General features: G+C 57.0%; 2 protein-coding genes across 2 annotated transcripts; one reads left to right on the forward strand and one right to left on the reverse strand.

The window, feature by feature from the left end:
• Nucleotides 1–19474: 19474 nt before the first annotated feature.
• LOC128967858 (bifunctional 3'-phosphoadenosine 5'-phosphosulfate synthase 2) lies at nucleotides 19475–62881 on the forward strand. Its single transcript, XM_054382109.1, has 12 exons — nucleotides 19475–19489; nucleotides 39525–39630; nucleotides 41352–41587; nucleotides 43071–43209; nucleotides 44263–44381; nucleotides 44473–44586; nucleotides 46459–46570; nucleotides 53630–53835; nucleotides 56509–56644; nucleotides 58384–58652; nucleotides 61075–61304; nucleotides 62699–62881. The coding sequence occupies exons 2-12, from the start codon at nucleotides 39525–39527 to the stop codon at nucleotides 62835–62837; spliced, it is 1806 nt and encodes a 601-aa protein (XP_054238084.1). The 5' UTR covers nucleotides 19475–19489; the 3' UTR covers nucleotides 62838–62881.
• Nucleotides 62882–73085: 10204 nt separating this feature from the next.
• Nucleotides 73086–105351, reverse strand: ATAD1 (ATPase family AAA domain containing 1). Its single transcript, XM_054382241.1, has 10 exons — nucleotides 105332–105351; nucleotides 101635–101810; nucleotides 98058–98156; nucleotides 97007–97127; nucleotides 91887–92087; nucleotides 88398–88504; nucleotides 80269–80358; nucleotides 77470–77520; nucleotides 74357–74493; nucleotides 73086–73278 (listed from the first exon to the last, which is right to left on the reverse strand). The coding sequence occupies exons 2-10, from the start codon at nucleotides 101794–101796 to the stop codon at nucleotides 73158–73160; spliced, it is 1089 nt and encodes a 362-aa protein (XP_054238216.1). The 5' UTR covers nucleotides 101797–101810; nucleotides 105332–105351; the 3' UTR covers nucleotides 73086–73157.
• Nucleotides 105352–137797: the final 32446 nt, after the last annotated feature.

The following is a 137797-nucleotide window of genomic DNA, read 5'->3' on the forward strand; positions in this document are numbered from 1 at the left end:
GCACTTCCCTGTCTCTGGAACTGGGGAGCCCAGCACTGGCCCCAGGCCATCAGCTGTGGCCTGACCAGGGCAGAGCACAGTGGGGTTGGTCCCTGTGCTGGCTGCCTCAGACCTTGGTGCTGTGTCTGTGGCTGCCTGGAGCTGGGCAGGAGCTGCTCTCATGCAGTGCTGATTCCTGATGCTCTCAGACTTCAAAATGCTGTGATGGAAGCTGACTTTGCTTCCTGCCTGTGCTTGTCCAGCTCTAGCATTCCCAGCCCTAGAAAGCTTTTCCCTGGCCCTTCCTTAACCTCTGTGGACTTCCCTTCTGTCCTGGAAGGATTCTTAAACCCTGGTCCAGGCTGCCCAGGGGCATGGTTGAGTCCCCATCCCTGGAATGAGGCAGAGATGTGGTGCTGAGGGCCATGGCTTAACAGCAGCCTTGGCAGAGCTAGAGAATGGTTGGCCTGGATGATCTTCAAGGGCTTTTCCAGAATGACTCTAGGGCTGCTTTGGTGACAGTTGGGTGGCCAAAGATCCCAGGCTGCCTATCTCAGGCCTCTTTCCCTGCTTTGTGGCTTTTTCACCTCCCCACAGCAGTCTGTGGGGAAAGGGAGCCTGTGGAAATGAGCCTTTGGGGGACTTGCTTTGAGGGCTTTATCTGGGGGTGGCTGGGGGGCAAGGCAGGCACCTGGGCCAAAGCCTGAGACAGGGATATTGCTGAGCTGTGCCCTTGGAAATCAATGGAGGGCAAGGGGGCTGCAGCCACAGCAGAAAATCCCAGCCCAGGCAGAAGTCTCTGGACTGTGACCTCACACCACAAGGGGATGGGAAGCCTTGCATGGCTTGCAGAGAAGTTTGTGAGGTCCATTGGTCCTCAGTCATCTTCCAAGGTGAATGCCAAGGAGCTTCAGGAGCAGAGCAAGCTGCAGCCTGCAAGCCTTGGAGTTTGGATCTCCATGGTTGGGTCTCCAAGCTGGCCTGGCAGCTCTGGAAAGTCAACCAGGCAGCAGTGAGTGGAGACTGCTGCTGCCATTCTGCTGGCAGATGTTCCATGCCATGCAGAGGTTCATCCAAACCCAGGGAGGGGTCTGTTTGCATAGAATCCTCTGGCTTGGAAGGGAGCTCCAAAGCTCATCCAATCCAAGCCCTCTGCACTCAGCAGGGACATCCTCCACTAGATCAGGTTGCCCACAGCCCTCTCCAGCCTCCCCTTGAAGATCTCCAGCCATGGAGCCTCAACCACCTCCCTGGGCAACCTCTTGCAGTGTTCCAGCAGCCTCCTGCTGCAGAACTTGTTCCTCACATCCAATCTCCATCTGCTCTGCTGTCATCTCAAACCATTGTCCCTTGTCCTGTCCTTGCAGGCCTTTGGGAACAGTCTCTCTGTAGCCTTCTTGTAGCCCCTTCAGCTAATGGCAGGTCACTTACTAGGATTCCCTGGAGCCTTCTCTTCTCCAGGCTGAACACCCCCAGCTCCCTCAGCCTGTCCTTGTAGCAGAGCTGCTCCAACCCCCTGAGCATTTCCATGGTCCTCCTCTGGACCCTCTCCATCAGCTCCAGGTCCTTCCTGTGCTGAGGGCTCCATATCAGGCCCAGCCCTGCAGGTGAGGTCTCCCCAGAGCAGAGCAGAGGGGCAGGATCCTCTCTCTCCAGCTCTGCCCACACTGCTTTGGATGCAGCCCAGGCTGCCCTTGGCCTTCTGTGCTGCCAGTGCCCATTGCTGGCTCCTGCCCAGCTTCTCCCCCACCCCCAGCACCCCCAAGTCCTTCCCTGCAGGGCTGCTCTCAATCTCATCACCCCCAGCCTGGACTGATAATGGGGATTGTCCCTACCCAGGTGCAGGACCTTGCCCTTGGCCTTATTGAACCTCCTGAGGTTCTCCTCAGCCACCTTCTCCTCTCTTGACTTCCCTTCAGTGAGTTTCCCCTGTGACCCTGGGCAGGCTGTTGTGGGTGCCCTGCTTTGGCATGGGGGCTGGGTTGGATGATCCCCAGAGGTCCAACCCTCCCCATGCAGGGGTTCTGGGGTTCTCTGTGGAGCACACTTCAGACTGCCTGCTCCTGGTTGCATCACCAATTGTTGCCCTGCGGCTGTGGTGTGCAAACAGAAGGAGGGTGCCTAGTGTGTCTGCAGAAGGGAGCTGAGATGGTGCTGGCCTCTCCAGAGGAGTCTTTAAGGCATTGTAAGCTTTTAAATGAAGGTAAAGGGGTGGGGGGGAAGAAGAAGAATGAAGTCAGTAAGAAAAAACCAGGCCCCCTGCCAGCTGTGTTGAAAGACTTAGATTAGAGAAAGAGCTTGGGCAGCAGGGGCAGGGAGGGGATTCTGCTGTGCTCTGCTGTGCTCTGCTGAGACCCCCCTGCAGTGCTGGGGCAGCTCTGGAGCCCTCAGCACAGCACAGCCAGGGAGCTGCTGGAGCAGGGCCAGAGGAGGCCACAGCAATGCTGGCAGGGCTGGAAGGGCTCTGCTGGGAGGCCAGGCTGGGAGAGTTGGGCTTGGGCAGCCTGCAGAGGAGAAGGCTCCAGGGAGACCTTCTGGTGGCCTTGCAGTGCTCCAAGGGCCCAGCAGAAAGCTGGGGACAGACTTCTGAGCAGGACCTCTTGTGCCAGGCCAAGGGGGGATGGTTTGGACTCAGAGAGGGAGACTGAGAGTGCAGAGAAGGAGAAATGTTTGAGGCTGAGGGTGGGGAGAGCCTGGCCCAGGCTGCCCAGAGAGGTGGGAGCTGCCCCAGGCTGGCAGCAGTGCAGGTCAGGGTGTTTGGGGCTGTGAGCTGCTCTGGGTGGGGATGGCCCTGCTGGGGAGTTGAACTGGATAAAGCTCCCTCCCAAAATACAGCATTTGATGATTCTGTGATGTGGGTGCTGAGGGCTGCTCAGAGGACAGGGCAAATGTTTGTCCCTGCTCTGGAAAGGAGCCTGGCAGCAGCAGCAGCTCTGCCACTGTTACGTTTTTCATGGTTGCCATTGCCCTGAGAGTCTGGGGACCTGCTCCCCTCTGTGCCCCCTGTGTGGGGGTGGCACCCCAGTGGCACTGGGAACCTTCAGAACTGCCAGGGACAGGCCAGAGGCTGTGTGGGAAAGTGAGAGTCTGGTGGTGAGGCACTGATGATTTGTGTGCTTGAACAGAACCAAGCTGTCATCCACCTGAGACAAGGAGGAGAGATTGTGCTGATGAGAGGCTTTGGTGTGTGCCAAGGGCAGCCAAGTCCTGGGCTGCATCCCAAGCAGGGACAGCAGCAGGCTGAGAAAGGAGATCCTCCCCTTCTGCTGCCAGCAGGGCTCCACCTGCAGCACTGCCTCCAGCTCTGGGGCCCCCAGCAGTTGCTGGAGAAGCTCCAGGAGGCCACCAAGATGCTCAGAGGGCTGCAGAACCTCCCCTGTGGGGACAGGCTGGGAGAGTTGGGGCTGTTCAGCCTGCAGAAGAGAAGGCTCCAGGGAGACCTCAGAGCAGCCTTGCAGGACCTGAAGGGCTCCAGGAGAGCTGGGGAGGGACTCTGGACAAGGGCTGGGAGTGCCAGGCTGAGGGACAATGGCTTTGAGCTGGGAGAGGGGAGAGTGAGAGTGGAGAGGAGAAAGAAATTCTTTGCAATGAGGGTGAGGAGACTCTGGCACAGGTTGCCCAGGGAGGCTGTGGCTGCCTCCTCCCTGGGGGTGTTCCATGCCAGGCTGGATGAGGCCCTGAGCAAGCTGAGCTGGTGGGAGGTGTCCCTGCCCATGGCAGGGGGTTGGAACTGGGTGAGCTTTGAGGTCCCTTCCAACCCATTCTGTGGTTCTGTGGTGGTTTAAAGACACAAAGAGCTGTGGTAGGTGCAAAGCTGGCTCCTGGCCTCAGCTCCTTTCTGCCATTGTGAAATCCTGGCAAACTGGTTTTGAGCCCAGAGTTTCTGCTTGGCTGCAGCAGTCCCCAGCAAGCCATGGGTGTTGCTGAGGCTGGAGATCCCTGCAGCTGATTTTTTGTTCCTTGTGGAGCTTTTGTTTATCCCCAGCAGCTTTCTGGAAGCTGGGGCTGGTACCACATGTTGGGAAGATGGAACAATGAGAGGGGGAAACGAGGCACTGTGAGGCTTCACTGCCCATGGCAGCAGGTAGCGCCCTGCCAGCTGGTACCTGTGCTGCCCCCCACGAGAGGCAGAGGGCTGGAGCTGCTCTGCTCTGCAGACAGCCTGAGAGAGTTGGGGTTGTGCAGACTGGAGAGGAGAAGGCTCCCAGGAGACCTTCTGGTGGCCTTGCAGCATCTGAAGGGGGCTCCAAGAAAGCTGGGGAGGGACTTTGGAGGGTGTGAGGGAGGGATAGGAGTGGGGGGGATGGAGCAAAAGTAGAAGTGGGGAGCTGGAGATTGGCTGTGAGGAAGAAGTTGTTGGTCAGGAGGGTGGTGAGAGCCTGGCAGAGGTTGCCCAGGGAGGTGGTGGAAGCCTCATCCCTGGAGGTGTTTGCAGCCAGGCTGGAGGTGGCTGTGAGCAACCTGCTGGAGTGTGAGGTGTCCAGAGAAGGGCAACAAAGCTGCTGAGAGGCCTGGAGCACAGCCCTGTGAGGAGAGGCTGAGGGAGCTGGGGGTGTTCAGCCTGCAGAAGAGGAGGCTCAGGGCAGACCTCATTGCTCTCTACAACTACCTGCAGGGAGGTTGTAGCCAGGTGGGGGTTGGGCTCTGCTCCCAGGCAACCAGCAGCAGAACAAGAGGACACAGTCTCAAGCTGTGCAGGAGGAAGTTTAGGCTGGAGGTGAGAAGAAAGTGCTTCCCAGAAAGGGTGCTCTGCTTCACTCCTCTCATTCCTTCCTGCTCCCATGCCTCACCTGGGAGAAGGTGGAGCTGCAGACCTCACCTTGACTTGGGCATGCCAAGGTCCTTGAGACCAGGCAGGGCTGAAGGGTGCTGCAGATAAGCTGGAAATCCACTCGGGAAGCTGCTCTCTTCCTGCTGGCTGGGCTGGGGCCAGAGCTCCCAGGTGTGTTAGCTGGCAGGGCACTGGACTGGCACAGGCCATGGGATCACACTGGGGTTAACTCAGCTCAGTACTGCCTGGGCCATTCCTCAGCATCTCTCATCTCCTGCCCTTCCTTCCAGTGGTTTCTCAATTGTCCAGCTGCAGATTAATTTCCTGCCAAAAAAAAAATGCAGCATGGTTGGAAGAGCAGGCAGCAAGGCAGCACACATCAGCCACTGGAAGAGCACATCCTGGTCCCAGCAACCCCCCCACAACCAGGACACAGGCTCCCACAGCACTGGCAGGAGGACACCTGGAAGGACTGGAAGTCTGTGGGTGCAGAGCAGAAGGGCAGCAGCTGCTCAGCTCTCCTGCAGGCATGGTGGCATCCACCAACACTCAGAGACTTGGGCAGGCTGAGAGCTGGGCAGAGAGGAACCCAATGAGGGTCAGCAAGGATGAGAGCAGAGTCCTGCAGCTGGGCAGGAAGAATAAACTGCAGCAGGACAGGTTGGGAGGGGATCTGCTGGAGAGCAGCCCCAAGCAGAAGGAGCTGGCAGTGCTGGGGGGCAGCAAGTTCTGCCTGGCACAGCAATGTGCCCTGGGGGCCAAGAAGGCCAAGGGGGTCCTGGGCTGCATGCAGCAGAGTGTGGCCAGCAGAGCCAGGGAGGTTCTCCTCCCCCTCTGCTCTCCTCTGCCCTGCTGAGGCCACAGCTGGAATATTGCATCCAGTTGTGGGCTCCCCAGGTCAGGAGGGACAGGGATCTGCTGCAGAGAGGCCAAGGGAGGGCTGCAAGGCTGCTGAAGGGCCTGGAGCAGTGCCTGGGGAGGAGAGGCTGAGAGCCCTGGGGCTGTTCAGTCTGCAGAGCAGAAGGCTGAGAGGGATCTGCTCAATGTCTGTCAAGAGCTGAGGGCTGGGGGGCAGGAAGGAAGGCACAGGGACAGCCTCTGCTCACTTGTGCCCTGGCATAGGCCAAGGGGCAAGGGATGGAAACTGCAGCCCAGGAGGTTGCAGCTCACCAGGAGGAGGAACTTCTTGAGTGGGAGGGTGCCAGAGCCCTGGAGCAGGCTGCCCAGAGAGGTTGTGGAGTCTCCTTGTGTGGAGCCTTTGCAGCCCTGTCTGGATGTGTTCCTGTGTGCCCTGTGCTGGATTCTCTGCTCCTGCTCTGGCAGGGGCTTGGACTGGAAGCTCTCCAGAGGTTCCTTCCAACTCCTCACATCCTGTGAGCCTGTGATCCAAGCACCATCCAAGGCTGCTCAGACAATTGAGCTGCTGCTAGGAAAGGCTTCCACCACCTCCCTGGGCAACCTCTGCCAGGCTCTCACCACCCTCCTGGGGAACAACTTCTTCCTCACATCCAATCTCCAGCTCCCCACTTCTACTTTTGCTCCATCCCCTCCACTCCTATCCCTCCCTCACACCCTCCAAAGTCCCTCCCCAGCTTTCTTGGAGCCCCCTTCAGATGCTGCAAGGCCACCAGAAGGTCTCCTGGGAGCCTTCTCCTCTCCAGCCTGCACAACCCCAACTCTCTCAGGCTGTCTGCAGAGCAGAGCAGCTCCAGGTGAAGAAGATGCTGCCATGGGTTCTGAACTGGGCTGCAGCAGGTGGCTCCTGAGCAGCTGCCCCCTGGGCCTCCTCTGCACTTACAGATAGGTCTTGCTGGCCATGGGTCCTGCCACTGTAGCTGCAGGTTGCACAATGGGCTCTAGAGAGAGCTTTTTGCCCAGAGATTTGTTGCCTCCCTCTGTGAGGTTGGGGTGTCAGGGCCATAGAGACTTCTGAGGAAGTGCTGAATAATCCCAGGGCAGATAGCCAGGGGCACAGCTGTGTCCTGTTCCTCAAAGCAAGGAGAGGAAGTCTCCCATCCTGTGAGCAGATGAAGGACACCCACAAGTAAAACCATTCCCTGAAAGGCTTTCATGCAACAGGGCCCAGCAGCTGCCAAAGCATCCCTGAAGCCTCTCCTCACCCAGCAGGGTGGCTGCTGCGAGGACAGGCTGAGGGAGCTGGGGGTGTTCAGCCTGGAGAGGAGAAGGCTCCAGGGAGACCTTAGAGCATCCTTCCACTACCTGAAGGGGCTACAAGAAGGCTGCAGAGGGACTGTTCCCAAAGACCTGCAGGAACAGGGCAAGAGACAGTGGCTACAAAGTAGAGCAGAGCAGATGGAGATTGGGTGTGAGGAACAAGTTCTGCAGCAGGAGGGTAGTGGAGCACTGGAAGAGGTTGGGAGGTGGTTGAGGGAGGTGGTTGAGGCTCCATGGCTGGAGATCTTCAAGGGGAGGCTGGAGAGGGCTGTGGGCAACCTGATCTAGTGGAGGATGTCCCTGCTGAGTGCAAGGGGTTGGGCTGGATGAGCTTTGGAGCTCCCTTCCAAGCCAGAGCATTGATTGCCTGATTCAAGTGCCCTGGTGATCCCCCAGCTGCTCTGCTGTGCTGCTGCTGCTGCTTGCTTTGGCTGTGGTAGGCTGAGGCTCTTGCAGCTCTTTTGGCAGGTCTGCAATGACAATTAATTGAGTGTCACTAATTTGCATGTCCCTTGAGGTGTGCAACCAGATTCTGTTTTTTTATGCTTTCTGTCTGATTCTGTTCCATCAGTTACTGCCTTTGAAGCCACAGCCAAGCTGACACTGAAGGCAATGGCTGCAGATATTTGATTATTAAACTGTGGCCAAAGAATGGTCTCCTGGGGTGCAGCAAGAAGAATGTGTCCAGCAGAACAAGGGAGATTCTGCTGCCCCTCTGCTCTGCCCCGCTGAGAGCACAGCTGCAATCCTGTGTCCAGGTCTGGGCTCCCCAGGTCAGGAGAGACAGAGACCTGCTGGAGAGAATCCAAGAGACGCTGTGAGGATGATGAAGGGACTGGAACATCTCTGCTGTGAGGAAAGGCTGAGAGCCCTGGGGCTGCTGAGAGGGGATCTGATCAATGTCTACCAGCATCTGAGGGCTGGGGGGCAGGATGAAGGTGCCAGGCTCTGTTTGGTGGTGCCCAGTGATAGGAGAAGAAGCAATGGACACAAACTGGAACCCAGGAAGTTCCACCTCAACATGAGGAGAAACTTTGGCAGGAGGCTGCTGGAGGCCTGGAGCAGGCTGCCCAGAGAGGTTGTGGAGTCTCCTTGTGTGGAGACTTTCCAGACACACCTGGCTGTGTTCTTGTGTGACCTGCCCTGTGTTCCCCTGCTCTGGCAGGGAGGTTGGACTGGGTGATCCCCAGAGGTCCCTCCCAACCCCACCACTCTGTGATCAGAAGTCAACCTTCCAGCAGTTGCTGCCATTTCCTTTCCCCACGCTTGGGAAAATAGGAGAGGAAAAAAAAAACCTCAACCAACAACGACCCCAAACCCCAACTTCATCATTTCTCCACCAGCTGTTTCCTCTTGGCTCCAAGCCTCAGGCAGCTTAGGAGCAGTCAGCTTCGTTCCTAGAAGGGAGAGGGCTTGGCTGAAGTCAGAGGTGGAGGATGATGCAAGCAAAGGAGATAAAGTTGCCTTGCTTGGGGACCCAGCCACCGGGAAGCACAGGGGTGAGCAGCCTCGCGGTGCTGCTGCTGTCCTCTGAGCCAGCAGCACAACCTCCCTGCCTGCCCCGCACCTCCCCCCTCTTCCTCGGGAAGGGAAGGCAGCTGGGATGCCCTGCAACAGGATCCCCAGGGCAGGGAGAGAGCAGAAAGACCTCTGCAGGGGATCACAGGAACACAGGATCACAGGAACACAGGAACACAGGAAAAGAGGATGAGAGGAAGAGAGGATCACAGGAACAGAGGATCACAGGAACACAGGAAGAGAGGATCACAGGAACACAGGATCACAGGATCACAGGATCACAGGAACAGAGGATCACAGGATCACAGGATCACAGGAACAGAGGATCACAGGAACACAGGATCACAGGAACAGAGGATCACAGGATCACAGGAACAGAGGATCACAGGAACACAGGAACACAGGATCACAGGAACACAGGATCACAGGATCACAGGAACAGAGGATCACAGGATCACAGGATCACAGGAACACAGGAACACAGGATCACAGGAACACAGGAACAGAGGATCACAGGATCACAGGATCACAGGAACAGAGGATCACAGGATCACAGGAACACAGGATCACAGGAACAGAGGATCACAGGAACAGAGGATCACAGGAACACAGGAACACAGGAACACAGGATCACAGGAACACAGGAACACAGGAACACAGGAACACAGGATCACAGGATCACAGGAACACAGGATCACAGGAACACAGGAACACAGGAACACAGGAACACAGGATCACAGGAACACAGGATCACAGGAACACAGGAACACAGGAACACAGGATCACAGGAACACAAGAACACAGGATCACAGGAACACAGGAACACAGGAACACAGGATCACAGGAACACAAGAACACAGGATCACAGGAACACAGGAACACAGGAACACAAGAACACAGGATCACAGGAACACAGGATCACAGGAACACAGGAACACAGGATCACAGGAACACAGGAACACAGGATCACAGGAACACAGGATCACAGGAACACAGGAACACAGGATCACAGGAACACAGGAACACAGGATCACAGGAACACAGGATCACAGGAACACAGGAACACAGGATCACAGGATCACAGGATCACAGGAACACAGGAACACAGGATCACAGGAACACAGGATCACAGGAACACAGGAACACAGGATCACAGGAACACAGGAACACAGAAACACAGGAACACAGGAACACAGGAACACAGGATCACAGGAACACAGGAACACAGGAACACAGGAGCAGAGGAACACAAGAACACAGGAACACAGGATCGCAGGAACACAGGAACACAGGAACACAGGATCACAGGAACACAGGATCACAGGAACACAGGAACACAGGATCACAGGAACACAAGAACACAGGAACACAGGATCACAGGAACACAGGATCACAGGATCACAGGAACACAGGATCACAGGATCACAGGAACACAGGATCACAGGAACACAGGAACACAGGATCACAGGATCACAGGAACACAGGAACACAGGATCACAGGAACACAGGATCACAGGAACACAGGAACACAGGATCACAGGAACACAAGAACACAGGATCACAGGAACACAGGATCACAGGATCACAGGAACACAGGAACACAGGATCACAGGAACACAGGAACACAGGAACACAGGAACACAGGATCACAGGAACACAGGAACACAGGAACACAGGAACACAGGAACACAGGATCACAGGAACACAGGAACACAGGAACACAGGAACACAGGAACACAGGATCACAGGAACACAGGAACACAGAAACACAGGAACACATGAACACAGGAACACAGGAACACAGGATCACAGGAACACAGGATCACAGGAACACAGGAACACAGGAACACAGGAACACAGGATCACAGGAACACAGGAACACAGGAACACAGGATCACAGGAACACAGGATCACAGGATCACAGGAACACAGGATCACAGGAACACAGGAACACAGGATCACAGGAACACAGGATCACAGGAACACAGGAACACAGGATCACAGGAACACAAGAACACAGGAACACAGGATCACAGGATCACAGGATCACAGGAACACAGGAACACAGGAACACAGGATCACAGGAACACAGGATCACAGGATCACAGGATCACAGGATCACAGGAACACAGGAACACAGGATCACAGGAACACAGGAACACAGGAACACAGGAACACAGGAACACAGGATCACAGGATCACAGGAACACAGGAACACAGGAACACAGGAACACAGGATCACAGGAACACAGGAACACAGGAACACAGGATCACAGGAACACAGGATCACAGGAACACAGGAACACAGGAACACAGGATCACAGGAACACAGGAACACAGGAACACAGGAACACAGGATCACAGGAACACAGGATCACAGGAACACAGGAACACAGGATCACAGGAACACAGGAACACAGGAACACAGGAACACAGGAACACAGGAACACAGGATCACAGGAACACAGGAACACAGGATCACAGGAACACAGGATCACAGGAACACAGGAACACAGGATCACAGGAACACAGGAACACAGGATCACAGGAACACAGGAACACAGGATCACAGGATCACAGGAACACAGGAACACAGGATCACAGGAACACAGGATCACAGGATCACAGGAACACAGGAACACAGGAACACAGGATCACAGGAACACAGGAACACAGGAACACAGGAACACAGGAACACAGGATCACAGGAACACAGGAACACAGGATCACAGGATCACAGGAACACAGGAACACAGGAACACAGGAACACAGGATCACAGGATCACAGGAACACAGGATCACAGGAACACAGGATCACAGGAACACAGGAACACAGGATCACAGGAACACAGGAACACAGGAACACAGGAACACAGGATCACAGGATCACAGGAACACAGGAACACAGGATCACAGGATCACAGGATCACAGGAACACAAGAACACAGGATCACAGGAACACAGGATCACAGGATCACAGGAACACAGGAACACAGGAACACAGGAACACAGGAACACAGGATCACAGGAACACAGGAACACAGGAACACAGGAACACAGGATCACAGGATCACAGGAACACAGGATCACAGGAACACAGGATCACAGGAACACAGGAACACAGGATCACAGGAACACAGGATCACAGGATCACAGGAACACAGGATCACAGGAACACAGGAACACAGGATCACAGGAACACAGGAACACAGGATCACAGGAACACAGGATCACAGGAACACAGGAACACAGGATCACAGGAACACAGGATCAGAGGAACACAAGAACACAGGATCACAGGAACACAGGATCACAGGAACACAGGAACACAGGATCACAGGATCACAGGAACACAGGAACACAGGATCACAGGAACACAGGATCACAGGAACACAGGAACACAGGAACACAGGAACACAGGATCACAGGAACACAGGATCACAGGATCACAGGAACACAGGATCACAGGAACACAGGAACACAGGAACACAGGATCACAGGAACACAAGAACACAGGATCACAGGAACACAGGATCACAGGAACACAGGAACACAGGATCACAGGAACACAAGAACACAGGATCACAGGAACACAGGATCACAGGAACACAGGAACACAGGATCACAGGAACACAGGATCACAGGATCACAGGAACACAGGATCACAGGAACACAGGAACACAGGAACACAGGATCACAGGATCACAGGAACACAGGAACACAGGAACACAGGAACACAGGATCACAGGAACACAGGAACACAGGAACACAGGATCACAGGAACACAGGATCACAGGAACACAGGATCACAGGAACACAGGAACACAGGAACACAGAAACACAGGAACACAGGAACACAGGATCGCAGGAACGCAGGAACGCAGGAACACAGGATCGCAGGAACACAGGATCACAGGATCACAGGATCACAGGAACACAGGAACACAGGAACACAGGAACACAGGATCACAGGATCACAGGAACACAGGAACACAGGATCACAGGAACACAGGAACACAGGAACACAGGATCACAGGAACACAGGATCACAGGATCACAGGAACACAGGATCACAGGAACACAGGAACACAGGATCACAGGAACACAGGATCACAGGAACACAGGAACACAGGATCACAGGATCACAGGAACACAGGAACACAGGAACACAGGATCACAGGAACACAGGAACACAGGAACACAGGATCACAGGAACACAGGATCACAGGAACACAGGATCACAGGAACACAGGATCACAGGAACACAGGAACACAGGAACACAGGAACACAGGATCACAGGAACACAGGAACACAGGAACACAGGATCACAGGAACACAGGATCACAGGAACACAGGATCACAGGATCACAGGAACACAGGAACACAGGAACACAGGATCACAGGATCACAGGATCACAGGATCACAGGAACACAGGAACACAGGATCACAGGAACACAGGAACACAGGAACACAGGATCACAGGAACACAGGATCACAGGATCACAGGAACACAGGATCACAGGAACACAGGAACACAGGATCACAGGAACACAGGATCACAGGAACACAGGATCACAGGAACACAGGATCACAGGATCACAGGAACACAGGATCACAGGAACACAGGAACACAGGATCACAGGATCACAGGAACACAGGAACACAGGATCACAGGATCACAGGAACACAGGAACACAGGATCACAGGAACACAGGATCACAGGAACACAGGAACACAGGATCACAGGAACACAGGATCACAGGAACACAAGAACACAGGATCACAGGAACACAGGATCACAGGATCACAGGAACACAGGATCACAGGATCACAGGAACACAGGAACACAGGATCACAGGATCACAGGAACACAGGAACACAGGAACACAGGAACACAGGATCACAGGAACACAGGAACACAGGATCACAGGATCACAGGAACACAGGAACACAGGAACACAGGAACACAGGATCACAGGAACACAGGAACACAGGATCACAGGAACACAGGAACACAGGAACACAGGATCACAGGAACACAGGAACACAGGATCACAGGATCACAGGAACACAGGAACACAGGAACACAGGAACACAGGATCACAGGAACACAGGATCACAGGAACACAGGATCACAGGAACACAGGAACACAGGATCACAGGATCACAGGAACACAGGAACACAGGATCACAGGATCACAGGAACACAGGATCACAGGAACACAGGAACACAGGATCACAGGATCACAGGAACACAGGAACACAGGAACACAGGATCACAGGAACACAGGAACACAGGAACAGAGGATCACAGGAACACAGGAACACAGGATCACAGGATCACAGGAACACAGGAACACAGGATCACAGGAACACAGGAACACAGGAACACAGGAACACAGGATCGCAGGAACACAGGAACACAGGAACACAGGAACACAGGAACACAGGATCACAGGATCACAGGAACACAGGAACACAGGATCACAGGAACACAGGAACAGAAGATCAGAGGAAGCGACCCAAAGAGATCATTGAGTCCAAGCCCCTGCCAGAGCAGGACCATACAATCTGGCTCAGGTCACAGAGGAACACATCCAGACAGTCCTTAAGAGTCTCCAGAGAAGGAGACTCCACAACCCCTCTGGGCAGCCTGTTCCAGTGCTCTGGGACCCCTACAGTCAAGAAGTTCCCCCTTGTGTTGAGGTGGAACCTCCTGTGCTGCAGCTTACATCCATTGCTCCTTGTCCTATCCCAGGGAGCAACTGAGCAGAGCCTGGCCCCTCCCTCCTGACCCCCAGCCCTCAGATATTTATAGACATTTATTAAATCCCCTCTAAGGCTTCTCCTCTCCAGACTGAACAGCCCCAGGTCCCTCAGCCTCTCCTCCCCAGGCAGTGCTCCAGTCCCCTAATCACCCTCCTAGCCCTCTGCTGGACCCTCTCCAGCAGGTCCCTGTCCCTCCTAAACTGGGGAGCCCAGAACTGAGCACAGTACTCAAGATGTGGCCTGAGCAGGGCAGAGTAGAGGGGAAAGAGAACCTCCCTGGTTCTGCTGGCCACACTCTTCTTGATACCCTCCAGGACCCCATTGGCCTTCTTGGCCCCCAGGGCACATCTGTGCCATGCAGAACTTGACCCCTAATCATCCTGAGGCTCAGCAGCAGGTCCTAGACAGAAAACACAGTCCCAGGGGAGGCTGTCAGCCCAGCTCAGGGAGCACCCTGCAGGCAGCAGGAGACTAACACAGCCTGAGCACACACAGGCCTGTGCCAGTCCAGTGCCCTGCCAGCTAACACACCTGGGAGCTCTGGCCCCAGCCCAGCCAGCAGGAAGAGAGCAGCTTCCCGACTGGACTGCGCCAGGCAGCATTTCCAGCTTATCTGCAGCACTCTTCAGCCCTGCCTGGTCTCAAGGACCTTGGCATGCCCAAGTCAAGGTGAGGTCTGCAGCTCCACCTTCTTCCAGGTGAGGCATGGGAGCAGGAAGGAATGAGAGGAGTGAAGCAGAGCACAGAATCACAAAGCTGTGAGGGTTGGAAGGGAGCTCAAGGCTCAGCCAGTCCCAACCCCCTGCCATGGGCAGGGACACCTCACACTCCAGCAGGTTGCTCACAGCCACCTCCAGCCTGGCTGCAAACACCTCCAGGGATGAGGTCTTCCCTGCAGGCCTTCCCTTTAGCACAGATGCTCCTCTCTCTCCACTACCTGCATTTCCCTGCTTGCTGTGGGCTGTGGGGCAGGTTTGCAACCCCTTTGCTTTACTGAAGACACTCAGAAAGTAAGACTACCCAGGGAGGGGCTTGAGGAGAAACCAGGAAACCCCTGAGGCAGAGATGCAAGGAATAAAGGCCTGCAAGAACAGGCCCAGGGGCAATGGCTTCAAAGTAGAGCAGAGCAGATGGAGATTGGATGTGAGGAACAAGTTCTGCAGCAGGAGGCTGCTGGAACACTGCAAGAGGTTGCCCAGGGAGGTGGTTGAGGCTCCATGGCTGGAGATCTTCAAGGGGAGGCTGGAGAGGGCTGTGGGCAACCTGATCAAGTGGAGGATGTCCCTGCTGAGTGCAAGGGGTTGGCCTGGATGAGCTGTGGAGCTCTCTTCCGACCCAGAGCATTCTGTGATTCCATGGTAAGGGGGAAAAGATGTGCAGGTCTGCAGGGATGAGGCTTCCACCACCTCCCTGGGCAGCCTGTTCAGGTGTCTCACCACCCTCACTCTGCAGAGCTTCCTAATGCCCAGCCTAAAATCTCCCCTGCTCCAGTTTGAAACCATTGCCTCTCATTCTATCACTTCAAGTCCTTGACCAAAGTCCCTCCCCAGCTCCCCTGGAGCCCCTTCAGGTACTGCCAGGCTGCTCTAATATCTCCCTGGAGCCTTCTCCAGGCTGAACACCCCCAGCTCCCTCAGCCTGTCCCCACAGCAGAGCTGCTCCAACCCCCTGAGCATTTCCATGGCCTCCTCTGGACCCTCTCCATCAGCTCCAGGTCCTTCCTGTGCTGAGGGCTCCATATCAGGCCCCAGCCCTGCAGGTGAGGTCTCCCCAGAGCAGAGCAGAGGGGCAGGATCCTCTCTCTCCAGCTCTGCCCACACTGCTTTGGATGCAGCCCAGGCTGCCCTTGGCCTTCTGTGCTGCCAGTGCCCATTGCTGGCTCCTGCCCAGCTTCTCCCCCACCCCCAGCACCCCCAAGTCCTTCCCTGCAGGGCTGCTCTCAATCTCATCACCCCCAGCCTGGATTGATAATGGGGATTGTCCCTACCCAGGTGCAGAACCTTGTCCTTGGCCTTGTTGAGCCTCCTGAGGTTCACTTGGGCTCACTTCTCCAGCTTGTCCAGGTCCAACTATACAACAACAACAAAACACACCCAAAACTAACACAGAAATTAAGATGCACATTACCTCACCAGAGATAAGAGACCCAAAGCCAGCTGTGGATGAACCTCTAATCCCCTGGAGTTTCCCTGACCATCTCCATAGCTGTTTGATCAGTTCTGCAGCTCCCAGCTTCATGAATTTCCCCAGAGACACTGGGGGAAAGACACCCCAGTGCCTCTGGGGACTCTGATTTGGGCATGGCACAAAGTTGCTTCCTAGCAGCAGCTCAATTGTCTGAGCAGCCTTGGATGGTGCTTGGATCACAGGCTCAAAGGATGTGAGGAGTTGGAAGGAACCTCTGGAGAGCTTCCAGTCCAACCCCCCCTGCCAGAGCAGGAGCAGAGAATCCAGCACAGGGCACACAGGAACACATCCAGACAGGGCTGCAAAGGCTCCACACAAGGAGACTCCACAACCTCTCTGGGCAGCCTGCTCCAGGGCTCTGGCACCCTCCCACTCAAGAAGTTCCTCCTCCTGGTGAGCTGCAACCTCCTGGGCTGCAGTTTCCATCCCTTGCCCCTTGGCCTATGCCAGGGCACAAGTGAGCAGAGGCTGTCCCTGTGCCTTCCTTCCTGCCCCCCAGCCCTCAGCTCTTGACAGACATTGAGCAGATCCCTCTCAGCCTTCTGCTCTGCAGACTGAACAGCCCCAGGGCTCTCAGCCTCTCCTCCCCAGGCACTGCTCCAGGCCCTTCAGCAGCCTTGCAGCCCTCCCTTGGCCTCTCTCCAGCAGATCCCTGTCCCTCCTGACCTGGGGAGCCCACAACTGGATGCAATATTCCAGCTGTGGCCTCAGCAGGGCAGAGGAGAGCAGAGGGGGAGGAGAACCTCCCTGGCTCTGCTGGCCACACTCTGCTGCATGCAGCCCAGGACCCCCTTGGCCTTCTTGGCCCCCAGGGCACATTGCTGTGCCAGGCAGAACTTGCTGCCCCCCAGCACTGCCAGCTCCTTCTGCTTGGGGCTGCTCTCCAGCAGATCCCCTCCCAACCTGTCCTGCTGCAGTTTATTCTTCCTGCCCAGCTGCAGGACTCTGCTCTCATCCTTGCTGACCCTCATTGGGTTCCTCTCTGCCCAGCTCTCAGCCTGCCCAAGTCTCTGAGTGTTGGTGGATGCCACCATGCCTGCAGGAGAGCTGAGCAGCTGCTGCCCTTCTGCTCTGCACCCACAGACTTCCAGTCCTTCCAGGTGTCCTCCTGCCAGTGCTGTGGGAGCCTGTGTCCTGGTTGTGGGGGGGTTGCTGGGACCAGGATGTGCTCTTCCAGTGGCTGATGTGTGCTGCCTTGCTGCCTGCTCTTCCAACCATGCTGCATTGTTTTTGTGGCAGGAAATTAATCTGCAGCTGGACAATTGAGAAACCACTGGAAGGAAGGGCAGGAGATGAGAGAAGCTGAGGAATGGCCCAGGCAGTACTGAGCTGAGTTAACCCCAGTGTGATCCCATGGCTTTAGCTGGCATTACACTGAGGATGAGCCCAGCTGGTAGCTGATCACCCTGGAATAGCTGCCTGGCTTCAGGAGCTGGGTGAGCAGATTCTGCTTGCCTCCTCCTAGTCCCATTCCTCCAACTCCATGTTATCCCTGCTTCTCTTTCCCCACACTGTGCCCCCAACAGCAGGACCTCATTTGGGGAAGCCCATTTAGAATCTGGTATGGAAGGGAGCTCCAAAGCTCATCCAGGCCAAGCCCTCTGCACTCAGCAGGGACATCCTCCACTAGATCAGGTTGCCCACAGCCCTCTCCAGCCTCCCCTTGAAGACCTCCAGCCATGGAGCCTCAACCACCTCCCTGGGCAACCTCTTGCAGTGTTCCAGCAGTTTCCTGCTGCAGAACTTGTTCCTCACATCCAATCTCAATCTGCTCTGCCCTAGTTTGAAGCCATTGCCCCTAGTCCTGTCCCTGCAGGCCTTTATTCCTTGCATCTCTCCCTCAGGGCTTTCCTGGTTTCTCTTTCAAGAGTCCTTCTCCCTCTTACCTCAGGCAGCTTTGCAAGCTCCCAACATCCCTTTCCTTTTCCACCGAGGGGCTCTGTTCAGGGCACCATCACTTCAAACTCCCCTGGGTGGAAGGACAGATGAGACAGGGCATGGTGAAGGACATAGAATCACAGAATTGTTTGGGTTGGAAAAGGCCTCTGAGCTCACCCAGTCCAACCATCAACCCAACCCCACCATGGCCACTAAACCATGGCCCCAGGTGCCACATCCACACCTTTCTGCAACACCTCCAGTCATGCATGGCTGCTGTTGGCTGTGTGATGACCTGGTGTGGTTTCCCTCCTCCTCCATCAGAGGCTCCTGGAGCATCCCAAGGAGGTGCTCTGCTCAGACCCCACCTGCAGCACTGCCTCCATTTCTGGGGCCCCCAGCACAAGAAGGACCTGGAGCTGCTGGAGGTGGGCCAGAGGAGGCCACCAAGATGAGCAGAGGGCTGGAGAAGCTCCCCTGTGGGGACAGGCTGGGAGAATTGGGGCTGTGCAGCCTGGAGAAGAGAAGGCTCCAGGGAGACCTCAGAGCAGCCTGGCAGTATCTGAAGGGGCTCCAGGAGAGCTGGGGAGGGACTTTGGCCAAGGGCTGGGAGTGCCAGGCTGAGGGACAATGGCTTTGAGCTGGCAGAGGGGAGATTGAGAGTGGAGAGGAGGAAGAAATTCTTTGCAGTGAGGGTGGGGAAATACTGGAACAGGTTGCCCAGGGAGGCTGTGGCTGCCTCCTTCCCGGAGGTGTTCAAGGCCAGGCTGGATGAGACCTTGAGCAACCTGTGCTGGTGGGAGGTGTCCCTACCCGTGGCAGGGGGTTGGCACTGGATGATCTTTGAGGTCCCTTCCAGCCCAGCCCATCCTGTGACAGTCGGGCAAGCCCCGAACCGTTCTTTCTGGTGGGCTTCCACACCGGCACCGATGGCTCAGCCAGCGCTGGCAGCCTGCGGAATCCGTCCTTTGGCCCCGCATCTCCGCCCTCGGAGCTCCCTGGCCGGGCCACGGCGTCGCTCCGAGCCCGGCCCCGCTTCCCGGCTTCGGGCCGGGGCGGAGGAGGAGGCGGAGGAGGAGGAGGCGGTGGCAAAGGCGGGCGCAGGACGAGAGGGGCCGGCCCAGGGCAGCGCTACGTGTCGCGGCAGCCCTTATAGCCCCGGAGCGGCCCGGTCCCGCCGCCCGTCACCATGTCGAGCCGGCAGCAGACGGTAGGGCCACCCCGCGGGGCTGGGCACCGGGAGCGGGGCGGGGGGGGCTGGGGCTAGGGAGGCTGCGGCCGCGTCCGGGCTCCCCGAGGAAAGCCCTTCCCAGAGCCCGGCCAGCGCCGCCCGCCCCGCGGGAGGGAGCTCGCAGCTGGGCTGGCAGCTCTGGGGAGGACCTTCGCTCCTTGGGCTGCCTGAGCAAACCGGGCTGCCTGCGCTGGAAGGGGACTTAATGCTCCTCGGGGTGCCTGCGCTGGACGGGGAACCTGAGCTCCCCTGGCTCCGGAGTTGGAGTCCCGCGTGTGCTCTGTGCCCGGCGCCGGGTTTGCCCTGTGGGGATGCAGCCACCTCCTCGCAGAGGGATGTCAAGCCCGGCCCGTTACGGTGCTGGGCGCCGCGGCTTGAGCGCTCTCGCTGCTGCTAGCCGCTGGTGCCAGGGTGCCTGGGTGAGGTGTGTGCCCTGCTAGCACCTGGGCAGGGGGCTGGCTGTCCCGCCGGGCGGCCACACGTCCCCTGCCGACATACAAGTGGCAAACGCGGTGTCCCGGACGGCTGTGCCCAGAGCCACGCTCGTCCCGCAGAGAGCAGCCGCTGCGGCTGCCGCCCCGGCGAGGCTAAAGGTGGAGTCAGCGGTGGGAAAGCTGAGCCACTGCCTGGCTTACGGCTCTTTAGGCTGCCTCTGCACGGGTCCCACCCGGAGGGAGAAGCTGGTGGGACAGCCACCACCACCGCTCAGGTCCCACTCAGGGGGATGAGAAGCTGGTGGGACAGCCACCACCACCACTCAGGTCCCACTCAGGGGGATGAGAAGCTGGGGGGACAGCCACCACCCATCAGCTTTCAGCACTCAGAGCCAGAGTTTTAAAGCCAAGTAACAAAATCCAACACACAGCAAAGGGAAAATAATTGATAGCAGGAGCAAAATCCAGTTAGAAACTGAGACTGCAGCCACTGCCAGAAGAAGTTTTCTGCTTGCCAGCTGCCTTGGGTTTGGGATGTGAGGTGTGGCTTCCCAGGAGAGCTCCAGGTTTCAAACCAGAGCCATGAGGAACCTTGCCCTGAGTGTCCCAGGCTGCTTTTGCTGGTGCATTTTAGAATCATCATAGAATTGTCAGGAAGGGAGCTCAAGGCTCAGCCAGTCCCAACCCCCTGCCATGGGCAGGGACACCTCACACTCCAGCAGGTTGCTCACAGCCACCTCCAGCCTGGCTGCAAACACCTCCAGGGACGAGGCTTCCACCACCTCCCTGGGCAACCTCTGCCAGGCTCTCACCACCCTCCTGGGGAACAACATCTTCCTCACATCCAATCTGTGTCTCCCCACTTCTAGTTCTGCTCCATCCCCTCCCTGACTGCTTGTTTCACCTGGTTGTGAGTTTGCCGATCTATGCCCAGGCAGGAATGCAGCCCAAACCCCATGTGGCAGGAAAGGTGGAAGCCTTGTGGCTCAGCGATGACTCCAGAGAGGGGAGGTGCAAGGCTCGGGCTGTGTATGGGAGATTTGTTTTATTGCTGTGCCGGGAGAGAGGCGATGGCTGAGCTGCCAGGAGCAGTCCCTCTCCTTTCCCGCTTCTCCTGGGCTGCAGAAACGACCTTTATGAGGAAGATTGTGGCCGACCTTCGTCCTGCCGCTCTCAAAACAGCTCTAAGGCGAGGGACAGCTCCGGGCCACAGGCTGCTGCGTTGCTCTGGCCAGGAGTGCAACAGAAGCTGCAAAAGGCTTCTTCGTGGGGAGAGCTTTTGCTTGTTGGGATGGAGCAGTGAGGGAAGCCCAGCAGAGCTCCCGCTGGGCTGTGGCCAGGCAGACCTTGCACAAAGCAGAGAGGGAGTTGTGGCTCCCAGCGCGGTGCCGCCGGCGGCTCGGTTCCAGCCAGCTCCTGCTGAGCCCACGGCTGGGGGGAGGTCTGCACTTGGAGGGGAATCCCTTGGGCAGCAGGAGGCATCTGAGGGGGGTCCCTTGGTCAGGATGGGGTGTGAAGGGATCCCTTGGTCAGGATGAGGTGTGGGGGCATCCCTTGGTCAGGATGAGGTGTGAGGGGATCCCTTGGTCAGGATGGGGTGTGAAGGGATCCCTTGGTCAGGATGAGGTGTGAAGGGATCCCTTGGTCAGGATGAGGTGTGAGGGGGATCCCTTGGTCAGGATGGGGTGTGAAGGGATCCCTTGGTCAGGATGAGGTGTGAGGGGATCCCTTGGTCAGGATGAGGTGTGAGGGGGATCCCTTGGTCAGGATGGGGTGTGAAGGGATCCCTTGGTCAGGATGAGGTGTGGGGGCATCCCTTGGTCAGGATGAGGTGTGAGAGGATCCCTTGGTCAGGATGAGGTGTGAGAGGATCCCTTGGTCAGGATGGGGTGTGAAGGGATCCCTTGGTCAGGATGAGGTGTGGGGGCATCCCTTGGTCAGGATGAGGTGTGAGGGGATCCCTTGGTCAGGATGAGGTGTGAGGGGATCCCTTGGTCAGGATGAGGTGTGGGGGCATCCCTTGGTCAGGATGAGGTGTGAGGGGATCCCTTGGTCAGGATGGGGTGTGAAGGGATCCCTTGGTCAGGATGAGGTGTGAGGGGATCCCTTGGTCAGGATGAGGTGTGGGGGCATCCCTTGGTCAGGATGAGGTGTGAGGGGATCCCTTGGTCAGGATGGGGTGTGAAGGGATCCCTTGGTCAGGATGAGGTGTGAGGGGGATCCCTTGGTCAGGATGGGGTGTGAAGGGATCCCTTGGTCAGGATGAGGTGTGAGGGGATCCCTTGGTCAGGATGAGGTGTGAGGGGATCCCTTGGTCAGGATGAGGTGTGAGGGGGATCCCTTGGTCAGGATGGGGTGTGAAGGGATCCCTTGGTCAGGATGAGGTGTGAGGGGATCCCTTGGTCAGGATGAGGTGTGAGGGGGATCCCTTGGTCAGGATGGGGTGTGAGGGATCCCTTGGTCAGGATGAGGTGTGGGGGCATCCCTTGGTCAGGATGAGGTGTGAGGGGGATCCCTTGATCAGGATGAGGTGTGAGGGGGATCCCTTGGTCAGGATGAGGTGTGAGGGGATCCCTTGGTCAGGATGAGGTGTGAGGGGATCCCTTGGTCAGGATGAGGTGTGGGGGGATCCCTTGGTCAGGATGAGGTGTGAGGGGATCCCTTGGTCAGGATGAGGTGTGAGGGGATCCCTTGGTCAGGATGAGGTGTGAGGGGGGATCCCTTGGTCAGGATGAGGTGTGAGGGGATCCCTTGGTCAGGATGAGGTGTGGGGGCATCCCTTGGTCAGGATGAGGTGTGAGGGGGGATCCCTTGGTCAGGATGAGGTGTGAGAGGATCCCTTGGTCAGGATGAGGTGTGGGGGGGATCCCTTGGTCAGGATGAGGTGTGAGAGGATCCCTTGGTCAGGTGTGAGGGGGATCTCTTGGTCAGGATGAGGTGTCAGAGGATCCCTTGGTCAGGGTGAGGTGTGAGGGGGATCCCTTGGTCAGGATGAGGTGTGAGAGGATCCCTTGGTCAGGATGAGGTGTGAGGGGGATCCCTTGGTCAGGATGAGGTGTGAGGGGATCCCTTGGTCAGGATGAGGTGTGAGGGGGATCCCTTGGTCAGGGTGAGGTGTGAGGGGATCCCTTGGTCAGGGTGAGGTGTGAGGGGATCCCTTGGTCAGGGTGAGGTGTGAGGGGGGATCCCTTGGTCAGGGTGAGGTGTGAGGGGGGATCCCTTGGTCAGGATGAGGTGTGAGGGGAGATCCCTTGGTCAGGATGGGGTGTGAGGGGATCCCTTGGTCAGGATGGGGTGTGAGGGGATCCCTTGGTCAGGATGAGGTGTGAGGGGATCCCTTGGTGAGGATGAGGTGTGAGAGGATCCCTTGGTCAGGATGAGGTGTGAGGGGGATCCCTTGGTCAGGATGAGGTGTGAGGGGATCCCTTGGTCAGGATGAGGTGTGAGGGGGATCCCTTGGTCAGGGTGAGGTGTGAGGGGGATCCCTTGGTCAGGATGAGGTGTGAGGGGATCCCTTGGTCAGGATGAGGTGTGAGGGGGATCCCTTGGTCAGGATGAGGTGTGAGGGGGATCCCTTGGTCAGGATGAGGTGTGAGGGGATCCCTTGGTCAGGATGAGGTGTGAGGGGGATCCCTTGGTCAGGGTGAGGTGTGAGGGGATCCCTTGGTCAGGATGAGGTGTGAGGGGATCCCTTGGTCAGGATGAGGTGTGAGGGGACCCTTGGTCAGGATGAGGTGTGAGGGGGATCCCTTGGTCAGGATGAGGTGTGAGGGGGATCCCTTGGTCAGGGTGAGGTGTGAGGGGATCCCTTGGTCAGGGTGAGGTGTGAGGGGGGATCCCTTGGTCAGGATGAGGTGTGAGGGGGGATCCCTTGGTCAGGATGAGGTGTGAGAGGATCCCTTGGTCAGGATGAGGTGTGAGGGGAGATCCCTTGGTCAGGATGAGGTGTGAGGGGATCCCTTGGTCAGGATGAGGTGTGAGGGGGATCCCTTGGTCAGGATGAGGTGTGAGGGGATCCCTTGGTCAGGATGAGGTGTGAGGGGAGATCCCTTGGTCAGGATGAGGTGTGAGGGGATCCCTTGGTCAGGATGAGGTGTGAGGGGGATCCCTTGGTCAGGATGAGGTGTCAGAGGATCCCTTGGTCAGGATGAGGTGTGAGGGGATCCCTTGGTCAGGATGAGGTGTGAGAGGATCCCTTGGTCAGGGTGAGGTGTGAGGGGGATCCCTTGGTCAGGATGAGGTGTGAGGGGATCCCTTGGTGAGGATGAGGTGTGAAGGGATCCCTTGGTCAGGATGAGGTGTGGGGGCATCCCTTGGTCAGGATGAGGTGTGAGGGGATCCCTTGGTCAGGATGAGGTGTGAGGGGATCCCTTGGTCAGGATGAGGTGTGGGGGCATCCCTTGGTCAGGATGAGGTGTGAGGGGATCCCTTGGTCAGGATGAGGTGTGAGGGGGATCCCTTGGTCAGGATGGGGTGTGAAGGGATCCCTTGGTCAGGATGAGGTGTGAGGGGATCCCTTGGTCAGGATGAGGTGTGAGGGGGATCCCTTGGTCAGGATGAGGTGTGAGGGGGGATCCCTTGGTCAGGATGAGGTGTGAGGGGGATCCCTTGGTCAGGATGAGGTGTGGGGGCATCCCTTGGTCAGGATGAGGTGTGAGGGGGATCCCTTGATCAGGATGAGGTGTGAGAGGATCCCTTGGTCAGGGTGAGGTGTGAGGGGGATCTCTTGGTCAGGGTGAGGTGTGAGGGGAGATCCCTTGGTCAGGATGAGGTGTGAGGGGGATCCCTTGGTCAGGATGAGGTGTGAGAGGATCCCTTGGTCAGGATGAGGTGTGAGAGGATCCCTTGGTCAGGGTGAGGTGTGAGGGGGATCTCTTGGTCAGGATGAGGTGTGAGGGGGATCCCTTGGTCAGGATGAGGTGTGAGGGGGATCCCTTGGTCAGGATGAGGTGTGAGGGGAGATCCCTTGGTCAGGATGAGGTGTGAGAGGATCCCTTGGTCAGGGTGAGGTGTGAGGGGGATCCCTTGGTCAGGATGAGGTGTGAGAGGATCCCTTGGTCAGGATGAGGTGTGAGGGGGATCCCTTGGTCAGGATGAGGTGTGAGGGGATCCCTTGGTCAGGATGAGGTGTGAGGGGGATCCCTTGGTCAGGGTGAGGTGTGAGGGGATCCCTTGGTCAGGATGAGGTGTGAGGGGATCCCTTGGTCAGGGTGAGGTGTGAGGGGGGATCCCTTGGTCAGGATGAGGTGTGAGGGGAGATCCCTTGGTCAGGATGGGGTGTGAGGGGGATCCCTTGGTCAGGATGAGGTGTGAGGGGATCCCTTGGTGAGGATGAGGTGTGAGGGGATCCCTTGGTGAGGATGAGGTGTGAGAGGATCCCTTGGTCAGGATGAGGTGTGAGGGGATCCCTTGGTCAGGATGAGGTGTGAGGGGGATCCCTTGGTCAGGATGAGGTGTGAGGGGATCCCTTGGTGAGGATGAGGTGTGAGGGGGATCCCTTGGTCAGGATGAGGTGTGAGGGGGATCCCTTGGTCAGGATGAGGTGTGAGGGGGATCCCTTGGTCAGGGTGAGGTGTGAGGGGATCCCTTGGTCAGGGTGAGGTGTGAGGGGGATCCCTTGGTCAGGATGAGGTGTGAGAGGATCCCTTGGTCAGGATGGGTGTGAGGGGGATCCCTTGGTCAGGATGAGGTGTGAGGGGGATCCCTTGGTCAGGATGAGGTGTGAGGGGGGATCCCTTGGTCAGGATGAGGTGTGAGGGGGATCCCTTGGTCAGGGTGAGGTGTGAGGGGGGATCCCTTGGTCAGGATGAGGTGTGAGGGTGATCCCTTGGTCAGGATGAGGTGTCAGAGGATCCCTTGGTCAGGATGAGGTGTGAGGGGATCCCTTGGTCAGGGTGAGGTGTGAGGGGATCCCTTGGTCAGGATGAGGTGTGAGGAGATCCCTTGGTGAGGATGAGGTGTGAGGGGAGATCCCTTGGTCAGGATGAGGTGTGAGAGGATCCCTTGGTCAGGGTGAGGTGTGAGGGGGATCCCTTGGTCAGGGTGAGGTGTGAGGGGGATCCCTTGGTCAGGATGAGGTGTGAGGGGATCCCTTGGTCAGGATGAGGTGTGAGGGGATCCCTTGGTCAGGGTGAGGTGTGAGGGGGATCCCTTGGTGAGGATGAGGTGTGAGAGGATCCCTTGGTCAGGGTGAGGTGTGAGGGGATCCCTTGGTCAGGATGAGGTGTGGGGGGGATCCCTTGGTCAGGGTGAGGTGTGAGGGGATCCCTTGGTCAGGGTGAGGTGTGAGGGGGATCCCTTGGTCAGGATGAGGTGTGAGGGGGATCCCTTGGTCAGGATGAGGTGTGAGGGGATCCCTTGGTCAGGGTGAGGTGTGAGGGGATCCCTTGGTCGGGATGAGGTGTGAGGGGATCCCTTGGTCGGGATGAGGTGTGAGGGGGATCCCTTGGTCAGGATGAGGTGTGAGGGGATCCCTTGGTCAGGATGAGGTGTGAGGGGGATCCCTCGGTCAGGGTGAGGTGTCAGAGGATCCCTTGGTCAGGATGAGGTGTGAGAGGATCCCTTGGTCAGGGTGAGGTGTGAGGGGATCCCTTGGTCAGGGTGAGGTGTGAGGGGATCCCTTGGTCAGGATGAGGTGTGAGGGGGATCCCTCGGTCAGGGTGAGGTGTGAGGGGAGATCCCTTGGTCAGGATGAGGTGTGAGGGGGATCCCTTGGTCAGGATGAGGTGTGAGAGGATCCCTTGGTCAGGGTGAGGTGTGAGGGGGATCCCTTGGTCAGGATGAGGTGTGAGGGGGAATCCCTTGGTCAGGGTGAGGTGTCAGAGGATCCCTTGGTCAGGATGAGGTGTGAGAGGATCCCTTGGTCAGGGTGAGGTGTGAGGGGATCCCTTGGTCAGGGTGAGGTGTGAGGGGATCCCTTGGTCAGGATGAGGTGTGAGGGGATCCCTTGGTCAGGGTGAGGTGTGAGGGGGATCCCTTGGTCAGGATGAGGTGTGAGGGGGATCCCTTGGTCAGGATGAGGTGTGAGAGGATCCCTTGGTCAGGGTGAGGTGTGAGGGGGGATCCCTTGGTCAGGGTGAGGTGTGAGGGGATCCCTTGGTCAGGATGAGGTGTGAGGGGGATCCCTTGGTCAGGGTGAGGTGTGAGGGGGATCCCTTGGTCAGGATGAGGTGTGAGGGGATCCCTTGGTCAGGATGAGGTGTGAGGGGATCCCTTGGTCAGGGTGAGGTGTGAGGGGATCCCTTGGTCAGGATGAGGTGTGAGGGGATCCCTTGGTCAGGGTGAGGTGTGAGGGGATCCCTTGGTCAGGGTGAGGTGTGAGGGGATCCCTTGGTCAGGATGAGGTGTGAGGGGATCCCTTGGTCAGGGTGAGGTGTGAGGGGATCCCTTGGTCAGGGTGAGGTGTGAGGGGGATCCCTTGGTCAGGATGAGGTGTGAGGGGATCCCTTGGTCAGGGTGAGGTGTGAGGGGGATCCCTTGGTCAGGATGAGGTGTGAGGGGGATCCCTTGGTCAGGATGAGGTGTGAGGGGATCCCTTGGTCAGGATGAGGTGTGAGGGGATCCCTTGGTCAGGATGAGGTGTGAGGGATCCCTTGGTCAGGATGAGGTGTGAGGGGATCCCTTGGTCAGGATGAGGTGTGAGGGGATCCCTTGGTCAGGATGAGGTGTGAGGGGATCCCTTGGTCAGGATGAGGTGTGAGGGGATCCCTTGGTCAGGATGAGGTGTGAGGGGATCCCTTGGTCAGGATGAGGTGTGAGGGGATCCCTTGGTCAGGATGAGGTGTGGGGGCATCCCTTGGTCAGGATGAGGTGTGAGGGGATCCCTTGGTCAGGATGAGGTGTGAGGGGATCCCTTGGTCAGGATGAGGTGTGAGGGGATCCCTTGGTCAGGATGAGGTGTGAGGGGGGATCCCTTGGTCAGGGTGAGGTGTGAGGGGGGATCCCTTGGTCAGGGTGAGGTGTGAGGGGATCCCTTGGTCAGGATGGGGTGTGAGGGGGATCCCTTGGTCAGGGTGAGGTGTGAGGGGATCCCTTGGTCAGGATGAGGTGTGAGGGGGATCCCTTGGTCAGGGTGAGGTGTGAGGGGATCCCTTGGTCAGGATGAGGTGTGAGGGGATCCCTTGGTCAGGGTGAGGTGTGAGGGGATCCCTTGGTCAGGGTGAGGTGTGAGGGGATCCCTTGGTCAGGATGAGGTGTGAGGGGGATCCCTTGGTCAGGATGAGGTGTGAGGGGATCCCTTGGTCAGGATGAGGTGTGAGGGGATCCCTTGGTCAGGATGAGGTGTGAGGGGGATCCCTTGGTCAGGGTGAGGTGTGAGGGGATCCCTTGGTCAGGATGAGGTGTGAGGGGGATCCCTTGGTCAGGATGAGGTGTGAGGGGATCCCTTGGTCAGGATGAGGTGTGAGGGGGATCCCTTGGTCAGGATGAGGTGTGAGGGGATCCCTTGGTCAGGATGAGGTGTGAGGGGATCCCTTGGTCAGGGTGAGGTGTGAGGGGATCCCTTGGTCAGGATGAGGTGTGAGGGGATCCCTTGGTCAGGGTGAGGTGTGAGGGGATCCCTTGGTCAGGATGAGGTGTGAGGGGGATCCCTTGGTCAGGATGAGGTGTGAGGGGGGATCCCTTGGTCAGGATGAGGTGTGGGGGCATCCCTTGGTCAGGATGGGGTGTGAGGGGATCCCTTGGTCAGGATGAGGTGTGAGGGGATCCCTTGGTCAGGGTGAGGTGTGAGGGGGATCCCTTGGTCAGGATGAGGTGTGAGGGGGATCCCTTGGTCAGGATGAGGTGTGAGGGGATCCCTTGGTCAGGATGAGGTGTGAGGGGGGATCCCTTGGTCAGGATGAGGTGTGAGGGGATCCCTTGGTCAGGATGAGGTGTGAGGGGATCCCTTGGTCAGGATGAGGTGTGAGGGGGATCCCTTGGTCAGGATGAGGTGTGAGGGGATCCCTTGGTCAGGATGAGGTGTGAGGGGGATCCCTTGGTCAGGATGAGGTGTGAGGGGGATCCCTTGGTCAGGATGAGGTGTGAGGGGATCCCTTGGTCAGGATGAGGTGTGAGGGGGATCCCTTGGTCAGGGTGAGGTGTGAGGGGATCCCTTGGTCAGGATGAGGTGTGAGGGGGATCCCTTGGTCAGGATGAGGTGTGAGGGGATCCCTGGGTCAGGATGAGGTGTGAGGGGGATCCCTTGGTCAGGATGAGGTGTGAGAGGATCCCTTGGTCAGGATGAGGTGTGAGGGGGATCCCTTGGTCAGGGTGAGGTGTGAGGGAGATCCCTTGGTCAGGGTGAGGTGTGAGGGGATCCCTTGGTCAGGATGAGGTGTGAGGGGATCCCTTGGTCAGGATGAGGTGTGAGGGGATCCCTTGGTCAGGATGAGGTGTGAGGGGGATCCCTTGGTCAGGGTGAGGTGTGAGGGGATCCCTTGGTCAGGATGAGGTGTGAGGGGGATCCCTTGGTCAGGGTGAGGTGTGAGGGGATCCCTTGGTCAGGTGAGGTGTGAGGGGATCCCTTGGTCAGGGTGAGGTGTGAGGGGGATCCCTTGGTCAGGGTGAGGTGTGAGGGGGATCCCTTGGTCAGGGTGAGGTGTGAGGGGATCCCTTGGTCAGGATGAGGTGTGAGGGGATCCCTTGGTCAGGGTGAGGTGTGAGGGGGATCCCTTGGTCAGGATGAGGTGTGAGGGGGATCCCTTGGTCAGGGTGAGGTGTGAGGGGGATCCCTTGGTCAGGGTGAGGTGTGAGGGGGGATCCCTTGGTCAGGGTGAGGTGTGAGGGGATCCCTTGGTCAGGGTGAGGTGTGAGGGGATCCCTTGGTCAGGGTGAGGTGTGTCACACTGAAGGGGATCCCTTGGTCACAGCTATCTGCATGCACACGTGGGTGGTTGTGTTAGGGCACTGAACAGCTCTCAGCTGAGGAGAGGCTGAGCCCTGGGGCTGGGGAGCCTGCAGAGGAGGAGGCTGAGGAGAGATCTGCTCAGTGCCTACAAATATCTGAGGGGTGGCTGGCAGGAGGCTGGGGCCAGGCTCTGCTCAGTGGTGCCCAGGGACAGGACAGGAGGTGCTGGGCATAAGCTTGAAGCTCCATCTGAACATGAGGAGGAACTTCTTGACTTTGAGGGTGGCAGAGCCCTGGGGCAGGCTGCCCAGAGAGGTGATGGAGTCTCCTTCTCTGGAGCCTGCCAGGGCCCATCTGGATGTGTTCCTGTGTGCCCTGCCCTGGGTGCCCCTGCTCTGGCAGGGGGCTTGGACTGGATGATCTCCAGGGGTCCCTTCCAGCCCCTGCCACTCTGTGAGTCATTCTCAGGGCAGTCACATGAGGAGGTTCAGGAAGGGTGGAGATTTCCCCTAAGGATAGGACAGGGAACAGCACAAGTTGCTCCCACAAGGAGCAGCCTCAATGGAGCTGAGTTTTAATACCCTGGTCAGTTTTTCAGGGCCACTTTTGGTGGCTGCCATTAGAAAAGGAGGATGGGGATGGGCAGGAATGGCCCCAGCTGAGATTCCTCTTGGTGCTGCAGCTCATCCTTTTGCTGCCCCTTCATCTCCCTTTGGCCTTCTCCCAGCAAGGTGAATCTTTGTTCCTTCTGAAGAATCCTTACTGCTAATACCATCTGAGATTTCCCCCCTTCTTCCTGGCAGCAGGGGGGATGTGTTCATCCCTCTGCCACAGCCCCAGGGGTGGTGAGGCTGGGTGGGTCCAGCATGGTTCACTGTCCCAGCACCTCTCAGAAGTGGGGTTTGCAGGGGCTGCTGATCAGCTCTCAAGCCTCTGAAAGGTGCAGCACTGCCAACTCTTGCAGGACTCTGCTCCTCCTTGCTGTAAGCCCAGGATGGCAAACCTCAATTCAGCCTGAGCCTGCACTCTGCAGCTTGAGGTGAGCTTGAGGGACTTTTGGCTGCACACCCATCTATGGATTGAAGGAGGGAAAGTTGGGTTTGTTTCATTTTAGTTCTGCATGTGTGGTCCAGAGGAAGGAACAAGGCACCTCCTTACTGCTGCCTGAGGACTCAGGGCTTGCTGCACAAGAGCCTTTCTTTGCTGGTTAGGATGGAGATGCTGCCTTTGGTTCTGCTTGAGGCATGAGACAGGCTGGGAGGGTTGGGGCTGTTCAGCCTGGAGAGGAGAAGGCTCCAGGGAGACCTCAGAGTACCTGAAGGGGCTCCAGGAGAGCTGGGGAGGGACTTTTGCCAAGGGCTGGGAGTGCCAGGACAAGGGACAATGGCTTTGAGCTGGGAGAGGGGAGAGGGAGAGTGGAGAGGAAGAAGAAATTCTTTGCAGTGAGGGTTAGGAGACACTGGAACAGGTTGCCCAGGGAGGCTGTGGCTGCCTCCTCCCTGGAGGTGTTGAAGGCCAGGTTCTGCCCCTCTGCTGTGCTCTGCTCAGACCCTCCCTGCAGTGCTGGGGCAGCTCTGGAGCCCTCAGCACAGCACAGCCAGGGAGCTGCTGGAGCAGGGCCAGAGGAGGCCACAGCAATGCTGGCAGGCCTGGAAGCCCTCTGCTGGGAGGCCAGGCTGGGAGAGTTGGGCTTGGGCAGCCTGCAGAGGAGAAGGCTCCAGGGAGACCTTCTGGTGGCCTTGCAGTGCTCCAAGGGCCCAGCAGAAAGCTGGGGACAGACTTCTGAGCAGGACCTCTTGTGCCAGGCCAAGGGGGGATGGTTTGAACTCAGAGAGGGAGAGTGGAGAGAAGGAAAAACATTTTTCCACAGAGGGTGGTTGCCCAGGGGGCTGGGAGATGCCCCAGCCCTGGGAATGTTCTGGATGAGGTTTGCTGGGGCTCTGAGCCACCTGCTGTAGCTGTTAGCTGTCCCTGCTGTCTGCAGGGGGGGTTGGGCTGGAGGACTTCTAAAGGTCCCTTGCAGCCTGAAGCGTTGGGTGGTGCCTCCTCTCCCTGCTGGACGATGTTCTGCCACCCACAGCCCTCACTGGCAGCAAGCACTTCCCTCTGCCCCCCCCTTCCAGGGCTGACTGTCTGAGGAGAACAGCAGCCTTCAGTGCTCACCTCAAGCCCTCACCTCCCTCACACAGGCTTCCTGTCTGCCCCAGTGGTGAAAGCCTCCTCTCAGGAGCAAGCAGCTCCTGAAGCAGCAGCAGCAGTGAGCAGCCAGGAGCTGCCCTTGTTCATTGTGTGGTCTGTCACAGCCCTGGCAGGCAGGGCTCAGGGGGCTCCCTGCAGCCCTGCCTGCAGCAGCAGCAGCTTGTTCTGCACAGCCCTGTGGCCAGGCAGCATTTCCCTGAGGGGCAGCAGGACACAGAGGGTGCAGTGTGCTCCAGGAAGCACTGCCATGGATTGGGGGGGAGGGGGGAGGGGTCTGGCTGCCTGGCTCCCCTGGCCCTGTATGGAGAATGCAGCCTCAGGAGGTGGAGCTGGAGGTGGTCAGAGCCAGCTTGCCACAGCCCTGCCCCGGGGCAGAACCCTTCAATGGGTGCCTGAGATCAACTTGTGCAAGGGGTAGGTGGGGTGTGGGGGGCCACTAATTACTGCTGCTCATGGTGTGTCCTGCCCTGGCCCTGCCCTGTGGCCACACAGCTCCTGCACCTGGGTATCTCAGAAGGGGATGGAAGGCCACAAAGCATGGTGCAGGGCACTGTTCATCAGTTGATTCTTGACCAGGAGCAGGGTGAGGCATCCTGGAGCCTTAGTGGCACCTGCTTGCCTTCCACGTGGCTTATTGCTTCCCTCAGCACTCCCCAAGCTTGATTAGGAGCTGTTTTTAATGAGTTATTGAGCTCCCCTGAGGCCAATATTGACCTCTCTTGGGTGACAGGTTGGACTTTGATGATCCTTGAGGTCTTTTCCAACCTTATTGATTGATTCTCTCCTGAGTGTGTGCAGGGAGAACACAACCTGCAGAGCTTCAGAGAATCACAGGATGGGTTGGGTTGGAAGGGACCTTCAAGAGCAGCCAGTGCCATCCCCCTGCCATGGGCAGGGACACCTCCCACCAGCACAGCCTGCTCAAGGCCTCATCCAGCCTGGCCTGGAACACCCCCAGGGATGAGGCAGCCACAGCCTCCCTGGGCAGCCTGTGCCAGAGGCTTAGTTTCTTTGTGTTAGTTTCCTTGCCTTGAGTTTCTGCTGCCACTCAGACTCCCCTGCACCAGTACAGAGCAGGGGCTGAGCTGCGGGGAAGCAGCTCCTTGGGACAGCAAAGTGTCCTCATGGCCAAGAAGGCCAAGGGTATCCTGGGCTGCATTCAGCAGAGTGTGGCCAGCAAGTCAAGGGAGGTTCTCCTCCCCCTCTGCTCTGTCCTGCTGTGGCTTGTGTCCAGTTCTGGGCTCCCCAGTTCAGGACAGACAGGGAACTGCTGGAGAGAGTCCAACAGAGGCTGCAAGGATGCTGAAGGGACTGGAAGTTCTGTGTGAGGAGCAAAGGCTGAGAGCCCTGAGGCTGTTGAGCTTGGAGAAGGCTGAGAGGGGATCTGAGCAATGTCTATAAACATCTGAAGGGTGGGGGGCAAGAGGCTGGGGCCAGGCTCTGCTCAGTGGTGCCCAGGGACAGCATAAGGGGCACAAAGTGGAAGGCAGGAGGCTGCAGCTGAGCAGGAGGAGAAAGTTGTTTGGTGTGAGGGTGCTGGAGGCCTGCAGCAGGCTGCCCAGAGAGGTTGTGGAGTCTCCTTCTCTGGAGACTTCCAAGCCCCACCTGGCTGCCTTGCTCTGTGCCCTGCAGGGCTCACCCTGCTTTGGCAGGGGGGTTGGATCAATCTCCAGAGGTCCCTTCCAACCCTACCATTCTGTGAGGCCTGTTTGACAGTGCAGCAGGCAGCAGAGCCCTGATTCCAGGGAGCTGGCCTGGTCTGATGTGGAATGAAGTGCTCCAGGCAGCGTTCCTGGTGAGGATTCCAAAGGCTGAGGCTTAGAGCCATGACCTGTGCTGTGACCACAGTGCCTAAGTCATTGCACCCTGGCAGAAAACTGTCTCCTAGTTGCTCCTCAGGCTCAGCAGCCCTTGGTTTGCTTTCCCTCCCTTTTGGTGCTTTGCATCTCCTTCCTTCTAAGATCATGGGAAGCTCAGCAGATGAACTCAGTCCTCTCCTCTCTCCTCTCTCCTCCCCTCTCCACAACCTCTCTGGGCAGCCTGCTCCAGGCCTCCAGCACCCTCAACACCAAAGAAGTTTCTCCTCCTGATGTGGAGGTGGAACCTCCTGGGATTGAGTTGAGGTCCAGTGCCCCTTGTCCTGGCCCTGGGTATGAGTGGAAAGGGCCTGGGCCCAGCCTCCTGCGGGGCAGGGAGGGAGTGGGGGGGAGTGAGTGAGGGGCTGAGTGAGTGAGGGGCTGAGGGGGTGAGGGAGGAAGTGAGTGGGTGAGGGAGGGAGGGAGTGGGTGAGGGAGGGAGGGAGTGGGAAGAGCTCGGTGAGGAAGCAGAGGCAGAGCCCATAGGCAGCCTGCAGCCTTTCACAGCAGGGCCCTGAGTGCCCTCCTGAGAGGCAGCAGCTGGAGCAGGCTGCTGAGTTCTGCACCCCCTCCTTTGGTTAATGATCCACCCCGGGCCCAGCCGTGGCTCAGCTCAGCACCATTAAGGAGCTGTTTCTCATTTCCCAGCGCTCTGATTCAGAGCTGAACCCTGAGATAATCAGGGCTGGGCTGAGGGCAGCCTTGAGCAGCCCTGGTCTAGTGGGAGGGACACTGCCTCCAGCTCTGGGGCCCCCAGCACAAGAAGGATCTGGAGCTGCTGGAGAGGCTCCAGAGGAGGCCACCAAGATGAGCAGAGGCTGCAGAACCTCCCCTGTGGGGACAGGCTGGGAGAGTTGGGGCTGTTCAGCCTGCAGAAGAGAAGGCTCCAGGGAGACCTCAGAGCAGCCTTGCAGGACCTGAAGGGCTCCAGGAGAGCTGGGGAGGGACTTTGGAGAAGGGCTGGGAGTGCCAGGCTGAGGGACAATGGCTTTGAGCTGGGAGAGTGAGACTGGAGAGGAGGAAGAAATTCTTTGCAGTGAGGGCGGGGAGGCACTGGCACAGGTTGCCCAGGGAGGCTGTGGCTGCCTCCTCCCTGGGGGTGCTGAAGGCCAGGCTGGATGAGACCTTCAGCAAGCTGAGCTGGTGGGAGGTGTCCCTGCCCATGGCAGGGGGTTGGAGCTGGATGAGCTTTAGAGTCCAGAGAGACCCTAAAGGCTGCAGAGGGACTGGTCCCAAAGGCCTGCAGGGACAGGGTGAGGGAAAATGGTTTGAAATGAGAGCAGAGCAAATGGAGATTGGATGTGAGGAACAAGTTCTGCAGCAGGAGGCTGCTGGAACACTGCAAGAGGTTGCCCAGGGAGGTGGTTGAGGCTCCATGGCTGGAGATCTTCAAGGGGAGGCTGGAGAGGGCTGTGGGCAACCTGATCTGGTGGAGGATGTCCCTGCTGAGTGCAAGGGGTTGGAGGATGAGCTGTGGAGCTCCCTTCCAAGCCAGAGCATTCTGTGAGCCTGTGAGCTGCAGACCTGAGTCCTCCACCTGGACTTGGCTGCTGGCAGTTGTGCTGCAGGGTGGCACAGTTCAATGTCTTGGCTGTGAGCACAGCCTGCAGGAAGAGCAGGGGGGCTGGGGAGGCTCTGAGTGAGGGGAAAGGCTTCTGGGCTCCAGCTGCAGCCAGGAGGCCAGGGGAGAGCTGCTGGCTGGGCAGCAGCAGTGCCCTGCCCCTGCAGCCATTGAGCTGAGAGAGCAGAGCTCCTGCCCCTCTGCCTGCAGCACTTGAGGAACTTTCCTGCCATGAATTCATCTGAATCAAGTTTTTCCAGCCAAGTGAACTTTTGGCCTGCCCAAGTGGAGTTCCCCCTTTTAACTCTTGTCCTGTGTGGTGCCTCTAGCCCAGCTTCCCCATAGCCCTTCCCTCCTCCTCCTGCTGCTGCTGCTGGTGGTGCTGCTGGTGGTGGTGCTGGTGGTGGTGCTGCTGGTGGTGCTGGTGGTGGTGCTGCTGGTGGTGCTGCTGCTGCTGCTGCTCCTGCTCCTGCTGCTCCGGCTGCTCCTTCTGCTCCGGCTGCTCCTTCTGCTCCTGCTGCTGCTCCTGCTCCTGCTGCTGCTGCTCCTGCTGCTCCTGCTGCTGCTGCTGGACTTTGCAAACCATCCAGAAATTGCTGAGGTGGAGAGAAGCCTGCTGGTGCCTTCTGGCTACTATTTGGCCTTTGCAAAGTCAGGGTCATGGAGTTCAAGGCACCAGGTTCAAGACACTGTGTGGTCCAGCCTGGACCCTGAGGTAGGCAGATGCAGCATGTGGCCACCACGTGTGGCCAGGCCACTGAGCCACAGGCCACCCAGCCTGGGCTTGTGCCCAGCTTGCCACAAAGTCCTGGAGAGAAGCAGTGGGAGAGGATCTGCTCTCCTCTGGAAGTGTTTGGGGTTCAACCTCTGCTGATGACCTTTCAGGTCCCTTCCACCCAAACCATCCTCTGATTCTCACCGTGGCTATGGGCAGGCAGGTGGGACACCACCTTCTGCTGAGGAAGAGGGCAGGATCCCCTTCCAGCCTCCAGGCTGGCAGAGCTGGGCACCAAGCCCACCTCAGCTCCTGACTGCCACACTAGATCAGGTTGGGCAGGCTGGATGTGGCTGTGAGCAACCTGCTGCAGTGTGAGGTGTCCCTGCTCATGGCAGGGGGGTTGGAGCTGGATGAGCTTTAGGGTCCAGAGGGACCCTAAAGGCTGCAGAGGGACTGCTCCCAAAGGCCTGCAGGGATAGGATGAGGGAAAATGGTTTGGATTGAGAGCAGAGCAGATGGAGATTGGATGTGAGGAACAAGTTCTGCAGCAGGAGGCTGCTGGAACACTGCAAGAGGTTGCCCAGGGAGGTGGTTGAGGCTCCATGGCTGGAGATCTTCAAGGGAAGGCTGGAGAGGGCTGTGGGCAACCTGATCTAGTGGAGGATGTCCCTGCTGAGTGCAGAGGGGTTGGGCTGGATGAGCTTTGGAGCTCCCTTCTGTGACTGTTAGTACAAGACCTGTGCAGCTTTGCTAACTCACCCCAGAGAGGCAGGGGCATGGCAGGGCTCAGGAGTGTTCCTGTGCTGAGGAAATCAGGAGCTGAGGCCTCACCTGAGACCCCGATGGAGAAATGCTGCTCTGGCTGCTTCGAGGGGGCAACACTTGATGCACACCCTGCTGGGCTGAAGTCTGTTTGCAAGGTGACTGCAACATGAGGCTGATTTTGTTGACATTCTTTCTTTCTTTTTTCATTTTCTTTCTTTCTTGTTTTTCCTCTTTCTTTCTTTCTTTCTTTCTTTCTTTCTTTCTTTCTTTCTTTCTTTCTTTCTTTCTTTCTTTCTTTCTTTCTTCTTTCTTTCTTTCTTTCTTTCTTTCTTTCTTTCTTTCTTTCTTTCTTTCTTCTTTCTTTCTTTCTTCTTTCTTTCTTTCTTTCTTCTTTCTTTCTTTCTTTCTTCTTTCTTTCTTTCTTCTTTCTTTCTTTCTTTCTTTCTTTCTTTCTTTCTTCTTTCTTTCTTTCTTTCTTTCTTTCTTTCTCTTTCTTTCTCTTTCTTTCTCTTTCTTTCTCTTTCTTTCTCTTTCTTTCTCTTTCTTTCTCTTTCTTTCTCTTTCTCTGTCTTTTTTCTCTCCCTCTCTCCCTCTCTCCCTCTCTCCCTCTCTCCCTCTCTCCCTCTCTCCCTCTCTCCCTCTCTCCCTCTCTCCCTCTCTCCCTCTCTCCCTCTCTCCCTCTCTCCCTCTCTCCCTCTCTCCCTCTCTCCCTCTCTCCCTCCCTTCATCCTTTTTTTCCCCTCCTCCAGAGCTGTACAGAACTCGATTATGGGAAGCCAAACCATGCAAATCTCACCCAACAGAGGAAATATTTGAGCTATGATTTTAAAACAAACAAACAGCAACAACAACAAAAAAGACCTGGCCCAGAGCTCCAAAATTCCTGTGGGTAAAGGGGAAAAAAAAAAAAAAAGGAAACCAACAGAACACTTCAGCTGCCAGCACCTTGAAAACCTCCTTGTGTCAGAGGGGTTTGGCACCTCCAGCTGTCTGCCTCCAAGCTGAAAGCCTGCTTGTTTTTTTCTTTTGGGGGGGTGGGTGTGGGGGAGCTGGGGGAGTCTCTGCTGCTCTCCTGAAGGCCTTCTGTGCTGTGTTCCTGGCATGGGGCAGGGGCCAAGGGCAGCCCTGCCCTGAGGAAGGAGCTGCCAAGGAGCAAGGGAGGGCTCACTGTGGTGTGTTCAGAGAGGTGAAGGAAGAAAGGGAGCCCATCTCAGTGCCCTGCTTGGCATCAGGGGCACCCTGGCAAGCCCAGGAGCTCTGCAGGGGTGCCTGAGACATGTCACAGCTCAGCCTGAGAAGCAAATGTGGTGGTGGTGGGGGAGCAGAGAGGAGCCACAGGCTGCCTGCAGGCTGGAGCTCAGGAAAGATTCCTGCCCTGGAAGGGCTCTCAGACATTGGAACAGGCTGCCCAGGGCAGTGCTGCAGGCACCATCCCTGGGGGTGTTCCAGCAGAGTGTGGAGCTGGTGCTGAGGGACATGGTTTGGTGCTGAGCCTGCAGTGCTGGGTGCAGGGTTGGGCTGGGTGAGCCTGGAGGGCTCTGCCAAGTGGCTGTGCTCTGTGACCCTGTGAAAGAGAGGAGAGAGCAAGCAGGAAGGAGGATGGGACAGGCATGTGCCACTGCCCCAACTGCAGCCACAAGCCAGGCTCAGCACCGTGGTGCTTGGAATGCTGGGAAGTGAGGCTGGCAGCATTGGGAAGGGTAACTCCACCTCTGTGGGGTTTGTCCCTGGGCAAGAGCAGAGATGACTTTGGAGCCTTTCCCAACTTAAATGGATCCTGCTCCACTCTGGGAGAATCTATCCGTATGTCATAGACTCACAGAACTGTCAGGGATGGAAGGGAGCTCAAGGCTCAGCCAGTCCCAACCCCCTGCCATGGGCAGGGACACCTCACACTCCAGCAGGTTGCTCACAGCCACCTCCAGCCTGGCTGCAAACACCTCCAGGGATGAGGCTTCCACCACCTCCCTGGGCAACCTCTGCCAGGCTCTCTCCACCCTCCTGGCCAACAACTTCTTCCTCACAGCCAACCTGAATCTCCTCACCTCTACTTTTGCTCCATTTGCTCTTGCTGAGCATTGCTCAGATCCCCTCTGGTGCTGCTCTTCTCCAGGCTCAACAGCCCCAGGGCTCTCACCCTGCTCTCCTCACAGAGATGCTCCAGGCCCCTCATCATCCTCACTGCACTCTGTTAGACTCTCTCCAGCAGTTCCCTGTCCCTCCTGACCTGGGGAGCCCAGAACTGGACACAATCCTGCAGATGTGGCCTCAGCAGGGCAGAGGAGAGGGGGAGGAGAACCTCCCTTGCCCTGCTGCCCACATGTCTTCATGCACCCCAGGATTCCATTGGCCTTCTTGGCCACAAGGGCAGGTTGCTGGCTCATGGTCAGCTTGTTGTCCCCCAGGACTCCCAGGTCCCTTTCCACAGAGCCAAGGCATGGCCAGCAGAAGCCCTGTGAGCAGAGGCAAATGCTGTTGCTGCTCAGCCAGAACTCCACCCTTCACACTCGAGCACCCAGCTGCCCAAGGTCACCTCTGGGGCTCTTGCAGATGTCTGAAGCCTTTCTCCTCCTTAGGTCACTTCCAGTGGAGATTTTCCCTCCTGTGCAGAGAGCAAAGAGGTGTAACCAAAGTCTTTTGCTCTGTTTCCACCAGATGTCCACCAACGTGGTGTACCAAGCCCACCATGTCAGCAGGAAGAAGAGAGGCCAAGTGCTGGGCACCAGGGCTGGGTTCCGAGGCTGCACAGTCTGGCTGACAGGTACTGGGCTGTGGATCACACACCCACACAGCACCAGGGGTGGGAAGGGACCTCCAGAGATCATCCAGGCCAAGCCCCTGCCAGAGCAGGGTCACCCAGGGCAGGGCACACAGAGCACAGCCAGGTGGGGCTGGAATATCTCCACAGAGGGAGACTCCACAACCCCCCTGGGCAGCCTGCTCCAGGGCTCCAGCACCCTCACAGGGAAAAACTTTTCCCTCCTGTTCCCATGGAACTTCCTATGGCTCAGCTTCCACCACTGCCCCTTGTGCTGGCATTGGGCATCCCCCAGCAGAGCCTGGCTCCAGCCTCTGGGCACTCCCCCTGCACATCTTTGTCACCAGCAATGAGGTCAGAGGGGGTTGGAGAACCTCTGCTATGGGGTCAGGCTGGGAGACTTGGGGCTGTTCAGGCTGGGGAAGAGAAGGCTCCAGGGAGACCTCAGAGCTGCATTTCAGTATCTGCAGGGGACCCCCAGGCAGGCTGGGGAGGGACTGTTCAGAAGGGTTGTGGGGATAGCACCTGGGGCAAGGGCTTGGAAGTGGAGCAGGGCAGAGTTAGGTTGGACATCAGGAGGGAGTTCTGCACAGTGAGGCTGGGGAGAGACTGGCACAGGCTGCCCAGGGAGGGGGTTGAGGCAGGGACACCTCACACTCCAGCAGGTTGCTCACAGCCACCTCCAGCCTGGCTGCAAACACCTCCAGGGATGAGGCTTCCACCACCTCCCTGGGCAACCTCTGCCAGGCTCTCACCACCCTCCTGGCCAACAACTTCTTCCTCACAGCCAATCTCCAGCTCCCCACTTCTACTTTTGCTCCAGCCCCCCCACTCCTATCCCTCCCTCACACCCTCCAAAGTCCCTCCCCAGCTTTCTTGGAGCCCCCTTCAGATGCTGCAAGGACACCAGAAGGTTTCCTTGGAGCCTTCCCCTCCCCAGCCTCTCAGTCTATGTACACACACAGAGATGTGAGTACACTCTGCACATGTTTTGCCTTTTATACTCTTAGATTCAGTTTCTCATGTAAATACAACTCCATTTTTACTGCCAAGTTCTGAGTGTGGTGAGGTTTGCTCTTTGGGGCTTATATCCAAAAGAATAAGTTATTGGGGAGGGGATCTAAGTCACCCCATAACACCCTGCTTACTGGTAAATGGGGTGTTCAGCCTGCAGAAGAGGAGGCTCCAGGGAGACCTTAGAGCAACCTTCCAGGACCTGAAGGGGCTCCAAGAAGGCTGCAGAGAGACTGTTCCCAAAGGCCTGCAGGGACAGGCCCAGGGGCAATGGCTTCAAAGTAGAGCAGAGCAGATGGAGATTGGATGTGAGGAACAAGTTCTGCAGCAGGAGGCTGCTGGAACACTGCAAGAGGTTGCCCAGGGAGGTGGTTGAGGCTCCATGGCTGGAGATCTTCAAGGGGAGGCTGGGGAGGGCTGTGGGCAACCTGATCTAGTGGAGGATGTCCCTGCTGAGTGCAGAGGGCTTGGGCTGGATGAGCTGTGGAGCTCCCTTCCAGCCTGGACCACTGAGATTCTGAGATTCTGAGATTCTGATTCTGGGATTCTGATTCTCTGACCCTATGCCTCTGTGATCCTGTGACTCCCTGTCTCCCTGTCTCCTCTTGTCCCACCACAGCCCACCCAGGATCCACCTCCTCCAGCCCTCTCCTTTCCCCTCTTTGTGCCTCCAACCTCACCCTTCCTTTTTGATTTCCCTGTCCGCTCAGGCCTTTCAGGAGCTGGCAAGACAACCCTTGGCTTTGCCCTGGAGGAGTTCCTGGTGTCCCATGGCATCCCCTGTTACTCCCTGGACGGGGACAACGTGAGGCATGGCCTGAACAAGAACCTGGGCTTCTCGTCGGCCGACCGGGAGGAGAACATCCGGCGCATCGCCGAGGTGGCGCGGCTCTTCGCCGATGCTGGTCTGGTCTGCATCACCAGCTTCATCTCCCCTTTCTCCAAGGTAAAAACCCTGCCCTGCCCTCAGCTCCATAGTCCTCCCCCCCTGCTCCCAGGAAACAAAGGCTGAGGGATGAGAGCCAGCCAGGCGGTGCCCGGGTGGTGCCCAGGCAGCTGAGAGGAGCACGGACGAGGTACCCAGGAGGAAAGAAGGAGACTGAGCAAGGGGTGGTGGTTGTGATCCATGGGGGAGGAGGGAATGAGATGCCTGGGGCAGAGGGGTTGGAAAGGTGCCCAGCAGACAAAGGCCTGGGGGTGTTGGTCAGCAGCTGGCTGAATATGTGCCAGCAGTGCCCAGGTGGGCAAGAAAGGCAGCAGCAGCCTGGCCTGGAGCAGCAATGGTGTGGGCAGCAGGAGCAGGGCAGGGCTTGTGCCCTGTGCTGGGCACTGGGGAGGCCACAGCTTGAGTGCTGGCTTCAGCTCTGGGCCCTGAGTGCCAGAAGGACACTGAGGGCTGGAGCAGGTGCAGAGAAGGGCAAGAGAGCTGGGGAAGGGTCTGGAGAAGAGGGCTGGGGAGGGAGGAGCAGCTGAGGGAGCTGGGGGGGTTGGGGTGGAGAAGAGGAGGCTGAGGGAGACCTCATTGCTCTCTACAGCTCCTGAGAGGAGGCTGCAGCCAGCTGGGGGTTGGGCTCTGCTCCCTAGTAAGAAGCGGCAGGACAAGAGGAAATGGCCTCAAGTTGTGCCAGGAAAGGTTTAGGTTGGATGTTAGAAGAAACTTCTTCCCTGGACGGGTTCTCAAAGCCTGGCCCAGGCTGCCCAGGGAGGTGATGGAGTCCCCACTCCTGAAGGTGTTTCAAAGCTGCAGAGATGTGGTGCTGAGGGCCATGGCTTAGCCCCAACCTTGATAGTTAGAGAATGGTTGGACTGGATGAGCTTCAATGTCTTCTGTAATTAAATCATTCTGTGGTTCTAAGCTGGGGGCAGACTTCATTGCTCTCTACAGCTCCCTGAGAGGAGGCTGCAGCCAGGTGAGGGTTGGGCTCTGCTCCCTAGTAATGAGTGACAGGAGGAGAGGAAATGGCCAGGGGAGGTTTAGTTTGGAACAATTTCTTCATTGAAAGTCTGGTTAAGTCCTGGCCCAGGGCCGTGGTGGAGTCCCCATCCCTGGAGGGCTTTCAAAGCTCTGTAGCTGTGGTGCTGAGGGCCATGGGTTAGTGGTGACCTGGCAGTGCTGGGCTAAGGGTTGGCTTCCATGACCTGGAAGGTCTTTTCCAACCTCAGTGATCCTCTGACAAGCTGGAACAGAGCAAATGATCCTCTGATTCTCTCAACAAGCTGGAACAGGGAAAAGCTGTACAGTAAAATAGGGGGGAAAAAAGAAAAGAGCAAAAAAATGGAAGCAAAGGGGAGAAGGGAGATGCCAAAGCCTGCTTGGGATGAGTGCACACTGAATCCAGGGGACAGCAGGGAGGCTGCTGCTGCAGGCTGGGCAGCTGTTGGCTCCCCTCTCTTCCTCCTCTTCCTCCTGCTCTTCCTCCCCCTCACAGGACCGGCAGAACGCCCGGAGGATTCACGAGGCAGCAGGGCTGCCTTTCTTTGAGATCTTTGTAGATGCTCCTCTCAACATCTGTGAAAGCAGAGATGTGAAGGGCCTCTACAAAAAGGCAAGAGCTGGAGAGATCAAAGGTATGCAGGAGGCAGCAGACACACACAGAGCTGGGCTGCTCAAGGCTCTCTGGGGCACTTCGTTTCCTCCTGCCCAGGAGCATCACCTCCAGTGCCCAGTGGGGCTGGCTGGGTGCTGCTGGGCTGTGCAGCTTTGCTGGCTGGGGCATGAGGATTGCTCTAAGGAAATTTGCTTTGGCAACTAAACCAGCACTGGGGAGACCACACCTCGAGTGCTGGGTGCAGTTCTGGGCCCCCTCACTCCCAGAAGGGCATTGAGGGGCTGGAATCTGCATCTATTTAGCCACTCTCCCATCTTGCTTCCCTGGTATGAAGGAAAACCTCCCTTCACATCCCCTCCAGGAACCTTCTCTCACCCCAAATCAAACATCCTGGGCAGCTGCCCAGCTGAACATAGACCTGGGGGTGTTGGTCAACAGGAAAGGAGGCAGCAGTGCCCAGGTGGGCAAGAAGGGCAGCAGCAGCCTGGCCTGGAGCAGCAATGGTGTGGGCAGCAGGAGCAGGGCAGGGCTTGTGCCCTGTGCTGGGCACTGGGGAGGCCACAGTTTGAGTGCTGGCTTCAGCTCTGGGCCCTGAGTGCCAGAAGGACACTGAGGGCTGGAGCAGGTGCAGAGAAGGGCAAGAGAGCTGGGGAAGGGTCTGGAGAAGAGGGCTGGGGAGGGAGGAGCAGCTGAGGGAGCTGGGGGGGGTTGGGGTGGAGAAGAGGAGGCTGAGGGAGACCTCATTGCTCTCTACAGCTCCTGAGAGGAGGCTGCAGCCAGCTGGGGGTTGGGCTCTTGTCACTTGCAACAAGTGACAGGATGACAGAAAACAGCCTCAGGTTGTGTCAGGAGAGGTTTAGGATGGACATGAGAAGAAAATTCTTTCCTGGAAGGATTCTCAAGCCCTGACCCAGGCTGCCCAGGGAGGTGTCTGAATCCCCACCCTGGAGGTGTTTCAAAGCTGCAGAGCTGTGGTGCTGAGGGCCATGGCTTAGCCCCAGCCTGGGCAGTGCTGGTTGGACTGAATGACCTGCAAGGTCTTTCTGATTCTCCCTTCTGTGATTGTCTGTAGGCTTCACTGGGATTGACTCAGAGTATGAGAAGCCTGAATCTCCTGAGCTGGTGCTGAAGACCAACCTTGCATCTGTGTCTGAGTGCATCCAGCAGGTGGTGGAGCTCCTCCAAGCCCAAGTAGGTCACTTCTGTGCTTTGGCAACCTGCTTCCAGCCACCTGAGCTTGTGTGTGCACGTCCCTAACACCTGCTGCCTGTCTCTCCTCCAGAACATTGTGCCCCAGAGCTCAGTGAAGGATGTGCTGGAGCTGTTTGTCCCTGAGAACGAGCTGGAGAGGGTACGAGCTGAGGCTGAGACACTGCCCTGCCTGCAGATCACTGAGGTACTGCTGTGCTGGAGGGAGGGAGGGAGGGAGGGAGGGGGTTGTGCTTCAGAGGGAGCTGAAGCACCACAGAATTGTTAGAGTTGGAAGGGACCTCAAGGTTCATCTAGTTCCAACCCCCCTGCCATGGTCAGGGACACCTGACACCATCCTCAGCCTCATCTCCACCCTGTGCTGTAGCAAACCAGAGCCTTCAGCCTCCTTCATTCACAAGCAGCTGTGCTCCATGGAGGGAGGAGGTTGTCCTTCTGCTGCTGGATGTGCTTTAGAGAGAGCTGGAGCACCATAGGGTTGTTAGGGGTTGGAAGGGACCTCAAGGAGCATCTTGTTCCAACCCCCCCTGCCATGCACAGGGACACCTGACACCATCCTCAGCCTCATCTCCACCCTGTGCTGCAGCCAGCCAGAGCCTTCAGCCTCCTTCATTCACAAGCAGCTGTGCTCCATGGAGGGAGGAGGTTGTGCTTTAGAGGGAGCTGAAGCACCACAGAATTGTTAGGGTTGGAAGGGACCTCAAGGTTCATCTAGTTCCAACCCCCCTGCCATGGTCAGGGACACCTGAAACCATCCTCAGCCTCATCTCCACCCTATGCTGCAGCCAGTCAGAGCCTTCAGCCTCCTTCATTCACAAGCTACCCACACACCTGAGCCTGGCTCAAGCAGACACCCCCAGCCCACCCCACTCCCCCCTGCCTCCACTATGGCCTTCTGCCCCTGCAGGTAATAGAAGAGACCAGAGGGAAGGTGTGGTGGGTTGAAAATTCCACCTCCCCCATGGCTTTCTGCCCCTGTAGATAATATAAGAGACCCCAGAGGGAAGGTGTGGAGGGTTGAAACACCCCCCCCCCAGCATTAAATTGCCAGTTGGAAGCAAATGAAGGTGCATTTACAAGCAGAACTACAATCTGCAAGGCAATGCAATGGCTAGGTACAAAATAGAGAGGATTTCCATGTATGTGCAATTTATAACCAGCACAAAAGCCACCCCCCTGGCAAAAACCAGGGGGCTGATAATAGCTTCCCCACTCCCTGTCCCCTTCCCCACCCTGTACACAAGAGAAAGAGCAGAGAGTTGTTTGTGAGTACTTAGCCACAACAAAGAACACAGCCAAGGTCATAGAATCAGAGAATTGTCAGGGCTGGAAGGGACCTCACTGAGCAGAGCCTGGCCCCAGCCTCTTGCTCTCCACAGGTCATAGAATGACAGAATCAGAGAACTGGCAGGGTTGGAAGGGAGCTCAAGGCTCAGCCAGTCCCAACCCCCTGCCATGGGCAGGGACACCTCACACTCCAGCAGGTTGCTCACAGCCACCTCCAGCCTGGCTGCAAACATCTCCAGGGATGAGGCTTCCACCACCTCCCTGGGCAACCTCTGCCAGGCTCTCACCACCCTCCTGGCCAACAACTTCTTCCTCACAGCCAATCTCCAGCTCCCCACTTCTACTTTTGTTCCATCCCCCCAGTCCTATCACTCCCTGGGAGGCCAGGCTGAGGGAGCTTGGAACAGAGGAGCCTGGGGGCTGCCCTCTGTGCTGGGGATAAAGATGTGCAGGGCTGGAGCCAGGCTCTGCTCAGGGATATCCAAGGGACTTCCTAGCATCCAATTTCCCCATTTCTTTTTTTATCCCATCCCCCCCCACCCCGTCCTATCACTCCCTGACACCCTACAAAGTCCCTCCCTGGGCTTGTTTAGGTCTTATCCTTCTCACACCCAGCAGTGATTCGTTTACCTCCTACCACTTTCTGCCCAAGACCCGTGGGAAATTTCCAAGGCACAGCCTGAAGCTGCCACAGCAGGGGGGAGGCAGGTGTGGGGCTGGTTGCCTGGCTGGCCCCTCCTGAGGGCAGTGCCTCTGGGTTTTGTTCCTGCAGGTGGACCTGCAGTGGCTGCAGGTGCTGAGCGAGGGCTGGGCCACGCCGCTGACCGGCTTCATGCGGGAGGCAGAGTACCTGCAGGTCATCCACTTTGGCACCCTGCTGAATGGTATGGAACCAACAGCCCCTGCTGGCACACCCTGCCAGCCCTGCAGGAACCCCCCTGCTCTCACACTGCACCCACAGAATGCACTGGGTTGGAAGGGAGCCTCCAAGGGCATCCTGTCCAACCCCCCTGCAGGCAGCAGGGACTCCTCCAACCAGAGCAGGCTGCCCAGGGACACAGCCAGGCTGAGCTTGAATGTCTGCAGGCATGGAGCCTCAACCCCCTCCCTGGGCAGCCTGTGCCAGTCTCTCCCCAGCCTCACTGTGCAGAACTCCCTCCTGATGTCCAACCTAACTCTGCCCTGCTCCACTTCCAAACCCTTGTCCCTCAGCCTACCCCCACAGCCCCTTCTGAACAGTCCCTCCCCAGCCTGCCTGGGGGTCCCCTGCAGCTATTGAAACACAGCTCTGAGGTCTCCCTGGAGCCTTCTCTTCCCCAGCCTGAACAGCCCCAGCTCTCCCAGCCTGACCCCACAGGGGAGGTTCTGCAGCCCTCTGCTCATCTTGGTGGCTTCCCCATGACCCTCTCCCAGCAGGTCCAGGTCCTTCCTGTGTTGGGGCCCTAGAGCTGGACACAGCCCTGCAGGTGAGGTCTCAGCAGAGCAGAGCAGGACAGAATCATTGTCCTCCTGTCTCTTGTTTGGTGAACACCAGGGCTTGGAAAGGGCCATGGTGGCCAGGAAGACATTCCTTGAAACACCAATGGTTGCCAGAGGTGACAGAGGTCATAGTGCTGTGGCCAAAGCCCTGGCTCATGGCTTTGACATTGTCTCTGCTGCCCATCAAACGTTTCAGGAGCCACTGTGGAGCTCTTCTCATGCTGGTGTATCCCAGGGCACATAAAGATGCAGACCCCAGGCCAAGTAAGCTGCTGGGCTGAGTTTGAGATGGGAGAAGGCAGAGATGTTCCTTGGCAACAGGAGCAGAGCCTCACTGCCCCTCTGCTGCACTCTGCTCAGACCCTCCCTGCAGTGCTGGGGCAGCTCTGGAGCCCTCAGCACAGCATGGCCAGGGAGCTGCTGGAGCAGGGCCAGAGGAGGCCACAGCAATGCTGGCAGGGCTGGAAGGGCTCTGCTGGGAGGCCAGGCTGGGAGAGTTGGGCTTGGGCAGCCTGCAGAGGAGAAGGCTCCAGGGAGACCTTCTGGTGGCCTTGCAGTGCTCCAAGGGCCCAGCAGAAAGCTGGGGACAGACTCATTAGAGGAGTGCTGGAGCAGGTGACCTTCAGAAGTGCCTTGCAAGCTAAATATTCCATGATTAGCATCGTTGGAGGTGCTCCATCCCTGGGAAGAGCAGGGAGCATTGAGGGACTGCCTGCAGCTGAGCCCTGCCAGATGTCTCTGGCCCCCTGCCCAGCTGCAGATGCTGTTGCTGGGACTTCACCAGCAGGCAGCTCGCTGACTTTGGCTCCTGCAGACCTGATCCCAGCAAGCTGCAGGCTGAGGACTTTGGGATGCTGGGGAGCAGCTCTCTTGGAGCCTCCCCCTCCTCCTGCAGGAGGCTGCGGGGATGCCACGGGGCAGTGACTTGCTGCTGTCCCTGGCAGCTGGGGGGAGGCTGGGGGGGGGTTCTCCCTCCAGCCACCTCTTCTCCTTTCAGCTCTGGTAGCCTTTCACCTTCTGCCTGGTAAGCAAACAGTGCTCAGGAGCACATGGCCTTGTTATCAGAGCCCCAGCTGTGGTCTTTGAGCTGCCTGTGGTGCCTGGCAGGGTCACAGAGGTGCCCTGTCATGACCACATTGCTTCAGAGCTCTGCACTTTGTGATGGAGGCTGTCTCAGAGGGCATCTTCTTTTGGGGTGCCCCCCCCTAAACCTGTTGACTTCACTCAGCACAGCTCCTGTGAGGCTCTTGGGTATGTGTTTAGGATTTGTGGAGCTCCACGGGGGCAAGGACAAAGCCCAAGCCACCAGCTCTTGGGGGTGGATGAAGTCTCCAGAGCAAGGGCATCAACAGCAGGTCGTGGCCCACCTTGTCTCTACAGAGGTCTCCAAACTCAACATTCTGCCTGGTCAGGCCTGCAGGATGACACCTGGGCAGGAAGGAGAATGTCCCTGGGTTGCTTGGAGAACTTTAGAAAAGAAAGGAGAATTTCAGTCTGGTGGTGTTGAGGCTAGCAGGGGGAGGGTGTTGCTAAAGAGGGGTTTGAAGCTGGTCTTGGATTCTTTCCAGAGGTAGAATCAGAGAACTGTCAGGGCTGGAAGGGAGCTCAAGGCTCAGCCAGTCCCAACCCCCTGCCATGGGCAGGGACACCTCACACTCCAGCAGGTTGCTCACAGCCACCTCCAGCCTGGCTGCAAACACCTCCAGGGATGAGGCTTCCACCACCTCCCTGGGCAACCTCTGCCAGGCTCTCACCACCCTCCTGGCCAACAACTTCTTCCTCACAGCCAATCTCCAGCTCCCCACTTCTACTTTTGCTCCATCCCCCCCACTCCTATCCCTCCCTCACACCCTCCAAAGTCCCTCCCCAGCTTTCTTGGAGCCCCCTGCAGATGCTGCAAGGCCACCAGAAGGTCTCCTGGGAGCCTTCTCCTCTCCAGCCTGCACAACCCCAACTCTCTCAGGCTGTCTGCAGAGCAGAGCAGCTCCAGCCCTCTGCTCCTCCTCCTGGCCCTTCTCTGGACCCCTTCCAGCCCCTCCAGAGCCTTCCTGGCCTAGGGGCTCCAGAACTGGACCCAGAGCTCCAGGTGGGCTCTCAGCAGAGTGGAGCAGAGGGGGAGAATCCCCTCCCTGCCCTGCTGGCCACACTTCTCCTGCTGCAGCCCAGGCTCTGCTTGGCTCTCTGGGCTGCAAGTGCTCACTGCTGGCTCCTGCTGAGCTTCTCCTCCCCCAGCACCCCCAAGGCCTTTCCTTCAGGGCTGCTCTCCAGCCAGTCCCTGCCCAGCCTCTCTCAGTGCCTGGCATTGCCCTGCCCCAGCTGCAGGACCTTGCCCTTGGTGGTCCAAGCCCTTTGCCCAGGGGTGCCAGGGATATTTTTTGGCCTGGAAGAGCCATGACAGTTTAGATGGACTTGTGCAAACAGCTCAGAGCTCCTCTCACCTGACCTGCAAGCACCACATGCCCACCTTGCTACCACCAGCAGCTGGGTAGAGGAGCTGCTCTCTGGGGAGGCACAGAGGCCCCCAAGAAGGAAGATGGATCTGTGTCTTACAGGGCAGCCAGGGGTGCTGTAGGGTCTCCAGTGGAAGCCTTAAGGGAGGGGCTTTGCTTCTGGAGTGTTAATGACCTTAACTGTTTTTGTGTCCTCCCAGGAAGGAGTCACTCTGTACCTGGTATGTACAGAACTGCTCAGAGGTTGGATGGAAATGACTCCAATTTTGGGGGTGCTGAGGGTTTTGTTTTGGTTTGATTTTGTTGTGGTTTTGGGGTTTTTTTGTTTGTTTGGTTTGGTTTGTTTGGTTTTTTTTTTTTGTTTTTTGCTTTGAAGTGATTTTTGGAGATTGACACAACCAAATGAAGACACAACCCCCCTCCCTGTATGATGCAGTGCCCCAGCACACCTTCTGTCCCCACCAAAATCTCACTTCCCTTCTCTGGAGTGATTTCTGTTTAGCCCCTTTGGCTTCTTGCTTTTGGAAACAGATCCTGGAGCTCCTCAGCTCCAGCACCATGGGCTGAGGTTTTTCCTGATTCAGCTCTTCCTGTGCTGCTTTGCTGTAGCTGATCACTGCTGGATGTGATTTCCATGTCTGCAGTTTGATCCTGAGTGGCTCCCACCTCACCTTGGTTCTGATTATTCCTCAAGGGGCTTGGAAATTGCTGCCCAGCTGATGGAGAGCAACAATCAATAGGAGCCTCCCCCTTCTCCACCCCCTCCCCCCCCCCCCCCCCCCCAAAATACCCCAAACCAAATCCAAAATCCTCTCCTGAAACCTCTCAAGAACTCCAAAAGGGCTTTCAGGCAGATCACAACAAAATGAATCAGTGATTGGTTTGTCCTTGTTAGTGATTGGGAACCCAGGGGAAAGAGACTGAGTCTGCCTTGGGCAGTCCAAGGTGACCAAGGAGAAACAAGAGGAGCTCATGATGGGAGGGAGGAGGGAGCCAAGGCAGTCATTCTGCTGGGTGCAGGGACAGGGAGGAGCAGGAGCACTGTAGAGAGACCCAGGAGGAAAGACAGACACTAAGCAAGGGGTGGTGGTTGTGTTCCATGGGGGAGGAGGTGTGCAGGGAATGAGGTGCCTGGGGCAGAGGGGCTGGAAAGGAGCCCAGCAGGGAAAGGCCTGGGGGTGTTGGTCAACAGGCAGCTGAGGATGAGGCAGCAGTGCTCTCAGCACATCTGCAGATGACACTAAGCTGGGTGGCAGTGCTGATCTGCTGCAGGGTAAGGAGGCTCTGCAGAGGGACCTGGCCAGGCTGCATCCATGGCTGAGGCCAATGGGATGAGGTTCAACAAGGCCAAGGGCTGGGTCCTGCACCTGGGTCACAACAACCCCAGGAAGGCTCCAGGCTGGGGGCAGAGGGGCTGGAAACTGCCCAGCAGGAAAGGCCCTGGGGGTACTGGGTGGCAGCAGCTGGAGAGGAGGCAGCAGTGCCCAGGTGGGCAAGAAGGGCAGCAGCAGCCTGGCCTGGAGCAGCAATGGTGTGGGCAGCAGGAGCAGGGCAGGGCTTGTGCCCTGTGCTGGGCACTGGGGAGGCCACAGCTTGAGTGCTGGCTTCAGCTCTGGGCCCTGAGTGCCAGAAGGACACTGAGGGCTGGAGCAGGTGCAGAGAAGGGCAAGAGAGCTGGGGAAGGGTCTGGAGAAGAGGGCTGGGGAGGGAGGAGCAGCTGAGGGAGCTGGAGGGGGTTGGGGTAGAGAAGAGGAGGCTGAGGGAGACCTCATTGCTCTCTGCAGCTCCTGAGAGGAGGCTGCAGCCAGCTGGGGGTTGGGCTCTGCTCCCTAGGAGCAAGGGTCAGGACAGGAGGAAACAGCCTCAAGTTGTGCCAAGGGAGGTTCAGGTTGAATGTGAGGAAAAATTTCTTCCCTGGAAGAGTTCTCAGAGCCTGGCACAGGCTGCCCAGGTGGAGTCCCCATCCCTGGAGGTGTTTCCCTGAGGTTGTGCTGAGTGCTGTGGCTTAGCTCCAGCCTTAGCAGAGTGAGAGACTGGTTGGACTCTGATCTTTAAGGTCTTTTCCAAGCAAAACTGTTCTATGATTCCATGCCCTGGGGGGCAGGAAGCTGGAGCTGTCCTGGCAGAGGCTCACAGGGGAGCTGCCTCCAGGGTGGCATCTTACATGTTGGGTTACATTTCTCTTTGCCAGAAGCTAACTGCACCAGAGCCAATGGTTGCAAAGGGAAAGAGAAGCCAGGAAGGAGTGAGATGCTCAAGGTGGCTGCCCCAGGGCAGGCTCAGGCTGGAGCTCAGGAAAGATTCCTGCCCTGGAAGGGCTCTCAGACATTGGAACAGGCTGCCCAGGGCAGTGCTGCAGGCACCATCCCTGGGGGTGTTCCAGCAGAGTGTGGAGCTGGTGCTGAGGGACATGGTTTGGTGCTGAGCCTGCAGTGCTGGCTTGGGCTGGGTGAGCCTGGAGGCCTCTGCCAAGCAGATGTGCCCTGTGAGACATCTCCAAGCCTAAAGGTCCTTGTGCTTGGGCTGGAGATGTGAGGCACTGTGAGCTTCCCTATCTCACTAACACTGCTGGTGACTGAAAGTGCAGGAGAATGACAGAACCATGGAACCTTAGGGGCTGGGAGGGACCTGGAAGGATCATGGAGTCCAACCCCCTACCAGGGCAGGGCACACAGGAACACATCCGGCTGGGGTTGGAAGCTCCCCGCAGAAGGAGACTCTCTGGGCAGCCTGCTCCAGGCTCCAGCACCCTCACCCTGAAGAAATTTCTCCTCCTGGGTTCCAGTTTGTGCCCACTGGCCCTTGTCCTGCCCCTGGCCACCCTCACAGTGGCAAAGCTCTTCCTGGTGCTCCTGGGGAGGCAGGGGGTGGTGAATATCCTTAGAGCACTGCCCTGGTGGATTGGGCTCTCCAAGGGCAGGCCCTGGGCCTCTCAACTCCTCTGCAGACTTGCTGCCTGGGGCTGGAACACTTTCACATGTTCTTCTTCTTCTTCTTCTTCCTCCCCCTCCTTTTCCTCCTCCTCCCCCTCTCCCTCATCATCCTTCTTTCCCCCCTCATCCTCCTCCCCCTCATCCTCCTCCCCCTCATCCTCCTCCCCCTCATCCTCCTCCCCCTCATCCTCCTCCCCCTCTTTCCTCCTTTCCTCCTTCCTCCTCCTCCTTCTCCTCCTCTTCCTCCTCCTCCTCCTCCTCTTCCTCCTCCTCCTCCTCCTCTTCCTCCTCCTCCTCCATCTCCTCTTCCTCCTCCTCCTCCATCTCCTCTTCCTCCTCCTCCTCCATCTCCTCCTCCACTTCCTCTTCCTCCTCCTCCTCTCCTCTTCCTCCTCCTCCTCCCCTTCCTCCTCCTCCTCCGCTTCCTCCTCCTCCTCCCGTTCCTCTTCCTCCTCCCCTTCCTCTTCCTCCTCCCCTTCCTCCTCCTCCTCCCCTTCCTCCTCCTCCTCCCCTTCCTCCTCCTCCTCCTCTTCCTCCTCCTTTCCTCCTCCTCATCATTCTCCTTCTTCCTTTCCTCCTCTTCCTCTTCCTTTTCACTCCTCCTCTCCTCCTTCTCCTCTCCTCCTCCTCTCTTCCTCCTCCTTTTACTCCTCCTCCTCATCCTCCTCTTCTCTCCTCCTCTTCCTCCTTTTCCTACTCTCCTTCTCCTTCTCCTCTTCCTCCTTTCCCTCCTTTCCTCCTCCTCCTCTCCTCTTCCTCCTTCTCCTCCTTTCTCCTCCTCCTCTCCTCTCCTCCTTCTCCTCCTTCTCCTCCTCTCCTCCTTCTCCTCCTCCTCCCTCCTTCTCCTCCTTCTCCTCCCTTCTCCTCCTTCTCCTCCTTCTCCTCCTCCTCCTCCCCCATCTCCATCTCCTCTTCCTCCTCCTCCTCCTCCATCTCCATCTTCCTCCTCCTCCTCCTCCATCTCCATCTTCCTCCCGCTCCTCCTCCGCCTCCTCCTCCATCTCCATCTTCCTCCCGCTCCTCCTCCTCCTCCTCTTCCTCCATCTCCATCTTCCTCCTCCTCCTCTCCCGCTGCTGGCAGAGGGCGTGGTGAACCTGAGCGTGCCGATCGTGCTGCCGGTGTGCAGGGAGGACAAGGAGCGGCTGGAGGGCTGCGCGGCGCTGGCGCTGTGCCGGGCGGGCCGCAGGCTGGCCGTGCTCCGGCGCCCCGAGTTCTACGAGCACAGGAAGGAGGAGCGCTGCGCCCGCGTCTGGGGCACCACCTGCGCCAAGCACCCGCACATCAAAGTAGGTTTGCACCGCCCCCACCTCCGCCCCCTCCCGGGAAAAACCTGGGAGATCGGGGAATGGTGGCCGGGTTGGGGGATGGCAGAGTCCCGGGGATGAAAGGACCTCCAGAGAGCAGCCAGTCCAAGCCTCCTGCCAGAGCAAAGGGCACCCAGGCCAGGGCACACAGGAACACAGCCAGGTGGGGCTTGAAAGTTTCCAGAGAGGGAGACTCCACAACCTCTCTGGGCAAAGGATATGGGATGGAGAACCACACCAAGTTAGGTCTGCACCAGGGCAGGGAGGCTCTGCAGAGGGACTTGGATGGGTGGGGTCCATGGGGCCGTGTTAAAGGGATGAGCTCCAACCGGTCCTGCACTGGGATGCCAACAACCCCATGGGGAGCAGCTACAGGCTTGGGGCAGTGCTAAAGGGATGAGCTTCTACAGGGCCAAGTGCCAGGTGCTGCACTGGGGTCACAACAACCCCATGGGGAGCTACAGGCTTGGGGCAGTGTGGCTGGGAAGCTGCTGGCAGAAAGGGACCTGGGGGTGCTGAGCAACAGGAGCCAGCAGTGTGCCCAGGTGGCCAAGAAAGCCACTGGCATCCTGGCTGGCATCAGCAATGCTGTGGGCAGCAGGAGCAGGGAGGTGACTGTCCCCCTGTGCTGGGCACTGCTGAGGCCACAGCTCGAGTGCTGTGCCCAGCTTGGGGCTCCTCAGAGCCCACAGAGAGATGTGGAGGTGCTGGAGCCAGGGCAGAGGAGGGCAAGGAAGCTGGGAAGGGCCTGCAGAGGAAATGTGATGAGGAGAGACTGAAGGAGCTGGGGAGGGTTAGTGTGGAGAAGAGGAGGCTGAGGGCAGAGCTCCTGCTCCCTGCAGCTCCCTGAGAGGAGGTTGTGCAGAGGTTGCTGCTGGTCTCTTCTCCCAGGGACTGCCCAAGAGGGAATGGCCTCAGGCTGCAGCAGGGCAGGCTCAGACTGGACATTAGGCAAAGGTTTTTGCCAGCAGGAGTGGTCAGAGATTGGCACAGGCTGCCCAGGGAGGTGGTGGAGTGCCCAAGGCTGGAGGTGTTTGAAGGTGGTTTGGATGTGGTGCTTGGGGCCATGGTCTAGGGGTGAGCCTTGCAGAGTAGGGTCAGTGGTTGGAGTTGATCCCAGAGGTCTGTCCCCCCTGAATGATTCTGTCAGTGTATGAGCTGAAGGTTCCCATGGCTGTGGGGGCTGTAGGTCCCTGCTGCTCTGCAAGCCCAGCTCCTGCCTGGGAGCCATCCTGTCCTTGGCAAGCAGGGCTGCTCAAGGCTGCTGCTTACTGGCAGCAAGCAGCAGAAGGTGCAGGGCAGAGTCAGTTGCTGCTGAGGAGCTGCTCCTGAGCATCATAGAATCACAGAGCTGTCAGGGCTGGAAGGGAGCTCAAGGCTCAGCCAGTCCCAACCCCCTGCCATGGGCAGGGACACCTCACATTCCAGCAGGTTGCTCACAGCCACCTCCAGCCTGGCTGCAAACACCTCCAGGGATGAGGCTTCCACCACCTCCCTGGGCAACCTCTGCCAGTCTCTCACCACCCTCCTGGGGAACAACTTCTTCCTTACATCCAATCTACTCATTTCTATGTTTTTCCCATCCTCCCCTAATCCCATCCCTCCCTGACACCCTCAGAAGTCCCTCCCTGGGACTCAATCTCCCCACTTCTCCACCCCCCCCCCCCCCAGGTCCTATCCTTACCTTCCCTCAACTCATCCTCACTGCTGTGCCCACACCTTTGTGCCTCCACCACCACCACCTCAGCCCCAACCAGTGCCTTCTGGCACTGCCCTGGCCTGAGTGGTGCCACCAGGCACTAATGTTGCAGGTTGCTGCCTGCTGCTCCTTCCAGCTCTGCTCTGCCTCTCAGTTTGGCTGCTCCCTACAAGCAGCCAACAAGGGCTCCGTGGTTTGGTGCCTGATCCCTTTCCCCTTGCCTCTGGCAGCACAAAGCTTTGCATCCCTTGGATAAGGAGAGCTGCAGGTGAGGCTGGGTGACTCGAGCTGCCTGAGGCTGGCTGCCTTCTTTCCCTCTGCTTTTCAGTGTTGCAGCAGCAGTTGCTCCTCCTGAGTGTTCCCAGGAGGAAAGAGCAAAGTGTAGGGGGCAGGAAGGTCTTGTGCTAGACCTTTGGATTGGAAACTAGGAAGTGAGGCTGGAGAGAGACTGGAACAGGTTGCTCAGGGAGGCTGTGGCTGCCTCCTCCCTGGAAGTGTTGAAGGCCTTGAGCAAGCTGGGCTGGTGGGAGGTGTCCCTGCCCATGGCTGGGGGTGGGAACTGAATGCTCTTGAAGGTCCCTTCCAACCCAGCCCATTCTGTGAGCCTCTGAACTTGCAGCCCTGCAGCTGGTGGGGGCAGTGGTAGGGGCTGGATGGCTGCTCAGGGATGGTCAGTTGGTTAAGAATGGCTTCCACCTATGATGTGCTGAATGAAAAGGGAAAGCCACCCTGGGAGGGAAGGTCACCATGGGGGGGAAGGTCTCCCTGGGGGGGAAGGTCCCCCTGGGAGGGAAAGGTCCCCCTGGGGGGAAAGGTCCCCCTGGGAGGGAAGGTCACCATGGGGGGGAAGGTCTCCCTGGGGGGGGAAGGTCACCCTGGAAGCAGTTGCCAGAGGAGGTGGGGAGGGCAGTGCCAGGTTCTGCTGTGCCCTGTGTGAGCCTGAGCTGTGCTTGCAGCTGGTGCTGGAGAGTGGGGACTGGCTGCTGGGAGGAGACCTGCAGGTGCTGGAGAGGATCCGGTGGAACGATGGCCTGGACCAGTACCGCCTCACCCCCCGGGCACTGCGGCAGAGGTTCAGGCAGATGGACGCTGGTGAGGGGCCTGGGGTGACAGCAGCTGGCACAGGGCTCTGCCTGGCACCTGGAGAGCTCTGTCTGTGCTCTGCTGAGGGGCACTGGGTGACAGCAGCTGGCACAGGGCTCTGCCTGGCACCTGGAGAGCTCTGTCTGTGCTCCGCTGAGGGGCACTGGGTGACAGCAGCTGGCACAGGGCTCTGCCTGGCACCTGGAGAGCTCTGTCTGTGCTCTGCTGAGGGGCACTGGGTGACAGCAGCAGGCACAGGGCTCTGCCTGGCACAGGGACAGCTCTGTCTGTGCTCTGCCGAGGGGCACTGGGTGACAGCAGCTGGCACAGGGCTCTGCCTGGCACCGGGACAGCTCTGTCTGTGCTCTGCTGAGGGGCACTGGGTGACAGCAGCAGGCACAGGGCTCTGCCTGGCACAGGGACAGCTCTGTCTGTGCTCCGCTGAGGGGCACTGGGTGACAGCAGCAGGCACAGGGCTCTGCCTGGCACAGGGACAGCTCTGTCTGTGCTCCGCTGAGGGGCACTGGGTGACAGCAGCTGGCACAGGGCTCTGCCTGGCACCTGGAGAGCTCTGTCTGTGCTCTGCTGAGGGGCACTGGGTGACAGCAGCTGGCACAGGGCTCTACCTGGCACCTGGAGAGCTCTGTCTGTGCTCTGCCGAGGGGCACTGGGTGACAGCAGCTGGCACAGGGCTCTGCCTGGCACAGGGACAGCTCTGTCTGTGCTCCGCTGAGGGGCACTGGGTGACAGCAGCTGGCACAGGGCTCTGCCTGGCACAGGCACAGCTCTGTCTGTGCTCTGCTGAGGGGCACTGGGTGACAGCAGCTGGCACAGGGCTCTGCCTGGCACCTGGAGAGCTCTGTCTGTGCTCTGCTGAGGGGCCTGGGGTGACAGCAGCAGGCACAGGGCTCTGCCTGGCACAGGGACAGCTCTGTCTGTGCTCTGCTGAGGGGCACTGGGTGACAGCAGCAGGCACAGGGCTCTGCCTGGCACCTGGAGAGCTCTGTCTGTGCTCTGCTGAGGGGCACTGGGTGACAGCAGCAGGCACAGGGCTCTGCCTGGCACAGGGACAGCTCTGTCTGTGCTCTGCTGAGGGGCACTGGGTGACAGCAGCTGGCACAGGGCTCTGCCTGGCACCTGGAGAGCTCTGTCTGTGCTCTGCTGAGGGGCACTGGGTGACAGCAGCAGGCACAGGGCTCTGCCTGGCACCTGGAGAGCTCTGTCTGTGCCCTGGTGAGAGTGCCCTAGGTGACAGAGAGGTTGTGGAGTCTCCTGGTGTGGAGAACTTCCAACCCCCCTTGGGCATTGTGCTCCTGGGCAAGCTGCTGTGGGTGCCCTGCTGGAGCAGGGGTTGGAGTGGGTGATGCCCAGAGGTCCCTCCCAACCCTTGCCATGCTGTGGTTCTGTGCAGTGCAGCACATAAATGAAGGCCCTGGGGGCTACTGGGCAGTGCCAGGCTGTGACCCTGGGGGCAGTGGCAGGCTGTGCCCAGGGGGCAGTGTCAGGCTGTGCCCGGGGGTCAGTGTCAGGCTGTGCCCGGGGGTAAGTGTCAGGCTGTGCCCGGGGGTCAGTGGCAGGCTGTGCCCAGGGGGCAGTGGCAGGCTGTGCCCGGGGGTCAGTGGCAGGCTGTGCCCTGCGGGGCAGTGGCAGGCTGTGCCCAGGGGGCAGTGCCCGGCTGTGCCCGGGGGCAGTGCCTCTGCCCTCAGACCCTCTGCCTGTCCGCTCAGACCCTCTGCCTCTCCCCTCAGACGCGGTGTTCGCGTTCCAGCTGCGCAACCCCGTTCACAACGGGCACGCCCTGCTGATGCAGGAGACGCGGCGCCAGCTGCTGCAGCGGGGGTACCGCAACCCCGTGCTGCTGCTGCACCCCCTGGGCGGCTGGACCAAGGACGACGACGTGCCGCTGGCCTGGCGCATGCGGCAGCACGCCGCCCTGCTGCAGGACCGCGTCCTGGAGCCCTCCTCCACCGTCCTGGCCATCTTCCCCTCCCCCATGCTCTACGCCGGCCCCACCGAGGTAACGCCGCCCTCGGCTGCCAGCTCCGACAACCACTGAAGGCTCCCTTCCCTTTCCCCTTACCCTTCCCCTCCGCCTTCCTTTCCCCCTTCCCCTTCCTCTCTCCCTCTCTTCCTCCTTTCCAAGTTCCCTCTTCCCTTCCCACTTCTTCCCTTCCCATTTCCTCCCTCCCTCCCTCTCATCCCAGTTCCTGCCTCCCTCCCTTCCCAGTACCTCCCTCCCCAGTTCTTCCTTCCCTTCCCAGTTCCAGCTCACCCCCAAGTCCCTCCATTCCCAGCCCCTCCCTGCCTCCCCAGTTCCTGCTCCCTCCCCAGTCCCTCCCTTCCCAGTTCGTCCCTCCCCAGTCCCACCTTCCTCCTCAGTCCCAGCTCCTTCCCTAGTCCCTCTCTTCCCAGCCCTCCCTCCTCAGTCCCAGCTCCCTTCCCAGCCCCTCCCTCTGTTCCCAGTTCCTCCTCCCTCCCCAGTGCCTCCCTTCCCAGTTTCTCCCGCCCGCATCCCAGCTCCCTCCTCAGTCCCAGCTCCCTCCCCAGTCCCTCCCTTCCCGGTTTCTCCCTCCCCCTCTCAGCTCCCTTCTCAGTCCCAGCTCCCTCCCAAGGCCCTCCCTTCCCAGTTCCTCCTTCCTCAGTCCCAGCTCCCTTCTCAGGTCCTGCTCCTTCCCCAGTCCCTCCCTTCCCAGGTCCTGCTCCTTCCCCAGTCCCTCCCTTCCCAGGTCCTGCTCCTTCCCCAGTCCATCCCTTCCCAGTTCTCCTCTCCTCAGTCCCAGCTCCCTCCTCAGTCCCAGCTCCCTCTGCAGTCCTTCCCACCCTCCCCAGTCTGTCCATTCCCAGTTCCTCCCTCCCCAGTTCCTTCCTCCCCATCCCCTCCCTTCCCCCTGAGTCCCTCCCTTCCCGGTGCCTGTCCCCACGGGGTCAGTGTCCCTGTGTGGTCGGTCTCCCTGTGTGGTCGGTCTCCCTGCGGGGTCGGTCTCCCTGTGTGGTCGGTCTCCCTGCGGGGTCGGTCTCCCTGCGGGGTGGGGTCAGTCTCCCTGCGGGGTCGGTCTCCCTGTGTGGTCGGTCTCCCTGTGGGGTCGGTCTCCCTGTGGGGTCGGTCTCCCTGCGGGGTCGGTCTCCCCGTGTGGTCGGTCTCCCTGCGGGGTCGGTCTCCCTGCGGGGTCGGTCTCCCTGCGGGGTCGGTCTCCCTGCGGGGTCGGTCTCCCTGTGTGGTCGGTCTCCCTGCGGGGTCGGTCTCCCTGTGTGGTCGGTCTCCCTGCGGGGTCGGTCTCCCTGCGGGGTCGGTCTCCCCGTGTGGTCGGTCTCCCTGTGGGGTCGGTCTCCCTGCGGGGTCGGTCTCCCTGCGGGGTCGGTCTCCCTGTGGGGTCGGTCTCCCTGCGGGGTCGGTCTCCCTGCGGGGTGGGGTCAGTCTCCCTGTGTGGTCGGTCTCCCTGTGTGGTCGGTCTCCCTGTGGGGTCGGTCTCCCTGTGTGGTCGGTCTCCCTGCGGGGTCGGTCTCCCTGTGTGGTCGGTCTCCCTGCGTGGTCGGTCTCCCTGCGGGGTCGGTCTCCCTGCTGGGTCAGTCTCCCTGCGTGGTCGGTCTCCCTGTGGGGTCGGTCTCCCCGTGTGGTCGGTCTCCCTGTGTGGTCGGTCTCCCTGCGGGGTCAGTCTCCCTGCGTGGTCGGTCTCCCTGTGGGGTCGGTCTCCCTGCAGGGTCGGTCTCCCTGTGTGGTCGGTCTCCCTGCGGGGTCGGTCTCCCTGTGGGGTCGGTCTCCCTGCGGGGTCGGTCTCCCTGTGGGGTCGGTCTCCCTGTGTGGTCGGTCTCCCTGCGGGGTCGGTCTCCCTGTGGGGTCGGTCTCCCTGAGGGGTCGGTCTCCCTGCGGGGTCGGTCTCCCTGTGGGGTCGGTCTCCCTGTGGGGTCGGTCTCCCTGCGGGGTGGGGTCGGTCTCCCTGCGTGGTCGGTCTCCCTGTGTGGTCGGTCTCCCCGTGTGGTCGGTCTCCCTGCGGGGTCGGTCTCCCTGTGTGGTCGGTCTCCCTGTGTGGTCGGTCTCCCTGCGGGGTCGGTCTCCCCGTGTGGTCGGTCTCCCTGCGGGGTCGGTCTCCCTGTGGGGTCGGTCTCCCTGCGGGGTCGGTCTCCCTGCGGGGTGGGGTCAGTCTCCCTGTGTGGTCGGTCTCCCTGTGTGGTCGGTCTCCCCGTGTGGTCGGTCTCCCTGCGGGGTCGGTCTCCCTGTGTGGTCGGTCTCCCTGCGGGGTCGGTCTCCCTGCGGGGTGGGGTCAGTCTCCCTGTGTGGTCGGTCTCCCTGCGGGGTCGGTCTCCCCGTGTGGTCGGTCTCCCTGCGGGGTCGGTCTCCCTGTGGGGTCGGTCTCCCTGTGGGTCGTTGTCCCCACAGGGTCGGTTTCTCCGCCATGCATGGGTGCATGGCGCCGGTGCCAGCTGTGGTGTGCTGCCCTCAGGTGCAGTGGCACTGCCGTGCCCGGATGGTGGCTGGCGCCAACTTCTACATCGTGGGGCGTGACCCGGCAGGGATGCCCCACCCCGACACCCAGAAGGACCTCTATGAGCCCACGCAGGGAGGGAAGGTCCTGGGCATGGCTCCGGGGCTGACCTCTGTGGAGATCATCCCCTTCCGGGTGGCAGCTTACAACAAGCAGAAGAGGGCCATGGACTTCTATGACCCCAAGAGGTAAGGTGGCAGCAGCCTGGCTGCCTCGTCCCCTGCCCTGCCCCCCAGCCTTGCTGCTGCTCCTCCTCAGACCTGTGAAAGCCACCTGCTGTCCCCTCTGACAGCTGGCCCCGTGGCAAGGGTGGGTGGCATGAGGCCGAAGGTAAGGGAGGCTCTGCTGGCCAGGCTGGATCCATGGGATGAGGTCAATGGGATCTGCAGGGGGACCTGGTCAGGCTGTATCCATGGGATGAGGCCAATGGGATCTGCAGGGGGACCTGGCCTGGCTGGATTTATGGGATGAGGCCAGTGGGATGAGGTTCAACAAGGCTAAGAGCTGAGTGTTGCACCTGGGTCACAACAACTCCAGGAAGGCTCCAGGCTTGGGGCAGAGAGGCTGGAAAATGCCCAGCAGAAAAGGGCCTGGGGGTGCTGGGTGGCAGCAGCTGGAGAGGAGGCAGCAGTGCCCAGGTGGGCAAGAAGGGCAGCAGCAGCCTGGCCTGGAGCAGCAATGGTGTGGGCAGCAGGAGCAGGGCAGGGCTTGTGCCCTGTGCTGGGCACTGGGGAGGCCACAGCTTGAGTGCTGGCTTCAGCTCTGGGCCCTGAGTGCCAGAAGGACACTGAGGGCTGGAGCAGGTGCAGAGAAGGGCAAGAGAGCTGGGGAAGGGTCTGGAGAAGAGGGCTGGGGAGGGAGGAGCAGCTGAGGGAGCTGGGGGGGGTTGGGGTGGAGAAGAGGAGGCTGAGGGAGACCTCATTGCTCTCTGCAGGAGGAAGAAGAGGCTGCAGCCAGCTGGGGGTTGGGCTCTGCTCCCTAGTAATGAGCAACAGGACAAGAGGAAATGGCCTCAAGTTGTCCTAGGAGAGGTTTAGGTTGGACATGGGAAGAAGCTTCTTCCCTGGAAGGGTTCTCAGAGCCTGGCACAGGCTGCCCAGGTGGAGTCCCCATCCCTGGAGCTGTTTCAGAGCTGCAGAGATGTGGTGCAGGGTTAGCCCCAGGCTTGGTGGAGTTAGAGGATGGTTGGACTGGATGCCCTGAGAGGAATGTGCCAATCAAACCAGCCCTGTGGCTGTGCCACTTCTAAGCAGCACACTTTGGGGATGAATGCCAGTGTAGACAGAGCCTCTGGCAGCTGGAGAGCTCCAACCCCTCTTGAAAGGAGAATCATGGGATCATAGACTTGTCAGGGTTGGAAGGGACCTGGAGGATCATCCAGCTCCAACCCCCCTGCCCTGGGCAGGGACACCTCTCACCAGGTCATCCCTTTGCTACTGCTCACACAGCCAGGCCTGGAGCCACACAGTGCAGGGAGGTCTCTGCCCACAGCGTGGTGGCTTCTGTGCTGGCTGACCTGCTGCTGTGGGGCTGGCTCAGGGCAGTGGTGCTGATGTGCCCCTGCCTCTCCTTCCTCCCCCAGGCACGAGGAATTTGACTTCATCTCAGGGACACGCATGAGGAAGCTGGCACGGGAGGGTGCAGACCCACCCGAGGGCTTCATGGCCCCCAAGGCTTGGAAGGTCCTGACTGAGTACTACCAATCTCTGGAGAAGAATTGACCCTGCTGCTGCTGCCTAGCAATTCCTGTATTAAGAGTGAGCCATGATTGGTTCATTGCCCCATGCCACAGATCAGTTCCTTCCCCCTGCTTTGGCTTCCCCCCACCCAGGTCACTAATCAGACACTTGGAACCTGCTCCTCTCGGCCCTCGGAGCCGCCGGGAGTGTCCCCGGGGGGCTGGAGGAGCAGCGGGGGCCCTGCGTCCCCAGCTGAGCCCAGCATAGCCTGCAGAAGGGCCAGCTGGATCCCTCTGGGGCTGGGCACCAAGCCCTGCTGCAGAGCTGGCACCTCAGCACCAGGGTTTGTCCTCTGCATGGAGCAGAGCTGGAGCAGTGCCTGCCCTCCACCCCTCTCCCGGTGCTGCCCGAAATTGCTGCTGCCAGCCTGGCAGAGGGAGGGACCCAGAGCCCTCAGTGCTGGGATCCAGTCACTGCCCTCCAGCTCATGCCTTAAGCAGAGGGATGTTTTAACACCCTCTCATTGACAGGATTGGTTTTAATCAGCCTCAACCATCTTCCAGTTCCTGGTGGCCAAGACACTGCTCAGGCTCCTTCCTTGCTGCCTCCTGCATGCTGCCTCCAGTCCAAACCAAACCAAACCTCCAAGATCAGCTTTCCCTGAGGACTCTGCCGTGGCCACTCACAGCCTGGTGGACCCCATGGGCTGGGGGGAGCTGGCCTGGGAGACACCATAAGCCTGGGAGATGTCTGAGAGCAGAGCTCCATCAACCCGAGGGCAGCAGGATGCTGTTTGCACGCTCTTGTGGGAATCCTTTGTGGAAATAGGCTGCCCAGGGAGGTGGTTGAACCCCCAGCCCTGCCCCTTAGCTACTACCCATTGCAGCACCAACAGCTCCTGCACCCCTTAGCTACTACCCATGCAGCACCAACAGCTCCTGCACCCCTTAGCTACTACCCATTGCAGCACCGACAGCTCCTGCACCCCTTAGCTACTGCCCGTTGCGGCTGACGATCCCTGTACTCATCCTTCCGCCCCAGGGGCAGCCAGAAGCACAACGGATCAGCTGCTCCTCCTCCTCTCCTGCTTTGCTGCTCAGCACAGCAGCTCCACGCTCAGCAAGCACAGTCCGGGCAAGCCTGCTGCACCCCCCGCCGGCGCCGGCCCCTGCCGTGCCCCCCAGCCCTCCTCCGTGCTTGGCAATAATCTTGCCCCAAAGCCCTTTTTAACATCCTTGCTCAGCTGCTTTGGGGGGGGGGGAGGGGGTTGGGTTGGGTTGGTTTGGTTTTGGGGTCGTTTTACAAGTATTCGGAGCAAAGAGCCCAGCGCTGAGAGCTCGGGAAGAAGGCAGCCTGCAGGAGCCACGCTGTGAGCTGAGCCCAGCCCAGCAGCTGCCTCTGTGCTCAGGGCCCTTTTGTTTTGGGGGGGGGAGGGGGGTAGGACACACACACACACACAAACTGGAGAGAAATGTGACCTTCCCGACTGGGATTGCAACCTTTGCCAGGTGTGAGGAGGGAAATTGTGCCTTAACTCATCAAAGAGTAGGGGACCCCGCCCCCCATCCTCACCCCAAATGGCTCCAGCAACACACACCTTGGTGCATCATCAGCCCCTGGCCCCCAGCCTGGGGTGCTGCTTACCTCTGATCTGAGCCCAGTTGAATGGGGTGGGAGGAGCAGGGCAGGGGATTTGGGTTTTCTTTTTTATATAGTGTATTTATTAAAGACATGAGACTGGAATTTGTGCCTCCACTGCTGCCTCCCATGACTTTATAATGTATTCTGAACTCCAGACTCTGTACCAGAACCCTCACGTTGAGTATAAATAAATATTTATACATCCACCTGACTCCTGCTGTGGTGTTTGATGGTGGGGGGAGGAAATGAGAACCACCTGGGCAGGTGGCAAGGGGGCAAGGCTGCAGCAGTGGCATAAACACAGCTCCTCCCCAGCACCCCCCAGCTCCAGCCTGGCACACTCAGCAAGGCCAACCCTGCAGCCCTGCTCCTTCAGGAACCCCAGCCCTGCAGCCTCTCTCCCTCAGGAACCCCAGCCCTGCAGCCCTGCTCCTTCAGGAACCTCAACCCTGCAGCCTCTCTCCCTCAGGAACCTCAACCCTGCAGCCTCTCTCCCTCAGGAACCCTAGCCCTGCAGCCCCTCTCCTTCAGGAACCCCAGCCCTGCAGCCCTGCTCCTTCAGGAACCTCAACCCTGCAGCCTCTCTCCTTTAGGAACCCCAGCCCTGCAGCCCTGCTCCTTCAGGAACCCCAGCCCTGCAGCCCCTCTCCTTCAGGAACCCCAGCCCTGCAGCCCTGCTCCTTCAGGAACCTCAACCCTGCAGCCTCTCTCCTTCAGGAACCTCAACCCTGCAGCCTCTCTCCTTCAGGAACCCCAGCCCTGCAGCCCTGCTCCTTCAGGAACCTCAACCCTGCAGCCTCTCTCCTTTAGGAACCTCAACCCTGCAGCTCTGCTCCTTCAGGAACCTCAACCCTGCAGCCCCTCTCCTTCAGGAACCTCAACCCTGCAGCCTCTCTCCTTCAGGAACCTCAACCCTGCAGCCTCTCTCCTTCAGGAACCTCAACCCTGCAGCCCTGCTCCTTCAGGAACCTCAACCCTGCAGCCTCTCTCCTTCAGGAACCTCAACCCTGCAGCCCTGCTCCTTCAGGAACCTCAACCCTGCAGCCTCTCTCCTTTAGGAACCTCAACCCTGCAGCCCTGCTCCTTCAGGAACCTCAACCCTGCAGCCTCTCTCCTTCAGGAACCTCAACCCTGCAGCTCTGCTCCTTCAGGAACCTCAACCCTGCAGCCCTGCTCCTTCAGGAACCTCAACCCTGCAGCCTCTCTCCTTTAGGAACCTCAACCCTGCAGCCTCTCTCCTTCAGGAACCTCAACCCTGCAGCTCTGCTCCTTCAGGAACCTCAACCCTGCAGCTCTGCTCCTTCAGGAACCTCAACCCTGCAGCTCTGCTCCTTCAGGAACCTCAACCCTGCAGCCTCTCTCCTTCAGGAACCTCAACCCTGCAGCCTCTCTCCTTCAGGAACCTCAACCCTGCAGCCTCTGCTCCTTCAGGAACCTCAACCCTGCAGCCTCTCTCCTTTAGGAACCTCAACCCTGCAGCCCTGCTCCTTCAGGAACCTCAACCCTGCAGCTCTGCTCCTTCAGGAACCCCAGCCCTGCAGCCTCTCTCCTTTAGGAACCTCAACCCTGCAGCCCTGCTCCTTCAGGAACCTCAACCCTGCAGCCTCTCTCCTTCAGGAACCTCAACCCTGCAGCCTCTCTCCTTCAGGAACCTCAACCCTGCAGCCTCTCTCCTTCAGGAACCCCAGCCCTGCAGCCCTGCTCCTTCAGGAACCTCAACCCTGCAGCTCTGCTCCTTCAGGAACCTCAACCCTGCAGCCTCTCTCCTTCAGGAACCCCAGCCCTGCAGCCTCTCTCCTTTAGGAACCTCAACCCTGCAGCCCTGCTCCTTCAGGAACCTCAACCCTGCAGCCCTGCTCCTTCAGGAACCTCAACCCTGCAGCTCTGCTCCTTCAGGAACCTCAACCCTGCAGCCTCTCTCCTTCAGGAACCCCAGCCCTGCAGCCTCTCTCCTTCAGGAACCTCAACCCTGCAGCCCTGCTCCTTCAGGAACCTCAACCCTGCAGCCTCTCTCCTTCAGGAACCCCAGCCCTGCAGCCTCTCTCCTTTAGGAACCTCAACCCTGCAGCCCTGCTCCTTCAGGAACCCCAGCCCTGCAGCCCTGCTCCTTCAGGAACCTCAGCCCTGCAGCTCTGCTCCTTCAGGAACCTCAACCCTGCAGCCCTGCTCCTTCAGGAACCTCAACCCTGCAGCCTCTCTCCTTCAGGAACCCCAGCCCTGCAGCCCTGCTCCTTCAGGAACCTCAACCCTGCAGCCTCTCTCTCTCAGGAACCCCAGCCCTGCAGCCCTGCTCCCTCAGGAACCTCAGCCCTGCAGCTCTGCTCCTTCAGGAACCTCAACCCTGCAGCCTCTCTCCTTCAGGAACCTCAACCCTGCAGCTCTGCTCCCTCAGGAACCTCAGCCCTGCAGCTCTGCTTCTTCAGGAACCTCAACCCTGCAGCCTCTCTCCTTTAGGAACCTCAACCCTGCAGCCCTGCTCCTTCAGGAACCTCAACCCTGCAGCCCTGCTCCTTCAGGAACCTCAACCCTGCAGCTCTGCTCCTTCAGGAACCTCAACCCTGCAGCCTCTCCTTTAGGGACCTCCACCAGGTGCCTGTCTTGCTGCCTGTCTTGCTGCCTGGGCTGCCTAGCGTTGGCCATATCCTATGTAACCAGTGCTGTAACTGCACTGCCTTCTGCTGCCCTGCATCTCTCTGCTGCTCAGCCAGCAGCTCGAGCTTGCAGGGCAGGTGCTGCTGCAGCCCTTGTTCTCCTCCTGAGCAGCTGTAAATGGGCTGTGGATCACTGAGCTCAGCTGAGCCTTGCCAGGTCACCACTGCACCACACATATCCCTCACCACCACATCTTCATGGCTTTGGAACCATGGATGGCGATGGGGACTCCACCACTGCCCCCAGGGCAGCCTGGGGCAGGCCTTGGCAAACTTCAAGGGGAAGAAGTTGTTCCTCATGTCCAAGTTGAGTCTCCCCTGGTGCTGCCTGAGGCTGTTTCCTCTTGTCCTATCACTCAGAAGAGCCAAAGCTTGCTCATGCTGCCAGCTCCTGTGTGATGGGGTTGGAGGCTTTTCCTCTGCACCTGCAGCCCTGGCACAGGGCTGGCTGCAGGCCTCTGGGCTGTGCCCTTAGTTCATGCTCCCAGGGCTCCCAGCACCATTCCCTGCAGCACCCTGGGCTCCACCCTGGGCTGCCTGGCTGCCACATTTCCAGGCTCCCAAGCACCAGCCAGGGAAAAGCTGCCCCTGCCCAAAGCAAGTCCAAAGCCCCCACCTGTGTTTCCAGCACTCCCCAGCGGGCACACTGCTGATGGGTAGAGGAACCAGAGCAGCAAAACCTCAGAGCAACCAAAGCCCTCATGTAGTGACCTGGTCCTTAGGGCTACTGCCAAGGTTTCTGTTTGTGTTCCAGCCTGGCTGGATCAGCTGCTTCACAGCCTGGGGACAAGTGAGACACAGCCCACCCTGCACATGTTGTCTGCTGCTGTGTGCTGGGGCTGACCTGGCCCCAAACACAGCCTCTGCCTGCTGGGGGGATGTCTGTGTCCCTTCCTGCCCCAGGCTGTCACCTTTAACCCCCAGGAGAAACCTATTTCACCTGGAACTTGGTGTTACAGCTCAGTCAGAGCTGGAGCCTGGCTCAGCCTTGTGGAATGATGCTGGGCCTGAGGAACTGGTCCCAGTGCCACAGCAGAAGGCTTCAGCTTGGGGTTGACAGAGTGTGTGCCAAGTCTGTCCTCAGGCAAGTTGAAATGCCACACTGATGGGACCTCCTGCCTTCCACTTTGTGCCCCCTGCCCCTTGGCCTGGCCCTGGGCACCACTCAGCAGAGCCTGGCCCCAGCCTCTTGCCCCCTCCCCACAGCTCCTTTAGCTCTTGCTGAGCATTGCTCAGCTGCCCTCTGGGGCTGCTCTTCTGCAGGCTCTCAGCCCCAGGGCTCTCAGCCTTTGCTCCTCCCAGAGCTGCTCCAGGCCCCTCAGCAGCTTTGCAGCCTGCCCTGCACTCTCTCCAGCACTTCCCTGTCTCTGGAACTGGGGAGCCCAGCACTGGCCCCAGGCCATCAGCTGTGGCCTGACCAGGGCAGAGCACAGTGGGGTTGGTCCCTGTGCTGGCTGCCTCAGACCTTGGTGCTGTGTCTGTGGCTGACTGGAGCTGGGCAGGAGCTGCTCTCATGCAGTGCTGATTCCTGATGCTCTCAGACTTCAAAATGCTGTGATGGAAGCTGACTTTGCCTCCTGCCTGTGCTTGTCCAGCTCTAGCATTCCCAGCCCTAGAAAGCTTTGGGGGCTCAGAACTGGGGAGTTTAGAACTGGACCCAGGACTCCAGAGCAGAGCAGAGCAGAGGGGGAGGAGAACCTCCCTCAGCCTGCTGGCCACACTCTTCTTCATGCACCCCAGGACACCATTGGCCTTCTTGGCCACAAGAGCACCTCATCTGTTACTCAGTGGTCCCTCAGGACTCCCAGCTCCTTCTGCTCAGAGCTGCTTCCAGGCAGGTGCTCCCTCCCCTGTGCTGCTGCAGGAGGTTGTTCCTCCCCAGGGGCAGGACCCTTGGTGAACTCCATGAGGTTCCCTCTGCCCAGCTCTGGAGCCTGGCCAGGACTGACACAGCCTGAGGGGTGTCAGCCACCCCTCCCAGTTCTGCACCATCAGCAGCCTGGGGAAGGGGCCACTCAGTCCCTTTGCCCAGGTCACTGATGTTCAACAAGAATGGACCCTGTCCTGACACCTGTGGAGCATCAGAAGCTGCAGGCCCCTGGCTGGACTCTGCACTGCTGATCAAACCCCTCTGAGCTCTGTCCTTCAGCCACTTCTCCCCCACCTCACTGCCCACTGAGAGCTTCACCTGGCTGCTGTGCAACTCAACCTTCCTAAGAGAGCAGCTCCCAGGAAGCAGCACTCCCTGCACCTTGCATTTTAACTCTACTCCTCAGGGCCAGGCTCTCTCCCAGCACAAGGCCTCCATTCCTGCTCTCTGCCCTCTGGCACCTCTTGGCTGAGCCTTCCCTGGCTCAGATTTCCACAGCCCCTTTTCCCTACCTCACTGTGCTGGAGTACGAAATGAGCATTGCTGCACACCTGGTAGACCCTCTCAGCATGCATGTAAGGACCTGGGTGCTCTGAGGAAAGCCCTTCACAGCTTCACAGATGGCATTGGGCTGGAAGGAAGCCTCCAAGGGTACCTTGTCCAACCCCCCTGCAGGCAGCAGGGACTCCTCCAACCAGAGCAGGCTGCCCAGGGACACAGCCAGGCTGAGCTTGAATGTCTGCAGGCATGGAGCCTCAACCCCCTCCCTGGGCAGCCTGTGCCAGTCTCTCCCCAGCCTCACTGTGCAGAACTCCCTCCTGATGTCCAACCTAACTCTGCCCTGCTCCACTTCCAAACCCTTGTCCCTCAGCCTACCCCCACAGCCCCTTCTGAACAGTCCCTCCCCAGCCTGCCTGGGGTCCCCTGCAGATACTGAAACACAGCTCTGAGGTCTGCCTGGAGCCTTCTCTTCTCCAGGCTGCACAGCCCCAACTCTCCCAGCCACAGGAGAAGGCTTCCAGCCCTGTGATAATGTTGGAGTGGGTCTAGAGGAGGCCAGCATCAGGTCCATGTCTCTCTTGTGGGGTAGTCACCTGAGCTGGCCCCAGCCCTGCAGGTGAGGTCTCCCCAGAGCAGAGCAGAGGGACAGGATCCCTTTTCTCCAGCTCTGCCCACACTGCTTTGGAACTGCCACTGAACCTGGGCATCAAGTGCCTCTTGCTGGCTCCTGCCCAGCTGCACTTCAGCCTTGGAAGATCTTCATTTTGCATCATTCTGAGGCTGTTTTTAAAGCCCTCATGTTTGGGAGCCAAAGAGGTGAAATAGGGCTGACCTCAGAGCTGCTGCAGGTCTGTGTGGGCCTGAGAGACACAGGTGAGCAGTGGCCACCAGCAGCAGCCCCCAGGCTTGGTGGCTGGCCCCAGCTTGTCTGTCATTTCCTCCTGAAGTGCAGTTTTGCTTTACACAGTCCCAGTGTATTCCATGCTCCCCCAGCCCTCCCCTAGCAGAGGGAGCAGCCCCAGGGTGGGGGGCAGAGCAGTTCTGGGGGTGCACTCCTGTGGCATGAGCACAGAATTCATGATATGGTAAGAAAGGAAACCAAGTGACTGTCAAAACTTACTGCCAGGCCCTTCCCCAGAGCCACCTCAGTGTGAGGTACCACAGAATCAGTCAGGGATGGAAGGGACCCCAAGGCTCAGCCAGTCCCAACCCCCCTGCCATGGGCAGGGACACCTCACACTGCATCAGGCTGGCCAGAGCCTCATCCAGCCTGGCTGCAAACACCTCCAGGGATGGGGCCTCAACCACCTCCCTGGGCAACCCATTCCAGGCTCTCACCACTCTCATGGGGAAGAACTTCTTCCTCACATCCAGTCTGAATCTCCCCACTTCCAGCTTTGTTCCATTCCCCCCAGTCCTGTCACTCCCTGAGAGCCTAAAAAGTCCCTCCCCAGCTTTCTTGTGGCCTTCCAGGATCTGAAGGGGGCTCCAAGAAGGTCTCCTGGGAGCCTTCTCCTCTCCAGCCTGCACAACCCCAACTCTCTCAGTCTGTCCTCATAGCAGAGCAGCTCCAGCCCTCTGCTCCTCCTCCTGGCCCTTCTCTGGACCCCTTCCAGCCCCTCCACAGCCTTCCTGGCCTAGGGGCTCCAGACCTGGACCCAGAGCTCCAGGTGGGCTCTCAGCAGAGTGGAGCAGAGGGGGAGAATCCCCTCCCTGGCCCTGCTGGCCACACTTCTCCTGCTGCAGCCCAGGCTCTGCTTGGCTCTCTGGGCTGCAAGTGCTCACTGCTGGCTCCTGCTGAGCTTCTCCTCCCCCAGCACCCCCAAGGCCTTTCCTTCAGGGCTGCTCTCCAGCCAGTCCCTGCCCAGCCTCTCTCAGTGCCTGGGATTGCCCTGCCCCAGCTGCAGGACCTTGCCCTTGGTCTTGTTGAACCTCCTGAGGTTGGCTTGGGCTCAGCTCTGCAGCCTGTCCAGGTCCCTCTGGATGGATCCCTTCCCTCCAGCCTGTCCAGCTCCCTCTGGATGGATCCCTTCCCTCCAGCCTGTCCAGCTCCCTCTGGATGGATCCCTTCCCTGCAGCCTGTCCAGCTCCCTCTGGATGGATCCCTTCCCTCCAGCCTGTCCAGCTCCCTCTGGATGGATCCCTTCCCTCCAGCCTGTCCAGCTCCCTCTGGATGGATCCCTTCCCTGCAGCCTGTCCAGCTCCCTCTGGATGGATCCCTTCCCTCCAGCCTGTCCAGCTCCCTCTGGATGGATCCCTTCCCTCCAGCCTGTCCAGCTCCCTCTGGATGGATCCCTTCCCTCCAGCCTGTCCAGCTCCCTCTGGATGGATCCCTTCCCTCCAGCCTGTCCAGCTTCCTCTGGATGGATCCCTTCCCTCCAGCCTGTCCAGCTCTCTCTGGATGGATCCCTTCCCTCCAGCCTGTCTGCTGCACCACACAGCTTGGTGTCATCACCAAACCTGCTGAGGGTGCACTCAATGCCTCTGTCCATGGCACCAACAAAGATGTTGAACAAGCCTGGTCCCAGCACTGAGCCCTGAGGGACTCCACTTGTCCCTGGCCTCCCCTGGGACATGGAGCCATTGACAGCCACTCTCTGGGTGCAGCCATCCAGCCAGTTCTGTATCCATCTAGTGGTGCCCACCCATCAAACCCATGTGCCACCAGTCTGGAGAGCAGGCTGTGGTGTGGGACAGTGTTGAAGGCTTTGCTCAGGTCCAGGTAAATGACATCAGGGTAATGCCCCCCAGCCTCAGTGCTGGCAGCAAGGAGAGCAGGAGATGGCTAAATCGTATTTATTGAACCCAAAGCCCTTCCCTCCTCCTGGGTTTGGCAGCTCAGAGCACAGGAGGGAGCAGAGGGGCACAGAGCACCACCCCCTGCCTGTGGCATGCAGCCAGCACACAGCACAGGCACCAGAACCCAGCGGGGGGGAGCTCCGTGGCAGGGCAATCAGGGTCCTACCCTGCTTACCCAAAACAAAAACAAACAAACAAAAAATCAAAGCCAGGTTTAAAAGGGAGCCTCAAAAAAAAAAAAAAAAAAAAAAAAAAAAGCAGAACTCATCCAAAGGGAGCAGCACTCACAGGCCTGAGCAGGGCTTTGCTGTCAGTCCCACAGCAGGGCACCAGCTGTCAAGTGGTCAGGAGAAAGAAGCAAACATCAGAGGAAGACTTCAAGCTGTGCCTGGCTGGAGAAGCAGCAGGGGGTCTGCCTCGGGGCTGGCTGCTGACAGGAGGAGCAAATGGGAACACAGCATTGGGATGAGCCTCCAGCCTGCACCTCCTCCCACACAGCTCTGCCTGCAGGCTCTGTGCCCCCTGGAAGCCCCAGGTGTGGGCACAGCCTCCCAGGGTAAGGCTCACACAGGGCACCCCTGCCGGGCTGAGCTGCAGGCAGCTGTTCTTGCTCTGGGGCAAGGACTCTTCCACTTCCTCACCCACCAGGTTCCAGGAACTTAGGAGTTGTTGTGGGATCAAAACAATGCCAGAAAGAGGGGGGTCCTCCCACTCCCACCCACCCACCCCCAGCCCCTCACTGTGGTTGGTTGTGGGGGTTTTCTGGGTTTGGTTTTCTTTTTTTTTTTTCTTTGCTAATTGATTACAGAGGTGGAGCTTAAAAAAAAAAAAAAACAAGAAGAAAACAACCCAAACCAATCCCAGATCTGAGCCCAGCAGGGAGGTGCTCCTGGCTCCTGCCTAATCCAGGCTGACGTGCATCAGGACGTTCTGCAGCGTGGCGTCCTTCGACCTCCTCATCTTCTCCACCGCCCTCTGCAGGTCCTGCTGCTGCACTGGCCGGATCTCATCCTCCTCCTGGCTGCCAGGGAGACAGTGGGAGCAAGGGACAGCCGTTGGGACCTCTGCCACTCACTCAGCTCCCCTCTCCCAGTTCAAAGTCATTGTCCCTCAGCCCTTGGCAAAAGTGTTTCCCAGTAGCTCCCTGGACTGGGGCCAAGCCCAGGCAGGTGCAGGCAGCTGAAGCACTTGGCTGGGGGTGAAGAGCCAGAGCAGAGCCAGGACCCATGGAGGCAGCTGGCAGTGCTCAAAGGAATTGTTCCAAAGAATCCTAGAGAAGGGGTTGGCTTGGAAGGGACCTTCCAGGTCATCCAGCTCCAAGCCCTGCCATGGGCAGGGACACCTCCCACCAGCCCAGGCTGCTCAAGGCCTGGAACACCTCCAGGGAGGGGGCAGCCACAGCCTCCCTGGCAACCTGTGCCAGTCTCTCCCCACCCTCACGCTCAACAATTTCTTCCTCCTCTCCACTCTCAGTCTGCCCTCTCCCAGCTCAAAGCCATTGAATCATAGAACCAACCAGGCTGGAAGAGACCTCCAAGATCCTCCAGTCCAACCGACTGTCCCTCAGCCTGGCACTCCCAGCCCTTGGCAAAAGTAGCTCCCTGGATTGGGATAAGTGGGATGGAGCCCAACGCAGCCTTAGGTGCTAGAGGGGTGTACCTTCTGGTGTGACTCTTGTGCAAGGGACTGGCCCCTGTTCAGCCAGGGCAAGTGGCCATCAGAAAGCAGCCTTCCAGTGCTGCTTGCCTGGGCTGGGGCTGCTGGAGCAATGCTGTAGTGCAGCACAGAGTCACAGAATGGTTTGGCTCCCCTCCACTCTTTGAGCTTGCCCACTTTAGCCCCAAAGCTGTTCTTTCCATGACCCAAAGGCCCCTGCTTGTTGGGTTGGTGGTGGATTTTTTTTTCTGGCTGCACTGGGGCAGTTTGTCACTAAGAAGAGAACTATTCCCTGTGGGGGCTCAGCACAAGCTTCTAATCCTCTGTAAAACTGCCAGCACCACCCAACCAAGATGGAACTGATTGGCCAGGGTGGAAGAGCAGCCAGGAGCACCCAGAGGTGCTGTCCAGCTGCCAGAGCAGGGAGGACAAGGCCCCCTTACCTCTCCTCCTCACAGGCAGAGTTGACATACTCCCTGACGCAGAGCAGCGCCGCATCCCGGCACATCTCCTTCAGGTCACTGCCTGAGAAGCCATCGGTCTCCTTGGCCACCTCCAGCAGGTCCACATGCCTGTCCACCTGCCAGACAGCCACAGCCACCACAGCATGTGAGGCACCTCTGGAGAGCTTCCAGTCCAAGCCCCTGCCAGAGCAGGAGCAGAGAATCCAGCACAGGGCACACAGGAACACATCCAGACAGGGCTGCAAAGGCTCCACACAAGGAGACTCCACAACCTCTCTGGGCAGCCTGCTCCAGGGCTCTGGCACCCTCCCACTCAAGAAGTTCCTCCTCCTGGTGAGCTGCAACCTCCTGGGCTGCAGTTTCCATCCCTTGCCCCTTGGCCTATGCCAGGGCACAAGTGAGCAGAGGCTGTCCCTGTGCCTTCCTTCCTGCCCCCCAGCCCTCAGCTCTTGACAGACATTGAGCAGATCCCTCTCAGCCTTCTGCTCTGCAGACTGAACAGCCCCAGGGCTCTCAGCCTCTCCTCCCCAGGCACTGCTCCAGGCCCTTCAGCAGCCTTGCAGCCCTCCCTTGGCCTCTCTGCAGCAGATCCCTGTCCCTCCTGACCTGGGGAGCCCACAACTGGATGCAATATTCCAGCTGTGGCCTCAGCAGGGCAGAGGAGAGCAGAGGGGGAGGAGAACCTCCCTGGCTCTGCTGGCCACACTCTGCTGCATGCAGCCCAGGACCCCCTTGGCCTTCTTGGCCCCCAGGGCACATTGCTGTGCCAGGCAGAACTTGCTGCCCCCCAGCACTGCCAGCTCCTTCTGCTTGGGGCTGCTCTCCAGCAGATCCCCTCCCAACCTGTCCTGCTGCAGTTTATTCTTCCTGCCCAGCTGCAGGACTCTGCTCTCATCCTTGCTGACCCTCAGGAGGTTCCTCTCTGCCCAGCTCTCAGCCTGCCCAAGTCTCTGAATGGCCTCACAGCCTTCAGGTGTCTCAGCCAAGCCTCCCAGTTTGGTACCATCAGCAAACCTGCAGAGCAGACCCCGTCTGTCTGTCTGTCTGTCTGTCTGTCCCCACATCAGTGTCATTGCTGAAGATGTTGAACAGGACCAGACCCAGCACTGATCCCTGGGGCACTCCACTGGTCCCAGCTCTCCAGGTGGCCTTGGCACCACTGACCACCACTCTCTGCACTCTGTTGTGTAACAGTTCCCAATCCCTCTCACTCTCTGCTCTTCTGTTCCACACCTCCTGAGCTTGCTATGGGAGGCAGTGGCAAAGGCCTTGCTAAGGCCATCCCCTGGTCTGCCTGCATCTCCCCATTCAGTTAGGACATCACAGAAGGCTATCAGATCAGCCAAGCCTGACTTCCCCTCTGCAGTCACTCACTATGACCACCAAAGACACACCACAGCCTCCTCCTGGTGTGCTCCTTCCTGCCCTAAGAACTTTCTCAGCCTTCACTGTCTTTTAGCTTTCCAAAAACAAAAAGTCCTTTCTCTGAGCTCTCCAAAGAGTTCCCTGCTTGCAAGGAAACCCAACAAAACTCTGGGGCTGATTAAAAAACACCCCCAAAAACCCAGGAAAGAAGAGGCAACCAAAAACTAACCACCACATTCCCAAATCCCAGCATGGGGAGGGCTGGAAGGGACCTCTGGAGATCATCCAGTCCAACCCCCTGCTCCAGCAGGGCACCCACAGCAGCCTGCCCAGCAGCACAATGCCCGGGGGGGTTGGAAGCTCTCCACACCAGGAGACTCCACAACCTCTCTGGGCAGCCTGCTCCAGCCCTCCAGCACCCTCACAACAAACAACTTTCTGCTCCTGCTCAGCTCCAACCTCCTGCCTTCCACTTTCTGCCCCTTGGCCTGGCCCTGGGCACCACTCAGCAGAGCCTGGCCCCATTGAGATGAACCATCTTCTGCCAAGGCTGGGGCTGAGCCATGGCCCTCAGCACCACATCTCTGCAAGCTTTGAAACACCTCCAGGGATGGGGACTCCACCACCTCCCTGGGCAGCCTGTGACAGGCTTTGAGAACCCTTCCAGGGAAGAAGCTTCTTCCCATGTCCAACCTAAACCTCTCCTAGGACATCTTGAGGCCATTTCCTCTTCTCCTATCACTGGGTCCTAGGGAGCAGAGCCCAACCCCCAGCTGGCTGCAGCCTCCTCTCAGGAGCTGTAGAGAGCAATGAGGTCTCCCTCAGCCTCCTCTTCTCCACCCCAACCCCCCCAGCTCCCTCAGCTGCTCCTCCCTCCCCAGCCCTCTTCTCCAGACCCTTCCCCAGCTCTCTTGCCCTTCTCTGCACCTGCTCCAGCCCTCAGTGTCCTTCTGGCACTCAGGGCCCAGAGCTGAAGCCAGCACTCAAGCTGTGGCCTCCCCAGTGCCCAGCACAGGGCACAAGCCCTGCCCTGCTCCTGCTGCCCACACCATTGCTGCTCCAGGCCAGGCTGCTGCTGCCCTTCTTGCCCACCTGGGCACTGCTGCCTCCTCTCCAGCTGCTGCCACCCAGCACCCCCAGGCCCTTTCCTGCTGGGCAGTTTCCAGCCACAAGCTCCCACAAGGCTGGGGTGTCCATGGGGTTGTTGTGACCCACATGCAGGACTACCCTAAAACAAGACCTAGAGGAGCTTTGTCCTGAGGGAAACATGAAGCAGGGCTCAGAAGTGTCACTCCTCTCCACCTGACTGGACAGACTTAAGCCAGAACTCAGCAGCTCTCCTCCCTGCTTCCTGAGCTCTGGAAGCTTCCTCCACTGCCCAAGGTGACAGGCAAAGGTGATTCAGCAGTGGTGGGGACATAAATGCATCACCCTCTCACACACCAAGGAGATGGAGCCTGAGAAGTCCTCATCCTCAGAGCTGGTGATTCAGCACACAGCCCTAGCCTGCTGCTCACACCTTAGGCTTGTGCTTAAGCCAGGAGGCAACTCTCCTGCTTGGCTTCAGCCCCACACCCCCAACCACAGAGGGTTCCTCAGTTACCATCAGAGGTACCCTGGCAGATCACCTCCACCTCACTCCAAGCCAGGCAGAAAAGGAGTTCTGTGCAGCTCCCCAGCCTGCACTCCTGCCCTGAGCCATACAGCACAGCCAGGAGGCCACTTACATTTTCATTCTTCAAGATCAGCTTCAGGATGGCTTCTCTCTGTTTCAGAGCCTGAAACAAAAGAGATGAAAAGCTCTTAGAGCACAGAAACCAAATGCATGGAAGGTTGGAGCTCCAGGCTGCCCTGCCTCAGCTCAGGGACAGCAGCTGATCCCTCAGGCTGGGCATTCAGACTCACAGGATGGGTTGGGTTGGAAAGGACCCTAAAGCTCATCCAGCTCCAACCCCCTGCCATGGGCAGGGACACCTCCCACCAGCACAGCCTGCTCAAGGCCTCATCCAGCCTGGCCTGGAACACCTCCAGGGAGGGGACAGCCACAGCCTCCCTGGGCAACCTGTGCCAGTCTCTCCCCGCCCTCACTCTCAACAATTTCTTCCTCCTCTCCACTCTCACTCTCCCCTCTCCCAGCTCAAAGCCATTGTCCCTCAGCCTGGCACTCCCAGCCCTTGGCCAAAGTCCCTCCCCAGCTCTCCTGGAGCCCTTCAGGTCCTGCAAGGCTGCTCTGAGGTCCCCCTGCAGCCTTTTGTTCTCCAGGCTGCACAGCCCCAACTCTCCCAGCCTGGCCCCACAGGGGAGGTTCTGCAGCCTCTGCTCATCTTGGTGGCCTCCTCTGGAGCCTCTCCAGCAGCTCCAGGTCCTTCTTGTGCTGGGGCCCCAGAGCTGGAGGCAGTGCTGCAGGTGGGGTCTGAGCAGAGCAGAGCAGGGGCAGAATCCCCTCCCTGTGCTGCTGCTCTCCCTGCTCTGGATGCAGCTCAGCACTCAGCTGGCTCTGGGCTGCCAGGGACCACTGCTGGCTCCTGGGCAGTTTGTCACCACCTGACACCCCCAAGGCCTTCTGCTGCAGGCTGCTCTCCAGCCACTCCTCCCCCAGCCTGGATCTGTGCCTGGGATTGCCCTTCTTGAGCTGGGGAGCCCTGAGCCAGACACAGTACCCCAGGTGAGGCCTCACCAGGGCTGAGGGGCAGGAGAACCTCCCTTGACCTGCTGGCCACACTCCTCTTGACGCACCCCAGGATGCCCTTGGCCTTCTTGTCCTGCTGGCTCATGGGCATCCTGTTGCCCACCAGGTCAGACCTGCTCTCCCAGGGGTCAGCCCCCAAGCTGCACTGCTGCAGGGGGTTGTCCTTCCCCAGATGTAGGACTTGACCCTTGCCCTTCATGAATGTCACTGTAGAGGCAGCTGGCTGCTCCCTGGCCCCCAAGAGGAGGAGGAGGAGGAAGAGGAGGTGCAGGTGAGGCAGGGGTGTGAAGGCCCAGGAGCAGGCAGTGTGGCTGAGCACTGACTAAGCCTCCGACACTTTTTGTTCCCCACTGCAGCCACCCAGCAGGGCTGGAACCCATCCCAGGATGGGTCTGCCAAGAGGCCTCCTCTCTTGCACAACCAACCAGAGATCTGCTCCCCTAGTTTGGTCTCTGAGCTGCTGCATGGAAGTGAAAAAGGGAAGGTATTGCTGCAGCCAAAGGGAAATAGCTGCAGCCCAAAGGAAGCAGCCACAGGCACAACTGAGCTCCTCCTAACAGGGACACCAAAAGAGCCTTCTGACAGCACCAAGTGTTCCAAGGAGCCTTAAGCCACCTTGGGAAGGGTGAGGACAGCACAAGAGGTAGTCAAGGTGATGCACAAGGGTAAGCTGGTGATGGCTGGCATCATTGGTAAAGATCTTCATGACTGCCTAAGTCACAGCAGAATCAGATTCCCAGGCTGCTTGCAGTGCCTGACTGTGGAAAGGCCTGAGAGGGACACAGGCTCTGGAATGCTGCCTTCATTGCTCCCTCAGAAGGGAATGTTGTGTGTTAGAAAGGGCTGAAAGGCACTCAAGAGGGACCTGCTCCTTGAGCCTGTCTGCTCTGGCTGCCACTCCTCCTGCAGGCAAGGCTCTGAGGCCACTCCTGTGCTTTTGTGTGGCTGTCTTCAAGGTAACACTGAGTTCTTCTCAGTATCTAAGCCAAGATGAAGACCAAGGGTAGGAAGCCCTCAGAGGGCACAGAGTTGGTTCAGATAAACAGCCAAGGACTCAAGATCTTGGCAAGAAACTTCCCATGAAGATGCCAAGTTCTGTGCATGCCTCTAACAGAGTACAATGACATCAAAAGAATCCAGACTCACAGAATGCTCTGGCTTGGAAGGGAGCTCCAAAGCTCAGCCAGGCCAAGCCCTCTGCACTCAGCAGGGACATCCTCCACTAGATCAGGTTGCCCACAGCCCTCTCCAGCCTCCCCTTGAAGATCTCCAGCCATGGAGCCTCAACCACCTCCCAACCTCTTCCAGTGCTCCACTACCCTCCTGCTGCAGAACTTGTTCCTCACATCCAATCTCCATCTGCTCTGCTCTACTTTGAAGCCATTGCCCCTCTCCTGTCCCTGCAGGCCTTTGGGAACAGTCTCTCTCCATCCTTCCTGTAGCCCCTTCAGGTACTGTCAGGCTGCTCTGAGGTCTCCCTGGAGCCTTCTCTTCTCCAGGCTGAACACCCCCAGCTCCCTCAGCCTGTCCTCACAGCAGAGGTGTGATTTTCATGGCCCTGCTCTGGACCCTCTCCACCAGGTCCATCTCTCTCTTGTGTTGAGGGCTCCAGAGGTGGCCACAGCCCTGCAGGTGAGGTCTCCCCAGAGCAGAACAAAGCAGAGGGGCAGGATCCCCTCTCTCCATCTCTGGCCACACTGCTTTGGACGCAGAGGTGCTCCAATGCCCTGCTCACTTTTGTGGCCCCCTCAAGACACAAGTTCCCTGGCTGACAAAGCTCCTGGAGCTCTGGAGCTGAGCCAGCAGGCACCTGTGAGGCCAGGCCAGGGTGACTTACAGGTTGGTTGATGTGGAAGCGAGTTGGCATCCTCCTCATGATGGCAGAGTCCAGGTCCTGGGGACGGTTGGTGGCTCCCATCACTATCACCTGTGAACAGCCAACAGATGAAAGCAGTCAGCACCAAATCAGCTTTGGAAAACAGCCCTGGGAGTGCAGTTTCAAAACCCTGCCCCACTTTTGAGCAAGAGCATCAACATCCAGAGGTGCTGCACAAGGCTCCGTGCTGCTCCTTTCGGCAAGGGGCAGCTCAGCAGAGCAGCAGCAGCAGGGAAGAGCAGCAGCAGCAGGGAAGAGCAGCAGCAGCATGGAGCAGCAGCAGCAGCAGCAGCACGGAGCAGCAGCACCAGCACGGAGCAGCAGCAGCAGCATGGAGCAGCAGCAGCAGCAGGGAGCAGCAGCACGGAGCAGCAGCAGCAGCAGCAGCATGGAGCAGCAGCACGGAGCAGTAGCAGCAGCAGCATGGAGCAGCAGCAGCAGCACGGAGCAGCAGCAGCAGCAGGGAGCAGCAGCACGGAGCAACAGCACCAGCACGGAGCAACAGCAGCAGCACGGAGCAGTAGCAGCAGCAGCATGGAGCAGCAGCAGCAGCATGGAGCAGCAGCAGCAGCAGCATGGAGCAGCAGCAGCAGCACGGAGCAGCAGCAGCAGCATGGAGCAGCAGCTCCACCACGGAGCAGCAGCAGCTCCACCCTAAAACAGCAGCAGCACGGAGCAGCAGCAGCTCCACATGGAACAGCACCACTACAGAGCACCAGCAGCACAAAGCAGCAGCAGCAGCACGGAGCAGCAGCAGCAGCTCGACCCCAGAGCAGCAGCAGCACAGAGCAGCACCGCCACAGAGCAGCAGCTCTACCACGGAGCAGCAGCAGCACCACCACCACAGAACAGCAGCAGCACCATCACCATGGAGGAGCAGCAGCAGCAGCAGCAGCAGCAGCAGCACGCAGCAGCAGCTCTGCCACGGAGCAGCAGCAGCCTGGAGCAGCAGCTCTACCACGGAGCAGCAGCAGCACCACCATGGAGCAGCAGCTCCACCACCACGGAGCAGCAGCACCACAGAGCAGCACCCAAGTGGAGACTTCTCCAGTAGCCTGAGCCCTTCTCTGCCCAATTGGAAAGTTCAAAGCCTCAGCAGTAACCCCAAACTTCCCCTTGTAAGTCGTGGTGTTGCCTCTCTTGTTTCTGGTGGTCTGGAAGGGCCTTGCAAGGAGACATTTTGATAAGGGATTAAGAAATGTGGCAGTTGAGGGCTCTGTTGGAAACTGAAGGGAAACTCCAGCTGTCCAGGCTGGCCAAACACAAACTAAAACACAGGGCATGGGACTGCTGGAGCAAGGCCAGAGCAGGCCACAAGGATGATCCAAGGGCTGGAGCAGCTCTGCTGTGAGGCCAGGCTGAGGGAGCTGGGGGTGTGCAGCCTGCAGAGGAGAAGGCTCCAGGAGGACCTCAGAGCTGCCTGCCAGGACCTGAAGGGATCCTGCAGGAAGGCTGCAGAGGAACTTTTGCTGAGGGTGTCTAGAGCCAGGCCAAGGGGGAATGGTTTGAAGCTGAGGCAGAGCAGGGTCAGAGTGGAGCTGAGGGAGAAGCTCCTCAGTGTGAGGGTGGGGAGACTCTGGCACAGGCTGCCCAGGTTGGCTGTGGATGTCTCCTCCCTGGGGGTGTTGAAGGCCAGGCTGGATGAGACCTTGGGCAGCTGAGTCTAGGGGCTGCAGGGAGACCTTAGAGAAGCCTTCCAGGATTTGAAGGGAGCCTCCAGGAGAGCTGGGGAAGAACTTTGAGCAAATGCATGGAAGGACAGGACGAGAGGTGATGGTTACAGACTGGAAGAAGCTGGACTGAGGATGAGACATTAAGACAAAACTGTTCCCTGTGATGGTGGTGAGGCACTGGAACAGGTTACCCAGAGAAGCTGTGGAGGCTCCAAGCCTGCCAGTGTTGAAGGGCAGGTTGGGAGGGGCCTTCAGTAAGCTGGCTTTGGAGGAGGTGTCCTTGCCCATGGCAGGGGGTTGGAACTAGATGATCTTGAAGGTCCTTTTCAACCCAAACCATTCTGTGACTCCATGACCCTGCCCGTGGCAGGGGGGTTGGAGTGGCTGATCCCTGAGCTCCCCTCCAACCTGAGCCATTCTGTGGTGCTCTGACAAAATGCTGATTTTTCTTCTTCAATCATCCAAAGAAGCTCTAAAAGCCAGCAGGCAGCTGTGTGCAGTGCAGCAGCAGGGCAGGAGCGTGGCTCAGGTGTTTAGCTCCTTGGGCTCCCTTCCAGGTCAGAGCAAACTGACTTCCATTCAGCTCAGCTCTGCTGTCCCATCTGAGCTGCTAAGTTGTGTACAGGGCAAACACTGGAGTCACTCAAGTGACAAATGCCAGGGCAATTAACCTCTTATCAATACCCTTTTCCCGACGTGCTCCTGGCCTTCTGTCTGAGGTCAGCGTTGCCAAGGCAGCCCTGGCAGCTTTGCTTGTGGCAGAGCAGAGCCACCCTGCCACCTAGAGGTGGCACTGCCCAGGGGGCCAAAAGGGCTCTGCTTCACCAGGGCTGGAGCAGCCCTCTCCTTCCCTGAGGAGCTGTGTGTGTGGCCAGTGCTGGGCTCCCCAGTTCCAGAGGGACAGGGAATTGCTGGAGAGAGGCCAGGGGAGGCTGCAAAGTTCACCCCTCAGGCTGTGCCAGACCTGGGCAGGCTGCAGAGCTGGGCAGGGGGAACCTCATGGAGTTCACCAAGGGCAAGGGTAGGGTCCTGGCCCTGGGGAGGAACAATCTCCTGCAGCAGCACAGGGGAGGGAGCACCTGCTGGGAAGCAGCTCCATGGAGAAGGAGCTGGGAGTGCTGGGGGACCACTGAGTAACAGATGAGGTGCTCTTGTGGCCAAGAAGGCCAATGGTGTCCTGGGGTGCATGAAGAAGAGTGTGGCCAGCAGGCTAAGAGAGGTTCTCCTCCCTCTCTGCTCTGGTGAGGCCACATCTGGAGTCCTGTTCTGGGCTCCCCAGTTCCAGAGACAGGGAACTGCTGGAGAGAGTCCAGGGCAGGCTGCAAAGCTGCTGAGGGGCCTGGAGCAGCTCTGGGAGGAGCAAAGGCTGAGAGCCCTGGGGCTGAGAGCCTGCAGAAGAGCAGCCCCAGAGGGCAGCTGAGCAATGCTCAGCAAGAGCTAAAGGAGCTGTGGGGAGGGGGCAAGAGGCTGGGGCCAGGCTCTGCTGAGTGGTGCCCAGGGACAGGACAAGGAGGAATGGGCACAAAGTGGAACCCAGGAGGGCCCTCACTCCAAGAAGGGCAGTGAGGTGCTGGAGTGTGTCCAGAGAAGGGCAATGGACATCAGATCTGGTGAGGAACAGCTAAGGGTCTTGGGGTTTAGTGTGGAGAAGAGGAGGCTGAGGGGAGACCTCATTGCTCTCTCCAGCTCCCTGAGAGGAGGCTGCAGCCAGGTAGGGGTTGGTCTCCTCTCCTTAGTAACAAGTGATAAGATGAGAGGAAATGACCTCAAGTTGCCTCAGGGGAGGTTTAGGTTGGACAAGAGCAACAATTTCTTCCTCTGGAGGGTTGTTGAGGCCTGTCCCAGGCTGCCCAGGGCTGTGGTGGAGTCCTCACTCCTGGAGGGCTTTCAAAGCCCTGGATATGTGGTGTTGAGAGTCATGGGTGACCTGGCAGTGCTGGGTTAAGGGCTGGACTTGATACCCCTTCAGGTCTCTTCCAACCAAAGCAGTTCCATGATTCTCACTGTGCCTTTCAGCAGCTCAGCTGTGCCCCAAGCTGCTGCTGGAGTCAGTCAGGAGTCCTTCCTTGGCAGGCTGAGCCTAAAGCTGACCATGCTTTGCTGCTGCAACCAACACTCATCACAACCCTTACTTCCTATTTCCTCCTAGCATTTGGAACAGCTGCTACTGTCACAAGAGCCAAATTGGATCCTTATTCCAAGGGGCTTTGCCTGGCCAGAGTGAAGACAACCAACCCAAGGCAATCTTTCCAACAGAATGAGCCAGCAAGGTGCTGTCAGAAACCTGAGGTGATGCTCATGTCCAAACCATCTCTTCACTGAACACACCCTCAGGGGCACTAACATAGAACCACAGAATGCTCTGGGTTGGAAAGGACCTCCCAAGCTCATCCACTCCAACCCCCCTGCAGTCAGCAGGGACACCCTCCACAAGATCAGGTTGCCCAGAGCTCAGGGAGCCTGAGCCACTCTTGCTGAAAACACTCCCAACAAACCTGAATCAGCCCCTGTGGTGCCTCCACAGGGCATTTTACTCTGGTGGCTCACTACCAAAAGGACAAGAGTGCCCTGTTCAGCCTCTGGAAGCATAGACTGGAATCAGATCTTTATCAACAACCCGGCTGAGGGCACTGAAAGCATCCTCAGCAAGTTCCTGATGATACCAAACTGGAAGTGGGGGGGGGGGGGAGTTGGCTGACAGCCCTCAGGCTGTGCTGCCATCCCAGGAGAGCAGGACAGGCTGGGAGCTAGCTGCAGGCAAACCTCATGGAGATCAACAAGGACAAGGTCAGGGTCCTGCAGCTGGGGAGGAACAGCAGCAGGCACCAGGACAGGTTAGGAGCTGCCCTGCTGGAGAGCAGCTCCATGGAGAAAGAGCTTGGAGTGCTGGTGGGCAGCAAGTTCTGCATGGCACAGCAAAGTGCCCTTGTGGCCAGGAGAGCCAAGGGGGTCCTGGGGGCAGCAAGCAAAGTGTGGCCAGCAGGGCTGGGGAGGTTCTGCTGCCCCTCTGCTCTGCCCTGCTGAGAGCACAGCTGCAATCCTGTGTCCAGGTCTGGGCTCCCCAGGTCAGGAGAGACAGAGAGCTGCTGGAGAGAGGCCAAGGGAGAGGCAGGAGGAGGAGTTGGGGACTTGAGCATCTCCCCTGTGGAGAGAGCCTGAGAGCCCTGGGGGTGTTTAGTGTGGAGAGGAGAAGGCTGAGAGGGATCTGATCAATGTCTGTCAGTAGCTGAGGGCTGGGGGGCAAGGGGAGGGGGCCAGGCTCTGTTGGGGGGTGCTCAGTGATAGGACAAGGAAGAATGGAGACAAAAGTGGAACAGAGAAGGTTTCAGCTCAACATGAGGAGAAACTTCTTTGGTGTGAGGGTGCTGGAGGCCTGGAGCAGGCTGCCCAGGGGGTTGTGGAGTCTCCTTCTCTGGAGCCTTCCCAACCCCACCTGGATGTGTTCCTGTGCAGACTGCCCTGGGTGCCCCTGGATGATCTCGGGAGGTCCCTCCCAACCTCTCATGTGCTGTGATTCTGTAACTGTGCACTTGGAAAAGACCTCTAAGCTCATCCAGTCCAACCATCAAGCTAAGCCCACCATGGCCATTCAGCCATGTCCCAAAGTGCCACATCCAGGTCTTCTGAACACCTCCAGGCATGGGGACTCCACCACCTCCCTGGGCAGCCTGTGCCAATCCCTGACCACTCCTGCAGCCAAGAATTTTTCTTACTATCCAACCTGACCTTCCCCTGGGTACAGGCAGGCAGAAGAGGAAGCCTCCCATGGTAAGAATCTAAACTTCAAGCCCCAGGAGGTCTTGCTGCAGCCAGCAAGATCATGTTGAAGGTGCCAGGACACCAGCAGGGCACTGAACACACAGCAGCAGACCGAAACCAACCCATGGCAAACAGCCAGCACCACAAACCCAAGGTCTGCTTAGCATCCAGTTCAGTCTCCACACCATTGGCACCTTGGCAATGCCAACTACCTCCAGTTCAGTCTCCAGACCATTGGCACCTTGGCAATGCCAACTACCTCCAGTTCAGTCTCCACACCATTGGCACCTTGGCAATGCCAACTACCTCCAGTTCAGTCTCCACACCACTGGCACCTTGGCAATGCCAACTCTCTCCAGTTCAGTCTCCACACCACTGGCACCCTGGGAATGGCAGGCAAACACTCTGCTGTAAAGCTCCTCCCCATGTCTGCTCTCTGGGTTCCCAGCAGTCTTTAGAGAGCCAGCTGAAAAAGTCTCCAGCAGAAGGTGGAGAGAGGAGGAAGAGGAGAATTTACAAAGAAGAGATGGCGGTGGGAGCACTGCAATCCAGCCACAGAGTGCAGAGGCTGAGAGTTTCAAAACTGGAGAGTGAGGAGCTTCACAGGGGGCTGAAAAAGAGCAGGGCCTGGAGCAGCACTGTGAGGAGCAAAGGCTGAGAGCCCTGGGGCTGAGAGCCTGCAGAAGAGCAGCCCCAGAGGGGAGCTGAGCAATGCTCAGCAAGAGCTGAAGGAGCTGTGGGGAGGGGGCAAGAGGCTGGGGCCAGGCTCTGCTGAGTGGTGCCAGGGCCAGGCCAAGGGGCAGAAATTGGAAGGCAGGAGGTTGGAGCTGAGCAGGAGCAGAAAGTTGTTTGTTGTGAGGGTGCTGGAGGGCTGGAGCAGGCTGCCCAGAGAGGTTGTGGAGTCTCCTGGTGTGGAGAGCTTCCAACCCCCCCTGGGCATTGTGCTGTGGGTGCCCTGCTGGAGCAGGGGATTTGGACTGGATGATCTCCAGAGGTCCCTTCCAACCCCCACCATGCTGGGATTTGGGAATGTGGTGGTTAGTTTTTGGTTGCCTCTTCTTTCCTGGGTTTTTGGGGGTGTTTTTTAATCAGCCCCAGAGTTTTGTTGGGTTTCCTTGCAAGCAGGGAACTCTTTGGAGAGCTGGGGTCCTGTGCTTGCTCCAGGTGAGAGCTGAGAAACACATCCAGCAGACTTTCCTCTATGCTGAAGCCTGGATGAAGCACTCAGTGCCATAGTCTGGTTGATTGGCTAGGGCTGGGTGATAGGTTGGACTGGATGGTCCTGGGGTTGAGGTCCCATCCCTGGAGGTGTTTGCAGCCAGGCTGGATGAGGCTCTGGCCAGCCTGATGCAGTGTGAGGTGTCCCTGCCCATGGCAGGGGGTTGGGACTGGCTGAGCCTTGTGCTCCCTTCCAACCCTGACTGATTCTATGATTCTTTATTTTCACAGCCTCAGAAGCACAGAATCAATAAGGTTGGAAAAGACCTCAAGGATCATCAAATCCAACCTGAGTCCAACTCAGCTGTTTCTGTTGTTTTTTTTTATGCTCCAAGAGACACCATTTCTATTGAGACTGAGAGGAGGCCTGAAGCTTGCAGGGATAATGGGATGGAAGCATGATTCCATTTAATGCCACCCCTTAACTAAACCTCAGACACCTTCAGAAGAGTCTTCTCCAGAAGAAGAGTGACCCATTCAGATAATTCATCTCCCTCCTTTAATATGGGAACATTGCACTGGGCCAGTGCCAGCTGCATGAGGTTCAGCAGGTCACAGTGCCTGGTCCTGCAGCTGGATTGGGCCAATCCCAGGCACAAATCCAAGCTGGGTGCAGAGTGGGTTGGGAGCAGCCCTGAAGAAAAAGTCTTGGTGGTGTTGGGTGCTGAGCAGCTGCCCAGGAGCCAGCAGTGCCCTCCTGCAGCCCGCAGGCAGCTGTGTGCTGGCTGCAGCCAGAGCAGTGTGGGCAGCAGGGCAGTAGAGGGGATTCTGCCCCTGGGCTCTGCTCTGCTCAGACCTCACCTCCAATCCTGCCTCCAGCTCTGCTGTCCCCAGCAGGAGAAGGACACAGAGCTGCTGGAGAGAGTCCAGAGGAGGCCACAAAGATGATCCCAGGGCTGGAGCAGCTCTGAGGCCAGGCTGAGGGAGCTGGGGGTGTGCAGCCTGCAGAGGAGAAGGCTCCAGGGGGACCTCAGAGCTGCCTGCCAGGACCTGAAGGGATCCTACAGGAAGGCTGCAGGGAGACTTTTACTGAGGGTGTCTAGAGCCAGGCCAAGGGGGAATGGTTTGAAGCTGAGGCAGAGCAGGGTCAGAGTGGAGCTGAGGGAGAAGTGCTTCAGTGTGAGGGTGGTGAGACTCTGGAACAGGCTGCCTGGGAGGTTGTGGTTGCTCCCATCCTGGGGGTGTTCAAGGCCAGGCTGGATGAGGCAACCAGGGCTAGTTGAGAGGTGTCCCTGCCCATGGCAAGGGGGTTGGAGTAGATAATCTCTGGGATCCCTTCCAACCTGAGCCATTCTGTGATTCTATGAACACACTTAGAGGTAAAGGCCCTCAGCTGGCAATGATTGCTACATGCAGCCTGCTCCTCTTCCCCAAGGTCTCAGTGCACACTAACCAAGGGGGAAGAATCAGGCTCCTTTTCTGGCCAGCCTCTGTACTCACCTGGCAGTTGTAATCTGTGTCCAGTCCATCCCACAGGCTCATGAACTGAGCTTTCATCATTGCTGTAGCTTCATGGTCAGAACTCGATCGATTTCTCAAGAAGGAATCTGCAAGGAAGGGTTCAGCACCACCATTGACTTCCCATCCTGCCCAGAAACCAGGCTGTGGCAGTCCTCCTCTGCAGGTTTGTGCTGCTCTTTAGCTCACCCACACCTTCTCTTTCATAAGCACTGCCCACAAAGGAAAAATACTTCTGGTGATGTGACCTCACCACCTTTCCAACTCCATGACACCAGCAGGCACCTCTCAGTGAGCTTCTCCCAAAGCTTGTGCTCCAAGTTCTCCCCTCCCTGACTTCATGGCAAGTCTAACTTTCACTTTAGCTTCCTGCACCCAGGTGGAAGCACTCAGAATGTTGCAAGCCTGGAGATGCCCAAGCCAGCCTCAGGAGGTTCAACAAGATCAAGAGCAGGGTCCTGCAGCTGGGGCAGGGCAATCCCAGGCACTGAGAGAGGCTGGGCAGGGACTGGCTGGAGAGCAGCCCTGAAGGAAAGGCCTTGGGGGTGCTGGGGGAGGAGAAGCTCAGCAGGAGCCAGCAGTGAGCACTTGCAGCCCAGAGAGCCAAGCAGAGCCTGGGCTGCAGCAGGAGAAGTGTGGCCAGCAGGGCCAGGGAGGGGATTCTCCCCCTCTGCTCCACTCTGCTGAGAGCCCACCTGGAGCTCTGGGTCCAGGTCTGGAGCCCCTAGGCCAGGAAGGCTGTGGAGGGGCTGGAAGGGGTCCAGAGAAGGGCCAGGAGGAGGAGCAGAGGGCTGGAGCTGCTCTGCTCTGCAGACAGCCTGAGAGAGTTGGGGTTGTGCAGGCTGGAGAGGAGAAGGCTCCCAGGAGACCTTCTGGTGGCCTTGCAGCATCTGCAGGGGGCTCCAAGAAAGCTGGGGAGGGACTTTGGAGGGTGTGAGGGAGGGAGAGGAGTGGGGGGGATGGAGCAGAAGTAGAAGTGGGGAGCTGGAGATTGGCTGTGAGGAAGAAGTTGTTGGCCAGGAGGGTGGTGAGAGCCTGGCAGAGGTTGCCCAGGGAGGTGGTGGAAGCCTCATCCCTGGAGGTGTTTGCAGCCAGGCTGGAGGTGGCTGTGAGCAACCTGCTGGAGTGTGAGGTGTCCCTGCCCATGGCAGGGGGTTGGGACTGGCTGAGCCTTGAGGTCCTTTCCAAGCCTACCAACTCCATGATTCTATGTCAAAGCACAGAGGCAAGCAGCAAGCTGCAGCACTGATGCCAAGCAAGCCACAAGGCTGTTAGAGCTCTAACTCGGCCAGTGGCTCCCTACAGGATTTCCAGCAGCAGCAAGGCCATGTTTTCCACCCCTCTCCAAAAGGATAAAATGCATCTTGAGAAGGTAGCCCCTTCCCCAAGCTAAACTGGGACAGGTAGAACTCAGCCAGGCTCTGTTACTCCAAGGGGTACAACTCACTGCAGAAGCAGCAGTGCCAAGAGCCACCAAGTTCAGAAGGACTCAAACACTAACATGCCAAGCCCAAAGGCACTGACCAGCTGGCACCTTGCTGCTTTGCAGGCTGAACAGCCTCTCCTACTGCCTCAGCCTTGTGATGAACTTCAGTGTTTTATTTTCTATTAGGTGTCCTCACAGCAGAGGCACTGAGGAGTATTTCATAGCTCAGGTTGGAAGTCACCTCAGAGCTCATCTGCTCCAACCCCCCTGCCATGGGTGGGACATCTCTCAACTAAGCCCAGGCTGCCCATGGCCTCATCCAGGCTGGCCCTGAACACCTCCAGGAAGGGAGCAACCACAGCCTCCCTGGGCAGCCTGTTCCAGAGCCTCACCACCCTCACACTGAGGAGCTTCTCCCTCAGCTCCACTCTGACCCTGCTGACCCTCACCTTCCAACCATTTCTCCTTGGCCTGGCTCCAGACACCCTCAGGAAAAGTCTCTCTGCAGCCTTCCTGGAGGATCCCTTCAGGTAGTGGAAGGAAGCTCCAAGGTCCCCCTGGAGCCTTCTCTTCTCCAACAAAAACAAGCAGCAGCTTCATCTACCTGTGAGATCCTCCCCTCAGAGGAGGAAGCAGCAGTGGCTGTGAGGGTAGAGGCACAGAACAGAGCTCCTGCTCTGGCACCATGACCTACCACCAGTGTTTATATCCCTAACCCTTGCTCCATTCTCACTCTAAGGGGCAGATGCCAGCAGCCCAACTGACCCATCAGCTTGAATCACAGTTGGGAAGAACCTCCAGAGCTCATCCACTCCACCCCCCCTGCCAGAGCAGGGTCACCCAGGGCAGGGCACACAGAACACAGCCAGGTGGGGTTGGAATATCTCCACAGAGGGAGACTCCACAAACCCCCTGGGCAGCCTGCTCCAGGGCTCCAGCCTGGAAAACTTTCCCCTCCTGTTCCCATGGAACTTCCTATGGCTCAGCTTCCACCACTGCCCCTTGGGCTGCCATTGGGCATCCCCCAGCAGAGCCTGGCTCCAGCCTCTGGGCACTCCCCCTGCACATCTTGATCCCCAGCAAGGAGGTCACCTCTCAGGCTCCTCCTCTCCAAGCTCCAGAGCCCTCAGCTCCCTCAGGCTCTCCTCCTGAGGAAGATCTTCCACTGCCTGCAGCAGCTCTGGGGCTCTGGGATGGACTCTCTCAAGCACTTCCCTGAGGTCCTTCCTGAGCTGAGGGGCCCAGAACTGGACACAAGATTCCAGCTGTGGCCTCAGCAGGGCAGAGCAGAGGGGCAGCAGAACCTCTCTGCCCTCCTCCCCACAGCCCTTCTGATGCAGCCCAGGCTGCCCTTGGCCTTCTTGGCCACCAGAGCAGAGGATATCCCACTACTGTTCCTCTAAGGACCATCTTCATTGTCTACCAAGCCACCAAGTCTCTTTGCAAAGGGGCCTTCCGTGCCAGCTTCCAAAGGATTTGAGGTGGACTGATGAATGAAACCTGGGATCCCACCACTGCTGTTCAGGGAGAGCAGGTTAAACCCAGGTGCAGGGGTCCCCTCTTCCCATCAGGCTGCTCCATTCCTGAGTGCTTCCTTTCTAGCTGTGCAGGAAGTGGTTGCATTTTTGTTCCTGTTCCTTGTGGATGTCTGGAGAGATGTCTCTCATCCCTTTACACAGCCAACAGCTGCCTGCTTCTTCCCTTTACAAGGTGTCTTCCTCCAGTGTTTCAACCCCTGCAACAGGTGGTTGAACCCCCAGCCCTGGAGGTGTCTCAAGGAGGCACAGGTGTGGTGCTGAGGGACATGGATGGGTTAGAGAAGGGTTGGAGGGGGAGGAGAACCTCTCTTGACCTTCTCTACTTCTAATCTACTCCAGGATGCCCTTGACCCTTTTGGCCATCAGAGCACATTGCTGGCTCCTGGTCAACCTCCCACCCACCAGGACCTCCCAAGCTCCAATTCCCCTTCCCTGAAGCCACCCTCGAACCTCCGTCGGCACAAAACCAAACCCCAAAGCAACCCCAAAGCCCAGCTGGACCTTTACCTATTTCATCAATGAAGATGATGGATGGCTGGAGTTTGATAGCAAGGGAGAAGACAGCAGCAGCCAGCTTCTGGGACTCCCCATACCACTTGTCAGTGAGGGTGGAGGGCTGGAGGTTGATGAAGCGACACCCTGCTTCCTTGGCCGTCGCCTTGGCGATCAAGGTCTTGCCGCAGCCCGGAGGGCCGTAGAGAAGGACCCCTGGCAGGGGAAAAACAACCCAAAAGCAAAGAGCTGTCAGTGCTCTCTCTGCTTGCTCTACAGAGAGACATCCTTGGCTGTCACAGGAGCCAAGTCTGGTCTCCTCCCTGTGACAAGAAGAGCAAGATTTAGATGAGACTCTAGGAAGAAGAAGCAGGGAGTGAGGCACTTCTCACTCACTGTCACTAAACCCCAAAGCAGAGCTGCTCTCTCTGCTGCCTTCCTCTGGACTCAATACTTTGGCCTTTGGTTTGACTTTTTTTCCTTTTCCCTGGGGCTGTTTGAGGTCAGCAATGCTCAAGTACACAGCAGGCTGAGAGAGTTGGGGTTGTGCAGGCTGGAGAGGAGAAGGCTCCCAGGAGACCTCCTTAGAGCCACGGGGCACCTCTGCAGGTGGAAAACTCAGAGTGGAACACAGCTCCCCAGAAGCACTGCAAGACAGAGCCACAGCCCCTCAAGATCATGGGGTGTGCAGGCTGGAGAGGAGAAGGCTCCCAGGAGATATTCTTGTGGCCTTCCAGCATTTGAAGAGGGCTACTAGAAAGCTGGGGAGTAACTTCTGAGAGTGCCAGGGAGTGATAGGACTTGGGGGGATGGAACAAAAGTAGAAGTGGGGAGCTTGAGATTGGCTGTGAGGAAGAAGTTGTTGGCCAGGAGGGTGGTGAGAGCCTGGCAGAGGTTGCCCAGGGAGGTGGTGGAAGCCTCATCCCTGGAGGTGTTTGCAGCCAGGCTGGAGGTGGCTGTGAGCAACCTGCTGGAGTGTGAGGTGTCCCTGCCCATGGCAGGGGGTTGGGACTGGCTGAGCCTTGAGCTCCCTTCCAGCCCTGACAGTTCTGTGATTCTGTGACCCACTCAGTGGCTGAGGAAGGGCTGTGGATGTGTCTACCCAGACTTCAGCAAAGCCTTGGACACCACATCCCACATTAGCCTCCTGGAGGAGCTGCCAGCTCATGGCTTGGATGGGTGGATGCTTTGCTGGCTGCTGGCTGGGCTCAGAGTGGTAGGGAATGGAGTTAGCTCCAGCTGGTGGCCTGTCCCAGGTGATGTTCCCCAGGGCTCACTGCTGGGGCCAAGTCAGTTTGATTTCTTTAGCAAAGATCTGCACAAAGGGATTGAGGCAACCTCAGTAAGTCTGCAGAAGACGCTGACTTGGTGGCAGTGTTGGGCTGCTGGAGGGATCTGGCCAGGCTGCATCCAGGGCTGAGGTTCAACAAAGCCAAGTGCTGGGTGCTGCACAACAACCCCAGGAAGGCTCCAGGCTGGGGGCAGAGGGGCTGGAAAACTGCCCAGCAGGAAAGGGCCTGGGGGTGCTGGGTGTCAGCAGCTGGAGCTGAGGCAGCAGTGCCCAGGTGGGCAAGAAGGGCAGCAGCAGCCTGGCCTGGAGCAGCAATGGTGTGGGCAGCAGGAGCAGGGCAGGGCTTGTGCCCTGTGCTGGGCACTGGGGAGGCCACAGCTTGAGTGCTGGCTTCAGCTCTGGGCCCTGAGTGTCAGAAGGACACTGAGGGCTGGAGCAGGTGCAGAGAAGGGCAAGAGAGCTGGGGAAGGGTCTGGAGAAGAGGGCTGGGGAGGGAGGAGCAGCTGAGGGAGCTGGGGGGGGTTGGGGTGGAGGAGAGGAGGCTGAGGGAGACCTCATTGCTCTCTACAGCTCCTGAGAGGAGGCTGCAGCCAGCTGGGGGTTGGGCTCTGCTCCCTAGGAACAAGTGATAGGAGGAGAAGAAATGTCCCTAAGCTGCCCCAGGGGAGGTTTAGGTTGGACATGACAGGATGTCAGGGCTTGGAAGGGACCCAAAGAGATCACTGAGTCCAACCCACAGGAAGAAAGGATTCCTAAACACTGGCCCAGGCTGTGCAGGGCACTGCTGGAGTCCCCATCCCTGGAGGTGATTCAGAGCTGTAGAGATGTGGTGCTGGGGTCCATGGCTTAGCAGCAGCCCAGGCAGTGCTGGCTTAATGGTTGGACTGGGTGATCTTGAAGGTCTTTTCCACCCTCAATGATTCCATGAGCAAACTAAACCCTCCTGACTTGCTGCAAGCATTTGGCAGGCCTTGCTTACAACCAGTTTATGCCTTGCTAATCAAACCAGCATGTAGAGAATGGGAGGTGGGAAAAAAAAAAAAAAAAAAGAAGAGGAAAGAGGAGTCCACAAAGCTCTTAACCAAATTCCCCACACTTGAAGATGACAGCTGATAGTATTTTGAAGCTTGTCACAGTGGAAGAATTGACTGGAGGGCTTTGCTAACATAGCTGTGAAGAAAACAACTACAGGAAAGAATCAAAAGCACCAAACAAACAAAAACATGAGGTCAAACAAGCCTGGAAACACAACAAAATCGCTGGGGGATTTTTTTTGCCCCTCTTTTGGTGCCTGAGAGGAAGAGAAACAAGCCTGGAAACACAAGAAAATCACTGGAGGGATTTTCTGCCCCTCTTTTGGTGCCTGAGGAAGAGAGAATCAAGCCTGGAAACACAAGAAAATCACTGGAGGGGTTTTTTTGCCCCTCTTTAGGTGCCTGAGAGGAAGAGAATCAAGCCTGGAAACACAAGAAAATCACTGGAGGGGTTTTTTGCCCCTCTTTAGGTGCCTGAAAGGAAGAGAAACAAGCCTGGAAACACAAGAAAATCACTGGAGGGGTTTTCTGCCCCTCTTTTGGTGCCTGAGGAAGAGAGAATCAAGCCTGGAAACACAAGAAAATCACTGGAGGGGTTTTCTGCCCTTCTTTTGGTGCCTGAGGGGAAGAGAAACCAGCCTGGGAACACAGGAAAATCACTTGAGGGATTTTTTCCCCTCTCTTTTGGTGCCTGAGGAGCAGAGAATCAAGCCTGGGAACACAAGAAAAATCACTGGAGGGATTTTTTTCCCCCTCTTTTGGTGCCTGAGGAGCAGAAGGCATGCCCAGGCTGAAGCAATGATTTCCTGCTGCTCCCAGCAGAGGGGAGCTCACCCTAGATGGGAAGTCTGCTTTCAAGAGATTTTTTTCCCTTCAGCTTATTAAATGATGACACGAAAGAAATTTTCCAGTTTGTGACCTAAGAGGCAGAAAACAGCCTGGCAACAAAAAAACCCAACAAAACCCAAACCAAAACCCCAAATTTAAGCCAGTTAGAGAACTGTTTCAGTTTCCATCACTCAGGACATGCAATGCAGCCACTCACTGAGAGAGGAAGTAATGAAGAGTTTTCAGAGGGTAACATGCTAGGGATCAGAGAAGGAAAAAAAACCAACTAAACTCAGAATCATGGAATCAGACAGGTTGGAAAAGACCTTTAAGATCATCACCAGGTCCAGGAGGCTGCTGGAACACTGCAAGAGGTTGCCCAGGGAGGTGGTTGAGGCTCCATGGCTGGAGATCTTCAAGGGGAGGCTGGAGAGGGCTGTGGGCAACCTGATCTAGTGGAGGATGTCCCTGCTGAGTGCAAGGGGTTGGGCTGGATGAGCTTTGGGATGAGATCATTCTGTGATTCTGTGATTTTAGGTTAAGCTCTGCTTGTCCACAGTGACCCACAGCAGCTATGGCTGCAAACAAAGCCAGCAAGGAGTCCAACTTCTGCTTTCCCTGGCTGTGGAAGGTTGGCATCTGCCAGTTCCCTCACTGCCTCAATACTGTGGAGCTACAATCAAGGGATCTCCAGGGGAGAAATGGGCTCTGTGTCTCTCTGAAGGAATGGAGGTTGTAGGACTAGGACAGAGAGATGTCTGCAAGAGAAGCTTACAGTGGCACCTCAGGTGCTCCTCCTGGAGCCTGCAGAAATGTTAATCAAAGCTGTACAGCACAGTTCTAGCTCACCTCTACCAAAGGGTAAGGTCACAGAATCTTAGACCTTCTGGTGGCCTTCCAGCACCTGAAGGGGGCTCCAAGAAAGCTGGGGAGGGACTTTGGAGGGTGTGAGGGAGGGAGAGGAGTGGGGGGGATGGAGCAGAAGTAGAAGTGGGGAGCTGGAGATTGGCTGTGAGGAAGAAGTTGTTGGCCAGGAGGGTGGTGAGAGCCTGGCAGAGGTTGCCCAGGGAGGTGGTGGAAGCCTCATCCCTGGAGGTGTTTGCAGCCAGGCTGGAGGTGGCTGTGAGCAACCTGCTGGAGTGTGAGGTGTCCCTGCCCATGGCAGGGGGTTGGGACTGGCTGAGCCTTGAGCTCCCTTCCAGCCCTGACAGTTCTGTGATTCTATTCCTGTTCCTCATGAGTTAGGGGACCACTGCTTGGAGGTGATCATCTCTAAGATGTGCCAAGGCTCCACAGTGGAAGGCCAAGGGGGTTGGAGTTAAAATCTGTGTGGAGCCAGGGCACCTAGAACTGGAGCTGATGTGCAACACTTGGGACAGAGAAACCTGTTCAGTTTTGTGCCAAGGTGGCTCTGCTGCAGCAAATATCCACCTTGGGCTCTGTGTGTCACACAAGTGGTCAGAAGGACCATGGGGAAGGACCTCCTCTAGCTCCAAAGCACAAGGCAGGGGTAGAGAAGAATCACAGAGTGGGCTGGCTTGGAAGGGAGCTCCAAAGCTCAGCCAGGCCAAGCCCTCTGCACTCAGCAGGGACATCCTCCACTAGAACAGGTTGCCCAGAGCCTTGAGCCTGGTGGGGTATAGAAAGAAAAACCTGACAATTACAAGGTGTTAAAAAATGCAGCCCCAGGGCAGCAAAATGCCACATTAACCACTGCAAAGCAATCATTGCTTCATTATGAAGACAAAACTTGCACACCACAGCTTGATTTCATGCAAGACCAAAACAATAAATGGAAGAACCTGAGGCTTTTCCCTTGCCCTCAAGTCCTAAAGGTTGAATTTTGGACTGGCAACCCCATTTTTCTTCCCTTTCTGGGTAAAAAAAAAACAAAACAAAACAAAACCCCAAAAGAATAACAACAACAACAAGAAGATTATATTTTAATACCAACATAGAATTCTGTACCATTTCCTTCCTACCTTTTGGTGGCTGTAAGAGCCTGGAATTCTCAAACAAGTATTTCTTCTTGATGGGCAAAATGACAGTGTCTTTCAAGTCTGTAATGACATCATCCAAGCCTGCAATATCACTCCAGGTCACCTAAGGGGGACAAAAAGTGTCAGAAGTGCTCAGCACACACCCTGCCAACACAAAACTTAGGAGTGCTGCAAGGCCTCTAAGATTAAAAACAACAACAGCAACAAAAAAACCCAACCCCAAGACAAATAATGAGAAAAAGCTTTGCTCTCAGCAATGCCTTTTCAGGTTTAAATGAATTAATTAAGATGAATGCACTTCCACAGATACATAAATAGGACAAATAAAGCAATCCAAAGGCAAAATGAAGATCTTCCAAGGCTGAAGTGCAGCTGGGCAGGAGCCAGCAAGAGGCACTTGATGCCCAGGTTCAGTGGCAGTTCCAAAGCAGTGTGGGCAGAGCTGGAGAAAAGGGATCCTGTCCCTCTGCTCTGCTCTGGGGAGACCTCACCTGCAGGGCTGGGGCCAGCTCAGGTGACTACCCCACAAGAGAGACATGGACCTGATGCTGGCCTCCTCTAGACCCACTCCAACATTATCACAGGGCTGGAAGCCTTCTCCTGTGGCTGGGAGAGTTGGGGCTGTGCAGCCTGGAGAAGAGAAGGCTCCAGGCAGACCTCAGAGCTGTGTTTCAATAGCTGCAGGGGACCCCAGGCAGGCTGGGGAGGGACTGTTCAGAAGGGGCTGTGGGGGTAGGCTGAGGGACAAGGGTTTGGAACTGGAGCAGGGCAGAGTTAGGTTGGACATCAGGAGGGAGTTCTGCACAGTGAGGCTGGGGAGAGACTGGCACAGGCTGCCCAGGGAGGGGGTTGAGGCTCCATGCCTGCAGACATTCAAGCTCAGCCTGGCTGTGTCCCTGGGCAGCCTGCTCTGGTTGGAGGAGTCCCTGCTGCCTGCAGGGGGGTTGGACAAGGTACCCTTGGAGGCTTCCTTCCAACCCAATGCCATCTGTGAAGCTGTGAAGGGCTTTCCTCAGAGCACCCAGGTCCTTACATGCATGCTGAGAGGGTCTACCAGGTGTGCAGCAATGCTCATTTCGTACTCCGTCAGCTTGACATTTTTCACCCCAATTTGCTTCATCAGTTTTTCAGCCTGGGGAGAAAAGAAACCACCAAGAAAAAGCAGAGAAAGAATTCCAATGTTTGATGCAAGTACTGTGGGTTTTGTGGGAAGATACAAAACCTGGGGGGAGTCTGAATAAAAGAAGCACGTTTCTCTGTAAGTCACACCTGAAGAGGAGTTCAATCAGCAGAAGGTTCTCCTGTGGCTTCTTATCACTAAGTCCTGTCTCAGTTCCCATGGAGTCAGTGTGACACCAACCCTCCCACCCCACACCCCCACACACACCCATGAGGGCCTGGAAAGAAGCAAAAGTAAACACCAAAACACAAAAGTTTACTCTTCAGGACAGGTTTGCAGACACAGAGCTAAACCCAGCTCGAAATCATTTCATAGAGTCACAGAATCAGTCAGGGCTGGAAGGGACCCCAAGGCTCAGCCAGTCCCAACCCCCCTGCCATGGGCAGGGACACCTCACACTGGATCAGGCTGGCCAGAGCCTCATCCAGCCTGGCTGCAAACACCTCCAGGGATGGAGCCTCAACCACCTCCCTGGACAACCCATTCCAGGCTCTCACCACTCTCAAGGGGAAGAACTTCTTCCTCACATCCAGCCTGAATCTCCCCACTTCCAGTTTTGTTCCATTCCCCCCAGTCCTGTCACTCCCTGAGAGCCTAAAAAGTCCCTCCCCACCTCTGTTACACTTCAGAATAGCCCCTCAGGCCTCCAAGGTTTGTACAGGATCCAGATGCAGAGCCTCAAAGCTGTTATTAAACAGAACTCTGGAGTTCTGGGCATGCTTCTTGCCTTCATTCCCAGCCCTGGAAATCTCACACACACACATTTCAGTGGGAGATGGAGTTGTGGTGTAACAAAAAGCTTCCTGCACTTCAGTCTCCACTGCACTGTACCAAGGAGAGATCAGTCACAGGATCACACCAAAGCCCAGCATGGAGGGTTTGGGAGGGACCTCTGGGGGTCACCCACTCTGACCCCCCTGCTCCAGCAGGGCACCCACAGCAGCTTGCCCAGGGGCACAACACCACAGCCTCCTCCTGGTGTGCTCCTTCCTGCCCTAAGAACTTTCTCAGCCTTCACTGTCTTTTAGCTTTCCAAAAACAAAAAGTCCTTTCTCTGAGCTCTCCAAAGAGTTCCCTGCTTGCAAGGAAACCCAACAAAACTCTGGGGCTGATTAAAAAACACCCCCAAAAACCCAGGAAAGAAGAGGCAACCAAAAACTAACCACCACATTCCCAAATCCCAGCATGGGGAGGGCTGGAAGGGACCTCTGGAGATCATCCACTCCAACCCCCTGCTCCAGCAGGGCACCCACAGCAGCCTGCCCAGCAGCACAATGCCCAGGGGGGGTTGGAAGCTCTCCACAACCTCTCTGGGCAGCCTGCTCCAGCCCTCCAGCACCCTCACCCCAAACAACTTTCTCCTCCTGCTCAGCTCCAACCTCCTGCCTTCCACTTTCTGCCCCTTGGCCTGGCCCTGGGCACCACTCAGCAGAGCCTGGCCCCAGCCTCTTGCCCCCTCCCCACAGCTCCTTTAGCTCTTGCTGAGCATTGCTCAGCTGCCCTCTGGGGCTGCTCTTCTGCAGGCTCTCAGCCCCAGGGCTCTCAGCCTTTGCTCCTCCCAGAGCTGCTCCAGGCCCCTCAGCAGCTTTGCAGCCTGCCCTGGACTCTCTCCAGCACTTCCCTGTCCCTCTTGAACTGGGGAGCCCAGAACTGGCCCCAGGGTTCCTGATACAGCCTCATTATTATTTTTTTATTATTATTATTATTCGTTATTTCACAAAACTCTGCACATTTTTTCTAGCTACCCTAAGGTTTTTTTCCCCCCCTCCCCAGTTTAAAAGGAAAAGTCATTTGCTGTGCCACAGCACTTCCATGAATCCTGTTGCTCTTCAGACCTAAACTTGTGGTTCAGTCTTGATGTGCTTTGGGGATACTGCAAGCAGATTGTGAAAGCTGAGTTTTGAAAGTGGGGCCATTTTTTCTTTTTTTCTTTTAAGTAGAGATTTCCTAACAAAAACAAACACACACACAAAAAACCACATGAAAAAAAACCCAAAAAACCCCAAACAAACAAAAAATATCTCAAACCTAACCAACCAAGCAAGCAAAAAAACTCAAAACTAAAAACCAAAAAGAACAAACAAAACCAACCAAATAAACAAAAAAAAAAAAAAGAAAGAAAGAAAACCCAGAATTAGGTTGCACAAAATTGCTGTTGGAATCTGTGAAATTTGTGGCCACCAAAACAAGAAAACAAAACAAAACAAAACAAAACCAAACCAAACCAAACCAAACCAAACCAAACCACAAAGCACCAAAAAGTTGCAGCATTTCCTTCAACACTTTCCAAAGGAAATACTGAACTTGAGCTTCTGAAATGCACCCAAATCTTTTCCCAGAGCATTAACCCCTGTGACTTTTTCTGGGAATGAGGCTTTTTCACTTTTTTTTTCCCCTCCTCTCCCTTTTCCAGGACATTTTGACTGCTGTTGGAGGTGTGGGGAGAGCAGAGGGAGAAAGTGCAAGTTCTTCTTCAAAGGGCATGTGGGCGGCAGTGGATCTCTTTGGCATCAGGAAACACAGCCCCTGCCTCTGCCATCAAGCTGCCCACAGCAGCTGAGGATGAGCCAGGGTGTGCCCAGGTGGCCAAGAATGCCACCAGCATCCTGGCCTGCATCAGCAGCAGTGTGACCAGCAGTGATTGTCCCCCTGCACTCAGCACTGGTGAGGCCACACCTTGAGTGCTGGGTTCAGTTTTGGGCCCCTGATTCAAAGTGGGACATTGAAGGGCTGGAGTGGAGCCAGAGGTGGTCAGCAAGGCTGGGGAAGGGTCTGGAGAACAAGCCCTGAGTGCCAGTAGGGCCAGCAGGGCCAGGGAGGGGATTCTCCCCCTCTGCTCCACTCTGCTGAGAGCCCACCTGGAGCTCTGGGTCCAGGTCTGGAGCCTCTAGGCCAGGAAGGCTGTGGAGGGGCTGGAAGGGGTCCAGAGAAGGGCCAGGAGGAGGAGCAGAGGGCTGGAGCTGCTCTGCTCTGCAGACAGCCTGAGAGAGTTGGGGTTGTGCAGGCTGGAGAGGAGAAGGCTCCCAGGAGACCTCCTGGTGGCCTTGCAGCATCTGCAGGGGGCTCCAAGAAAGCTGGGGAGGGACTTTGGAGGCTGTGAGGAGTAGGGGGGATGGAGCAAAATTAGAAGTGGGGAGCTGGAGATTGGCTGTGAGGAAGAAGTTGTTGGCCAGGAGGGTGGTGAGAGCCTGGCAGAGGTTGCCCAGGGAGGTGGTGGAAGCCTCATCCCTGGAGGTGTTTGCAGCCAGGCTGGAGGTGGCTGTGAGCAACCTGCTGGAGTGTGAGGTGTCCCTGGCCATGGCAGGGGGTTGGGACTGGCTGAGCCTTGAGCTCCCTTCCAACCCTGGCAGTTCTGTGAGTCTGTGATTCCAGGACTCCAACAGCAGTGCCCATCACGACAGCATTACACAGACATATTGACCAATCCTACCTGCTTCTGAGCTTCTACTTTTTGCTTTCTGGTGGGATCAATGGCATCCACCATCCACTTGATGGTAAAATAGGTCACAGCACCAAAGATGGTCAACCTGAAAATCAAGCCCACCACTTCGTTCCGGCTCAGGGGGCGCGAGAAGGCTTCGGCGTGGACCATTCTGCCCCTCAGCTCTGAAAGGAGAGAAGCACAAGGAGAGGCTGAAAGAAAAACTAAAGCTGAGCAAAACACCTGCCTGCCACTTAAACACCATTTAATAAAGTTCAAATGAATCATCTCAAGAGCACAGCCCCAGCAGAGAAAGCTGATTAGATGAAAAGCAGGCAGCAGTGAGGGAAATAGTTTCATTTTCAGGCAGCAGAGAAGAAATGGCAGCAACAACCTCAGAGCCTGATCCCTGATGATGCAACAGGGTCCTGATTTCACCCTCCCCTCAAGAAACCTCTGCTCCTTTCAGCTGTACAACACCCTAGAGCCAAGCAACAAAGGTTACTTTATCTCAGCTCCAAGTTACCTTCCATCTAAGATATTCGGTGGCTCTCCTGATCCAGGGATGCCAGGTGACAGAGCACAGGCTCAGAGGAGGTGAGGGGTTGGGAGGGAGCTCTGGAGAGCTTCCAGTCCAAGCCCCTGCCAGAGCAGGAGCAGAGAATCCAGCACAGGGCACACAGGAACACATCCAGACAGGGCTGCAAAGGCTCCACACAAGGAGACTCCACAACCTCTCTGGGCAGCCTGCTCCAGGGCTCTGGCACCCTCCCACTCAAGAAGTTCCTCCTCCTGGTGAGCTGCAACCTCCTGGGCTGCAGTTTCCATCCCTTGCCCCTTGGCCTATGCCAGGGCACAAGTGAGCAGAGGCTGTCCCTGTGCCTTCCTTCCTGCCCCCCAGCCCTCAGCTCTTGACAGACATTGAGCAGATCCCTCTCAGCCTTCTGCTCTGCAGACTGAACAGCCCCAGGGCTCTCAGCCTCTCCTCCCCAGGCACTGCTCCAGGCCCTTCAGCAGCCTTGCAGCCCTCCCTTGGCCTCTCTCCAGCAGATCCCTGTCCCTCCTGACCTGGGGAGCCCACAACTGGATGCAATATTCCAGCTGTGGCCTCAGCAGGGCAGAGCAGAGCAGAGGGGGAGGAGAACCTCCCTGGCTCTGCTGGCCACACTCTGCTGCATGCAGCCCAGGACCCCCTTGGCCTTCTTGGCCCCCAGGGCACATTGCTGTGCCAGGCAGAACTTGCTGCCCCTCAGCACTGCCAGCTCCTTCTGCTTGGGGCTGCTCTCCAGCAGATCCCCTCCCAACCTGTCCTGCTGCAGTTTATTCTTCCTCCCCAGGGGCAGGACTCTGCACTTACCCTTGTTGATCCTCATTAGGTTCCCCTTTGCCCAGCTCTGCAGTATGATAAAACACAGAGCTCCTTTCTCCAAGAGGAAGTTCAAAGGACAAGCTCCCAACTGCCACATTATGGAGCAACTCATGGTTTGTCTTTGAATAAAATGAGGTTAAGAGCTGGGAGCCTGCTCTGAGCAGAAGGTCTTTTGAGTTATTAATACCTGAAAATGCTGGATGTGGCACACAGCTACCAAGGGAGAAAGCTGGCTGCTGCAGAGGCCAAACCCAGAAAGTACAGCACCTGGAAGTTAAGGGAGTGTGCTGCAGAGAGGGGGAAAAAAAGGCAAAACAAACACCCTAAAACACTGAAAAATCTGAGTCCTCTTTCCCCAGTCTTACTTTCATCCTCAACTGTCAGTGTCCATTGGAAAATCCCTGAAGCTCTCCTCATTCACTGCCTGATTTTCCTACTGCAAGGACAAAAGCAGTGGCAACCCCTTTGGCAGCTTCAAATGCTGCCTGGCTGGTGGCCAAAGGGAGCTGTCAGCCAGGGAAAAGCCAGGCTGCCTGCAGCCAAGGTATCCTTGAATTCCCCCTTCTCTTGGCTAGCAGTTGTGAACCCAGAGCAAGGGGAAAGCACAACCAGGCAAACCCCACCAGTGCCCAAAGCAAAAGCCAGGAGGAGACAGAGCCTGGGTTTGAAAACCAGAAATAAATGTATTCATGGGGAAAAAAAAAAAAAAACACCACAAAACCAAAAAAGATAAGCAAAGAGAAAGACAGGAAGGTGCCTGGTGAAAAGCAGGAAGGGACTTTTTACAAGGGCTTGTAGGGATGGCATGAGAAGGAATGGATTGAAGCTGGAGGAGAAGGGATTGAGACTGGAGATGAGGAAGAAATTCTTGAGAGGGGGGGTGGGAAGACTCTGGCACAGATTGCCCAGGGAGGCTGTGGATGTCCCCTCACTGGAGGTGTTCCAGGCCAGGCTGGATGAGGCCTTGAGCAAGCTGGGCTGGTGGGAGGTGTCCCTGCCCATGGCAGGGGGTTGGAGCTGGATGATCCTTGTGGTCTCTCCCAACCCTTCAATTTGGCAGGCTAGAGTTAGGAGAAGCATCTACCAAAAGACAGCAGCAGTTTGCTGCTATATCCATGATACATCTACCAAAAGACATCAACAGTTTGCTACTATATTCCAGTGTGGAGCACTAGAAATAGCTGGGAGAGGTTTACGTGTTCAGGCTGTTGAGAAATCTAAAAACCAAGGCCCTTGCTGTGCATATCTGCTAGAGAATACAAATTAAACCTGCCTGCTTAGCTATCCAAGCAAGTCACATAGAACAGTCAGGGTTGAAAGGGACCTCAAGGCTCAGCCAGTCCCAACCCCCTTCCATGGGCAGGGACACCTCACACTCCAGCAGGTTGCTCACAGCCACCTCCAGCCTGGCTGCAAACACCTCCAGGGATGAGGCTTCCACCACCTCCCTGGGCAGTCTGTTCCAGTGTCTCAGAGCTAGGAGATCCTGCACCTTACCTTCAGCCCGATTTATTAAAATAAGAGGGCTAGATATTCAATAAGCCAGGAAAAAAGCTTCCAAAACCTTCCCCTTCCCCCCCCAAACCAACCCACTTGTCATACAATCCATGCCCCTTTAGCAGGAGGGAAATTTAAGCACAACCTCAGTGAAGCTCCGCTTACCCTGCACGAATTGCAGCCTCTATTTCCTCGGCAGATTGCCGAGATAGGGAGAAGGGCAGTTAAGCGAAGAGCAAAGTCTAGCTCCGTCAGGCTACGGCTGGGTTTCGGCTTGGCCCTGCCTCGTCTCTTCGCTAACAACTTCCAGCGCGAAAAAGAAACCAAAAGCAGCAGCAGGGGGCTGGGCGCTGCCCTACCCCCGCGGCGCGGCCAGCGGGCAAGCTTCGCTCGTTGCCGGGAAATCCCTGCCTCTTCCCCAGCCCTCAGGCCAACGCAACCCCTTCCCTCTCAAGGACTCGGCGGTGCTCCTTGCCCGAGCCGCGGGGCTGCCCAGAGGAGCGGGCCGGCTCCCGGTCGAGCCGCCGATCACCGGTAGACTCCGGCGGGGCCGGAGCTGACAGGAGGGACGGGGCAGGGCCGCCCTGCCGGCAGCGGGGCCTCCCGAGACGGGGAGGGCAGGAGCAGGCCCCTGGGAGCCTCTGGCTCTGCGGAAGACGCTGCAGCGGCGGCGGCCGCCCGGGGCTCGGCCACGGCGGTGAGGCGAAGACGGCACCGATGAGCGTAGGGCAGGGCAGGGCAGGGCCGGACCCGCCGCCCATGACCTTCCCGCCGCCGAGGCAGGGGCAAGCGCAGCGGCCAGCAGCGGCCGGCCGCTTTCCTTCCCTGCAGGGCACTCACCCTTCCGGCTGCTCTCAGGGACAGGGGGCCGGCGGCGGCGGCTGCAGGGACACAAGAGGGCGACGGAAGGCGGCGGCGGCAGCGCGGGTCGCGGCTCGGAGGCGGAGCGTCCTCTACTTCTTCCCTCCGGCCGGCTCCCTGCCGCCCCGCAACAAGGTTCCGACCGCCGGCGCCGCACGGCGCAGCCCTCCCTCTCCCGCCTGCTCCCTGGACTCCACCGCCGGCACGGCGACTGGCCCACGGCGGGGGAGAGCTGCCCCGCTCTGGTGAGACCCAAGAGAAGTGTGGCCAGCAGGGCCAGGGAGGGGATTCTCCCCCTCTGCTCCACTCTGCTGAGAGCCCACCTGGAGCTCTGGGTCCAGGTCTGGAGCCCCTAGGCCAGGAAGGCTGTGGAGGGGCTGGAAGGGGTCCAGAGAAGGGCCAGGAGGAGGAGCAGAGGGCTGGAGCTGCTCTGCTCTGCAGACAGCCTGAGAGAGTTGGGGTTGTGCAGGCTGGAGAGGAGAAGGCTCCCAGGAGACCTTCTGGTGGCCTTGCAGCATCTGCAGGGGGCTCCAAGAAAGCTGGGGAGGGACTTTGGAGGGTGTGAGGGAGGGATAGGAGTGGGGGGGATGGAGCAAAAGTAGAAGTGGGGAGCTGGAGATTGGCTGTGAGGAAGAAGTTGTTGGCCAGGAGGGTGGTGAGAGCCTGGCAGAGGTTGCCCAGGGAGGTGGTGGAAGCCTCATCCCTGGAGGTGTTTGCAGCCAGGCTGGAGGTGGCTGTGAGCAGCCTGCTGGAGTGTGAGTGTCCAGGTGGCAGGACAGGTCCTTAACTTCCTCCTGGATTCTGGGGAGTTGATGCTGCTCTGCATTCCTACAAGGACGATGGAGGGACTACATCATTGTCCTATGAGGAGAGGCTGAGAGCCCTGGGGCTGTTCAGTCTGCAGAGCAGAAGGCTGAGAGGGATCTGCTCAATGTCTGTCAAGAGCTGAGGGCTGGGGGGCAGGAAGGAAGGCACAGGGACAGCCTCTGCTCACTTGTGCCCTGGCATAGGCCAAGGGGCAAGGGATGGAAACTGCAGCCCAGGAGGTTGCAGCTCACCAGGAGGAGGAACTTCTTGAGTGGGAGGGTGCCAGAGCCCTGGAGCAGGCTGCCCAGAGAGGTTGTGGAGTCTCCTTGTGTGGAGCCTTTGCAGCCCTGTCTGGATGTGTTCCTGTGTGCCCTGTGCTGGATTCTCTGCTCCTGCTCTGGCAGGGGCTTGGACTGGAAGCTCTCCAGAGGTCCATCCCAACCTCTGACATCCTCTGATCTGTGATCCTGTGTCATCCCTATCAAGAGGCTGCATACCCCAAGGGGAATGGGTCTGATAAGTAAAGACTGAGGCAAGGGAGGCATTAAGTCCCTCAGCCTTTTTCTTATCCTTGATAGCAATGTCAGATGCTAGGAGCTGGAGTTTGGAGCACGCAGTAGCTGGTGCATGTGGAATGCCACCAGAATTTAGGAAGTCTTCAGTGGCTTACTAAGACATCTTGAGGTGATAGTTTTCACATTTCACTGTCCATATAGCAACAGAACAATGTCCAGGGGAAAAAAAAAGGTTAAAATGAGGGCATCTGTGTAAGAAGTTGAAAGAATCCAAAGTTGTCTTCAACCTCTCCACTCTTGTGTCACAGAATCACAGAAAACATCTGGTTGGAAGAGGCCTCCAAGCTCATCCAGCCCAACCCTCCAGCCAGCACTGCAGGTTCAGCACCAGCCTGATCTGGAAGTGGGGAGATTCAGGCTGGATGTGAGGAAGAAGTTCTTCCCCTTGAGAGTGGTGAGAGCCTGGAATGGGTTGTCCAGGGAGGTGGTTGAGGCCCCATCCCTGGAGGTGTTTGCAGCCAGGCTGGATGAGGCTCTGGACAGCCTGATGCAGTGTGAGGTGTCCCTGCCCATGGCAGGGGGGTTGGGACTGGCTGAGCCTTGGGGTCCCTTCCAACCCTGACTGATTCTATGATCTTAAAATCCCTTCCTTTCACCACCACCTCCCCTTTCCCACCGTATCTGCCTCTTTTCCGCCCGACCCCCATTTTCCCCCTTTTTCCCCTCAAATCCCAGAGCACCTGGGCTCTGCTGGAGTCTCCTCCCACCCCAGGTGTGGCCACTTTGCCCTTCCCACCCGCTCCCCTTTTTAATCCCCCCCAGGAAAGGCAGAAGCCTTAAGCTGAGCCAGTCTGGGCTGTGGGATCTTCTTTTCATCATTGGTGAGTACTCATGGTGCACACTTGGGGATGGAGATCAAAGGCCAGGGGCCTGATGGCTCCCTGGTTAGGTAGGAAGAGTATTGATGATCTCTCCATTATCATCCATGGGGGGTGGGTGGCCATCCTTACTTGGGTCACAACCACCCCAGGAAGGCTCCAGGCTGGGGACAGAGGGGCTGGAAACTGCCCAGCAGAGAAGGGCCTGGGGGTGCTGGGTGGCAGCAGCTGGAGAGGAGGCAGCAGTGCCCAGGTGGGCAAGAAGGGCAGCAGCAGCCTGGCCTGGAGCAGCAATGGTGTGGGCAGCAGGAGCAGGGCAGGGCTTGTGCCCTGTGCTGGGCACTGGGGAGGCCACAGCTTGAGTGCTGGCTTCAGCTCTGGGCCCTGAGTGCCAGAAGGACACTGAGGGCTGGAGCAGGTGCAGAGAAGGGCAAGAGAGCTGGGGAAGGGTCTGGAGAAGAGGGCTGGGGAGGGAGGAGCAGCTGAGGGAGCTGGGGGGGGTTGGGGTGGAGAAGAGGAGGCTGAGGGAGACCTCATTGCTCTCTACAGCTCCTGAGAGGAGGCTGCAGCCAGCTGGGGGTTGGGCTCTTCTCTTTAGCAACAAGGAACAGGACAAGAGGAAATGGCCTCATGTTGCATCAGGAGAGGTTTAGGTTGGATATTAAGAGAAATTTCTTCCCTGGAAGGGCTCTCAAGCCCTGGCTCAGGCTGCCCAGGGACCTGGTTGAATCCTTCCCCTGCAGGTGTTTCAAAGCTGTAGAGCTGTGGTGCTGAGGGCCATGGCTTAGCCCCAGCCTGGGCAGAGCTAGAGACTGGTTGGAGTGGCTGAGCTGAAATGTCCTTTCCAACCCAAAGGATTCTGTGATAGCTCTTCCCAATAAATTCAAGCTATCAGTGCCTAAATTCACCTCTTGATGCCCAGAAGGCCCTTCCTTTGTTGCTCCTCCTCCAGTCTTTGTCAGAAAATAAGACCAGAAGCTAGAGAATTGTTGTGTTCCTCTATCAATGCCAAATCTCTGCAGAGTTTTAATTGGATGGTGTGAAAAATCAACTGGATAACGACTGGTGATGCCAACAGCCTCAGTTTTTCATTTGGGGCTGATCCTCCTGCTTGCAGTTAGCCTCTTGGGGTAGGAAAATGGAGAAGACATAGTTTTGCTGAGTTCCATGCAGTAGGAAAGCATCACTGGATGTGAAATTACCCTTAACATAAGGAAATATTTAGAACCCTCTTGGTTTTGGGTTTCTTCCTCCCCTCCCATTCTCAAAAAAAACCAAAGTTTTTTTGCTGTGGTGAAGAGGAAATGCAAACAGACATAAGAGCAACAAAAGCTGAAAGCTTACATTTTGCCACTGCCAATGGACAGCTGTGGTGGTTTTCTTTCTCTGAAAGAAATTCTCTGCTGAAAAATACTTTAAAACACTTCAGAGAGCTGCAGTTTGGTTTTTTTAATTCAGAAGCTGACCAGGGTGAGCCTGAAGGTGAGGTTAATGCGGAGTGGGTAAATTGGTCAACAAGAGCAGGGTCCTGCAGCTGGGGCAGGGCAATCCCAGGCACTGAGAGAGGCTGGGCAGGGACTGGCTGGAGAGCAGCCCTGAAGGAAAGGCCTTGGGGGTGCTGGGGGAGGAGAAGCTCAGCAGGAGCCAGCAGTGAGCACTTGCAGCCCAGAGAGCCAAGCAGAGCCTGGGCTGCAGCAGGAGAAGTGTGGCCAGCAGGGCCAGGGAGGGGATTCTCCCCCTCTGCTCCACTCTGCTGAGAGCCCACCTGGAGCTCTGGGTCCAGGTCTGGAGCCCCTAGGCCAGGAAGGCTGTGGAGGGGCTGGAAGGGGTCCAGAGAAGGGCCAGGAGGAGGAGCAGAGGGCTGGAGCTGCTCTGCTCTGCAGACAGCCTGAGAGAGTTGGGGTTGTGCAGGCTGGAGAGGAGAAGGCTCCCAGGAGACCTTCTGGTGGCCTTGCAGCATCTGCAGGGGGCTCCAAGAAAGCTGGGGAGGGACTTTGGAGGGTGTGAGGGAGGGAGAGGAGTGGGGGGGCTGGAGCAAAAGTAGAAGTGGGGAGACTGCAGATTGGCTGTGAGGAAGAAGTTGTTGGCCAGGAGGGTGGTGAGAGCCTGGCAGAGGTTGCCCAGGGAGGTGGTGGAAGCCTCATCCCTGGAGGTGTTTGCAGCCAGGCTGGAGGTGGCTGTGAGCAACCTGCTGGAGTGTGAGGTGTCCCTGCCCATGGCAGGGGGTTGGGACTGGCTGAGCCTTGAGCTCCCCCTTCCAGCCCTGACAGCTCTGTGATTGGGTCCTAGTTTCTCAAAATGCTCAGAGTTGATTATGTCTTGAACATGCTCTGGAACACCAACTTCATCCTGCTGTCCTAAACAACTTCATAGAATCCTAGAATGGGTTGGGGTGGAAGAGACCTCAAAGCTCATCCAGTTCCAACCCCCTGCCATGGGCAGGGACACCTCCCACCAGCCCAGGTTGCTCAAGGCCTCATCCAACCTGGCTGTGAACACTTCCAGGCTTAGAGCCTGCAAAATCTTTACAGTGCTGAAGGCTTGACCTGGGGCTTACCTCATTCTTGAAGCTGATGCTCCATCAAGTCTCCATCCCTCTGGTAGTGCTGCAGCTTGTTGCACATGGCCATTCTTTTCTGTGCTCTTTTGCTCCTGAGTTTCCCTTTGCTGATTCTTCTCTGTTTGAACATGTTCTTCCTCTTCCATCCCCTGCCACATGGTTACCTCCCCTCTGGGGATTAACTCCCTCTTCTCCAGGAATTTTCTTTTAGCTGTGCCACAGGAAGGAGCTGTAGTGACCAGTGTGGAGTTTCTGTGCACACCTGGGCTCTGGGTGCCTTACCTTTGCCCTAGGCTGCCAGCTCCTTGGTAGCCTGTGGTCAGAGGGACCATGATCAGAAAGGCTGCTGGCTGGCAGCACTTAGGATCAGAGTTGCTTTAAACTCAGTGGAATCATAAGGAGGATGAGAAGACCCAATCCAACCCACTGCCTGCCCCCCAAAGCCAAGCAAAGGTTCAGCTTCCACCTGGAGATCTGTCAGTGTCTGACAGCATTAGAGAAACCCAAATGCATTTCCAAACTCATAGAATGGGTTGGGGTTGGAAGGGACCCTAAAGCTCATCCAGCTCCAGCCCCCTGCCATAGGCAGGGACACCTCCCACCAGCTCAGCTTGCTCAGGGCCTCATCCAGCCTGGCCTGGAACACCTCCAGGGAGGAGACAGCCACAGCCTCCCTGGGCAACCTGTGCCAGAGTCTCCCCAGCCTCACTGCAAAGAATTTCTTCCTCCTCTCCACTCTCACTCTCCCCTCTCCCAGCTCAAAGCCATTGTCCCTCAGCCTGGCACTCCCAGCCCTTCTCCAAAGTCCCTCCCCAGCTCTCCTGGAGCCCTTCAGGTCCTGCAAGGCTGCTCTCAGGTCTCCCTGGAGCCTTCAGCTTTCACCTGCAGATCTGTCAGTGTTTAATAGCAACCCAAATGCATTTCTTAGACTCATATATCCATAGAGTCCCTTGGGTTGGAAGGGACCTTCAAGATCATCCATTTCCAACCCTCTGCCATGGACAAGGACACCTCCTACCAGCCCAGGTTGCTTAAGGCCTCATCCAACCTGCCTTTGAAGACTTCCAGGTTTGGAGTCTGCAGGATAACACAGTCTCCAAACCTTTACAGTGATAAAGGCTTGACCTGGGACTTAACTGGTTCTAGAAGCTGATGCTCCATGAAGTCTCCATCCCTCTGGTAGTGCTGGAGCTTTCTGCACAAGGCCACACATGATTGATCAGGATATGCAGGAGCCAGGAGAGACTGCAAGAGGAATGTAGTGGAAGTCATGGGGAAAAAAAAAAAAGGTATTTGTGGCAGCTGCTGTCCTCCAGTGCTTGATGTGCCTTGGCTGCTTTGGATCATGAAGGGTCCTTCCTACTTTGGGACAGATCTAGAAGGCAGTCACAGAAGTTTAGACTCATTCCCACAGAGTTTTGAAATTGGTTTTGGTCTTGCAGCTGTCGGAGGAAAAAAAAATACCATTTTGGGGGTGGGGTTTTTTTTGATGTTTAGTGAAAAATCAGACTGCAAATTTCCTTCAGAACTGAAAAATATCAAATAGAATGTGTGGATGTGCCAAGGGGCAGGGCTGGAGTGGACAGAAAGTGAGTGCAAGAGGCTCTCCAAGGAGCTCTCTGCTTCCCAAGAGGAAGAAGGGAAAGAGACTGATGAGGTGGGAGGGAAACTAACCCAGCTGGGATGTAGAGAACAATGCCAGGGGATAGAGACACAGAGCCATAAACCAGTATGGAATCCACCCCCTGCTGGCAGCAGGGACATCCTCCACTAGATCAGGTTGCCCACAGCCCTCTCCAGCCTCCCCTTCAACATCTCCAGCCATGGAGCCTCAACCACCTCCCTGGGCAACCTCTTGCAGTGTTCCAGCAGCCTCCTGCTGCAGAACTTGTTCCTCACATCCAATCTCCATCTGCTCTGCTCTACTTTGAAGCCATTTGTGGCCTTTGCAAACAGTCTCTCTGCAGCCTTCCTGTGGCCTCTTCAGGTCCTGGCAGGCTGCTCTGAGGTCTCCCTGGAGCCTTCTCCTCTCCAGCCTGCACAACCCCAACTCTCTCAGGCTGTCTGCAGAGCAGAGCAGCTCCAGCCCTCTGCTCCTCCTTCTGGCCCTTCTCTGGACCCCTTCCAGCCCCTCCAGAGCCTTCCTGGCCTAGGGGCTGCATACCTGGACCCAGAGCTCCAGGTGGGCTCGGAGCAGAGGGGGAGAATCCCCTCCCTGGCCCTGCTGGCCACACTTCTCCTGCTGCAGCCCAGGCTCTGCTTGGCTCTCTGGGCTGCAAGTGCTCACTGCTGGCTCCTGCTGAGCTTCTCCTCCCCCAGCACCCCCAAGGCCTTTCCTTCAGGGCTGCTCTCAGTGCTGCATCTGATTGTGGTCATCAACAGTGGAATGAGAAATAGCAAGGAAACAGAAGCAGAAGGCTGCTGCTGATGTGAGGGAGAGTGGGATGTCAGGGGAGCTCAGCTGGCTTAGTGGAGTCAGGCAATTGCTCAGAGGGACATTTCTGCCTTTAAGGGCACAAAGGGTAAATGCTGTGGAGCTGGAGCTATTTAAGGCTAATGCTGGCACAAGAATAAATGGATCCAAACCAGCCACAAATATATTTAGTGTGGAAATCAGAGGAGGTTTCTGGGAACAGCTTCCCAGGGGGAATAACGGTGGCAAAGGATCTTAAGATGCAACTGGAGAAACACATTGAGGAAAGGCATTATATAATGCAGCTTTTGCAAAGACTGAGGGCTGCAGCCACCCAGGAAATCCCCCCACCTTCTGTTCCAGTTTATTTTGAGCCCTTAAAGGCAAAGCCTGGCTTTTCAGCCCTCCCATTCTTCCTGCTCCAGCCATCTGCAGCCAGACCTCAGCAGCTCCCTTAGAAGAAGACATGGAGTTGAGCTGGCACTTGCCAGGGCCTTTTTGCTGCTCCTCAGAGGGAAGTTGTGTGAAGCATGGCCTCGTTTAGGGATGCAAACATTGCTAGCTAATAAATCTTCTCAGCCACATGGAGGAGTACTATGTCTGATCCATTTTTTTTTTTCTTTCCTTGCTTGCCAGGCTTATTAACCAATCTCCCACAGCACCCTACTAATATTTAAGTGTTCTTGTACTCCAGGTTGCCCTTCTCAAAGGTATTTGATAGCCATCCTCTGGGTAGGGCAGTTACTAAGCAAACCAGGGATAGATCACATAGTGTTAGGGGCTGGAAGGGACCTCCAAAGCTCATCCAGTCCAACCCCTGCCAGAGCAGGGCACCCAGGGCAGGGCACACAGAACACATCCAGGTGGGGTTGGAATATCTCCACAGAAGGAGACTCCACAACCCCCCTGGGCAGCGTGCTCCAGGGCTCTGGCACCCTCACAGGGAAAAACTTTTCCCTCCTCTTCCCATGGAACTTCCTATGGCTCAGCTTCCACCACTGCCCCTTGGGCTGCCATTGGGCATCCCCCAGCAGAGCCTGGCTCCAGCCTCTGGGCACTCCCCCTGCACATCTTGATCCCCAGCAAGGAGGTCACCTCTCAGGCTCCTCCTCTCCAAGCTCCAGAGCCCTCAGCTCCCTCAGGCTCTCCTCCTGAGGAAGATCTTCCACTGCCTGCAGCAGCTCTGGGGCTCTGGGATGGACTCTCTCAAGCACTTCCCTGAGGTCCTTCCTGAGCTGAGGGGCCCAGAACTGGACACAAGATTCCAGCTGTGGCCTCAGCAGGGCAGAGCAGAGGGGCAGCAGAACCTCTCTGCCCTCCTCCCCACAGCCCTTCTGATGCAGCCCAGGCTGCCCTTGGCCTTCTTGGCCACCAGAGCAGAGGATATCCCACTACTGTTCCTCTAAGGACCATCTTCATTGTCTACCAAGCCACCAAGTCTCTTTGCAAAGGGGCCTTCCGTGCCAGCTTCCAAAGGATTTGAGGTGGACTGATGAATGAAACCTGGGATCCCACCACTGCTGTTCAGGGAGAGCAGGTTAAACCCAGGTGCAGGGGTCCCCTCTTCCCATCAGGCTGCTCCATTCCTGAGTGCTTCCTTTCTAGCTGTGCAGGAAGTGGTTGCATTTTTGTTCCTGTTCCTTGTGGATGTCTGGAGAGATGTCTCTCATCCCTTTACACAGCCAACAGCTGCCTGCTTCTTCCCTTTACAAGGTGTCTTCCTCCAGTGTTTCAACCCCTGCAACAGGTGGTTGAATCCCCAGCCCTGGAGGTGTCTCAAGGAGGCACAGGTGTGGTGCTGAGGGACATGGATGGGTTAGAGAAGGGTTGGACTGGATAATCTTAAAAGGGCTTTCCCAACAAAAAGGACTCTACAGTTCTGTCATTGACCTCCCCTCACTTTACCTACTGCCCAATAAGAAACTGACATGAAGATAGTGGATAAACGGTGACAGGCTGCAGGCAGTGCTCACGTTCCAGAAGCTCAGGGTGTGACAGGCTCCCCTATAGGTCATTTTCCTGCAAATCATCAATGCCAGCGACTACCAAAGACTCAGAGAAGTTCTCAGCATAAAGGATGAAGAACCTTCTACAACAGAGTTTATTTGCTGAAGTCCTAAAAGGGATTTAAAAGCTGTTTTGGAGTACTGGGTCTGGTTCTGGGCTTCCCAGTTCCAGAGAGACAGAGAGCTGCTGGAGTGGGTCCAGGGGAGGCTCCAAAGTTGCTGAAGGGCCTGGAGTGGCTGAGAGCCCTGGGGCTGTTGAGCCTGGAGAGGAACAGCCTGAGACAGGATCTTCTCAGTGCTCAGCAAGAGCTAAGGGGTTGGGGGCAAGAGAATGGAGCCAGACTCTTGTTAGTGGTGCCCAGTGACAAAGGGCAATGGACACAAACTGGGACCCAGAAGGTTCCATCTGAACAGGAGGAGAAAGTTGTTTGGGGTGAGGGTGCTGGAGGGCTGGAGCAGGCTGCCCAGAGAGGTTGTGGAGTCTCCTTCTTGGGGAGCTTCCAACCCCCCCCCCCGGCCATTGTGCTCCCGGGCAAGCTGCTGTGGGTGCCCTGCTGGAGCAGGGGGCTTGGACTGGATCATCTCCAGAGGTCCCTTCCAACCCCCCACCATACTGGCACGCTGGGATTTAGAGACAGGGCTTTTCCCACGGTGAGCATGCAGTGAGGTAAGGTGGGGGCACACACAGCCCCACAAAACCAGCATGGCCACAAGCGGGGCTCCAGCCTTCGGGACCTGCGGGGGCACTTACACGTCCCTCCTCCCGCGCTCGGTCGCTAGCGGCTCCGGCAGGCCCCGAGGGCAGCAGGTGGCCCACAGTGGCCGTCCCTCCCCCGGGGCCGGGGCGGCTGCAGGGGGCAGTAGGTGCTCGCGTACCGCCGTGGGCGGAGGTAGAGACGGCAGCAGCTCCAGGCTCGGCTTTACTCTTGGCCTCACAGCGGCGGCCCGCAGGACTCGGGGAGGACTCGGCTCACTGGCGATGGGCCCAAGCCCTCCCTTTTCATGGGGCTCGGGGTCGTACCGCGTCCGTCACTCCTCTTTAGGCCGGTTACATAAACGCAGCCCCCCGCCTGGCTCTTCGCCGGGGCGGGCACAGCCGCTGCGGCCCCTACTCTACGGGGCGACCAGCCTGCGGAAGGAGGCGGGGAGGAAGGCCCCATTCTCCCGCCCGGGAAGGCCGCGGGGGCGCAGGAAGGGGTCCTGCTTCTACTCCCCCAGGGATTGGGTGGGCGCGGGCGGCCCCTCCAAGGGGCGTCCCGGCGGCGGCAGGGCTCGGCGGCAGACAGGCCCCGGCCCCGCCGCGCTGCGCGGAGCTCGGCAGGGCCCGGCCCGGCCACTTCCGCCCGCGGGGGGGAGGGGCCGCCGCGAGCGCAGCGGGTTGCCCACGTGATCCGTCGCAGCACCGCCGCTCGGCGCGGCCGCGGGATCGTCTGCTCCCCACCACCCGTATCCCTCCGCCCGCCGCTTCCTCGCCCTCGCAGGACAGCGGGAGAAGCGGTGTCGGGAGCGGCGAAGGGAGGGCAGACCGGACGGTTGGGGAGAGCGAGGAGGAGAGGCAGCGGCTGGGAGCTGCAGGGCGGCTGTTGGCCGGGGACTACTTTCTGGCAGCGGCGGAGGTGGTGGAGGGGGCGGGGCGGCACTGCCTCCCCTCTCGGAAGCTGCAGCCATGATGGGAGTCTAGCGCTGGCGCGGCGCTGCTGGGCGCGGAGCAGGCCGGGGGGGAATGAGCCAGGCCGCGCCGCCAGCCCGCACGCCCTGAGGAGCCAACACCTTTGCCACCGCCGCCCCGTCGCCGCCGAGGAGCCCCCCGCCCGCCCTCCCGGCGGCGCGGCCCCACCGCGCGGCTCCGGGCCCGCTGCCGCTACCGCCGCCGCTGCCGCCGCCGCCCCGGGCGGGGAGCGGAGCGGGGCGGAGCGGGGCCGGGCCGGGGGGGCGCCCCGAGCCGCTGTCACCATTGCTGGGGCCCGGAGCGCCGGAGAGCTGCTCTCTCCGCCTCCGCCCCGTTCGCCTCAAAGACGGCGGCGGCGGCGGCACCCTCAGGGACTCGGCCCGGCTCCGGACCCTCTCTGCTCGGCCGCCGCCGCCGCTGCTGCTCCCGCCCTGCTCGGCGCAGCGGCGGCAGGAGGAGGAGGAGGAGGGGGCAGCCGCCGCCGCCGGGAGTCGTCGCTGCCGCCGCCGCGGAGGGAGGCGGGCCCGCCTGGGGCTGAGCCGCCGGCGCAGCAGGCCCCGCGCCCGGGGCCGCCCGGCGGCCGCCGGCCCGCCGCCGCCACCTCCCGGTCCCGCGGCCCGCCGCCTGGCCCCTGCGCGCTGTCCCGGAGCGGCCCCCGGCTGCCAGACATGACCGCCATCATCAAAGAGATCGTCAGCAGGAACAAAAGGCGATACCAGGAGGATGGCTTCGACCTGGACCTGACCTGTATCCTCCGCCGGCGACGGGGCCCGGCACCGGGCTCTGCACGTACAGCTATTGCATCAGACCCTGCGCGACGGTTACCTAACGCGCTTCCCGGTGCCGCTCTGCCGGGAGGCCGCCGGCTGCCTCTGGAGCTCGCCTCGGCCCGCCGCGCCTCCCTCGGCCTCCTTTTGTCCGGGCGGCCGCCGAGCTGGGAGTCCGGCAGCCGGGCAGATTAACGGCAGCTCGGCGGTGGCGAGGATTAACGTTAGCTCTCCGTGGCGGGGGGTGCTGCCGGCCTGCCTGCCGGCCTGCTGGCCGCTGCCCCCTGTCGCGGAGGTGCTGTCCCCCGCGTTCCCGGCCTGGGAGCTCCGGAGCAGCGCGGGCCTGTGGCTTATCTCCTTGGCTGTCTTGATTTTTTTTCGGCTCCCGCAGCGCGCCCGCCTGTCCCACCGTGACTCACGACCAGAGCACTTCTTGAAGTACTGTTATTTTTTTTTCACCTTTTCTGATTTAGTAATTCGCCTTGAATTGCAAATCTAATCGTGGCAGGCCTGTCGCTGTGCTCAGGCTCCTTAATCCTGTGCAGCAGCAGCAGAGGCCGGGCCTGTGTGTCCTCTGCCCTGATTTTTGTCCATTCAGTGAGGCAGAGCTTGTGCTTGGTTGCTGTGGGATGCAGCCAGGCCCTGCGTTGACAGGGTGAGGTGTTTGGTGCTTCCAAATGAAAACCCACCTCGTCTCCTAACACCTGAAGCCTGACCTGTGCTTTGGTGTCATCTCAGACGCAGCAGACGCGGGGTTGTGTCATGAAAGAGAGCTTCACTGGGGCTGGTGGGAGGAGGATTGTGAGGAGTGTAATATGGGATCTGTAATTAGTGTGGGATTAGGACTAACGAGTCAAACTATAGAGGAACATTGCTGGTGTGTGGTTTTTGGTGGCCTTCTGAACAGATTGTGCAGGCAGATGTGTGGCACTGAATGCCTGCTGGAGTTGATGGTGTGTAGGGGCTGTGCTGTCGGTGTGGCTTTTGTCCCTGGTGGTGAAGTTGTTGTGCTTGAGAGGTTTCAGAGCAAGAGCCACGCTTGGAACTGTCCTAGGAAAAATGATGGTGGGCTGTAGTATCCAGCTCTGAAGAGAAGAGCTTATCCCCTCCGGAGAGCACTTCCTGCTCTGCAGCAGGATCAGGCTGACATTCGCTTGGCTTTTGGAGCAGTTGCACTCCTGTCACAGCAAGAGCCACCAATAAATCCAGCTCTTGGGTAGGGTCAAACCCATTGAGAGCTGTAACCAGCCCAGAGCTTGTGCTGTTGTCTTGGGCCTTGGCCTAAAATCGTGATGGCTTCAAAGCAGCCTGGAAGATTTCTTGGCTTGAGTAGCTGGCTGCTGAGCTTCTGGTTACAATGGGGCAAGTCTGGTACCTGACTCCTGTCTTCTTCTGGTGGCACTGGTGGAACTTTAGTCTTGTCTGTTAAATGCTCTGGGTCTTTTCACAGACCTCAGAAGTCTGAGCGAGGCCCTAGGGCTCCCCGGAGCGAGGCCTTTGCTGGGAGCTTTGGCCTTACTAAAAAGAGTTAAGTGCTGGCGAAACAATGAGGTTTTGGCTTCCTGATTGGAGAGTTTGATGTCTCAGAGATCTCTGCCCAGATGTGCCATTAGTGTGGCGGAGGATTTTTGACCTAAGAAGATTTGTTTGTTTTCTTTCTTTTTTTTTTTTTTCTTTTTTAACGAGTCATCTGTTCCCAGCAAGAGAATTGGTGAATGTTGGGCCTGGGTTGTCCTGCTCAGGGTTGCTAATGGTATGTCAGATGAAGTTTATTGCTTATTTTTTTGGCTTGTTCATTTTATTCTTGGAGTTTTGCATTAAAAGTAGGCCACTGAACACAGGGCTTGGGCTGGTTTGTCTGAAAGGAGTAGCTGGCTGCAGTTCTGTAATGAAATTTGGAGGAATGGTGGTTTTCTCATTCTTGCAAAAACATCTTTGGAAGAAGCTTAAACTCAATCCTTTATATATTTTATTTTTTTTCCTTGTAGCTGCACATTTTGAACAGATAATTAATGAATGAAGACTGCTGTCTGTGCAGTGTAGTGGCTTTGCTTGAAGGCTGGCATTGCTGCAGAAAGGAGAGTTGAATTTTTTATTGCTTTGTGCAGGAGATGCTCTTTTCTTCTCTTTTTTTTTTTTTTTTTTTCCCAGGGATTTGATGGAATTGTTGCTCACCCTCCCTGCTAGCTGGGAAAATAACCTATTTATTTCTTACAGGGGGTAGGCAGAGGGCTGAGCTGGGAGGTAGCTCTCCAGCAATTGCCATGTTAGATGATGAAGGATAAAACTTGAAGTGAGCTGTTTAAGAAGGCACATGGTGCATGGTAGGGATGAAGTTTCCAGAGGTACTCCTCACCAGCTGCTGGAGCTGAACAGTGTGAGAACAAACCCAGCTGTGCTGTTGGTCAGCTGTGCTTTCCTGCACACCTGTGTGTTACAGGTGGTTGGTTAGCTGACAGAGTTGGATCAGCCCAGTGATTTGGGCATTTAGCTGGCATATGAGAAATGGAAGTGTGAGTTCCTCCTGCAGTAAATACTCCTGGGTGAGGAATTCAGTGCTGGTGATCCCAAAATACTCAGGGGTTACTAACCTGGGCTTTGGGAGGTGGAGAATAAAATGAAAATAGAGTGAATCTGAGTGAGGTCCCTGATCTCCAGCCTGGATTTTGTGCTCTCTGCCCAATTTCCAGCCTGGGTTTTGTGCTCTGTGCCCGATTCCAGCCTGGGTTTTGTGCTCTGTGCCCAATTCCAGCTTGGGTTTTGTGCTCTGTCTTCTCTTTGCCCATCTGTAAGGGAGGGTTAGTGTCTCTGTGGCCAAGGTGGACAAAGATTTGTAGTCTTCATGTTTTGGTTGTGGCTTACTCTCCCGAGGCATTGTGAGGAGCACGCTGCAGCAGGCTGGAATGCCAAAGCATCCCCTTCAAGGACCTTTACTTAGTTTTTCTTGCCCTGTGCTGTATCAAATCCTTCCAAAATGAGAGTGCTGGTACAGTGCACCAGTTCCTGATTAGGTGGTGTAATTCTTCTTGTGTGGATAATTTTAGGAATGGGAAACAGTGACTTTTCAAAGTCAGTAGCTTAACATGAGGATAGGCCCACGTGCTGATTATGTGTCTTTAAAAGACACAGTGGTGGTACTTTTCATGCTTTTTTCTCTCTGAAGGAGAAAAAAAACCCACAACCAAAACCCAAACCTCTTGGGGGAAAAAAAAGAAGAAAATTGGAAAGCATTTTCAAGGTGGAGCTTTTCAGTGCTTTATTCCTGATTTCATTTGGGTTTCTCTTCTATCTCTGTCCCTACTGGGTTGTTTTTTGGTGAGAAGGAAACTTTGGATTCATGGCTTGCTTCTGGGGTGGCTGCAATATGCTGCCCCAAGGAGCAGTGTAGATTCTGAGGCACTAGGATCTTGGCTATCTCTGAAGTTGAGCAGCTTGGTGGTTGTGCTGCAGGGAGCAGGGAAGAGTTGCGTGCTTGCATGCAAGCCTTGCAGGCTGCATTGATTTGCCTGGTGAGGCTCTCTTCGCTCTCTTCCCTCTCTTCTCTGCCCTGCTGAGGCCACAGCTGGAATCTTGTGTCCAGTTCTGGGCCCCTCAGCTCAGGAAGGACCTCAGGGAAGTGCTTGAGAGAGTCCAGCCCAGAGCCCCAGAGCTGCTGCAGGCAGTGGAAGATCCTCCTCAGGAGGAGAGCCTGAGGGAGCTGAGGGCTCTGGAGCTTGGAGAGGAGGAGCCTGAGAGGTGACCTCATTGCTGGGGATCAAGATGTGCAGGGGGAGTGCCCAGAGGCTGGAGCCAGGCTCTGCTGGGGGATGCCCAATGGCAGCCCAAGGGGCAGTGGTGGAAGCTGAGCCATAGGAAGTTCCATGGGAACAGAAGGGAAAAGTTTTTCCCTGTGAGGGTGCCGGAGCCCTGGAGCAGGCTGCCCAGGGGGGTTGTGGAGTCTCCCTCTGTGGAGATATTCCAACCCCACCTGGCTGTGTTCCTGTGTGCCCTGCCCTGGGTGCTCCTGCTCAGGCAGCGGGGTTGGAGTGGATGAGCTTTGGAGGTCCCTTCCAGCCCCTGGCATTCTGGGATTCTGGGATTCTCTGTGCCTTAAGAGCTCTGCGTGGCACTGAGTTTAGCAAGCGGCTCAATTCCTGGAGACTAAAAATCACCTTGCTGCTTCTTGTGCCTGCTGTAGCTTTGCCTCCTGCATCCAGGCCTTCTGTTAGGCCTGAAAATGGCCATCTAGCTCGAGCTTAGTGTAGAGCATGCCTACCCTGGTGCTTAATTGAAGCATGTGTAGCTTGTGACCTACATAGTGCTGCAAGCTGCAGCAGCACTGCCACGGATTAAATGTTGGCTGCAGTTTATTTACGAGCGAGGCTCACGTGCAGTTTTGCCTCCTCTGGTGAGATGCAGAGGAGACTTTAAACTGAAAAGGGGAAGCTTCTTAGGGTATCATACTGCTTGATGCTCTTTGCAGGCCTAAAGCTCTTTGCATTTTTAATGACATGTTCAGTTCTGGGACTTGACTTGAAATGGCTCAGCTTCCAGGAGAAAAGCAAAAGAAAAAGGCTTGGTGGCATGAGGTACTGCCTGGGTTTAAAAATAGAGCCCAAGATGGTGGGTTCCCAGTGATAAGACAAGGAACAGGGGGTTCAAACTTGAATATAGAACATTTCACCTCAACATGAGGAGAAACTTCTTTACACTGGAGCAGGCTGCCCAGGGGGGTTGTGGAGTCTCCTTCTCTGGAGACTTTCCAAACCCACCTGGATGCATTCCTGTGTGGACTACCCTAAGTGATCCTGCTCTGGCAGGGGATTGGACTTGATGATCTCTTGAGGTCCCTTCCAACATCTGATATACTGTGAGACTGTGAAATGCCATTTGGTGAGAATACTTGGTTTGGGTTGAAAACTGAACTTTGGGAGATAATTTGTGGCAAGCTTTTCTTGCCTGTGAGCACAGAAAAGGGCTGGTAAGGGTTTAGAAGGAACCAACTGGCAACACATTTTCTTGGTGGGAAAAGTATTTCTTTGTTCTGGAGCAAACCATGTCAATGTTGAGAGCCCAAGAGACTCATTTTTGCTTCTGGACACTGGGAAGGTACAGAGATTCAGTAGGATACCAGGTTGGAAGGAACCTCAAGGGTCATTTGGTCCAACCTTTCAGGGTAAGATACTGAGTTTAAACAAGATGGTCATGATCTTGGGTTCTGGACAAGATTAGTGCCAGCTCTGCTTTGAATCCATCTAAGAAGTCATGTTTGAGTAGACAGCACTGAAAAGCTGTGCTGGCTGGGAGCTTGTCAGAGTTTGAGTGTTACCTGTTTGCTGTGGGATGTGTTTGGTCCTGGGAAGATTGGTCTTGCTGCACACAAGCATAGAAAGTTTTGGGTTGGAAGGGACCTTTAGAGGTCATCTAGTTCATCCACACACACACCTGCAGTGGGTAGGGACAGCTTCAACTTGATCAGGTTTCTCAGAGTCCTCTCAAACCTGACCTGGAATGGTTCCAGGGATGGGGCATCTCCCACCTCTCTGGGCAGCCTGGTCCAGGCTCTCCCCAACCTCAGTGTCAAACATTTCTCCTTTCTCTCCAGTTTGAATCTCCCTCTTTGGCTTCAAACCACCCCCTTGTCCTGGCACAACAGTCCCTACTCAAAAATTTGTCCCCAGCTTTCTGCTAGGCCCCTTATCATAGATAAAGCTTTTTGAATTGTCCAACTGGTGAAGGCCTCCCCTTCCAATACTTGAAGGGGCTCCAGGTGAGCTGGGGTGAGTTTTGCCAAGGGCTGGGAGTGCCAGGCCAAGGGGCCATGGCTTTGAGCTGGAAGAGAGGAGATTGAGACTGGAGAGGAGGAAGAAATTGTTGAGAGTGAGGGTGGGGAGACTGGCACAGGCTGCCCAGGGAGGCTGTGGCTGCCTCCTCCCTGGAGGTGTTCCAGGCCAGGCTGGATGAGGCCTTGAGCAGCCTGGGCTGGTGGGAGGTGTCCCTGCCCATGGCAGGGGGTTGGAGCTGGATGAGCTTTAGGGTCCTTTCCAACCCAACCCATCCTGTGATCCCATGAATACAGGGTAGTGACAGAGGCAGGTGTGATCTTGCCCTGCTGAGGTTACAGATGTGTTGCATGACTTGGTTTTCCTCCCAGCCTAACTCCCCTTGGACCTGTTGCCATAGGAGGTGTGTATTTGTGGAGAGTGTTGTGTGCCAGCTGAAGCCCACTCCCCAAACCCCCACACTCTGAGCACTTGCCTTGCTTGCAGCCCTCTCTGCATCCATTGGGAATAGCCCCAGCCCCTTCCTGCCCTGCTGTTTGACAGTTGCTTAGAAAGGCTCTTAGAAGATGCTTGACAAACTCCAGCTGATCTCTTTGCTCTTGCTGAGATGGAGAGGGGGCTTCCTAACTTGCATCATCAGAGATTTGGAACTGATGTGTGGCATGGCTGGGGACTGTTTGCAGAAGCTGAACAGAGAGTTAAACAATAACTGCCTGTGCTAGAGTGACTGCAGAGTGATTCTTGGCCTGGGGCAGCTCTGCTGTTGAGGTGCAGACTGGATGGCCTTCTAAAGGTGGGGGAAGAAGAGAGGAGAGGTCTTCATGGGAAAAACAGGACTGAAGCTAATTAAGGCCATGAGGATGATCAGAGGGCTGGGGCACCTGTGCTATGGAGACAGCCTGAGAGAGTTGGAGTTGTGCAGGCTGGAGAGGAGAAGGCTCCCAGGAGACCTTCTGGTGGCCTTGCAGCATCTGAAGGGGGCTCCAAGAAGCTGGGGAGGGACTTTGGAGGGTGTGAGGGAGGGAGAGGAGTGGGGGGGCTGGAGCAAAAGTAGAAGTGGGGAGCTGGAGATTGGCTGTGAGGAAGAAGTTGTTGGCCAGGAGGGTGGTGAGAGCCTGGCAGAGGTTGCCCAGGGAGGTGGTGGAAGCCTCATCCCTGGAGGTGTTTGCAGCCAGGCTGGAGGTGGCTGTGAGCAACCTGCTGGAGTGTGAGGTGTCCCTGCCCATGGCAGGGGGTTGGGACTGGCTGAGCCTTGAGCTCCCTTCCAACCCTGACAATTGTGATTCTATAAGTTGGGTGAGATGTGTGTGATTTTGTTTGTTGTTTCAGAACAACCAAAGCTTTGTTGTTAAACACTGAGAACACTGAATGAAGTGCTGGCTTTACTAGGCTTGGTATTGGTTTGAGCACTTCTCTTGGAAAGAAAAAATCTGAGTTCATCTTCATTATCTCTTAGAATAAGGCTGATGAAGTGATGGCCCTTGAGAAATGGTCTTTGTTGAGGCTGCTCAGTGACTTTGAGGTAAGTTAGGTCAGCATTGAGGACTCCTGAAGGTCTTGGTTTAGCTCTCAGTGTAATTGGCTCTGAATCAGCACTGGCTCCCAACGTGAGGCCTGAAGGAGGTTGATGAATTCTGGAAGCATGTCTTTCTAGGAACTGGTGCTTGTAGGGAAGGCATATCTGTCCTCAAGATAATTGCATGGCACTTCCACTGCCTTTGTGGGATGGGTTGGGGTGAGGAGCATTGAGTGTGGAGCTTGTGAAGCACTTGAAATAGCTGCTAGTGCTGCAGTGTAATACATGGGAGAAGCTTAGCTGGCTTCTGATGGCTGCTAGGCTTGGTGATCAAAAGGGACAACAATGTCTTTTTCCTATGCTAGCCAGGGCTACACTTAATACATCTTGTTGTAGAGCTTTGGAAGTAGAGTGATTGCTGTGGAGAAAGTTAGTATTTGCTAGGTGAGATGTTAGAATGTTCTGCACTTCTTCCAGAAGAGAGGTAACTGTAGTTGCCATTTGCTTCCTGGTGGGATGTGGAAGCAATGGCTCAGGTTGGAAGGGACCTTAGATGTCATCTACTCCAACCTCCCCACCATGGCCATGGACATCTCCCAGCTAGACTTGGCTGCTCAAGGCCTCATCCAGCCTGGCCTGGAACACCCCCAGGCAGGAGGCAGCCACAGCCTCCCCGGGCAGCCTGTGCCAGAGTCTCACCACCCTCCACTGAAGAACTTCTTCCCCAGCTCCAGTCTAACCCTGCTCTGCCTCAGCTTCAAACCATTCCCCCTTGGCCTGGCTCTGGATACCCTCAGCAAAAGTCTCTCTGCAGCCTTCCTGCAGGATCCCTTCAGGTGCTGGCAGGCAGCTCTGAGGTCCCCCTGGAGCCTTCTCCTCTGCAGGCTGCACACCCCCAGCTCCCTCAGCCTGGCCTCACAGCAGAGCTGCTCCAGCCCTGGGATTTGTTGAGGTTGATAGAGTTTGTTCAGTGATTGCAACTGGCAGAATGTGCTTTTTGAACACATTATGGTAAAAAACTCTTTGCTAAGAAAGCAAAGCCATGCCCCAAAAGTTTGAATGGAAGATAGGAAGTTGGTCTTCCCAGTTGCTCTTGCTAGTTCTGAATCACAGAATGGCTTAGGTTGAAAGGAACCTCAGAGCTCATCTCCTCCAACCCCCTGCCATGGGCAGGGACACCTCTCAACTAGACCTGGTTGCCCAAGGCCTCATCCAACTTGGCCTTGAACACCTGCAGGGAGGAGGCAACCACAACCTCCCTCAGCAAACCACCCCAGAGCCTCTCCACCCTCAGACTGAAGAGCTGCTTCCTCAGCCCCAGTCTAACCCTGCTGTCCCTCAGCTGATCCTTGCCTAGTTTCTTAAGTGAAGTGATATTTTTAATGGGTTAAGGTTGCTGCCATGTTGACACTGCATAGGATGACAAATTACAGCCCCTGGTACATCAGCCCAGAGCCTTCCCTCACAACCTGTTTAAACAAGAGGATGGTTCTTGGCGGGTGATTCTGGGGGACAAAGGGGAAGAAAAGGGAGGGGAGAGGCAGTTGAGCTGACAAATCCCTGAGCTGCATTGCAGAGCAAAGCTGCTGTCATTAGTCATGAGTCCCTCCAAAGCCCACCTCTCTAGTTCCAGAGTCAGCTGGGACTCAGAGCCATGCCTGATTGGTGTCCGTTTCCTGTGCCTGATGCAGGGTGTGCAGGGAAGGTTAATTATTGCACAGCTCTTTCGGGGGGGCAGTGGGAGGTAGCCTGCAGTAGGGAGTAGTGAATGCTGGGTAGAGGGTCATAGAATTGGTTTGGTTGGAGAAGACCTTTGAGACCATCCAGTCCAACCATTCTCTAATTCTACCAAGGCTGGGCTGAGCCATGGCCCTCAGCACCACAGCTCTGTGTCTTTGAAAGACCTCCAGGGCTGGGGAGTCAACCACCTCCCTGAGCAGCCTGTTCCAATGGTTGAGAGCCCTTTCAGGCAAGAAGTTTCTTCTCATGTCCAAACTAAACCTCCCTGGGTGCAACTTGAGGCCATTTATTCTTGACCTGTCACTCATGATGGAGAAGAGCCCAGCCCCCACCTGGCTCCAACCTCCTTTCAGGGAGTTGCAGTGGGCCAGGTCTTCCCTCAGCCTCCTTCTCTCCAGGCTTGACCCAACCCCCAGTTCCCTCACCCACTGATATGCCTCAGGTCTCAGCTGAAATCCTAGTTGTGGGCTCCTCTGATTTGCCCCTTGTGAGGGGTTTGGGGATCAAAGCTGCTCAGCTGCATCTGTGTGAGCCCTTGAGAGGGTAATTTCCAGGCTGGAAGGAGGGAATTTCTTGGAGAGCCTGGGAACATTGATGAGTGGCCCTGTAGGGCAGGGTCTGTCCTGAAACACAAATGCTTTTGTGGTTGCTTGACTCTCGTTTGGGTTCAGAAGCAGCTGTTAGCTTAGTCCCAGACTGCTAGCTCCCATGTAAACAAATCCTTGCTGCAGTTGCCAAGTCAGGCTAACATCCTCTCTGCTCCTATCATCATCTGCCTCTGTCTTGCCTGAGAGGCCCCTCAAAAAAAAAAAAAAAAAAACAACCCAAAAAAGGATTTTTGGGGGACTGGAAGTTAAATAATGGTGCAGTTAGGGCCTGTGTCATGCTGCATAAATGCAGCTTCTCCTAATGAGGGTATTTAGGCAGTGGAGGGCTCTGTGATTCAGCTGCTGATGGAGTGTGCAGCTCATAAATGAAACTGGGGTGCTGTGTATTTAGGATGATGACTGCAGAGGATGAAGGCCTAGCTTCACAGTGCCAGCGTGCAGCAGTGCAGAAAAAAATGCCTTACCTTGTCTGTCTTTTGGGGTTTTTTTGGTAGTGAAGTGCTTAAGAAACCATAGGATCATAGAATTGTCAGGGCTGGAAGGGAGCTCAAGGCTCAGCCAGTCCCAACCCCCTGCCATGGGCAGGGACACCTCACACTCCAGCAGGTTGCTCACAGCCACCTCCAGCCTGGCTGCAAACACCTCCAGGGATGAGGCTTCCACCACCTCCCTGGGCAACCTCTGCCAGGCTCTCACCACCCTCCTGGCCAACAACTTCTTCCTCACAGCCAATCTGTGTCTCCCCACTTCTACTTTTGCTCCATCCCCCCCACTCCTATCCCTCCCTCACACCCTCCAAAGTCCCTCCCCAGCTTTCTTGGAGCCCCCTGCAGATGCTGCAAGGCCACCAGAAGGTCTCCTGGGAGCCTTCTCCTCTCCAGCCTGCACAACCCCAACTCTCTCAGGCTGTCTGCAGAGCAGAGCAGCTCCAGCCCTCTGCTCCTCCTCCTGGCCCTTCTCTGGACCCCTTCCAGCCCCTCCACAGCCTTCCTGGCCTAGGGGCTCCAGACCTGGACCCAGAGCTCCAGGTGGGCTCTCAGCAGAGTGGAGCAGAGGGGGAGAATCCCCTCCCTGGCCCTGCTGGCCACACTTCTCCTGCTGCAGCCCAGGCTCTGCTTGGCTCTCTGGGCTGCAAGTGCTCACTGCTGGCTCATGTTATGCATCCCCCAGCACCCCTTTATAAACTTAGTTCTGCCTTTGTGGAGCTGGAGGATCACAGCCTTTAATTGCATGATTAATTTTCTTGGAGGCTACTGCTTAATTCAGTTCACTGCCTGAGTTTGTATCGGGCTGGGATTGTGGTTGTGTGTTTTCTCCAATTTTGTAGGGGTGAGTTAGATAAGTAATGTCCTTTTTTTTGTGCTGATGTTGAGAGGAGGAAAATGTTAGATCTCACTAGAAGGAAATTAACAACACCTGCTCAAGGGGTAATGGCTTCAAACTTGGAAGAAGCTTAATTGAGATGAGACACTAGGAGGAAATTCTTCCCCATGAGGCAATGGAACAGGTTGTCCTGAGATGTTGTGGAAGCTCCAAGCCTGGAAGCGTTCAAGGCCAGGTTGGATGAGGCCTTGACCAACCTGGGCTGGTGGGAGGTGTCCCTGCCTGAGGCAGGGGCTTGGAACTGGATGATCTTTAAGGTCCCTTCCAACCCAAACCATTCTGTGATACTCAGGGCTTGTTGGTTGAGAAACAGTTCCATGGTTTGGCCTTTTGTCATGTTTTGCTGCTTGCTTTTATCTTCTGTTGAGTCCACCACCACTCCAGCCCCAAATTCAGGTTGGATAAATTAATCCAGATCTTAGTTCAGAGGCTCACAGGATGTTAGGGGTTGGAAGAGACCTCTGGATATCTTCCAGTCCAACCCCCTTGCCAGAGCACGATCATGGAATCCAGTGCAGGCCACACGGGAACACATCCAGATGGGTCTTGAAAGTCTCCAAAGAAGGAGACTCCACAACCTTTTTGGGCAGGCTGTTCCAATGCTCTGTGACCCTCACAGTAAAGAAGTTCCTCCTCATGTTGAGGTGGAACCCTCTGTGCTGGAGTTTACATCCAGTTCTTGTAGCTTATGATTTATGAAGCAATTCAGGGAGACGTTTGTCCTCCAGCCCCACAGCTCTTTGGAATTCTCTTGCCTCTGAAAGTTTTTTAGATGACCTTTCAGACTTGCAAAAAGTTGAGAGGGAGCCATCTTTTCACTTCCTGTCAGTGAATACCAAAGCAGTGGTTCTCTCTGTGCTGCCTTCTTTTGGACTGAAGCAAATCCTGGTGGTTTTGTTTTGTTTTTCTTTTCCCTGTGGGTGTTTGAGGTTAGCAATGCTGAAGTACACAGCAGGCTGAGAGAGTTGGGGTTGTGCAGGCTGGAGAGGAGAAGGCTCTGAGGAGACCTTCTGGTGGCCTTGCAGCATCTGCAGGGGGCTCCAAGAAAGCTGGGGAGGGACTTTGGAGGGTGTGAGGGAGGGAGAGGAGTGGGGGGGCTGGAGCAAAAGCAGAAGTGGGGAGCTGGAGATTGGCTGTGAGGAAGAAGTTGTTGGCCAGGAGGGTGGTGAGAGCCTGGCAGAGGTTGCCCAGGGAGGTGGTGGAAGCCTCATCCCTGGAGGTGTTTGCAGCCAGGCTGGAGGTGGCTGTGAGCAGCCTGCTGGAGTGTGAGGTGTCCCTGCCCATGGCAGGGGGTTGGGACTGGCTGAGCCTTGGGGTCCCTTCCAGCCCTGACAGTTCTGTGGTTCTATGCTCAGTGCTTCTTTAAAGGAGATCCAGCAAAGGGTGGTGGTGTGCTGAGCGAGGTCATCCACTCTGTCTCCAAAGAGGTTGTATTGAATTTGCTTGGGGGATCAAAATAGGTACATTTATCCCTTGGGACATCACAGACTGGGATGTGACTGTCAAGCTTCTCCTGCCTCCTACTGAGAAGATCCACTCAGCAGATGAGTTACTTGGAAAGCTGCTTAGCCTGGCTCATGCAGTTGTTCTTTGCCACTGGCTCAGCCCTCAGCCTCAGGCTGCTGTGTTGCTGGGGTACCAGGCTAAGGATGATGAGATGGGATGCAGCTTCTTCCAAAGCAGGAGCCCAAAAGAAGGCCACCTGCATTGCACCTCTGCAGATTTCCACCTCTAGGGTTTTGTCAGGGCTGTAGATGTGGACTTGGAGTTCTGGAAGGAGTTGAGGCTTAATCTTTGACTCCTCATCTGAGGAGTTCTTTCCTGCAAATTTTGAGAGTCTTACGGTATGTGGCTGCATCATTTCTTCTGCTGCTGATGGGGAAGGGCAGCTTCTTTGTGTCCTGTAGCATGGACAGCTATTTATAAAAGTAGTGTGGGCAGCAGGGGATTCTGCTCCCCTGCTGTGCTCTGCTCAGGCCCTCCCTGCAGTGCTGGGGCAGCTCTGAAGTCCTCACCACAGAAGGAACCTGTTGGAGCAGGGCCAGGGCTGGCCACAGCAGTGCTGGGAGGGCTGGAAGCCCTCTGCTGTGAGGCCAGCCTGGAGAGGAGAAGGCCCCAGGGGGACTCCCAGTATTTGAAGGGGGCTGCAGGAGAGCTGGAGAGGGACTTTTTACAAAGACATGAAGTGACAGGGCAAGGGGTAATGGCTTTAACCTGGCAGGAGCTGGATTTCTGTGAACCATCAGGAAGAAATTCTTCCTTGTGAGGGTGGTGAGGCACTGGAACAGGTTTACCTAGAGAAGCTGGGATAGCTGCAAGCCTGGAAGAAGTATTCAGGGCCAGGTTGGATGGGGCCTTGAGCAACCTGGGCTGGTGGGAGGGTGTCCCTGTCCATGGCAGGAAAGGTTGGAGCTGGATGATCTTTAAGGTCCTTTTGGCCCTTAAAGCACTTTGTGATTCTCTGATTTTAGAGGGCTTGGAAGGTGTCTCTGCCCATGGCAGGGGAGGTTTGAACTGAATGATCTTCGGAGGTCACTTTGAACCTTAAACCACTTCATGATTCTGTGATTTTAGAGGGCTTTGTGGCTCCTGCACAAGAAGCTCATGCTTCCATTAACATCTGCATGTTTTCCCATCTGTGATTCCAAGCCATGCTGCAAGAAAAGTTGAAGGCATCTTTTCCTCAGTCTTTGTCAGAACAAGCTCTTCTGTGGAACAGAGGCCACCTTCTATGCTCTCCTTTTACCATTTCTGTTTTGCTGCTGGGAGGTTCATGAGGTGAATGCTGTGTGGAGGAGCCTGCTGATTTATGTAGATGATGTGTGGGGTTTTCCTCAATCTTCCTGACCCTCTCAGTTGTTCAGCATAGCCTGCCTATGGATGAAAGCTTCATCCCACTCTCAGCTCAGGGAGAGGCTTGCTCTGGGAATGCTTCCCAAATGCAACAGAGCAAGGAGGTCCAGCAGTCCTGCTATGGTTTGGAAGTGAGCTGAGGTTGTGGCTGGTTCCTGAGACAATCTGGCAGCATCAGAACACTAGAACAGGCTGCCCAGGGGAGTTGTGGAGTCCTCTGGAGATATTCAAGATCCCCCTGATGTGGTGTAGGTGATCCTGCTCTGGCAGGGGGGTTGGACTGGATGAGCTTTGGAGCTCCCTTCCAACCCCTAACATTCTGTGATCTTCTAGCATCTTCTGATTGACTTCTCCCTGCAGGAATGTGAGTTGCCCTCCAGAGTTGTTGTCAGCACCATGACCTCATCTGGACAGGTTTGCCTTGCAGATGTAATAAGGGAGCTGCAGTTTTATTATTCCTTGCCTGGGTTGCTGGGTTTGAATTATAGGCTGAAAGGTTAAGGCAAAGAAGCAAAACAGAGAGGAAAAAAAAAAAAACAACAAACCCAAAAGGTTGTGGTTGAAATCTTGAGTATTGAGAGGTTAAAGGCATTTCTTCTGAGTCATAAAATGTTCCTCTCAGCAACATCTGAGTTGGTCTCTTTTCTCCTTTTTTAAGGCACAGATGGTAGAGTTGGCAAGTGCAGCTGGCTGGCTCCAAGGAATCCTCCTTTCCCCTGAAGAGCTTTCTTCCTGCTCACTTCCTCTCTGCTTCCTGATTGTCCAGGAGGAAGCTTCACTCTGGCTAATGGAATTGCCACCTCTCTCGAAGAAACCAAAGCAGCAGGGATGTTAGGAAGCTTCTCCAGCCGTGGCTGGGTGCATTTTCCTGAGCCTTTTTCTCTTTAGTAGGGTTTGCTGTCAGGAAACTGGCACTAATAAGAGCTTGGCCATTTGGTCAGGACTCTTAAATCTGTTGGAGGACCGAGCGTGGATGCTTCCCTAACACTCCTCCCCGCCCCCACCATAGCTTCAGGCTGTCAAGCTGTTGAGCAGCAAGAAGAGTTGTGTCTTTTTTTTTTTTTTTTTTTCCTTGCTGTTGCTGAAAGGGACTTGTTGAAGCTGGAGTAGAAGGGCTGGAGGTCAGCAGTTCAGCCTCTAGACCCCCAGCTGCGCCGGCGCTGAAGCAGAGTCCTGGCAAGCGCAGGCAAAGGGAGGCACCAGAGCAGCCTGCTGAGGCTTCCAAGGCAAGGCTGTTCCTCTGCTCCTTGCTGTCACTATCAAATGGGGCTGAAGCAGCTGACAGCTCGGCCACCCCATGCCAGGAGCTGGTTTGCCTCTCACTGAGGCTCTCCACAGGGCAGGAGGGTGCTGGGTGATGCGTGGTGGAGCGCAGCTGACAGCAGCTTGAGCGCCAGTGAGGAGTGGGCTGGGCAGGAGCTGATTAAAGCCTTGCTTGCTTCAACTGCAGGTGAAAATTTGCATTCCTGGCAGCTGGGAGGCTTTCTGCAGGCTGTAGATTCACCAGTTTAAATCTGTTCTTTGTTAAATAAGGTTCCTGTTTGGAAGCTGGGAAGGGAGAGTGGGGAGAAGCGGGACTGCTGTGCTTTTTCTTGGCAGGTGTCAGGTTCAGGGCTTGCAGGAAGTTTTGTTTTTTACCTCCAAAGCATGACCATGGTTCACAGGTTCAGGGAACACACTTACCACTCAGATTGTTTTAAAGTTCTTGTGAGAAAGAAGAAGCTTAAAGCCTGGTAGGTCTTTGATAGTAAAGGGCTGAGAGTTTTAAAGATGTTTTTTTCTTAGTTGGTGGATGTGTTGGGTTTGAAAAGTAAAGTTCTGTAATTTCTGAAGCACTGCCTGCTTTAGAAAAGAGGAAGCTTAAGTCATTTGCTCTTCTGGTTTTGTTCTAGCTGCCTTCAGGAGAGGACTGAGGATGAGGGTTTAAATACTTTGTTTGAAAGAGGACTTCATAAAATTCTTCAGGAATTCTAGGCATTGAGTGAGAATGGTGGTGGCTGCAGGACAGGCCCTAGCTGTCTATTTTTGCAACTTTCTTGTGGCTGGGTAAGAACATAAGAATTGGTAGAACCTTCAACATGCTTTTTTTTTTTTTGGCCACCTTCCATTATTAGGAAAAAAAATCTGAATTTGTGAGCAGAATCAGTTAACAGGAGGAATTTGCTTTTCACAGAATCAAACAGAGTCCCACTGTGGTGGGGTTGGGGGGGGACCTCTGGGCATCATCCAGCCCAACCCCCTGCTCCAGCAGGGCACCCACAGCAGCCTGCCCAGCAGCACAATGCCCAGGGGGGGTTGGAAGCTCTCCACAACCTCTCTGGGCAGCCTGCTCCAGCCCTCCAGCACCCTCACCCCAAACAACTTTCTGCTCCTGCTCAGCTCCAACCTCCTGCCTTCCACTTTCTGCCCCTTGCCCTTGGCCTGGCCCTGGGCACCACTCAGCAGAGCCTGGCCCCAGCCTCTTGCCCCCTCCCCACAGCTCCTTTAGCTCTTGCTGAGCATTGCTCAGCTGCCCTCTGGGGCTGCTCTTCTGCAGGCTCTCAGCCCCAGGGCTCTCAGCCTTTGCTCCTCACACAGCTGCTCCAGGCCCCTCAGCAGCTTTGCAGCCTGCCCTGCACTCTCTCCAGCACTTCCCTGTCTCGAACTGGGCAGCCCCGAACTGGACCCAGGACTCCAAAGCAGCCTTTAAATCCCTTTAGAACTTTAGCAAATAAACCCCATTGTAGAAGGTTCTTCACATTTTATGCTGAGAACTCCTCTGAGGCTTTGGGAATTGCTGGCACGGATGATTTGCCCAGAAACGACCCCATGACTCCACAACCTCTCTGGGCAGCCTGCTCCAGGGCTCTGGCACCCTCACAGCAAAGAAGATTTCCCTCCTGTTCTCTGTCTCTCTGTGTATGTGAGATGGAAGGCAGGCTCTGCATATTCCTGGATGTGGTGCTGGCATGTGGTGCACATGCAGACAGCTATTTTGGAAAGCCATTCTCACTGCTCATTTGCATTGTGAGAGAGGATTTCTCTTGTGGCAACTGGGAAAGCTGTCATCTTCAGCTTGTGGGAATTGATTTCAGGCTGGATGCCATGGATCTGCGCAGGGGGACAGACCTGACCTAAAGGGGACCTCACCAACAACCCAGCTGAGGGCACAGAGGGCACTGCCAGCAGGTTTGCTGATGGCACCAAGCTGGGAGCAGTGGGCAGAGCCCTCAGGCTGTGCTGCCATTCAGGCAGAGCTGGGCAGGCTGAGAGCTGGGCAGGGAGCAATGGAATGAAAGCCACCAAGGGCAAGGGCAGAGTCTGGCAGCTGGCAAAGAACAAGGCCAGGGAGCAGGAGAGGTTGGGGAGTGAGCTGCTGGAGAGCAGGGAAGGGGAAAGGGCCCTGGGGGTGCTGGGGGATGGGAGGTTGCCCAGGAGCCAGCAATGTGCTCTGGTGGCCAAGAAGGCCAAGGGCAGCCTGGGCTGCATCAGAAGGGCTGTGGGGAGGAGGGCAGAGAGGTTCTGCTGCCCCTCTGCTCTGCCTGCTGAGGCCACAGCTGGAATCTTGTGTCCAGTTCTGGGCCCCTCAGCTCAGGAAGGACCTCAGGGAAGTGCTTGAGAGAGTCCATCCCAGAGCCCCAGAGCTGCTGCAGGCAGTGGAAGATCTTCCTCAGGAGGAGAGCCTGAGGGAGCTGAGGGCTCTGGAGCTTGGAGAGGAGGAGCCTGAGAGGTGACCTCCTTGCTGGGGATCAAGATGTGCAGGGGGAGTGCCCAGAGGCTGGAGCCAGGCTCTGCTGGGGGATGCCCAAGGACAGCCCAAGGGGCAGTGGTGGAAGCTGAGCCATAGGAAGTTCCATGGGAAGAGGAGGGAAAAGTTTTTCCCTGTGAGGGTGCCAGAGCCCTGGAGCAGGCTGCCCAGGGGGTTGTGGAGTCTCCCTCTCTGGAGATATTCCAACCCCACCTGGCTGTGCTCTGTGTGCCCTGCCCTGGGTGCCCTGCTCTGGCAGGGGTTGGACTGGCTGAGCCCCTAACTCTCTGTGATTCTGTGTTAAACCAACCAGCAGCATGGGAGAAGAAGGCATCTCTGAAGCAGCCTTTGGGTCGTTTGCTGTGATGTGTTCTCAGTATTGATGAATTTTTGAGCTGGTTTGGGTTGGGGTTTTTTTGTGCTGTGGCATTTGGTCACTTAGCACATGGCTGGTTTGCTTTCATTGTAAGGCTCCTTGGCTTGCTGGTGCTGCCTTTGTTCATGGCAAAGCTGAGGTTTTGTAGTCAGTCAGAAGTGTGGAGTGGAGGATGGTTTATTTCAGCACTTTGCTGTTGTTTGTGGTGAGTGAGTCTGGCAGGTTGTGTTGTTACAATCACTCTCTAACATCCCAGCCTCCATGCTTACAAGGCTGAGGAAGGAATGAGGGCTTGCAAAACTGTTGGGAACCATCCCTGGGAACTAAATTGTCAGGAAAAGAGCTGCTTTGGCAGAATGTGGAAGTGTTCAGTTGAGGGTTATTTCCCCCCCCCCCCCCCCCCCAGTCTGGGTAGTTGCCTTTGGGTTACATTTGCTTTGCATGTGCTGTGGAGCTGTCTCAGTAAATGGCTGAGGCTTGCTCTCTGGTGTTCATTGGCCTGCCTTAGAAAAAGCTTGGTGAGCTCATTGCATGTTTGAAACCATCAAGTTCTTCCAGGTTTCTAGGCTTATTGGTATCATTATCAGTTCTGTGATGCCTCTGAATTCTTGCTTTCAAAGCAAGCCAAGCTCCCAGAACTCCATGGTATGAACTTTACAGAATTAACAAGCCAGAGAATGCATTGTGCTTGGGGAAGCCCTTTCAGAGCATCTAGTCCCAACCATTCTTCTGACTCTTACCAAGTGTGGTGCTAAACCATGGCCCTCAGCTGTGAACACCTCCATGATTCAACCACCTCCCTGGGCAGCCTGGGCCAGGGATTGAGAACCCTTTCAGGGAAGAAACTGCTTCTAATGTCCAACCTAAACCTCCCCTAGGGCAACTTTAGGCCATTTCCTCTCATCCTGCTACTTGTTCCTTGGGAGCAGAGACCAACCCCACCTGCCTCCAGCCTCCTTTCAGGGAGGTCTCCCCTCAGCCTCCTTTTCTCCAAGCTAAACAACCCCAGGTCCCTCACTCATCTTGGTAGCAAATATCTTAATTTCAGCTTTGCATATCAGTATTAAATGAGCTCAGGTGTGCAAAGCACTGCCTCTGAGCTGCTGAGTGTGGCTGGTGATAGGAGAGGATGCTGAAAGTGGTGCTTAGGGGATGGCTGCTCCTGTAACTGGCTCTGCTGCCTTCTTTGCAGTGGTCACAGGTTGTCCCTGAGGAGGAGTTTCACTGTCCAGCATCAGGAACAAGGCAAGCAAGGAGCAGTGCAGTAGCTACCATCCCCTTCACCTGCTGCAGATCTTGGGGCACCTTTTTGCAGGGGAAGGAGCTTGGGTTTGATTGCAGCTGTTTCAGTGAAGTCATGAAGTGTCTCAGAGTTCTGGATCATCCTCAGTATCAATCCAGGCTGGGGGCTGAGAGCAGCCCTGCAGGGAAGGACTTGGGGGTGCTGGGGGTGGGGGAGAAGCTGGGCAGGAGCCAGCAATGGGCACTGGCAGCACAGAAGGCCAAGGGCAGCCTGGGCTGCATCCAAAGCAGTGTGGGCAGAGCTGGAGAGAGAGGATCCTGCCCCTCTGCTCTGCTCTGGGGAGACCTCACCTGCAGGGCTGGGGCCAGATATGGAGCCCCACACAAGAGAGACTTGGAGCTGGTGGAGCAGTTCCAGAGGTGGCCACCAAGATGATCTGGAGTACCTCTGTTATTGGGGGCAGGCTGGGAGAATTGAGGCTGTTCAGCCTGGAGAAGAGAAGCCTCCAGGGGGACCTCAGAGCTGCCTGCCAGTACCTGAAAGGTACAGGAGGCTGCAGAGGGACTACTGAGGGTATCTAGAGACAGGTCAAGGGGGAATGGTTTGAAGGTGAGGGAGAGCAGGGCTAGACTGGAGCTTAGAAAGAAGCTGTTCAGTAGGAAGGTGGTGAGACTCTAGAGCAGGCTGCCCAGAAAGGTGTTTGAGGCTCTATCCCTGGAGACCTTCAAGGTCAGATTGGATTTGGCCCTGGGCAGCCTGCTCCAGTTGGAGATGTCCCTGCTGTCTGTAGGGGGTTTGGACAAGATGACCTTGGAGAGTCCCTTCCAACCTGATGCAGTCTGTGAATCATCTCTGCAAACAGCAACAGTTCTTCCACCCTTCTTCCATGTTGGGTTGCTCTTTAAAGCACAAGGCCCTTCTGCAGTGGCTCAGACCCCCCAAAGAGTGTAAAATCAGTGTGCTTGCTAGAAGTCTCTCTTAAAAAAAGCTTAAGATGATCTTCACCACCACCATCAATCACAGCACATGAGAGGTTGGAAGGGACCTCCAGCGATCATCCAGGGTCACCCAGGGTAGTCCACACAGGAATGCAGCCAGGTGGGGTTGGAAAGTCTCCAGAGAAGGAGATTCCACGACCCCCCTGGGCAGCCTGCTCCAGGGCTCTGTCCCCCTCACACCAAAGAAGTTTCTCCTCATGTTGAGATGAAATCTCTGTTCCAGTTTGTCTCTATTTGTCCTTGGCTTATTGCTGTGCACCCCCCAACAGAGCCTGGCCCCCTCCCCTTGCCCCCCAGCTCTCAGCTACTGACAGACATTGATCAGATCCCTCTCAGCCTTTTCCTCTCCACACTAAACACCCCCAGGGCTCTCAGGCTCTCTCCACAGGGGAGATGCTCAAGTCCCCAACTCCTCCTCCTGCCTCTCCCTTGGCCTCTCCCCAGCAGGTCTCTGTCTCTCTTGAGCTGTGGAGCTGTGTTTGCCAGGGCTGTCAGTGGCTGTGGTGCTGTGCAGGTGAAGCCTTGCTTGCATTCCAGGGCAGGGTGGTGGCTGCTGGCTGCAGCTGGTGTCCTTTAAGGTCAGCTGTGGTGCAGACAGGAGAGTGAGTCAGCAGTGGCGTGTGA

The sequence above is a fragment of the Indicator indicator genome, chromosome 7, assembly GCF_027791375.1.
Source record: "Indicator indicator isolate 239-I01 chromosome 7, UM_Iind_1.1, whole genome shotgun sequence".
Taxonomy (NCBI): domain Eukaryota; kingdom Metazoa; phylum Chordata; class Aves; order Piciformes; family Indicatoridae; genus Indicator; species Indicator indicator.

What these genes read in the sequence shown, in the direction of transcription:
- LOC128967858 (XM_054382109.1), top strand. Translation starts at nt 39,525, where the DNA reads ATGTCCACCAACGTGGTGTACCAAGCCCACCATGTCAGCAGGAAGAAG. An exon ending in CCAAGCACCCGCACATCAAA is followed by an intron (nt 53,836 to 56,508) that starts GTAGGTTTGCAC and finishes CTGTGCTTGCAG; the next exon opens with CTGGTGCTGGAGAGTGGGGA. An exon ending in TCTACGCCGGCCCCACCGAG is followed by an intron (nt 58,653 to 61,074) that starts GTAACGCCGCCC and finishes TGCTGCCCTCAG; the next exon opens with GTGCAGTGGCACTGCCGTGC.
- ATAD1 (XM_054382241.1), bottom strand. Translation starts at nt 101,796, where the DNA reads ATGGTCCACGCCGAAGCCTTCTCGCGCCCCCTGAGCCGGAACGAAGTG. An exon ending in GCTCTTACAGCCACCAAAAG is followed by an intron (nt 92,088 to 97,006) that starts GTAGGAAGGAAA and finishes TTCCCCTGCCAG; the next exon opens with GGGTCCTTCTCTACGGCCCT. An exon ending in ACACAGATTACAACTGCCAG is followed by an intron (nt 80,359 to 88,397) that starts GTGAGTACAGAG and finishes GGCTGTTCACAG; the next exon opens with GTGATAGTGATGGGAGCCAC.